Source organism: Malus domestica, chromosome 17 (genome assembly GCF_042453785.1).
Source record: "Malus domestica chromosome 17, GDT2T_hap1".
Taxonomy (NCBI): Eukaryota; Viridiplantae; Streptophyta; class Magnoliopsida; order Rosales; family Rosaceae; genus Malus; species Malus domestica.
Window position 1 is genome coordinate 32,427,091 of NC_091677.1, and position 143,797 is coordinate 32,570,887.

General features: G+C 37.9%; 14 protein-coding genes, 2 long non-coding RNA genes and 1 pseudogene across 21 annotated transcripts; 9 read left to right on the forward strand and 8 right to left on the reverse strand.

Moving 5' to 3' along the window:
- The first annotated feature begins 28,589 nt into the window (after window positions 1-28,589).
- Window positions 28,590-33,538, forward strand: LOC103442160 (replication protein A 70 kDa DNA-binding subunit B-like). Its single transcript, XM_070817044.1, has 11 exons — window positions 28,590-28,754; window positions 30,186-30,341; window positions 30,440-30,713; window positions 30,814-30,913; window positions 31,334-31,458; window positions 31,542-31,623; window positions 31,754-31,874; window positions 32,123-32,280; window positions 32,370-32,846; window positions 32,946-33,040; window positions 33,280-33,538. The coding sequence occupies exons 2-7, from the start codon at window positions 30,198-30,200 to the stop codon at window positions 31,791-31,793; spliced, it is 765 nt and encodes a 254-aa protein (XP_070673145.1). The 5' UTR covers window positions 28,590-28,754; window positions 30,186-30,197; the 3' UTR covers window positions 31,794-31,874; window positions 32,123-32,280; window positions 32,370-32,846; window positions 32,946-33,040; window positions 33,280-33,538.
- Window positions 33,539-33,658: 120 nt separating this feature from the next.
- Window positions 33,659-40,461, reverse strand: LOC103405991 (uncharacterized). Its single transcript, XM_029097288.2, has 19 exons — window positions 39,259-40,461; window positions 37,977-38,177; window positions 37,757-37,861; window positions 37,556-37,621; window positions 37,288-37,452; window positions 37,042-37,116; window positions 36,828-36,943; window positions 36,646-36,724; window positions 36,497-36,566; window positions 36,312-36,415; window positions 36,150-36,206; window positions 35,886-36,029; window positions 35,527-35,609; window positions 35,383-35,449; window positions 35,235-35,301; window positions 35,011-35,147; window positions 34,335-34,426; window positions 34,119-34,185; window positions 33,659-33,947 (listed from the first exon to the last, which is right to left on the reverse strand). The coding sequence occupies exons 1-19, from the start codon at window positions 40,459-40,461 to the stop codon at window positions 33,864-33,866; spliced, it is 2,982 nt and encodes a 993-aa protein (XP_028953121.2). The 3' UTR covers window positions 33,659-33,863.
- Window positions 40,462-42,850: 2,389 nt separating this feature from the next.
- Window positions 42,851-45,591, forward strand: LOC103432303 (uncharacterized oxidoreductase At4g09670-like). Its single transcript, XM_008370491.4, has 2 exons — window positions 42,851-43,386; window positions 44,863-45,591. The coding sequence occupies exons 1-2, from the start codon at window positions 42,907-42,909 to the stop codon at window positions 45,481-45,483; spliced, it is 1,101 nt and encodes a 366-aa protein (XP_008368713.2). The 5' UTR covers window positions 42,851-42,906; the 3' UTR covers window positions 45,484-45,591.
- An 823-nt stretch (window positions 45,592-46,414) lies between these two features.
- Window positions 46,415-48,599, forward strand: LOC103432304 (pentatricopeptide repeat-containing protein At3g14330). Its single transcript, XM_029097749.2, has one exon. The coding sequence runs from the start codon at window positions 46,486-46,488 to the stop codon at window positions 48,448-48,450; it is 1,965 nt and encodes a 654-aa protein (XP_028953582.1). The 5' UTR covers window positions 46,415-46,485; the 3' UTR covers window positions 48,451-48,599.
- Window positions 48,600-50,179: 1,580 nt separating this feature from the next.
- Window positions 50,180-52,379, reverse strand: LOC103405837 (zinc finger protein 4-like). 3 transcript variants are annotated; one of them, XM_008344848.4, is made up of 2 exons: window positions 52,117-52,242; window positions 50,180-51,248 (listed from the first exon to the last, which is right to left on the reverse strand). In XM_008344848.4, exon 2 carries the CDS (start codon window positions 51,135-51,137, stop codon window positions 50,370-50,372), a length of 768 nt encoding a protein of 255 aa, XP_008343070.2. In that variant the 5' UTR covers window positions 51,138-51,248; window positions 52,117-52,242; the 3' UTR covers window positions 50,180-50,369.
- Window positions 52,380-57,775: 5,396 nt separating this feature from the next.
- LOC103405838 (U-box domain-containing protein 21-like) lies at window positions 57,776-59,393 on the forward strand. Its single transcript, XM_008344850.4, has one exon. It carries the CDS (start codon window positions 57,912-57,914, stop codon window positions 59,250-59,252), a length of 1,341 nt encoding a protein of 446 aa, XP_008343072.2. The 5' UTR covers window positions 57,776-57,911; the 3' UTR covers window positions 59,253-59,393.
- Window positions 59,394-59,479: 86 nt separating this feature from the next.
- Window positions 59,480-64,248, reverse strand: LOC103405839 (receptor protein kinase TMK1). Its single transcript, XM_008344851.4, has 2 exons — window positions 61,604-64,248; window positions 59,480-60,271 (listed from the first exon to the last, which is right to left on the reverse strand). The coding sequence occupies exons 1-2, from the start codon at window positions 63,930-63,932 to the stop codon at window positions 59,742-59,744; spliced, it is 2,859 nt and encodes a 952-aa protein (XP_008343073.4). The 5' UTR covers window positions 63,933-64,248; the 3' UTR covers window positions 59,480-59,741.
- Window positions 64,249-70,895: 6,647 nt separating this feature from the next.
- On the forward strand, window positions 70,896-73,050 carry LOC114822502 (protein FAR1-RELATED SEQUENCE 5-like). The gene is made up of 3 exons (XM_070816511.1): window positions 70,896-72,674; window positions 72,786-72,848; window positions 73,036-73,050. Exons 1-3 carry the CDS (start codon window positions 70,896-70,898, stop codon window positions 73,048-73,050), a joined length of 1,857 nt encoding a protein of 618 aa, XP_070672612.1.
- A 507-nt stretch (window positions 73,051-73,557) lies between these two features.
- Window positions 73,558-74,241, reverse strand: LOC103405992 (protein SEH1-like; annotated as a pseudogene).
- A 2,683-nt stretch (window positions 74,242-76,924) lies between these two features.
- On the forward strand, window positions 76,925-78,386 carry LOC103405840 (probable methyltransferase At1g29790). Its single transcript, XM_008344852.4, has one exon. The coding sequence runs from the start codon at window positions 77,002-77,004 to the stop codon at window positions 78,199-78,201; it is 1,200 nt and encodes a 399-aa protein (XP_008343074.2). The 5' UTR covers window positions 76,925-77,001; the 3' UTR covers window positions 78,202-78,386.
- A 2,390-nt stretch (window positions 78,387-80,776) lies between these two features.
- On the forward strand, window positions 80,777-81,217 carry LOC139193486 (uncharacterized). The gene has a single exon (XM_070816512.1). The coding sequence runs from the start codon at window positions 80,777-80,779 to the stop codon at window positions 81,215-81,217; it is 441 nt and encodes a 146-aa protein (XP_070672613.1).
- A 1,112-nt stretch (window positions 81,218-82,329) lies between these two features.
- Window positions 82,330-82,791, forward strand: LOC139193487 (uncharacterized). The gene has a single exon (XM_070816513.1). The coding sequence runs from the start codon at window positions 82,330-82,332 to the stop codon at window positions 82,789-82,791; it is 462 nt and encodes a 153-aa protein (XP_070672614.1).
- Window positions 82,792-88,067: 5,276 nt separating this feature from the next.
- LOC139193488 (protein RGF1 INDUCIBLE TRANSCRIPTION FACTOR 1-like) lies at window positions 88,068-97,759 on the forward strand. The gene is made up of 3 exons (XM_070816514.1): window positions 88,068-88,297; window positions 97,114-97,494; window positions 97,592-97,759. Exons 1-3 carry the CDS (start codon window positions 88,235-88,237, stop codon window positions 97,757-97,759), a joined length of 612 nt encoding a protein of 203 aa, XP_070672615.1. The 5' UTR covers window positions 88,068-88,234.
- Window positions 97,760-98,302: 543 nt separating this feature from the next.
- On the reverse strand, window positions 98,303-101,305 carry LOC139193855 (uncharacterized). The gene is made up of 2 exons (XR_011578368.1): window positions 99,943-101,305; window positions 98,303-99,857 (listed from the first exon to the last, which is right to left on the reverse strand). It is a non-coding gene; the product is annotated as an uncharacterized lncRNA (long non-coding RNA).
- Window positions 101,306-115,213: 13,908 nt separating this feature from the next.
- On the reverse strand, window positions 115,214-115,984 carry LOC139193489 (uncharacterized). The gene has a single exon (XM_070816515.1). The coding sequence runs from the start codon at window positions 115,982-115,984 to the stop codon at window positions 115,214-115,216; it is 771 nt and encodes a 256-aa protein (XP_070672616.1).
- A 2,036-nt stretch (window positions 115,985-118,020) lies between these two features.
- On the reverse strand, window positions 118,021-125,033 carry LOC103417432 (potassium channel SKOR-like). 4 transcript variants are annotated; one of them, XM_008355618.4, is made up of 13 exons: window positions 124,441-125,033; window positions 122,448-122,672; window positions 122,200-122,263; window positions 121,621-121,960; window positions 121,251-121,546; window positions 121,021-121,101; window positions 120,469-120,567; window positions 119,921-120,142; window positions 119,628-119,810; window positions 119,421-119,496; window positions 119,036-119,330; window positions 118,690-118,811; window positions 118,021-118,375 (listed from the first exon to the last, which is right to left on the reverse strand). In XM_008355618.4, exons 1-13 carry the CDS (start codon window positions 124,704-124,706, stop codon window positions 118,119-118,121), a joined length of 2,526 nt encoding a protein of 841 aa, XP_008353840.2. In that variant the 5' UTR covers window positions 124,707-125,033; the 3' UTR covers window positions 118,021-118,118. The 4 variants fall into 4 exon arrangements, with proteins under 4 accessions (XP_008353840.2, XP_008353841.2, XP_070672850.1 ...); XM_008355619.4 differs by having other exon boundaries at window positions 118,021-118,372; window positions 124,441-124,928; XM_070816749.1 differs by lacking the exon at window positions 124,441-125,033 and adding an exon at window positions 122,836-123,160 and having other exon boundaries at window positions 118,021-118,372.
- Window positions 125,034-128,921: 3,888 nt separating this feature from the next.
- LOC139193731 (uncharacterized) lies at window positions 128,922-135,156 on the reverse strand. Its single transcript, XR_011578182.1, has 2 exons — window positions 134,992-135,156; window positions 128,922-130,096 (listed from the first exon to the last, which is right to left on the reverse strand). It is a non-coding gene; the product is annotated as an uncharacterized lncRNA (long non-coding RNA).
- Between the last annotated feature and the right edge of the window lie 8,641 nt (window positions 135,157-143,797).

Here is a 143,797-nt window from a genome sequence, read left to right on the forward strand (position 1 = left end):
GACAAGAAAAGATAGAATTAGAATTCATGGTATGAATTGCAAGAAGTTAAACTCAAGTTATAACAGATGCCAAAAAAAAACTAACACACCTTAAAAACTTAAAAGTCAAACCTCTTGAAGCACACCCGAGCCACCAGCAAATAGCGAAAACTAACTTGTTGCCTTTTCTCACGCCAAATATTGCTCTTGAACGTGCGTGTTTTCATCATTGCATTTCTTTATTATTTTGTACCAATTATGTCTTCTTAATCTCTCCCCACTTTAATCGACCTCTATCGTGTCATGTATTAGTGTTGTTAACATCTATCAGTAACAAGTGCAAACTACGCATGAAGAAGTAATACACGAGTATGTAAATAAAAAGACACGTAATTACGTACAACCTATACACATTTATTTGCTAAAAAAGAAATTTGAATTCAGAAAATGTTTCTACAAATTTAACGGAAGAATATATATATAATGTACCCATATATCTGTACAACTAATTTTTCTTTGTTATTACAGAATAGTAGAAAATGAACTTATACAATGGGTACATATGGTTTTAGGTTGTCCTTAATTAAGAATGATTGTTCTGGGTAAAATTTTTGAATGTCTAAGAAAGTATCCCCATTGATCATCATTAGGTTATTATTATCTGAGCAGAAGATTTTCTCACACGTATCACATTTATTGGCGGCAGTTTGATAAGAATGTATGGTAGAGAATATGGAATGGCCTGTGTACCATCATACTCGTTGTTTGGTACAGCTCCTCCTATACCATACAAATGATGCTCATTCCCCATTTAATCTGAGCCATTTGATTACCTTGGGTCCCACAATCAAACTTTGTTGAAACTTAAAACGAATAAAGTGAAGAAAAAAAAGTCCTTCCATCATGCTACATTTCACTTAGGATAATGCTCTTCACACATTATTTTTTATTTTTCACATATTGTTATTAATTTTTGTTTATTAATTTTTTTTTAATTTATTCGATCCGATAACCAAAAATTAAAAGAAAAATATAGTACCACCCTTCACTTAACTCAATGATATGACTTTTATATAATATTGAACTGTTGCACGATCTAACAGATCCTTATATGTCAGATTCAAACTGTTTTTCATACTATTAATGATACGTACAAAGTAAAGAAAAATTTGAAAAGACAAAAAAAGGCACCCAATTAAGTCATTCATTATTTATTTGTATGTTTATATTTTTGTTCTCCCAGTAGCAGAATTTTAACGAAAAAATAAAGCTATTAAATAAGAATGTGATCGTTTTATGGCTGGAATTTGCTGTAGTATTCAATTGGAATGGGGTCCAGATTCTGTCAATAAAAAAATTTTGCCCAATAATATTGTTTGAAGTCAGTCATATCAAGGTACTAATCCTTTACCCTAAACTCCTAGTGGATATGATCTAAAAGTCCAACCATCAAGTTAATATTTTTCTTTAAGACAAGTGGTGGATTGTTTTGTTGATTAGGGGTTTTCTCTTAAATCATCATGTCTCGGGTTTAAATTTTCTTCCTATTTTTTTTGGTGTAGATAACCATAGATTACCGCTTTTAATCGTAAAAATAAAAATTTTAAAAAGTCCTTTTTTTCGCTTACGTAAATGCTAGTTTGATGACACTTGAGCTAACTCTATTTTTGGGTGAGGATTTTTCAAGTCATGGGATTGAAAGCCAAATTATAAAGAAAATGATCACAAAAAGTTGGATAGTGGGATTAGGAATGCACCATAGAGAATTACAAAGGTATGTAAGAGAAATTTGCGAATGAAATATTCCAAAGAGGGATTAGCTAATCTTTCTCATATATGTCCCCGTAATATCTAACATTTTGTGATTTTTGTTTTTTTATAATTTGGCTTTCAATCTCATGACTTGAAAATTTCTCTCCCAAATGTATCCAAACAGAAATCTTATGAACAACAAATAAGAAGTAAGCTACAAATGAAAAACCCAAAGTAGCAAAAGAGGAAAAATCACGAATGTAACATCAACTAAGCTCTAAGGTAACTCCCATTTGGTGAGTGAGGGAGAGGATAAGTTAGGATTAGCCGGAGGGTCAGTGCTTTGTCTCTCTCAACGCCGAACTACTATTAGTGACATGCACACTCTGTATGCTCTATATTGATATGCATGCAAATAGTTATACCTATACGACTGGATATATATCTCTGTGTGTGTATGCATGTATGAAGTAGTTGTCTAATGAATTAAGCATTAATTCATAGAGAGATGTAAAGTGACTTTTATGTGATGTGACGGTACGAAGAAATTAAGAAACAATTGAGGGGTGGGGGTAGGGGTGGAGGGTAGGGGTCCCTTTGTGGCTCCTCCCTTTGACGAGCGAATGTATTGAAGGTGAAAGACCACCACGCAAATGCAAAAAATGTACTGTAAATGATATATATCATGCCATATCCCGACACCACAAACCCTACCGACCTCCAAATTCTCAATTTCTTTTTCACCCACTCTCACTTGCTTCCTTTTATACCCTCTTCGCGCTTCCTTTGTGGTCAACTAGTTGCACGGTTAAACTTCAATTTCCTTTGAGGTATAATAAGTAAGTGTAGTTTCTTGATATATATCATGTAGGAAACTTATCATCTTCCAGTCCCTATAAAACGCCATTACTTTAAAAATTAAGTTTTCTTCATGATTAATTCATCTTACACCTTCAGTTTTGGCAAAATTCAGAAGTTGACTTTATTTTTTTCTTTAATATATTTAAATCTAGAGAGTTACTCAGTCCGATTCAATCTTAGGCACCAAATGTTGGACGTAGAAATTGAGGTATGAATATTGTAACTGGGTGCAGTTTACAGGTTGCATATCGACATACCATGATAAGTGGCATAAACCATGGAATGATCGGCCTTTAGTTTTGTTGTTTAGCTACATGTGACTCAAATATAAGGATATACGTACCAGGAGGAAGGAAGTATCAAGAGAAACTTACATGGGAGGTAGGTCAGCCCTTTCAGACCTTCAACTATATTACAAGGCAATTTCTGTCCATTATAGTTATCAAGCCATTTAAATTTGCTTTGTATTCTGGGCATTTTTTTGTGCATAAAAAAAATTCCCAAATACAAAGTTAGGTTGTTTATTCTTACGGAAAAGTAATTAAAAATTAGATTTCTTTTGTTCTTAACTAGAAAAAGTTGTTGCCGCTTAGTACTACAATATAATAATATTCATATTAAGTATGAATCTCGTAAATGGCGAGCTCGATACCAATTTAGTGTAAGAAAGCTGATTTTTACTCATCATATTTAGCTTCTCGCGCATAATTTAGAAGAAATGTATATTTGGGATCATACTATCCCTACAGCTGTTAGGCATGCCTTCATTTTCGACTTAGTTAGTGGCGGTTGTAACACATGTTTTTACCTCTAACTCCTGTATTTCGTTTATCTCTAAAAAGATTATTTTTTTGCACATTTCTTTTTGTTTCTGGTCATCTAATTAAATAAATCCAAGGAAGCAACACATATAATAAACATGAATGTGTGAGAGAAGTAGAACAAAAGGTGTGTATTTATCATTTTCAGTAAAAAAAAACCTACATGCAAAATTATAGTTTGTTGAGCATTCCTCTAATAAAGTTATGGGTTGTATAAGCATACACAACTCAAGTTGCATAAAAATTAGGATTCCTTTTCTTGGGAAATGCTAAGGGAGTTATCTTAAGAGTGAGACTCTTATGGATTCTCTTGCACCTTATATTTTTGGTATAATATTTTATAATGTTGATACGAAAATTATTATTAAATTGTAAGGTGATAGAGTCTATAAAGAATTCCCTTTAAGAGAATCCGTTAGCATTTCTCTCCTTTTTTTTTTTTTTTTTTGGTGAAGTAATTCAGAAACTTAGAATTTAAATCTTAATAAACTTAACAATTCTGTAATTAAATTGGTAAGAAATGTTTCTTTCAACATTTTGTGTTTATGAAGTTGACTAATGAATAAGGCAGAGAGAGAGGGGAAGCCATTGCCATTTGCCATTGTCATTGCCTGGTAGCAACGAAGGCCCATTCCTTGAAAAAGAGATAATAAATGCGAAGCGGCAGAAGGAGCAGAGGAGGACTTTTTGGGCAGAGCAGAAAAGATGGTCCAATCTGAAAGTGAGAGGTCATGACATGATTTTGTAATCGATTGCTTTATGATTGATCATCCTTTGACAAAAATCAAAAGTAAATATTTCAAAAATAATAATAAAATAAATAAAATTTTCAGAGCTAGCTCTTTCAACTTTTACTTTTTCTCTTTTTTTTTTTTCTGACACAAAAAAGACAAGAAAGTGAAAAGAAAGAAAGTATCTGTATCATGAAACGATCATGAACATATGATAAGGCATGTTTCCATGCATGGATATATGCATGTGTGTCAAATCTTTCTCTCAAGTACTAGTGGGAATAGTAACGATCCTGAAGACTTTTCATTTTACCTTGTTTTATATGAGATTTTTTACTCTATTCGTAATGCAAGTCATTACATCATATGTCATAGCACACATAAAGAGATACTGCAAAATATATTCTTTTTTCGCTTAGAACATCTTAATGGAGGAGTCAAATAGTTCACATCAACAATAATAGTAAAAATAAAGACAATATTAGTGTTTTTCGATCGAAATACCAATTCCTATATGCCATGATAAAGAATGGCAACAAAAGAGGTTGCTATCAAAATTAATAGCAGCTTCAAATCTATTTTTATTGATTAATAAATGGCTTTGCATCATTTTTATCTTATGTTTTGTTTAAAAAAAAAAATACTTATTGCAAATAGGGAAAGTAAATAATGTAACAAATAATAGTTTAAACTTGACATATCGAATCGAGAACAAAATTTGAAAAAAAATTTAAAGTGCCACATAAGCTTTCAAATTTAAATTTTATGTGTAAAATTTGAGAAAACGGTCTTATATTACGGATTCATGTTCTGATGGAAACATCTATCATTTTAAATTGGTTGTAAAAATTTCTCAAGTTCTTTTGTGTTTTACCTGGCTTGGTTGGACTTGGACCTAGTAAGTAGGTGGGTGTGAAAATGAGGCAAGACCAGGAGCTTTAGGCTGTAAATTTTGTGTGGGAAGGAGGAGAGGGGAATAGGATTTGGGGGATTAATGTGGGATGTGTGACTGAGCTTTCACATCATACCTTGTTAAGAGAGAGGCTGACATTTGTCCATAAACAAACTACTTGACCCAACTGTCATAGCAGCATTTATCAATTTTTCTTCGATACAACTCGACATGAATACAAGGACGAAAGCAGTTAAAGCCCACTGGGTCAGATGCCTCTCCAAAGTTGTGTAAAGAAAATTGTGGAATGCTTACAAAAGGAGCATAGAATTTATATGCCATATTATTCATGCTCTTTTAAATGAATTATAACGTAAAAGATGTATATTATTTAAATTTATCATATTTAAGTACTTTAATTGACCAGTTGTTATTTTCAAAAAAATATGTATAATAAATAAGTGATCATTGTGAAAAAATGCCTACAAATTATAGCTTAATGAAATTTGAGAAGAAAAGTAAGCATGAAATTGTATAAGATATTTACTATCATAAAACAATTCAAGTAAAAGTTAAGGTCGCCTCTAATAAAAAAATGTTTATAACTCCGTCCTTGCATAAATACAAAACGTCTTGTCACCGTCTGATTTGATCATGAGGCTGCGGTTGATGACTTATTGACCTGTTGTAGAGTATTATATTGCTCAAATAATGAAATCGCAGGAAATCAGCAGATGGGGTTCGAAAGTCGAATGTTTTCGAATACCACGGAGCAAAAGGGCAAATTTTTGAACAGTCACATCTGCATCGCCGATCAGGAAACCGATCACGGGCTTTAATTTAATCTCTTGGGTTCCTGTTTGACATTTGGAACTCAAACACCCGCTTTGTGTTGGGGAGCTGATGAAATAGCACAAGAAGTTAGAAACTGGAAGAAGAGTTGGAATCCCACGTGACCACCTCAATAAAAAAAAAAAAAATTCTTCCAATCCCAAGGTGACACCTCATATTTATAAAGTCAATAAGAAAATGTTGTGACCTGTTACCTGCCATTGCCCTTCATTTATCATATTTATTTTAAATTAAGAAAATGTTGTACCCAAGAAAAATTGAGCATATGTTACTACTTTTTAATAAGACCTACTTCAATATTTGGAGTAAAACTCAAATTTTAGGTTCTAAACTTTATCTCAACTAGCTCCAACCCTTGAGACAAATATGAGTTAAAACTCAAAACTCATTTATGGGTCAAATTTAGTCTAGGGATTCCCTCTTGGATTAGACCAAATCCAACCCTGAGCTAAAAGCCAAATTTTCCCATTTATCCCCCCCCCCCCCAAATCCTAACCCAACCTAAATGTCTGGGCTAAAAGCCGAAAGCCAAACAAAAGCCAAATACCCCCCAAGATTTAGCCCACATGCACGTGGACTCGCCCAAACCTAGCCCAATCTCGGCCCAAGGACACACCCCACTCTCCCCACCCGGGCTAAGGCCTTCAACACCTAACATGGTGGGACCCACTGTCAGGGCTGTTGTCGGCCACCATCAGGAGCCCAACAGCTCTTTTTTCATCCAATGGTCTATATTCAATTTTTTTTTTAAATGTAATTTTAAAATACATTGAATCCAACGGCTGAAATCGAATATAATCAAATCTAATGGTAAAAAAAAAAGATCTAACGGCCCAAACTTAAATCCAACAGCTAAAATAATTAAAAAAAAATTATTTAACTCAAAATTCACCCAAAAACTCTATAAATACCTATGTATTTGTTCAAACATCCACACAAAACTCACTTTTCCCCTACAATTCTTCAAATTTTTCTTTCTACCATTTCTTCCTATTTCCAAATTTTTCAAGATGGCAAGAGAGCATATTAGAGGTCGTAATTGGACCTGTGAGGAAGATGTTGCTTTATGCTTGGCATGGGTTTCTGTTAGCGAATATGGTGCAGTTGGCACGAATCAAGGCTTCCTTGGTATTGTGCCATCTGCATTGCCCTACTACGCCTTCTTCTATCACCCATTGATGGAATATTGAGGATTTTTAGGAAACATAAACACTTTGAAAGTTGAAAGATTGGTGAATATGTTGTGTGATGGTTTGATATTCAACCTGTGTTTATATAGAGGATGATTGAAGGTTTTAGTTTCATGTGTGTAGGTTTGTGTTTCATGCGTTTCATGTGTTTTGTATGTGTTTTGTGTGTGTCGTGTGTTTCACATATGTTCTATATGTGCTTCATCGTTATCCTATGTTTTGTATGTCCTTCACATGTGTATGTGTTTCTCATGTGTTCTGTGTGTCTTGTGTGTTTTATGTATTTTGTGTTTATACATCTTTATCATGATTTTCATATTGTTCCATAATGTTTTATGAGTTTCATGTATGAATTTAGTGATTTTTCAATATTTATCGGAATTTAAATATTTTTGGATAAAATGTTCATAAAATTAATTTACAATAGTCTACATAATTTGTTTTTTTTTTAAGTTAATTTAAGAAAAAAATTAGCCTAAGTTCATTATTTAATAATTTGGGGCTAAAATTTTAGGCCAGAAGGGTTGGCGCAGAAAAACTATTTCTGGGCTAAATTTTTTTGCTTTTAACCCAAGGGTTGGAGATGGTCTTAGTGGGGCTGCTCCACCATATATCACTTTGGATGCAATCCCTAACTACCAATGTTCTTTGACCGAAACCTTTGTGGTCTTTAGTTTTTTTATCGAAGGCCTTGACATTAATATAATAATGTATTTCTATGTACGTTATTATATTTTTAAATTAAAAATAAAATTTGTAGTTATTTAGACCAAACCAAACCATGGGCTAAAAGCCAATTTTTAGGTTTTATTCCCCCCCCCTCAAAAAAAAAAAACCCAAGGTCAAAATGTGGGCTAAAAGCTAAAACTCAAAAGAAGGCTAAATACCACCCAGGATTTAGCCTAAATGCGCTTGGACTCGCCCAAACCCAGCCCAGTCTTGACCCAAGGATGTGCCCCACTCTCTCCACGCAGGCTAAAGCCTTCAGCGCTCAACATGGTGAGACCCACTATCAGGGCAGCTGTCGGCCACCATCAGGAGCCCAACGACTCTTTTTTTTTTCATCCAACGACTGATATATTTGGACCGTTGGACCAACGGTCCAGATTCAAATTTTGTTTTATAAAAAAATGTAATTTTAAAATACATTGAATCCAACAGCTAAGATCGAATATAATCAAATCTAACAGTAAAAAAAAGAACTGACGGTTGAAATTTAAATCCAACGGCTAAAATAATTAAAAAAAATTATTTAACTCAAATTCACCAAAAAACTCTATAAATACCTATGTATTTGTTCAAACATCCGCACAAAACTCATTTTTCTCCTACAATTCTTCCAATTTTTCTTTCTACCATTTCTTCCCATTTCCAAATTTTTCAAGATGGCAAGAGAGCATATTAGAGGTCGTAATTGGACCAATGAGGAAGATGTTGCTTTATGCTTGGCATGAGTATCTATTAGCCAAGATGGTGCAATTGGCACGAATCAAAATAAAAAGGTTTTGTGGGATAAAATCGTTGATAAGTTCCATGAAAACTGCAATGGCAGCGGGAGGGAAGGTGGTGGTGTTCACGATCGGTGGAAAGTTATCAACAAAGCATGCACTTTATGGAAGAGAAGCTTGGAAAGAGCCGTGGTTGGCATGGCTAGTGGAAGGAGTGCCACATAAATTGTGAGTTTTTTTTTTTTGTTGATATTTTATTTGTCATGTACATAATATTATTTTACAACTAATTATTTTTATGTATTTTTTACATAGGGTGACAAAGCAATGGCAATTTACAAGACAAGAGTAACACCAAAAGGACAACCTTTTAAGTTGCATCATGCTTGGGACGTCCTCAAGGATTGTCCGAGATGGGGAACCAATGTGGACCAACAATAGGGAAGATTATTTCAACGTGAAGCCGCACCGACAAATGATAAAGATGAAGGTGTCAATGAAAGTGTCCATGAATTGACCCCAACTTCTTCTTTTGCAAGGCCCCTAAGAAGAGATAAGCAAAAGAAAGAAAAGAGAAAAATGAGGTCCCAAGATCCGATGAGTGCACACATTGCTACCGGATTTGCAATATTAACCGAAAGCCATAGCTCTCGGCAAGAAGAAGCGGCCCGAATATGTTTGACCATGAAGGAAGAAGGGGATAGGGAGCACGAGAGGTTCAAAATTAATTTCATGATGAAGGACCTCAACAAATACACTCCTGAGAGGAAGAAATTCTTACGTTGTAAGCAAAATGAAATTTTTTGAAAGTATGCCACAAGGAGTATATTTCAAGATGATGATTCATCTCAAGGCTATATGTCAAGTCCACCATGTCACATCCCAGCCCGGGCCCGTACTACATCCCGAGCTCGACTCCATCGTAACACGATATTGTCCGCTTTGGACCCCAACCACGCCCTCACGATTTTGTTTCTGGGAACTCACACGAGAACTTCCTAGTGGGTCACCCATCATGGGATTGCTCTCGTGCGAACTCGCTTAACTTCATAGTTCCGATGGAACCCGAAGCCAATGAGCTCCCAAAAGGCCTCGTGCTATAGGGAATGGGCATGTGCATATAAGGCACATCACCCCCTCTCCGTTGGTCGATGTGGGATGTTACAATCCACCCCCCTTAGGAGCCCGACGTCCTCATCGGAACACTCGCACCGAATGGCAGATTGGCTTAAATACCAAATTGTCACATCCCAACCCGGGGGTCCACCACTTCCCGAGCTCGACTCCACCATAACACGATATTGTCCACTTTGGGCACCGACCACGCCCTCACGGTTTTGTTTCGAGAACTCACACGAGAACTTCCCAGTAGGTCACCCATCATGAGATTGCTCTCGTGCGAACCCGTTTAACTTCAAAGTTCCGATGGAACCCAAAGTCAGTGAACTCACAAAAGGCCTCGTGCTATAGGGAGTAGGCATGTACATATAAGGCACATCACCCCATCTCCGTTGGTCGATATGGGATGTTACACACCACCAAGTCAAAATGGTGGATATCATTATTAAGTTCATGTAGTTTATGAATTATCGATTGTATTAAGTTTATGTGGTTATTGTCGTTTGTATTAAGTTTATGTAGTTTATTAATTGTCATGTGTATTAAATTTATGTCTTATTAATTATTGTTTCTATTAATCTAGATGCCTTCAATAATTATTATACTTATTATTGCACACTTTGATGTGCAATAGATGCCTTCAATAATTCAAACGGCATTCAATAATTTTGACAACGTACTAGGCAAAAGACTTTGCACAAGAAGACACTTAAAATTATTACATAAAATAACAACATAGCACACTTAAATTTAACACAAGAAACATTAATACATCAACTGAAGGATGATTTTGTGAAAACATGTTCATTTGAATAACATCTATAGCATGCATTTAACAATTAAAAGGCGGAATCATGCTTGCATGCATTAAAAAACAAAACATTACCCATGAAATTCAAAGCCTAGTAGATTGGTGAACCAAGACTCAACTCAAATCAAAGTGAGTTGAGAAATATATACCTTTATAGATTCCTCTTTGCATAAGCAAAGGCTAATCACCCAAAGAGAGGGCCTTCATTCCTTGCATCTAAAATCTATGGATTTGGATGGAAGAATAGGTTTCTCCAAGTTCCCAAAATTGAGAACCTCTAAGTGTCTACACCAAGGTTAGATTGGAGAAGAAATGAGTGACCTTGGAGGAGTAGGATTGCTAGCTAATCCCTCCAAGGGGGCCGGCCTCCTAGAGAGAAAAGGAGAGCTTTGTGTTCTCTCCAATTTCCTAAAAGAAACCCTTAATGAATTTTAGGCTATAAAGTTCTTTATATAGTCACTTCTTTAAATGACTTAAGAACCAAAAACCCTAATTCAATACACATGGCCGGCCACATAAGGGATTTGGGCTTTTGGGCCTTTGTGAATCTTTATTCATTAAATTGTCATACAACTTAAGTCAATGGGCTTGACGTTCGAAGCCCATTGGGCCTTAAGGTCCAAAACTATCCCGAGGTCTTTAACGAACTTATTCGTTTGATTAATTAACATATTAATTAATCCTTGCCATAAATAATTAAACCATTTAATTATTCTTACTCATCTCCATTGTTTCTTCAATCTCCACCTTACACGGTGTACGATCCATTAGGTTCCTTTTAGCGAGGCAGTGGGCGATTAGAACTCTTTCAAATCGATTGTGAATTGAAACTTACTTTCAATTCTCCCTTTAGTGATTATACACGTTTAGGGCTTCCACAAACTAAGAGTGACACCTAGCAGCATATCATGGTTACCCAAGCTAATCAGAAGAGGTAGAGAACCTATTCAGTTTAGGATTACAAATGCAATACGGTCTTTCTCTAATACAATACTCTTGACCACATTGTTTGGTTTGATAGTTTATTCATGTCTACTATCCAATGTGATTCGTGTGCTTATATGATTACCTTGAATGTGATTTGGAACGACTTTCCTAAATCTCATTCATACTCTGGCCAGAGATTCTAAATCATATCATAGAGTATTCTCCCCCAAACGGTTTGAAGGTTAGAGATCCCTTGTTGCGCATTCACTTGCCTCCATAGCTAAGTGGCTTAACCCCAACGATGCCGTGGACACTCGCGGATGGGGTGGCTTTGACATAATCAAAGATCAAGGACTTAACCACAAGACAAACGTGATGCCTCAGGTCAAATGACTACTTTGCATTATCCCAACCATGAGTTCTCATGTGACATGAATATGAGAACTCTTCGTTGATCGTGTTCAGTGAACTCATTCTCTATTGAGCACCTACGTACTTGTCTTGATGTCACACACACCAATGACTCGAGACTAGTCACTCTCCCTGAGAGAATACACAGCACGTACTGATCTTAACGGACTGTCAATGCCCAATTGGCAATCCTATGATCAGGAACGTTTAGGATGTGTCTATGAAAGAATGGTCTCATGAATCTAACTTCTTTAGATCGCATTCTCCCAATCACATATTCCTTGGACTTATCGTTTAAGCATATAACATTTATATGAGACGGCTCAAACAATAATCTTTGCCCTTGATATTAAACTAGATTAGTTTAACATGTGAAATGTCCGTAAAGTATCATCATATGATTGGTTTTAGGGCACATTTCTAACAATCAACATCATCAACGTTCACCTTCTTGGCGCCATATATGCTTAACCAAATCATTTCGGAGTGTGTCATGACATTGAAAAGCTTGAATTCTATTTAAACGTCTCAAATACTCACTCAATGTGACTCTATCATGTCGGGTCTCATATGTGGTTGCAACGAGATATTCAACATCTATTGCCATAGCTCTCACATGTGTTGGTTGGTCGTCATCCACATCTTCGCCAGAATCCTCTTCAATTTCGACGCACTCATCTTCCACAATCATGTTGTGCAAAATTATGCATGTCATCATGATTGAATGGAGGTCTTCGGTATGCCACAATTATGCAGCCCCTCTAACAATGGCCCATCGAGCTTATACGATCCCAAATGCTCTCTCCACATCCTTCCTGGAAGACTTTTTCCTCTACGAAAATAATTTCTTCTTCGCACTATTGGGGTGAGAATAACTTTTCACAAAGGTAGACCAACTATGATAAATACCATCAGTTAGGTAGTAACCTAGCTCATGCCTATTTCCATTTACCTTGTACCTCAATTCTGGTGCCCATCCATTGACAATATCATCGAACAGAGGAAAAGACCAAAAAGAGTCGAAGAATGCATGCCAAATCCATATGTCGTAAGACGCCACAACCTTGAGCACAATGGTTGGCTTGTTGTGGCGACCCTTGAATTGGCCAACCCAAGCAGTAGGACAATTATTCCACTCCAATACATACAATCGAGACTTTTTATCATGCCAGGGAACCCTTTTTTGTCTGCCTTGTGTAGAAGCCTCTTCAAATATTCACGATTTAGCTTGCGGAGGTAAGTGGCTCCATATATGGCTTCAATTACCTTATAGAAATGCTTCAGGTTCTTAATAGCAGCAGTCTCCGCAAGTCGGCAATACTCGTCAGTTGAGTTTGCAAAGCATCCATTAGCTAGCATCCGAAATGCAAATGTGAGCTTTTGATGAGGTGAAAGACTTTGTTGGCCTATGACATTTATCTTCCTTGCAAAGTAGTGGTCATAATTGACAACTGCATTCAAAATGCTTTCAAAAAGCTCTCTCCTCATCCAAAAAGCCTTCGAAAATCATGAGCATGATATCTCGAACGTTCCATAAAATAATATTTCATCATTCAATCATGACACTCTTCTTTATCACGCTGCATAAATGAACACCCCACAACAAAACCACGATGGCTAGATTCGGCTTGGTGTTCATATTGCATAAGCAAGTTTGCAAATTCAGCTTCTACGTTATTCATTTCTGCATCCACATTGTCAAGGCTTACTTGGTATTGTGCCATCTGCATTGCCCTGCTACGCCTTCTTTTATCACCCATTAATGAGATATTAAGGATTTTTAGGAAACAAAAACACTTTGAAAGTTGAAAGATTGGTGAATATGTTATGTAATGGTTTGATATTCAACCTGTGTTTATATAGAGGGTGATTGAATGTTTGCCTTTCATGTGTGTAGGTTTGTGTTTCATGCATTTCATGTGTTTTGTATGTATTTAGTCTATGTTTCGTGTGTGTCATGTGTTTCACATGTTTTGGTGTGTTATACATCTCTATCATTTGTTATGTATTTCATGTGTGCCATGTGTTTCACATATTTGGTGTGTTATACATCTCTATCATGTCTTTTATATGTGCTTCATATGTGTTTTGTGTGTTTCATGTATTTTGTGTTTATGCATCTCTACCATGATTTCATATTCTTCTGTAGTGTTTCATAAGTTTCATGTATTGATCTAGTGATTTTTCAAAATTTATCGGAATTTAAATATTTTTAGGTTAAAATGTTCATAAAATTAATTTAGGATAGTCTATTAAAATTTTAGGTGAGAAGGGTTGGAGCAGAAAAGTTGTTTCTGGGCTAAAAGCTAAAAAATTTAGGTTTTAGGCCAAGGGTTGGAGATGGGCTTATATAATGAGATTTTAAATAAAACCCATAATTTATTGGATTAAAAATATTAAAGATGAACTATACTCTCTGTTTGTACCATACTTAGGGCCTCTGTATTTAGATCTCGTATAAATACTCGGGGGACTCAAATGTAATTATGTAATAAATGAAGGGACAAATATGTAATAAGTGAAGAGCCCTTATTCTATAAAAGGACCCATCACTCTCCTCATTAAGGGAGGCCAATTCTTAGGTCATGGGAAGAGCTCTCTCTCTCAGAAGCTCTCACCCTCTCATCCTCAATCATTTCAGAGAAATACAATATAAGTGTGGACGTAGCCCAAACATTGAGGTGAACCACAATACATCTTGTGTTCTTTACTTTCTTGTAGATTCACGGTTGGATTTAAGTTGTTCTAAGACCCCTCAAGTTTTGTGCATCAACATTTGGCGCCGTCTGTGGGAAACGATACGAAAAGTTGTGTCGGTTCTTTTTCATTTTTTCACCTCCGCCGTGAATCTGCAAAATCTGCACAAAAAAAAAACCCAGGAAACCAAATACTCTCTCTCTCTAGAAATTTACTCTTCAACTTTCTCTCTCACTTCATCTCTTCACGTCGTCCGTACATCAGTCACCCTCAGATCCTCCACCTGCTCCGACCTGGCTCCGGTGGAGGAAGAGAAGCCGGTTGTGGAAACTCCAAAATATCCTGAGTCCCACGAGGACAAATCTGAAATTCCACCACCACCTCCTGAAAACAAGGCTGAGCCTGACGAGTCCAAAGCTTTTGCTATTGTTGAGAAGACTTCTGAACCTGCTATAGAAGAGAAAAGCAAGGAGGATTCCGTCAATCGGGATGCTGTGCTAGCAAGAGTTGCAACAGAAAAAAAAAAAAAAAAAAAGCTATCACTTATCAGAGCATGAGAAGAAAGTGAAAAATCAAAGGCAGAGAATAAAGCTCACAAGAAACTATCTGCCATCGGTTCATGGGAAAACACCAAGAAGGCAACTGTGGAGGCTGAGCTAAAAAAGATCGAGGAACAATTGGGGAAGAAGAAGGCCGAGTATGTGGAACAGATGAAGAACAAGAGAGAGATATATCAAAATGTGCATGAAAAACATCTTCGTTCATGTCGTTCGAATGCCGGGAGAGTGAGTCGGAGAGACCGCCTTTACATCGTGTATATGGGATCTGCAGCCGCCTTTTCAACAATTAGTGATGATGATATTTCATCCCTAAGGGATGATCATGCTCAGCTCTTCAAATCTGTCGTAACAAGGAAACCAAATGCAGTGGTGCACACTTACAAGCATGGTTTTTCAAGATTTGCGACTCGTCTCTCGGATGAATAGGCGCGATCCATGCTTCAAAGCTTGGAGTTGTATCTGTTTTTCTAGATCCCATATTGAAACTCCACACTACTCATTCCTGGGATTTCCTCAAGTATCAAACTGCTTTAAAAATCGACTCAAATCTTAACTCTAACAACCATGATGCCGCGGACGGAGTTTCATTAGTTACCGCTGATGGATCTGACACCATTATCGGTATTTTGGACATAGGGAATGTGTTGATTGCCGGAGCAAAGCCCCACGATGGGCTAGGGTCAACCTGGGAATATTTATTTGCATGCAGTGCTCAGGAATTCATCAGAGTTTTGGGGTCAGGAAAGAACGATCAAGTAGGGAAGACTGACATAGCAGTGGCGTCTGCCGCCACGTTGGTAGCTGCTCAATGTGTTGAGGCTGCGGAAGCTATGGGAGCTGAGCATGACCATCTTACTTCAGTGGTCAGCTCCGCCGTTAATGTTCATTCACATGATGATATTACCATCTTCACTGCAGCTGCTGCGACAGAAGAAGTTTAGAAGAAGTTAGACAAGAAAAGGAAGGAAGAAAGGTTTGGGTTGTGAATCTAAATGAATCCGTGCTGGTGGTGGGTTTGGTCGATAAAATGGTAGAGAAGGAGGTCCTCAGTATTCAAAAAATGAAAAGCAACAAAGAAGATGCCTACACTTTCATCATGCATGTTCCCATTTTCTGAGAAAACAAAAGCAAAAGTGGAATAAAGGAAAAAGAGGAAAGAGGAAAGCACTTGGATAAGTATACTGACCTTTTACAGCTGGTGTACACCAGTTGGTGTTCAGATCTCATGCTGTATACTGACCCTTCATCATGCATATTCCCATTTTGAAAAACCCATCCGGAGAACATGCAAAAGTATCAAAGTATGAGAAACCATGCCTGCTGACCAAACTTGCCTTCACGTGAAGTTTTCTTCCAACAGCTGGACCGTTGAGGTTGATATGAAGGGAGAAATCTTGCTGTCGCCAAGTCCCAGCAGTTCTTTTTTGAATGATGTAATTTATTTTTCTTATCTTTCAGAGACATCTGTATAACCCAATCATAGGGTAATAATAATAAAAATAAATAAAAAAAGGACAAGCCCAAAATAATGGGTTGGAATGTTATGTGGAGGGCAAAGGTCTATATGCCCAAAAGAGCCAGGCCTTTTATTATCACCAACCAAGTGATCAAAAGTACGTCCAGTACTACAAAAAATTATTCGGCAGTTTGCCGCTATTACCACCAACCAGGTGATCAAAAGTACGCCTAGTACTCCAAAAATTATTCGGCAGCCTGCCGCTATTATCACCAACCAGGTGATCAAAAGTACGCCCAGTACTCCAAAATTATTCGGCAGTCTGCCGCTATTATCACCTGCTAGGTGATCAAAAGTACGTCAAATACTCCAAAATTATACATGACTATCATTCATGTCAATCATACATAAACATTCATGAGCATCACTTATGACAATCATACATAAACATTCATGACCATCATTCATGTCAACATTCATGAGCATCACCCATGTCAACATTCATGAGCATCACTCATGTTAACATCCATGAGCACCACTCATGTCAATCAACATAAATATTCATGAGCATCACTCATGTCAATCAGCTTCGAAAGCTTCATTTACAGAGCTCTAGCTTCAAAAGCTTCATTTACAAAGCTCCAGCTTCAAAAGCTTCACTTGCAAAGCTTCACCTACAAAGCTTCAGTGCAGAGTATACAAATACCACCTCTAAACAACCGCCACTTCAGCCCATACATGGATTCAATTTGAAGTCTCCAGCCAGTAGACTCTATTGACCGAAGACTTGGGGGACTACATTATGTACCATATATTGGGCCTCAACTGGGCCTCATGAAAAATAGTTGGGGGACTCTAGCCCATTATTTATGTATTGACGAACGAGCCCTTATTTTATAAAAGTGACTCCATCACCATCATTAGAGAGCATCAACTCTAGCCTATTATTCATGTGTTGATGAGCAAGCCCTTATTCTATAAAAGGGACTCCTTCACCATCATTAGAGAGTATCGCCGCCTACTGAGCAACCGCCTCGCCGCGAGCATTAACTCTAGCCCATATTTATGTATTGAAGAGCGAGCCATTATTCTATAAAAGGGACCCCCTCACATTCAACGCCACAAGCCGAGCCAACCAAGGCAACATAAGCCACAAGCAGAGTAACCTCGCAACATGTGCTACTTCTAGTTGAGCATCATTTCAGATTGAGCACTGCCTCATATCGAGTATCAATCCTAGACAACATATAGTTACTTCGGCCCACACATGGACTGAATTTCAAGTCTCCAGCCAAAAGACTCTCTTGACTGAAGACTTGGGGGACTACTGTTTGTACCATACTTAAGGCCTCCGTATTTAGATCTCGTATAAATATTCGGGGGACTCAAATGTAATTATGTAATAAATGAAGAGGCAAACATGTAATAAGTGAGGAGCCCTTATTCTATAAAATGACCCATCACTCTTCTCATTAAGGGAGACCAATTCTTAGGCCATAGGAAGAGCTCTCTCACTTTCAGAAGCTCTCACCCTCTCACCCTCAATCCTCTCAGAGAAATACAATATCAGTGGACGTAGCCCAAACATTGGGGGTGAACCACGATACATCTTGTGTTCTTTACTTTCTTGCAGATTCACCGTCGGATTTACGTTGTTCCAAGACCCCTCCGGTTTTATGCATCAACACTCTCCAATATATATATATATATATATATATATATATATATATATATATAGGGTGCGTGTGTGTGTGTGTATAATACATGGGTACGTTCATCAAAACTAACCAAAAAATTATTGTACCAAAACATGGGTACATTCTTCAAAAAAAAAATGATATTATTAAATTTCTTCTATTAAACTTGACATGGATACATTCTCAAATCAACAAAATAGAATGTACCTATATAAGTTTAAAAAAAATAGATTAGAGAAAAGATTGAATGAATTTTATATAAAAAAATATGGGTACATTTTATATTAAAAAAGGGTACATTTTTCATATAACAAATTGGTATATTCAAGAATGGGTACGTATAAGATTAAAAAATTAAAAATTTAATTTAATGGGTACAAAACTTATTATAATTATAATTTTTTATATTTTGGAAATGTTTGAATTGAAAATTAATTAGGAGTTTAATAAGGATGTGAGTATTAAAACTCTAAATCAATTACTATTTTTTATTATAGAAATCATGTAACTTACATGTAATTCATTAATATATTAATGCTAGGGACTTTGATCAAAATCTAAAAACTGATAAGGTCTTAGTCAATGAACATTAGAAACTAGGGACCGGATACTAATTTTTCCTATATTTGTTTTAGTTTTATATTATAAATTCATTGAATCCAATGGTTAAGATCTAATTTGATGAAAACCAACAGTAAAAAAAAAAATCTAATGGTCCAAATTTAAATCCAACCGCTAAAGTAATTAAAAAAAGTTCTTTTTTGTTTTTTGTAACGACCCGTCCCCAAATGTTACAATTTTTATTATTTTAAAGCAAGAATTTACAAAAATGGCCTTCGAGGCAAAACCATTGACTTTTGTTGACCACCTTGTCGTGTCACGTAAGATTTTCTTAGCGTACGCTTGTAGCATCCATCTTTACGGACGCGTGGACACAAGTGGGACGTAATTCGGTAACGAAGGTTTTACGAAGCTTGAAACGGTGAAGGCATTTTGGTAATTTTACAAGTTGAGATATTCTCCACCTTGGGCCACTCCTAGAGTGACACGTGGCAGATTCCTCCCCACTTTCTGGGGTGTTCCATTGCCTGTGACCTATCTCTCTTTCTCTATAATTTTCTCATTCTTTCTCTCTCTAGAACTCTTTACCTCTCCCATTTTTCTGCCATTCATGTGCCTTGTCCCCTCACCCTCACCCCCAGCTCTCATTTCTCATCTCAGCTCTCTTTCATTCCCTCACCCATTCTCTGTGAACAGACATACACACACACACATGCACCACTGCAACGACTAGACCACCCCACCGTGGGTCACACTTCGGCGACCCCATCACATTCAAGACATCCCCGTTATGATCTTCGACCAGAAAAAGTCAATCTCTTCCATTCTCTCAATGCACAGTGGTATCCCCACTGTTTTGGATACTACTCCGGCGAGTTTTTGCCACCTCCAACCAAGGTAAGTTCGAGGAGCACCCTAAATCTTATGGATTGCGGTGTGGGATGACTTTTTAGAAGTTTTAAGAGTTTTTGTGACATGTAGACGCAAAGAACGTATATGGGAGTTTTTCCAGATTTCTTTGACGAACCCGAGAGTTTACAGGGCATTCCCGCCACTTTTCGGCCACGACTGTGAATCAAAGTGGTATGACTCGAAGCTCCATCCTCATAGCTTTATTTTGGCATTTAAATGGTGAGTTTTGTATGAGAACTGGAACCAAATGGATATGTGGAAGTCTCCAGCCGAATTTTGGCCTTCCTCTTCATCAAATTTGGCAGGTGAAACCTGCGAGTCATATCGGGTCGACCCGACCCACAAACTAAAACCAACCCAAATCAGTGCGGGCCCAATTAAGTAATCCTGCCCAAACCTTAGGCCATGTATCAGGCCCAACCAGCTTTAACTGGATCTAACCCAACCCAATAACCCATTAATCCTAGCCCAGGCCCAACCTAGCAACCCAAGCCCAGTAACCCTAACCGGATCCGACCCAAGTCCAAACCCGTTGACTCGACTTGACTTTTTGTTGACCGGTCAACGTTGACTTTTGGGTTGACTTTTTTGGATTTCGGTCAAGACCTCTCCTAGGCTAATTTCAACGTCCTGATTCCAAATCCGATGTCCGTTTTCCCAAATTTGACCGTTTGAATAGAGTTTTACTAAATGGCCTCTATATGTATTTAGGTGCATCGATGGGAAGTGACTCAATCCTCGCTAGTTCGAGCAGTTCTCGGGCAACAAAATATCTATGAGTGGACCCCTTCTAAACTTACATATTTTTATAAAATATTAGCCTAGCATGCATTTCACACTTCATGATTTGAATATGTTTTATATTATGCTTTACAAATTTCTATATTTACGGTTTACGAGATATTTATGTTTTATTGCACTTACGTTTTACGAAAGGTTATGAATTATTAGATTTTCCTATATGAAACTCTATGGCTTATGAATATGACTTATATTACAGTTTTCAAATATGAGTTACAAATTATGGGATTTTCGTATATGAAATTCTATGGATTCACGAATATGATTTATTTTACGAATTTTATGAATATGTGCTATCATGGATTGATGAGATAAGGCTTTGAGCTTTTGAGCTCTGGATTTGATATGAGTTTTTGAGATATGTTTTCGGTGCTTATCTAATGGGTTATCATACAGCACATCCACACAACACGGGTATAGATGTCTATGGCCATAGGACACAATTGAGGATATTTATATATATGTTCCTCTCTGGCGTAACCCGGAGTTATAAAGCTTCACCTTCGGATGATGGGGCCTACCATATTTCTTCACTGGCGTAACCTAGTATTGTACAGCTTCACCTTCGGGTGATGGACAGGTACTGCCTTCTGGCGAATGAGGAGTTAATGATATTGATGATATACCCCCAGCTTCACTAGCCCGAGGCTAGTGTCGGCGTGTGTGATGTTATGCATTCATTCTTCAGCGTAACCCTGAGTCGTACAACTTCACCTTCAGGTGATGGGGCTTACCATGTTTCTTTATTGGCGTAACCCACTGTCGTACAGCTTCACCTTTGGTGATGAACATGTACTACCTTCGGGTGACTATGATACCCTAGAGAGTACAGTATTGATGAGATTTATAAATTTACCGTCGGGCGATGATTGCACCGTTATTGAGCATGGTTTTACTCATACTTGTTTTAAGAACGATTTCGTGGCATGCTAGGGTTTTCAGAAAACCCTATTATGTAGTATTATATATGTTTTCAAAACAGGGGGTTAGCACTCACCCTTTCAGGTGTCGGTCAGCACGTGCCTACCCTGATATTTAAGGATATCAGAGTTGTGGCGTGTCATGTTTCTTATTCATTCATAGTGTTTCACGAGTTTCATGGTGTCGATTAGTGATCTTTCAATAGACTTTTTATATTAGCACCTCACAAAATGTTGAATGCACCCCACATTAAAATTTAATATTAAATGACTTATTTACCCCACTATGCAATGACAATTTTGACCTTATTAGGTTTTTTTTTTTAATTCTAAATACACCTCAAATCACTTTTAGCGTATTATTTCTCTTCTTCAACTATCAAAACCCTTCCCACCCTCCATTGTCGAACAAAACCCTAACCAATGAAACCCCATTATTGTGTAGTGGTGATTTTTTTATCCCGTTTGCAATGCCTTTCATTCCTACCTTTATGTGTATTAGGAGATGATGAGGCCACAAATCTTCCTGAGATTGCTATTGGTTTAGTCAATGACAATCACTTTATACAAGTACTGAGAGTTGAGTTACTTTTTTTGCAACATGGAATGTTGTTTTTGAAATTTAATTGACTCCTTTTGTTTTGTACAGCTACGTTTGGCACTAGGACATCCCATGCCACCGGTTGCACAAAATTGGCATACTCTTGCAGTAAATAACGCTCAACACCTTTACGCCACAACCAAGATCGTGTGGAACAATTAAAGCTATTACTAGGACTAAATAATATAGCCACCACCGAAACGATCTGTCTTGATTATGACTGAGTTATGTTTCAGAAACTGAACTGAAATATATTGATTGCCAGGCGAGAGTACATTTTAAAAAACAAGACTTTTTTTTAATGATGATTTTCAACTCGGCAGTAGTGAATTTTAATGGTGCTTTCTTGCACTATACTAAGATGTTTTCTTGCAATTCGAATTGGTTCGACCGAAATATGCACAAGAAAATGGAAACAGCATGGTAGCTTTGAAATTACTATTATTATTATTGAAAAAGTTCAAATGAATCTAAACATTTTTCAAATCATTCATTTTGAAATCATTCGGCAAACTAAACGTTCATATAATTTGAAATCATTCAACAAACTAAACGTTCAAATGTTTAGATTTAGTTCCTAAAAATTAAAAATGAGTGTTATAAGATTTGAGAAATGTGGGGTGTATGTAGAAAATATAAGGTGTATATTGAGAATGGGGTGTGAGGGTATTATGGGGAAGTATGTGGGGTGTATTAAGATAATTTTTAAGTGAAAAAGCAAATGTGATGTGTATTAAGTATGTGAGGTTTATTCAACAATTTGTGGAGTGTTAATATAATAAGTCTTTCAATATTTATTGAAATCTAAATATTTTTAGGTTAAAATGTTCATAAAATTAAATTAGAATAGTCTACATAATTTTTTTTTTCTTTTAAAATAGTTACTTTAAGAAAAAAATTAGCCTAAATTCATTCTTTAATGATCTGGGGATAAATTTTAACCTAGAAGGGTTGGAGCAAAAAAATTGTTTCTGGGTTAAAACCTAAATTTTCTGGGCTAAAAATTTTAGGTTTTAGCCCAAGGGTTAGAGATGGTCTAAAGGGTCTAATATATTTTTCATTAGTTGCGTTAGTAGGTTAGAAATTTTGTGTTAAGGGGAAGGGGAATCGATAGGGATCGAACCTACACAAAGGTGCATAGGCCTGAATGCTTTCCATCTGCTTCTTTATTTGTACTTAGTACTGAGTTATACGGAAAATAAATGTATAAGTTGAAAATAAAAATAGTTGTGAAAATCAAATTTAAGAGCGAAAACACATGTAGCATTAAATCCGAACTCTTTTTTTATAACAAAAGTACCCTATATTTGGTGAAAAGAGATGAAACAAGGTTTGTATATATCTTAATATTTTTTTTTAAAATGGATAACTGGTGGCAAGCCACAATTATCTACCCCTTCCGGGAGCCAGGAAGACTCACAAAGGCATTTCACCCTCCCCTGGCCACAAGTCTGGCTTCCACACTATATATCTTAATATTGGACTTGGCCCGTTTCTGGACGGAGCTTCATTTTTGTGTACCAAGTCCATTAGAGCAACTCCACCCATGGAGCTCTCCCCCTTGGCAATCCACTATTGAATCCACCATATTGAACAGTAACTGCCTTTAATGAATAGTAACTGCCATTAATGAACAGTAATTGCCATTTGCGTCTCCACCCTTGGAGCCCTCCCCCCCCGCAATAGGCAATAAAATATTAGTTTTTTTGTTTGTTTAAATAATACAAAATAAAATTATTTGTAATTTCGGATAAGATTTTTTAAATCGTTCTCGTTGCGCCTCGTGTCATTTTATAAAAAAAAACAATTATTTAGCGATGGAGTTCGATAAGATTTTTATCCAATGTCATGGTACCACGTGTCGTTATCTTTTGAGAATCTTTGACGATAGATTTCGATCGGATTTTAACTCGTTCAAAATTGCGCCACGTGTCATTATCCGAAAAGATAATTATTGGAGATCGATTTCGATAAGATTTTTATCCAATATGATCGTGCCACGTGTCATTATCTTTTCAGAATCTTTGAGGATAGATTTCGATCAAATTTTTAACGAATGACGGCATGCCACGTGGCCTCATCTACAATCCGATCCTTTCTGAATCGTCCATATAATCCACCATCCATCCTCACAAATCTCACACCAATTTTCTCAACATCTCTATCTCATTATTCATAGTTTCTGCTTCTTGTTCACCATCCATCCTTACAATGTCTTCTTCTTCATCAAGGATGATGTGGGAAATCGATCAGCAAGAGGAAGAATTGTTTAACCAATCTGAAGGAATGTTCAACCTTCAGATAGCCGAAAATGAGATGGAAGAGGATGAGGAGCGTAGAAGGAGAGATGACGAAATAAGAATGGCCAGAGCCTCACATTCCCGTCGAGTCATCCAGACTGTTACTCAGATATGCAGGCCCAGCCATTCAAGAAACCTTGATAGAAGCAGGCAACAACGGGGTGAAGAGCTGTTGGACGATTACTTTGTCCATAACAGTGCATTTCCTGATACGTACTTCAGACGCCGTTTTAGAATGGAACAACATTTGTTCAACAGAATCATGACTGATGTTTGCAACCATGATTCTTACTTTGTGCAAAAGAAGAATGTTTGTGGTGTTATGGGTCTCCTGCCTGAGCAAAAAATCACTGCTGCGTTGCGGATGCTTGAGTATGGAGCATCTGTAGACCAAGTGGATGAGATAACGAGGATGGGGAAATCAACCATTCTTGAGGCCCTGATGAGGTTTTGCGGAGCAATCGAATCTTTGTACACCGCTGAGTACCTCCGAAAACCTACTCACATGGACTTGCAAAGGCTTCTGAAGAAGGGCGAGATGCGAGGTTTTCCTGGGATGATAGGAAGCATCGATTGTATGCACTGGACATGGAAAAACTGTCCAAGTGCATGGCAAGGCGCATATGGGGACAGAAAATGAGCAAAATCTATCATTTTGGAGGCAGTGGCATCTTTTGATACATGGATATGGCACGCATTTTTCGGGGTTCCGAGGGCTCAAAATGATCTCAACGTCCTTGCCCAATCCCCAATGTTCAACGACGTCCTACAAGGAAAGGCACCAAAAGTCACGTACATCATCAACGGACGTAGGTACGACGGGCCATACTACCTAGCTGACGGCATTTACCCACGGTGGGAAACATTTGTCAAAACAGTGCCACGTCCGTGAAGTGCAAAGGAAAAACACTTTGCAAGCTGTCAAGAGGGGTGCATGAAGGATGTGGAGCGTTGTTTTGGTATCCTTCAAGCTCGTTGGGCGATCGTCAGGGGTGCTGCCAGAATGTTCGATGTAGAGTCACTTCGATCCATCATGATGACGTGCGTCATTCTTCACGACATGATTGTGGAAGATGAGTTCGATTATGATGCGGTTGATGAATATGAGCCAGAGCCAGACACGATGAACAATTCAAGAACAAGAATATATTGTGCGCATGATGCCACCGAAGAACCCGTGCAACACGAGCCATTAGAAAGGGATGGACGTTACAATGAAATGGTCATTCAACAATATACTGCACTTCAAAGGTCATTTATGCACAATGATCGGCAAATTGACTTGATAGAGCACCATGGGCATTGAAACAAGCTGAAGATACTTAAGTTTATTTAGTATGTTTGTTTGTATTTGGTGTGTTTATGTAATTTTATTTGGTGTGTTTTTTGTAGTGAGTTTTTTATTATTTCGTATGTTTATGTAATTTTATTTAGTGTGAATTATTTGATATGTTTATGTAATTTTATTTGGTGTGTTTTTTGTAGTGAGTTTTTTATTATTTCGTATGTTTATGTAATTTTATTTAGTGTGTTTATGTAATTCCAATTGGTGAGTTTTTTAGTTTTATTTGGTGTGTTTTATAATTTCATTATACGTGAACAATTTGATGAATAAAGATTCTATTATTAGGATAAATATATTACGAAATTAAATACATGTACTCTCACTTTAAATAAAGTACTAACTTCAATAAAATGGAAACAACATAAATAATAAATTACAACCCAAAGTGATTGGAAAACTATGGGCTCCGATTACAAAAAGTACCCTATTCATCATCACTTAACCAATCTGTGGTGCTAGGATCATCTTCTCTTGTTGTGCTAGGACCATCTTGTCTTGATCTCGCTTCTCTTGCACACCTCATTTGCACCACATCCGCTTTCTCCGACTGCCAAAAATATTTAGAATTTGGAGACATCCATTCTAAACGCGTGTTCATAATGTCACGATCTCGTTGTGCAATTCTTTCTTCTCTAAGCAACTCCCTTTCTTGCCTAAGTAGCTCTCTTTCCCTCTGTTCAGCTTGAAATGCTTGTTGAATAGCTGCAACTTTTACCTCATCTCTAGCCTTTTCAGCCTCATATTTCGCCAATTCCCGCGCCAACGTCAATTCACCTTGATGAGCAAGTTCTTGCATGTACTTTCCATAATCATTCTTGGAAGCACTCCCTTTCCTCTTTGAAGCCTTCTTACCTTGAGGCCTAATTGGATAACGGGTCGTGTAACATCCCACATCGCCCAGGGGAGTGATCCTTAAATGTATATTCACATCCCTACCTAGCACGAGGCCTTTTGGGAGCTCACTGGCTTTGGGTTCCGTAGGAACTCTGAAGTTAAGCGAGAAGGGGGCTAGAGCACTCCCAGGATGGGTGACCCACTGGGAAGTTGCTCGTGAGTTCCCAGAAACAAAACCGTGAGGGCGTGGTCAGGGCCCAAAGCGGACAATATCGTGCTACGGTGGTGGTGCGGGCCCGGGAAGTGATCCACCCCGGGCCAGGATGTGACAGGTCGACCCCGACACTTGTTCAGGAATGGGCGTTTCAGGCACTTCTTCTCCATCTTCTTCATCAACATGGGAGCCATGATCGGGTGTAGAGTGTGGAGGGGTAATGTGTACAAAGGTGCTGTGTAGAGAGATGTTGTTCATGCATACTTCTGGACCAACAGGCACAACTTTGAATTTAGGACAATCTTTAACAATATTCCAACATTCCCACCGGTTGAATGATTTGTTTCTTGATTTGATTTTGGCAGCATACCATGCTTGTGCTTGAAGTTGCTACAAATAATAATAATGAAATTATTAGGTAACAAATAAATAATACAAACAAATAATAATAATGAAATTAGGTCACAAATAAATAATGCAAACAAATAATAATAATAATGAAATTAGGTAACAAATAAATAATACAAACAAATAATTATAATCAAATTAGGTAACAAAATAATAATACAAACAAATAATTATAATATATTCTTACCTCATCCGCATAATTTGCCCCACTTCGAACATTACTGCTAGCTTGTGTCAAGGCATCTCTCCACGTACTAAAGGAATGGCTAAGTATTTTCCAACGACTGGACATCGATTCTTTGGTTCTTTTCCCACTCATTTGCTCAAGAAATTTGGTATGAATTAAACTCCATATTTCTCGCAACTGCATCTCATTACCCGTAAGGGAATTATGAGTAACTTCAACCCAGCTAGTGCACAACGCAACATCTTCAAGAAGCGACCAATTCGTACCTGCATCAGTAGTCATTTTGTGGAAAAAAAATTGGATTGAAACTTTGAGAGAAATATAGGAATTTGATTGAAAGTAGTTGAGAAAATATGAAATTGTGGTGTAAGGTAGATGGAGAAGAAGTGGTATTTATAGAAAAGTAAAAACAATTTTTTACAAATTTTTTTCAGATTTTTTACATTTTTTTCTGATTTTTTCCATTTTTTTTAATTTTTATTCAAATAATTAATCTCTGCTGTTGGATTTTAAAAATTTTGAATTCCAACACTCCAGATTGTGCCACGTGTCACAACAGTAACTGTTCTTAATTTTAAAACTATTTTTTCTTTATTTATAAAGCATATTAATATCGACCGTTGATCTCAGATCGAACGGTTGATATTAAATAAGATTTTTTTTTTTTTTTTACCGTTGAGATCCAACGGTCCAAATTAAGGAGCCGTTGAGATCGAACGGACCGTGGGAAGCCATGTGGCTTCCCAATGGTAACTCAGACCACTGCAAAAGTGGACTGCTTTTCTGAAAAGCTATCGGGCGACGCACCCCCACGCGCGAGTGGGGTGCATGCGCCTGACAGAAAAAAATAAAAAAAGGGTTTGGAGCTCGGGCTCACGGGCTGTCAAAAGTTGACAGGCCTTCTGCTCGGGCATTCTCACCAGCTCGGGCTCTTCAAGGCTGGAGTTGATTCACAGGGCCTCGGGCCCTTTCCTCTCCCCTGTCCCCCGGGCAACTCCCATGGCTAGAGCTGCTCTTAAATGGGGTAAAACATACTGTATTTAATATGTATTATTAAAAAATGAGTAAAATAACGTTTAGTAGTGAAAAGTACGTGTATGGTACGGGAGTTTTAAAAATGTGCGATTTAACGAATCAGTAAAATTATATATATACTAAAAGAGAAAACAGCCTAAAACACTGTTCATAGCACAGTGCACTGACAATTTTGCCCTTGCTTTGGTTCTTTTATTTCCTTTCTGCCAAAATCGCAGTTGGTGCCCGTCTCTGGCGCCACTCCTGATTTACACGTGTTGTTGGTAATGTACACGTGTTCGTAATCTTGAAAGAAGAAGGCGGAAAAGCCGACCTTTATCCATTTGCTTCCAGAAACAACGAGCTCTCTCTCGCACAGCAACCACAAGCTCTATTTTGGAGAAACTACGAAACATCTTGACTTCTCTCTCAGAGCCCAGCTCGAGTCCTCAGGTAAAAATGAGAAATGCTGATGGATAATTTTTCTCCGATACTTGATTTTCTTGGTTTGTTTCTACTGATCTTTTGTTTCTTGGGTTGATTGCACTTCTTTTTCGTTATTTTTGATGCAGATATGAAGAGGATTTGTGAAGTTGCTGTGATTTCATGCTAAGTTTCTTTGAACGGATTTGAGAATTTGGGATCGTTTGGGGTGTTTTGAAGGTTTTTTTTTTTTTTTTTTTTTTGGGGAAAAAAATGGTTAACATGTCCTCTGTTAGGATTTTCCTGGCAAAGAGTATAGAGCAAGGGAAGGGAAAAATGAGAGAGACACGGATTGGAGCATTTTTTTTAATACGGGTTGAGGCTTTTTTTTTAATTGATTTGGGGTTCTGTTTGGGTTTGGGGTTGTGATATTTCTGTGTTTAATTTGGTATTTCATAGTTTGGAGTTGAGCGGTTAATTTTTTGGACCTTATGATCTCATTTGTGATTATCAAGTGCATAATGGTTAATTTTTTTTGAAATGGTGCTCAGAATTATCACCATTTTTCCCCTTTAATTTTCGGTGGAAGCACTGTTCTCTTCATGCTAATTGTTGAATTGTTCGAACCAGTCTGTTGTATATATATATTTTCCCCGTTCCTCTGTTTGTTGTCTGTATAAGTACGAATTCATCAATTTATCAATTGGGTTGTTCTTCGTTTGTAATTTCATTAATTGGGTCTTTAGATACATTTTATTGTTGAGGAGGTGAGATGTTGCCTACAATAGGCATCAACTATTACAAAAACCTTTTTAATGAAGAAACAAGAGAAATAGAGACAATGAAGATTGTAATCAACAGCTGGGGGGCATAATCGTTTTTGATACCTTAAAAAGAATGAAAAACAAAACTCAATGTTTGGATACAAAGAAAATTAGGAAGTCAGATAGATGTTAACATAATGAAAATAATTCCACCGCTTTCCTCCTCTAACTTGATGACCATGCTTTTGGAACAATGTTTGATGAGTTCTTATTTCGAATGTGTTTGCCTTACCATTGTAAATTGCTGGAGGTCCTTTTGTTCTTTATCTTGCTCACAAGCATATTGATATGTAAATGTATGTAATAATTTGTGTACTGATAGGATATATGCATTACACATGTTATGTTTGTTACTGTTTTAAAGCATTATTAGATAGCATGTTGCATATTCTTTTAATACTTACTTTGTTATTGCAAATTTGTGAATCTTATACCATAGCAAATCTTATGAATTCTCTTTTTCCACTGTATCCAAGGTTGGGCAGATGGTGTGCTTCGATGTATCATTTTGATAGCTTTTGATAGCTTTTGTGTAATTTTTTTTCACTGCAAGTTTGTAAACATTTACATATTGCCAACATAGATTTTGATATATAAACACACTTTCTTTCTAACAATATATATACTTTGTCTGCAGACTTACAAAACAATGAGCATCGTACCAATCTGTGAATTAAAGCCTTTTAGAAACAATATGAAGATCAAAGTTAGAATATGCCGGTTGTGGAGACCCAAAATGTTTGGACGCCAAAACCAATTCAATGGCTTACAATGTGTACTGGTTGATGAACTGGTGAGAAAACCATTTTGTTTAAATGTAATATAGTTAAAACTATAATTTCAAAAAGAAGAGAAAGCTATAAATAACTCTTTATAATTTTTGTAATGCAGAATGATGCCATTGAAGCCTCGGTCTTAGAAGCAGACTATGAGATAGTAGCTCCAAAAATTAAAGTTGGTTGTATATATGAGATCACACGGTTGCATAGCCGTTCCAGTAAACAAACGTACAAGGTCGTACCACACACTGTACAACTATACTTCAATGGGAAAACAACTTTCAAACAAATACCAGAAAGACCTCCACACATTCCTGAGCACCGCTTTTATTTAGTGGATTACAGTGAATTGTTATCCCGTGTAGATAAAGTTGAAATTCTCACAGGTAATTAAACACATTTATAAACCTACATCTATATGCCATTTTTGTTTGTCAACATTTTTTCATGCTATAATCTTATGATATTGGATTGCCAAATTGCAAGATGTTATGGGACATATCACAGCAGTGCAACCATTGGAAGACAGAATGGTTAACAAAGAAAGACTAGAAACAAAATGTGACGTTCACCTTCAAAACACCAGGTAATCATTTTATCATGTGGTAATCGTTCATTAGACATTGAATACGTGTCAAGCGTATATTCAACTATAACATAACTGACATTATGGGAAAGAATAGGCAATTGTATTTAGATGGGTGGAATACAAAAACTATTGATGCAGGAACCTGAACCTATGGTGATCCATATGCAATTTAAGGTGATTTCATTAATGAGTAATCAAGTTCTGTTTTTAATTTTTTCTTCTTTTGATATGTGAATGTCGATTGTCGAAGAACTGAAGGTTGCTAGGTTGGTGAAAATCTGAAAGTAAACGAGTTGGAAATGCTGTGCACAGAAATGGAGTGTTCTGCAAAATGGTTTTCACACACACATATATGGACTCCAAAAGTAAACGAGTTGTAAATGTTTCGTAATATTTTGCTCTAACTTCTTTGGTCAGAAACGAAGAAGTGAGAGTTACACTTTGGGGAGACTGCGCCAGGACCTTTGATATTGAAGTTGTAACACAACAACTATCACCAATTGTGGCTGTGTTCACAAGTCTCAAAGTAAAACGGTTCCTAGGTATACAACTTAACTTTACTTCTTTCCAATGTTTACATTGTATTACAAAAAAATAACATGCTTCCACATCTGCAAACCCACAGGAAACACAGTGCTTAGCAGTACCAGATGCACTTTGTTTTTCATAAACCCAAAAATACCAAAAGCAACAAATTACAAATCGATGTAAGTTTTTTTTACCATTTTCTGAACAATATATATATATATATATATATATATATATCACTCAAATAATATTAAAATTCAATCTCATTGTGTTGCCACTTAACACAAAAATGTGCAAAAACTTTGCCAGTTCCAGTCATGCTTTGAAAATGATTCCAACCTCAGCATAACTAATGACACCAGATCAATTGGATGCCGCTGAAAAACTATCAGTAGGGCAATTGAATATCTTGGATCCAAATCTTTATCAGGTAAAATGGAATGCATTCCAAATTTAACAATGTTGTATATTTAACAGTGTTATATTGGTCTCAAAATTCGTTTTTCTGGGTTGTCAGCTTTTGTATCCATGCAATTAGTATAATAGAAATTCTGTTTTGATTGCACAGACAGTTTTCATTGATGTCTGAAACATTTCCTGAAAACTGGATGAAGAGTATAAGAATGTAGGTTCGTGTCTGTTCAAATTATACTCATCATTCTTTAACAAATATTGCAGAACACTCCATTTCTGTGCAGAGCAGCAGTTGCACGGTTTGATTTGAGTAACGGCTGGTGGTACAAGGCATGTCCAATCTGCTTCAAACAACTAAAACCAAAGCCTCAAAGTGACCTGCTGGTTTGTCCAACTAATGATATTCAAAACCCTATTGCTTGGTAATACAAAATTACTCTGAATCTATTACTATATAAAACATAAACTTAATTATACTTCTTTATAAATAATCACATCAATTTCAACGCAGGTTCAAAGTTAGTTTAATTCTTGAAGATGCCAATGACGAAACCAATGCCATCATTATAGGTAAATCAGCCGAAGAACTATTTGGAATCACATGTGAACAATTAGTAATCAACAAAAGTTTCTGTGACCAAAAGGAATTACCACAACAAATACTCCGAGTAAAAGGTCAAATCAAACTTTTCCAACTCAGACTTGGGAAAGTTAAAAGTGACACAAGCAGAAATGACTTGCTCATCCAAACTGTTTTCAAGGATCAAGCACAAATTCACCCTTCAAACAACAACAAAGATGATGAAGCAATAAGTAACCTTGGGAAGAAACATATGGTTCATGAAATGTTACCATGCACACCACCACTCTCACTCAAGAAATCTCTACCTTCATCTCCAACTGAGAGCAGTTCAAGTTCAAAGAAACGACAAAGGGAGCCAGTCAAAAAGAGTCTTTTCACCTCTACACCAACAAAAAAATCTAAAAGGTTAGTCTTTATAAAAAAATAAATAATTGACATAAACCTTTTTTCCATTACTAGATGTGCACTGATGCTTTAATCTCTCTTCATTTTACATGATCCAAGTGATACCACAAGTGGATACAGTGAAGAGACCTATGCATTTGAAGAGACCGATGACGAGAATGTAGCAAACACAGATAAAACTCCCAGTGAATAGAGTATGGATCCCAACACTCATAAATCAATTTTCTTAACAATTTTTTTTTCCCATCTTCAATGAGTAGTTTCTCTAACACAGAACTATATCTTATAAATATTGCATAATATAGATAAAAATATTTCATTTGGGTTGTCGATGAGACCAACTGGAAAATCTAGAGAATTTATTTAGTATGGCTGCAAAATATATGCAATTTAGAGTCATTCAATTCTTATGTCAATGTTTTTTTTTCTTCAGTTCATCGTTGTCATGCAAGATGGAGGAGGCACCATTAACGTGAGGAGTTACGTATATGGGTGTCTTTAGTGAAACAAATCTTACTTTTTGAGCTGTGTATAGTTTTAGACGTAAAAGTCTCCCTGGGATAGGACCATAGCTTTTGAAAAACAATCTTTGAGGATGATATACTAACATCCTCAACTTTTACAAATGTAATATATGTATATCCCTTACTTTGGCACATATTTTCTCATGTATATAAGCCCTACTTTGTACACGTTTAAGATCATTTTGAAACCCGCAGCATCGCGCGGGCCTCAATTGCTAGTGTATACTGAAACCGGAAGTATATTTTAAAAATAGGTAAGTACATGTATTGATGTACTTCTGCCCAATATCATTATCTTCACCTCTTTTTACTCATTGATGCTGAAGAAAAGACCCTGTACAAAAGAATGGGACTTGTACATATTACAAGTTTACGACACAACATTACAAGAGAAATCTCAGTATCCCAACCAGCTAAAACAGCCTAGAAAGAAAAGGAAAAATGCCGGGGCGGATGTAATGCCAAGTAGAACCTGAATTTACAGCAGAGGCGTTCATGGCTTGCTACTCTGGACTAATTGAACAACCATCCTGTTAACAGTTTCCTTTGTTGCAAGATTATCACCGTCAGCTACAACCTACAAATTATATTTATATGTCACGAAAAGCCCGAATTGTGCATCTTATCACAGGAAGCAGTAACGGCATTCTGTATAGACTTTTCATAAGCCGCAAAGAGGACTTCAAACGTCCTTTAATAAAAGGAAATGCTCCCTGGAAACAAAAAAAAGTACTCGATAAGAGTTTACCTGAGCAAAGATCTCCAAAATCCTAGACTTATATTGACTGTTAACGCCCAAAAGAATGTCGTGAAACCTGAAATTCAATACAATTTGCAAACTAAATTCAATTTCATGTTAAGGACGAAGCAATGATCACATGTACTTGAAACTTGAAAGAAGAAAGTGATATGGTTGAACTAGGAGCAATCTACATGTTCAACGTGTATAACGAAAATTGCTTACTCTTCAATCATTGCAGAGAGTCGTGCATGTACGAGTTTGGCTTCAGTGGTGTCATTTTTCAGTGGTAAGAAGTCCAACCATTTGCCAACAAACTGACAAGTAGAATCAAATAACAACATATTGAGAATCAACCCATAAATTCATAGTGGGAGCAACGTGCTTGAAGAACAACAATCTGTGCAGATATCCTAAAGCATAGTACAGTTTTCCCTAAAATTGTCCAACTAATCGAGATGCTGCTATAAGCTTTTCACGATGCAGCTAAATATATTTTCGTATTTCGCAAAGAAATAATTTTTTTGACCCCAATTTCATTTTGCAATTGCAACATCGAAACTTGATTGATAATAGCCGCTTGAGATCAGCAGCCAAACTAAATGACACAATAAAATCTGATGATAAGGACAGCCTACATTCTGGTATCCATAGCAGCAAGTATGTTGAGAAAAGCATATGATGTAATGTGTCCTATAATGTGGGTGTATACATTGACATATGATGTAACCAAAGAATATGTACCTTTGCAATATTCTTAGAGATAACACACAACATCGTGTAATTTATGTAACCAAAGAATATAGTAATGTGTCCTAGAGAAGGAAAGGAGAAATTGAAACTGTGTCCGTAGAGTGAAAAGGTAAGCATATTTGTGGGAAAAGATGGAGGAGACAGTTACCTGAGGAGCATTAATACTCTTGAAATAAGACCCACATATTCTCCCAAGAGATGACACAGCAATCACATGTGCCGTTGGATTGTTTGAGCTTGATGTGCCTGGATGTCTAATCACAGAATCCAGACTTTTGGCAGCCTCTAAAGGAAGTCCATGGGATCCCACATTAACCAAAAGTGACTATAATTTATAACCCCTGGCAAAATAAAAGAATGGGAAGAAGCTACCTTCAGCGAAAGGTTTGAATTCATTAATGCCAAACTCTGCACAAGTACCAATTCCGCGTACAGCTTGCTGCAATGAGAAAGCGAAACATAAGGTCATTGAAGCATTAGAGAGTACCATATCCATGGGGAGGACAAAGACGAATAGCACCTGTCTAACACATGGATCATGATCCTTGCAAGCTCTCAAGAGGAATGGAAGGAATATAGAACAATATCTGTCCACCAAATATGAAATATGTATCTTAAAAAAAACCTACAGAAGACACTGGATAATCGAGGAAAATGCACTCACTTAGAAGCAGGTTCTTGGCTTTGTTGCACAAAATAGTTGAACAGAAACACAACAATTTTTGCATTAACTGTATGACCATCACCCTGCATTTAGTATAACATTAGAAAGCAACGTGAAACCTTATAACAAGAGAAACCAGAAGCTTCGGGCAATAATGGAAAACCCATTTCAACTTTATGAAACATAATTTAAAAGTGAATTTTCTACCTGTCTGTTTGCTTCCTTAACTAGCTTTTCTTGTAGATAACAAAAAGGTAGAGTATGTAACACAATGATGGTTTAAATTTTACAAAGCATATGAAGAACTCGAAAGAAAGAAAATAAAAAGATAAATAGAGAAAAAAACTTTTGAAACATACACGATTACGGGTTTCTTCCTGCGGTCCAATTTCAAAACCCTCTGCTTCTTGTATTTCGTTTTCTGATGAGTTTTCGTTCAGGATTTTCAGTATCCCATCCACAACAAACTTGACATGTATATTAGTCAAAACGCGGCCAGAGACCTGTGACAGGAAAATCCGGTGCTTGTAAAATTGCATCACTGACTATCAGTCCAAAGCATAAAGAGGAAGAGAAAAGATCTTTGTGATAGTGAAGTTTTGGTAAGTAAAAATATGACAAACCTTTATGCACTCTTTTAGAGAATTTAACACTCTTGCAGAAATTTCTGCGTCATTTTCCTGAGATGTAATAGTGGATTGAAATTTAATTACATCAACTACAAAGAATATAATGAACCGAAAATGATATTGCCCGACATTATTATTTACAGTTGGAAGACTCACCTCCAAGTTTCTTACTAATGCTGTTATAAAGTAGATAAGCTCCTCCTGGATATCTTCCAAAATAACTTCTTGAGATATAGCTAAACGCAATAGGACTGGCATGGCTAGATAGACAAGGTAACAACTGTCACGAGAAAAGCTCATTGCACCAAAGAGGAATCACAAATTGTAATTCAAACTAGTACCTGAAATAGCTTCCATTCGAGTTTCAAAATGTAGATCAGAGTGAAGAAGTGGACGCAAAACCGGAGTAACCTGAACAATTTCAAATCCCACTCAAACACCGCTGAGATAATTGTTTAACATAAATCCGCATCAATTAATTACAACCAACCTGTTTGATCCAAGGCAAAAAGTTTCCCTTAAACTGTCTAGTGAAGCAGAATAGCAATTTACAGGCCAAAGCTTTCTCCCTTGTGAAATGAACCTTAAGATATTAGTATAGTTTGATGTCTTATCTCGGTAATGATAAACACTTCTACTTGCTGCAGATAAGTTGAGAAGCGAATGCTATACCTTCGGTTGACTTCTTTATTGATTTTAGTCTGAGCAGACTGAATCAAGCTAGGCATCAGATCGTCGACATAGATTAAAAAGTCATCCCCTAGGAGCCTACAGAGTTTCGCCAACACCTGCAAAAAAAAATAAGATAAAACATAAGTATATACTCAAGGGGGAACTCATATATTTGATTGGCATAATTTCCAGGATAAAATATGATTAAAATTACCTGGAAGATGGAAACTTTTAACATGTGGTCTGTCTCCAGCAGAAATCCTTGCAGCGAGATAAGAGCTCCCATAACCTTGCACGGAATACATTGAAAAATAAAAAACTCTATCAATTCAAAAGGTCTATCAGTGAATGAAATTCTACTTTCTTCAAGTGTTATTACATGTCTAGAATCGTCTGCAGTATAATTGTCAACTATACATAGTAGTTGCTGTCACAGAAGAAAATTCTAAGGAACCATTACCTCGTCAGCATCATTTGCAAATGTATCCTTTCCAACAACAATTGCAATATAACTAATGCACCCCAGACAATGGGCATGGAGCAATTTCGTAGATGCATTAGCCACACCGAACAAGATAAGTTTAATGGCATCCATGGTGTGGCGATAGTAAATATCAAAGCGGTTCTGCTGGCACAAATATAACATGGTTAGACCAATATTTTTAAACGAGAAAAAAAAATCAGAAAACACGACGGCCAGCTGTGCTAAAACAGATATCAAGGAATACCTCCGACGAGCTTGCAAGTACTCCAAGAGCTGCCAAAACCCCCCATTGTAAAGTTGTATTCCCGTTCTGAATATGCACAAATCAGTAGAGCTCAGAAAGTTAAAACTGACAAAGAAAACTAGATATAAGCATTCTGAACAGATTCGTCTGCTGGATAAAGAACAAGGAGTTCATTAAATTTGATGAAATTTGAGTTCATACCTTAAGATGTGCAAGCAGTGCCTCCACTAACCGGGGCAAGTAAGGTTCTAAATTATCGGGTGTGCAGCCATTGCTGAAGAAACGAATTGCATCAATAGCTTTCCCCTGAAGGTGAATAATTGGTGCATAGAAGCATCAAGTAAATCATACACATGTGGGAATAAAAACAATCGAAAGAGCTAAAGGTGTCAACAAATTGGTAAAATGAAAATATTATTACCCATACGGTGTCCTTCTTTTCTTTAAGCATTTCAGTTAGCAGAAGTAGAATCCTGCGATGATAATGCTCATGTAATGTGGGTGCTAAGTTCACACTGAGTGCCTTAATGGCATCGGTGGCAGCACAACGAACTTGACGGTGAGGATCTTTTAGGCCATCTACAACTATTGTTGCCAATTCCTCAACATGGTTTCTCATAACCTGTGACAACACAATCACCATTTACCACAATCAACTAAAAAAATAAATAAATCCAAAATCCAAATATGCCAAATTAGTAGCTAGCTCACTTCTCTCTAAAATCTAAGCTTCTTGAACTTCTTGAACTTGTCACATATATATACAAAAAGAAATCTTTGTACTTTCTTATGGAGAAATAGCAAATGCTTCTCAATCAGTAAAAATATTTCTGAAATTTCCACTCATGAAGAATAAACAAGCAGTAATATTCAAAATTTGTGAACCCAAAATCCGGAATTCCTAATCCAAGCAACCCAGCAAGCCACTAACTATCATTCGTAACACTAATTACCAAAACTTACTTGCCACTCTTGATGAACCAGAACCGCCATTGGTGTTGTTGAGTGGGTGTGGTGAGTAAAATTTCCAAATTCCTCGTGTTTTATTCATACAAGTTCGTCACTGGGTGCTGTGCTCAAATTGGTGGGTGCATGTAGAAGATGAACTCCAAGTTTCCAAATAAGTTTTTAATGGCAATTCTACGCTTTTACAAAATCAGCAAAAATATTTTATTTTCTTTACCGGTGTGGCTATATACACACTTCTTTTTACTTTTCACATATCTTTCTCAATTTCCGAACTGTTGATCTAATGATTTGAAAAAAATAGAAGTACAAAAATCAACGAAAAGTGTGCGACAAATAAAAATGAATGTATAAATAGTTACAACACCACTATAGAAACAAACCCTAAATTTTTTGATAAATACGACAAGGCCAAATAATCTTTTTCAGTGTCCATTATTGCCCTTTTACTACAGAGCTCTAAGAAACTCCTGCTAATGAGATTTGAACTACAACGAACTCCCGTCAACGAAAATTGTCGACAACAAACTCCCATAAATGAAAATTTTACTACAATAAACTTCTGTGAATGAAAACTGAACTTAAAACATACTTCCGAAAAACGAAGATTAAATGTCACTATACCAAGTGAAGAAAGTAAATCACAAATATTACTACACTTATTATCTCTTTTTTCGAATTCACAAAATTGTAAAAATAAAAATAAAAAATGATAAAATACTCCAATCAAAATATACCTCTTCACACGCATCAGCCGTGGCACAAATAGTAACAAGCCCTGCATGGCGTTTCTGCCATTCCTGAGCCACCGCAAAAACTCCGATCTGATTCCGAACATGACGCGCAAAAATCTTCCCTCCGTGCATAGTCGAAAGCCGGTCCATAAAATACTTCGCAAGAACAGTGCTCTTGTTTTTCTCGACATTTGCAGCCCCCACAAGCACCCTCATCAGGCTGCAGAAAAACCCATCCAAATTCACACGATCCAATCTTTCGAGTTGACGACTCATAATCCTTCTGTTCGATTCGTCGATCTTTTTAAGTACTCTGATTGCGCCCTCTCTGATCACCGTGGCCACTGCGGACTCCGCGATCATAAGCATTGATTCCAACACGTAGTTTAATCGGTCGAACAAGAGTCTCGGCTGCGTTTTAGTCACCATTTGGGTAATAAACTCGAGGAACCTCTGAGTCACCGTTGCGTTTCTCGGGTCAACTTTCGTGGCCAAATTGTGTGTCGAATTGACCGCTGTAGACATGGCCATTCCAAGGCGGGCGGCCCCCAAGAAATACGGCAAAATCTTGAGAAATCTGGACGCCGCCTGGATCGCCGCCGCCCAGGAATCCAAATCAGAGGAATCTCGCAAACGGTGCAAGATTTTCGCCCAAAGAAAATCGAATCCCGGCATCAACCGATTCAAAAGATTCTCTGGAAGATTGCTGAGTACCCTGAATCCCATTTCTTGGACTTCTTGAGTGACGTTGGAGCCGGTAATGGAGACGTAAACATAGTCGAGGAGCTCTTCCCACAGCTGGTCGGAGTCGCTGAAGATTCGAGAAGCGACAATGGCGACGATTTCGGGCATAATTTGAGACATGGGTTGTCCGGTCTTGGGTCGAAAACTGGACAAGAGCGGGGATTTTAGGCCGTTGAGGGTCATGAGTGAGATTTGGGGAACGGCGGGGTCGGTGAGGAGATCGTAGAGGAGTTTCAGTGATTTGCGACGGATTCGGGGGTAGTGGGAGGAGCTGGAGATCTGGGAGAGCTTAAGGGAGAGGGCATCGGTGAATTGGAAAGAGCAGTGTTGAAGGAGGTCTCGTTTTTGTTGGGCAAGGGGGCTGTTTATGGGGAGGAGGATGATGGTTGAGAGTAGAGACTCCATGGGTAGGGGGTATGGAGATTCAAGAAGCTCTCCGGCGTCTTGGTCCAGCTGGTTCATCTGGATACTGGGATTATTGACAGGATCGTTGATCTCCGTCGCAGAAACAGAGAGGGAATGAAAGAATGTTTTGTTTTTGAAGTCTTGAGGTTTTGGAGGGAGGATTTATTTAAGAGAGATATTTTGTTTCTGTTATGATAGTTATAGCCACGTCAGCTTGTAAATGCTTTGGAAGACTCTTTTGACTGTGGTGAGAAATTTATTTTTTGCCTAAAATACGACCGAATACATCAAATATCATAATAAAAGTAAAAGTAGTTGAATATTTTTTTAAAGTATCAAATCACTTGTATACCAAGCTATGTTCTCCAGAGACCAGAAAATCTCTCTGACTATGGTGGGGCTTAAAAAAATGATTTATAACACACAATGCTGGTCAGTTGAATTTAATGCCATTTTTCCGAAGTTTGAGTTTTACCGAACTCAAATACAAATTTTCAGTAGATTTGTTAGTAGGGTAATGCTAATAGGAACGTTTATCAACGCTTAAGTAATAATGTAAGAGTAATGCTAGAGAGACTAAATTTGTAGACAAAATTTAATAAACTAAAGAACATAGAAGTTAATTATTGGTTTATTACTTAAGCGTTAATATATGTGCTCCTTCTTATTGGTTACACATCATTTAATTTGCAAATTTTGTCTTCAAATTTAGTTTCGCTAGCATTATCTATAATATAATCATCAACTTTCATATCATTTAGTTTACAAAATTTTGTCTACACAGTTAATCTCCCTAGCATTGTCTTGGGTAATGAAAAACACTTATATAGAACGGGTACACTATTATGTGGTATTTCAGTCCAATAATATAAGGCCGGCCCTAAGGGTAGCCCAAGTAGGCGCCCACCTAGGGCCCCCACTTCGGAGGGACCACCAAAATATTTTTATATCATGTAATTAACAAATAAATATAGAAAAAGTAAGAAATATCATAATTCATTTGTTAGTTTAGTGGAAATGTTTGGCTTCATTTTTCTTTGGAGTGTTGAGTTCGAAACACGGAGTTGCCTTTTAGTTACTATATTTTTCTTATTTTTCAAATTTACTACCAATCCATCTGTCCAAATGCATATAAAGTTATAAAACTCAAGTCCCTTTGCAACTTTTTTTTCTTCAACTTCTCATTCTCTCCATTTCTATCGAATGTTTAAACCAACTATCACATGGTCTTGAAGATTGTACTTTAAGGTAATCAAAACTTTGAATTTATATTTTGCTTTTCAATAACTTTATTCAATAGATTATTTTAATATTCGATTCGTTAGTGTGATGTTGATTTTAGAAAGAAAAAAACACAAGAGAAACAATTGGTGTTGTTGAATTTATTATACTCGTCAATCAAGTTTTATTGTTTTTTTTAGTACATTTGCGTCTAAAAACATGAGCAGTGTAATGTTTAAGTAATATTTGTATATTTATCTTCTTTTGATATTTAATTTTTAATGATATTTGATGTGGAAATAGAATTTTTTTATATATTTAGCGAATTCTTTTTTATACAAATCAGTGTACATAGAACTGGAAATCGAGAACTTTAGGACCCCACTTCGAAGGCTCACCTAGGGCCCCCAAATTCTTAGGGCTAGCCTTGCAATAATATATTAGTTTATGTAAGTTTTACTTTACATGGTAAAATATTATTGAACTTGAACGTGACAATGATGATGAATCCGTTCCGTACAAATTGCTCTCCTAATTAATTGGCTCATGAGTGCTATTGTGAACAATTTGCTACTATCATGACAAAGTGCACATTCAACAGTATAGATTATCACATTTCTGAAGTTGTTGCACCCAAGAGGTATTTTGGCATGAGGAACCACCTCATTTCTTTGTATACTATCGTCCATAGGATTTTCTTCATTTCTTAATCAAAGGAAAAAAAAAAAAAAAAGGAAGCTAAGAAATGATAGAAGTTGCATTTTTGGACATAACACAAAAACTGAACTCGCTTACTAAATGAGATAAACAAGTTTGGGTTGGCAACAATTCATTTACCCTTTTGACAATCTGTCGGCTCGTTAAACACGGTTAAAATTCTGTTCGTGTTTCGTGTGAATACTAACATGAAAATGACATGGTTCAGTACATTTATTCAAGTGTGTAACTTAGTAATTTATGTAAGATGACATACGTTATTTAATTCGAATGTAAAATAATAAAGTTAAACCCTTTTATTTAATGTAGACATTAGGAAAATCAAATAAGTTCATCGCGTTATTATCGCATTTTAATCATGTGAGATTCGATTTAGAAAAATTAACTCGATTAATAATCTTGTCGTGTTCGGATTGACGCTAAACTTTCTCGAACATCGAATAAAATGAAAATGTAATTGTAAAGGATATGAAGTAATTTCGACCAACAATGATGGCACTTCTAAAACAAAGGCAACAACCACCACCCTCATATCATCAGTCTCTCAACTCTCAGAGGTCAAAAATGGAAAAAAAAATGGCAGAAAATCCAGCAGCGATACGTTTTGGCATAACAGGATGCGCCGACATAGCCAGAAAAGTAGCTCGAGCCATAAAGCTCGCACCCAACGCCACCCTTTACGCTATCGCCAGCCGTTCGATCGACAAAGCCCGGAAATTCGCAGCCGACGGTGGACTCTCCGGAGCCGTCAAGATCTACGGGAGCTACGATCAGCTGCTCGACGATCCATGTGTAGATGCGGTGTACATGCCCCTGCCCACAAGTCTTCACCTGCACTGGGCGGTGTTGGCTGCTCGAAAGAAGAAGCATTTGCTTTTGGAAAAACCAACGGCTCTGGATGTGAGTGAGCTTGATCAGATACTGGAAGCGTGCGAATCCAACGGTGTACAGTTCATGGATGGCAGCATGTGGCTGCATCATCCCAGGACTGCCAAGTTGAAGGACTTGATCTCTGATCCCAAGCTTTTTGGTCAGATTGACATTGTAAGTATATATAATTCTCTCTCTCTCTCTCTCTCGCTCTCTCTCTCTCTCTCTATATATATATATGTTCAGTTTCAGTGTCATATTTTGTGGTATAATTTAGGTTCTGGGCTATGTGATTTCTGTGTTAATTTTGGAAAATTCTTCAGGGCAATGAAAAACTATTTGATCGATAGGACCTCTGCTGACAATCTTAGCCTCTTTTAGAAGATTTAGAATATAATCATTGGAGGTCCTATCGAACACTGCTTGATCCCTCTTGATATTCTAGCAGTGCTCGAAGCCCCTCGATATTTCCCAAAGAAACTTAAATGGTCATTAGGTGAATGTGCAAATTGTTGGATATAAGTCAATATAATTATATCTGCTAATAAATAATAAATGCGAATCGAAAAATTAACAGAGTATGAACAAAACAAAAATATAAAACAGACAACTTTAAGATCGAGATTTGCGTACTGCAATGTTCTTGAAACAGAAATTTCGTCCCTATTCAGTGTTTGTAGTTCTACGGACATCTACTTCACCAAGATTCAACGATCAAGTTAGAATTCCAGCACCAAAAAACTTAACTTCTGGCGAATTTCTGTGTGGTTCTCTAAGTAAAAATGTTTAGGAATGTAGAAGAAGAATTTGATATTTTCAGTGTTCTAAATGCCATGCAAATGGATGTATATATAATATGATTATGTATGTTCACAACAGGTATGAGGAAGGGATGCATCTGTTCGGAGACATCTTCTCAGATGGGTGTTTTCTTTCTGCGTTTTTTCACACTTCAAACTTCATCTGAAATGATGAGTCCGTTGATAAAATAATAAAAAATTAATTAATTAATTAAATTCAAAATTAATTAAAAATAATTAATTAAAGTATTTAATTATTAGAGCCCAAGGCCCATCTTTTGATAATTAATTATATATTAATTATGAATTAATTAGCACATCCCAAAGTTCAACTCCAAGGGTGAACTCAATTTTATTCTCCAAGGTCCATCACTTCAATTACTTTATATAAGGGACAAAGCCTTATAAAATGCGAAAAGCTTGTGATGGTGAGCAATGTGGGATAATGAAATTTTACTCAAAATTTCCAACACAAATATGTACAAGTCTAGTTCCTCCCTCCATCTATTTCCGAGTTTTCCTAGATGTTCCTCTACCTCTTTTAGCATGAGCCTCTATTTCGAAGCATCTGTAGGTCTTCGTTCACATGTCCAAACCACCTTAACCAATTTTCTCTCATCTTATATCCAATTGCGGTCACTCCTACTTGACCTTAGATATCCTCATAAATTGGCAAACTCTCCATAAAGGAAGTGTGTATTATCCCCAGGGTGTTAAAGCATACCATACAGCTTTGCTGAGTACTCAATATGTTTGTTATCAATAAGTATATTGTAATGAATTGAGAATTCTCGTGTGAATTATAATTGGTGTTCTTTGTTCTTTTTTAACATCTTATTGTGCTTTTAAGATCCGTAGCACGTCAACAATGCCAGGAACCCAGGATTTCTTGGAGAGCAACATCAGAGTGAATCCGAACTTGGATGCTCTCGGTGCACTTGGGGACATAGGCTGGTACTGCATTGGGGCCATCTTGTGGGCAAAGGACTACAAATTACCAACTGTGGTGAATGCTCTACCTGATGTCCTCAAAAACTCTGCAGGGGTCATCTTGTCTTGCTCTGCATCAATTCATTGGGAACCCGCAGACAAAACCGTCGCCACAATTCACTTCTCTTTCCTCTCCCACTCGTCCATGGACTTGGCTATGACCGGTTCTAATGGTTCGATGCATTGCAACGACTACATAATTCCGTGCCAAGAGAATTCGGCCTCATTTGACTTTACATCCGGCGCAACATTTGTGGAACTCCATATCGGGTGGAATGCAAAACCAGGAGAAGTTACCGTCATTTCTGAGCTGCCGCAAGAGGCCTTGATGGTTCAAGAGTTTGCAAGGAATGCTGAGGACATTCGGAAATTTGGAAAGCGTCCGGACAGTAAATGGCCCGAGAGTAGCAGAAAAACGCAGTTAGTATTGGACGCGGTGAAGAAATCCATTGATCTTGGTTGTAAGCCTGTTAAGTTGTAGCTAACTTTCTTGGTTTCCTAAGGCGTATGGGATTAATTTGCTAAGAACTTTTATACGTTAGAGATAGTTGTTTTATAAATATTTATCCTGCTGGCTGTTCAGATTAAACGTAACCAGATGTGGGGAGTTTGCAGATTGCTGCTCCGAGACTTGTCGTGATTAGGGCTGGGTGCGGTTCGGATAGGTTCGATTTTGGGTCCGAACCACGATCAAAACCGCACACTGCGGTTTGCCTGAATTCCAAAACACAAACAAACAATATTGGCTTAAAACTGATGTAATCGGTTCACCAATGTTGCCGTGCGGTTTAACATGCACATATTACCAAATTTGAACAATTGTGGGCGACAATTTTGTTGCAATTCAATGCGCTCCCTAAATAACCTCTTAGTTAAAATTTATGGAGGATTCAGAAAAATTTCATCTCTAATCAAGCTCCTTATTATGCTCTTAAGGTATCAAAACTAAATTACTAGGGAAACTAATGAAAATGATTTGAAAGCTTTGAGTTTTAACGGTAAGGACAAAATAAAGGGTAAAGTGAATAGTACAAAGATTGACTTTTTAGTGTAAAAATGTGGTTTTTCATTAAAATAAACAGTACCGAAAGTTTTTCGTTAAAACTTCCTAAATTATTTTGAGCACGTGTTTTTTTCTAGAAAACACTTCAATTGTTTTTAGAACTCAAATATTTTCTCTAAAAATGATTCCAATAATTTTAAAAATACTTCTAAACGAGTCGGTGCGTTTGGTTTTTTTTTTATCTCTTCTTTTCTTTCAGTCCAATCACTACAGACGTCTTTGTCTCTGTCCAATATATAGTGATTTAATCTAATTTTGATTGGTTAATCCGATCCGTTCATCTATGATCGGCAAGTACGATGGTCCCGATAATGATCTTATACGTATTTCGCGCGTACCTCACCTGCGGCTTTAAAAAACCTGACTCGGCCATGTAAATAATAGCAAGAAAATTAAAATCCGAACAAAGTGCGACTAAAAATGATTGCCGCCATTTCCCTCTCAACGAACAAACCTGCCGCTTCAACCAACATAACTGTACCTTCTTCAATCCCCAACGGTCCTCAAAAACCTAGCAAACCTCTACCTTCAACCCTCAAATGGCTCGCCAAATCCGGCAAATTAGACGAGGCCCTTCGCCTGATCGAATCCTCACCCTCCAAATTAACAGCCACCCAGTCGGACATCGAGGCCTACTCCCTCCTCCTCCACACCTGCATCTCCAGAAGATCCTTAGAGCACGGCCAAAGGCTTTATCTCCAGCTTCTCCTCTCCGACGACAGGTGTGAAAACGGCATCCTTCTCCGAAACCCCACCTTGAAAAGCAAGCTCATTACGCTCTACTCCGTTTGCGGCAGAGTCGACGATGCTCGCTCTGTTTTTTATGATGGGGTTGAAGATGGTCAGATGCCGGAGTCGGTGTGGGTGGCGATGGCTATCGGGTACTTGCGAAACGGGTTCTTGGTGGAAGCATTGATTGTGTACTGTGACATGCTGAGCAGGTTAGTCCTGCCGGGTAATTTCGCTTTTTCGATGGCCTTGAAGGCGTGTGCGGAGCTGTCTGAGTTGAGGGTTGGTAGGGCGGTCCATGCCCAGATTGTGAAATCCAGTGAAGAGCCTGATCAGGTGGTGAGTAATGCTCTGCTGCGGTTGTATGCGGAGAACGGGTGTTTTGTGGATGTCTTCAAGGTGTTCGATACAATGCCTGAGAGAAATGTTGTGTCTTGGAACTCTTTGATTGCGAGTTTTGCTCGACGAGACCAAGTGTTTCAGTCATTGGATTGTTTTAGAAGGATGCAAGGACAAGGGATGGGATTCAGTTGGGTCACCCTCACGACGATTTTACCAGTTTGCGCTAGAATGACTGCACTTCATTTCGGGAAAGAGATACATGCCCAGATTGTAAAGTCCACCAAGAGACCAGATGTACCTGTACTAAACTCACTTGTCGACATGTATGCGAAATCTGGAGCAATTGATTACTGTAAGAGGGTGTTTGATGGAATGCAAAGTAAAGACTTGACATCATGGAATACTGTGCTGGCAGGGTATGCCAGCAATGGGTTTATGGAAGAGGGAATGAAATTGTTTGCTCAGATGGTAGAGTCTGGCATCCGACCAGATGGGGTAACATTTATAGCTTTGTTGTCTGGCTGTAGCCATGCGGGGCTTACTGATGAAGGACAAAGTTTATTTAGTAAAATGAAGGAGGGTTATGGCGTGTCACCAACATTTGAGCATTATGCTTGCTTGGTGGATCTGTTGGGTAGAGCCGGTAGAATTAAGGAAGCGTTAGATATAGTGGAAAACATGCCTATGAAGCCAACTGGTAGCATATGGGGATCGTTACTCAACTCATGTCGGCTCCAAGGCAATGTTTCTCTTGCAGAGCGAGCTGCAATGGAGTTGTTTGAGCTTGAACGACACAATCCTGGGAACTATGTGATGCTCTCAAACATTTATGCAAATGCAGGGATGTGGGAAGGTGTGAATAGGGTTAGGGAACTAATGAAGGATAGGGGAATAAAAAAGGAGGCTGGATGCAGTTGGATACAAATAAAGAACAAAATTCACACATTTGTAGCAGGTGGCGGTTTTGAATTTCGTAATTCAACCGAGTTTAAAAGGGTTTGGAGTGAATTGATGGATGCTATGGAAGAGGTTGGATACAACACTGACACCAGTGTTGTCCTACATGATGTAAATGAAGAAACCAAAGCAATGTGGGTTTGTGGACATAGTGAAAGAATCGCACTTATGTTCGCACTTGTCCACACTGCTGCCGGAATGCCAATTAGGATTACAAAGAACTTGCGCATTTGTGCAGATTGCCACACCTGGGTGAAAATAGTTTCAATGGTTACAGGGAGAGAGATTGTTTTGAGAGACACAAATCGCTTCCACCATTTCAAAGGAGGAGCATGCTCTTGCAAGGACTACTGGTAATAAGTTAAATAACACAATTCTTTCTTGCTTCTCTCGACGTTCTGCCACTGTCTTTTTTTTTCACGATTCTTGTTTACAATTTTTTGTGAAGTTTGATTCTTCCTCTTATAAGGACCGATTATATAATAAAATTATGTTATGTTCTAGCATCTTGTTTCTTGTTCAATTTTAAAGAAGTAATCAGGGTCTTCAGAACTGTCTACATCTTCAGGTAAGTTGGTCTCAATCCTTGAGAGTGGTCATCTGTCCATCTAGAAGCTGATGTTGCTTATCCAAAGAGATCCCAACCAAATTCCCGATATCATCTGGTTTGGTTTGCAGATTTTCCATCCTAGATGACATTTCGTCCTCCAACTTTAACGATCTCGTTATCAGTTTCAACAGCTTCATCTCTCAATTTGTCAATTTATTCACCCAAATGGCTGTACGACTCTTGCAGCATTGCCATCCCTTTGTTCAATTTTCTCTTCATTTCTACTTGCCCTTGCAGCTCTGACTGAGAAACTTCGATTTTCCTGGATTGTGACTTTTTTATTTGTTTAACTGATATGCTGGACTTTAGCCATCTGTGCCAAAAAAAAATATGAAAGAGACAAAGGCTCCTATGGACGAGTCAACAGTATTCATAAGTACACTTCACATCTAATTTCAACGATCCGAACCGTCTATTTTTTGAAAAAAATAGATCATCCTTGCAAAAATTCAATTCAATCCGAAACCATTTGCTTATTTAATTATCAATATCAAATTTCATATTTTCTTATATAACAAAGTATTCGTTCATTTCCTTGAACCCAATTAGATGTCTTAAACATTTCCAATTTAGCTAATACTTTGCAAGGATGATCTATGAATCGAGACTAACAAAATAGACGGTTCGGATCGTTGAAATTAGATGTGAAGTGGGTCCCACACCTAATCCCCATTTTTTTCAAAAAATAGGGATCCCTCCTTAAGCTCTCTGTCATAAGTGATCTAAACTCATGGAGATATATCCTTGGTTGCATATAAGAATATTTTGTGTGTTTCATTTACAGTCTCTTGCTTTTTTTGTGCGAATCAGCCCACTTCTATGCTGGCCCACTTTTTTTTTTTTCTTCTTTTCATGATTCGTATATTTTACTTCCTTTTTTTTTGGTGAATATGTTTTACTTCATTATTTTGTTATTTATGTATTATTTATTATTTTTATTCTTATTAATCTCTATGTATAAAGGGAAAAGACCACTAAATTGTTATTTATGTATTATTTATTATTCTTATTCTTATTCTTATTTATTCTTATTATTCATGATTCCTATATTTTACTTCCTTTTTTTTTTAGGTGAATATGTTTATTTATGTATTATTTATTATTTTGAATGAAGTCAAACTTGAGATCTTTCACTTATAAATAAAGAATAATACCACTAGATTAATTGTAGTGCTAACCCATACTCCATAGACTCAGCCTTGACTAATTATTACCATTGCGCATAACTTAAACTATTTTTGAAAGATTTATAGCTCAAGTGGTGATAACATTTAAATGTAAATATCTTCATAAGTAAAATTCTCTTACAATGAAAATTAGTTACACTTGTTATATAGGAATTTAAATATTCGTATATAATCTTTCATTAAGGATTTAGAAAATGAACAGTTCACATTACAAGATTAGATTGTGTAGAGCGTTGAAATGAGTGGTTAGCATTGTATTAACTTACTGGTTAGAGCTTGAGCGTTAGACTAGTACCACAGCAAACTAAAACAATTTATATAAAATCCAAGTTAAGGAGCGCTGAAATAATCCTCATACTCATACAGCTCTTATACAATTTGAAAAGGTAAAAGGCAACAATAAGAAGAAAAGAAGACTTGCAGTCATATGGCTCATGTGTTTCTCAATGTACAAACTAAGAGCAACAAACATAAACCTTTCAAAGTTTCAGTGTGAGATCTGGTGCAGAGTGGTCTATGGCGTCTAATGGCGGTGTAACGTCTACAAAATTCAAATTTGAACTTTCATGAGTCAGTACAAAACTTGGGTGAGTAGTGTTACTTGTGTCGGCAGCGCTAGCCTGGCGGAAACTACCAGGCCACAACAGCTGCGCCCCATCATTCACCAAGAAAATTGGCACTCCCATATACCCGTGTTCAAATCCTGCGCCGCTTCTGGTCTCAGGAGGCCTCATTGGTGGTGCAAATCCTTGATGCACTGATGAGTGTGCTCTGATACCTAGTGATCTAAATGAAGGTCCTTGCAGAGGCAAAGACGCCAGGCTTGCGTGCCTCTCAGAGAAAATACTCATTCGCAATGCGCACTTTGCTAGTGTCCTCTCTTTCTTGTGTGCATTTTGGTGTCCACCAAGTGCCTGTGAGCTCAAGAATTTGCTTCGACAGTAATTACAAGAAAAAAGTCTTGGAGTCGCTGAATTCGTGTTCTGAGACGCAGGCTCATTGCTGCTCCCACTTGTGCTCAACAATGACTGTCCTATCGAATCACTTCCTCCCAAGTCCTCATTGTTGAAGCGAAGAGTTAAGTCAAGGGAAACTGCAGGCTCCAGTACTTGCTGAGCTGCAATGGGATTTGAAAAATGGAAAGAGTTAGCCACGCTGTCGTTGGAGGTGTTAGAAGCAATTTGGCTGCTAACATCAGAGTCATTTGCCGATGAGGCTTCCACTTCAAGGTCAATATATGTGTTCATGATTGACTGTCCTTTTAGTTGAGGGGGGGATAGATTACATATCAGACTTGAAATAACCGGATTAAGCCGGTCTAGTAAGGACTCTCTGATCTCTATCCGATCTTATACATCCTGCAATTTTGGAAACAAAGAAAGCTCAAATGTTAGAGGTAATGTGCACTCTCCTTTACCTGAATGAAATGAAAGATCATGAGTAGTTGAATACTGCTGTCTGCAGTGTAAATTTATTGATCTATCGGAACTACTTTTTATGCTTTGATCGATTGCAGTTTAACTTATGAGTTTGAATTTTACCGAAACATAATTTGAAAGGTGAGCAATGAATCTCCGGAGCATAGAGGGAAGCATAGAGGGGAAGCATAATTGATTTCTCAACAAAATCAGTCATCTAATGTTACAAGCGCTTCGAAACTTAATCCTTTAACATTGTTTAAGCGTCAATGTTATGAGTTATCATAAAAATAACCAGGGTTCTCTCACAAAACAAAAGTTTCCTACGGAAGTAAGATTCATCTCACCCTAAACCTGTTGATTATCTACTGATCCTCGAACCGTAAGCAAGTTTTTGTCGACGGTTTTAGAGAATGATCTCATTGTCTCTATCAAGAGGGAATGAGGTCACGATTCTCAACATAGATTGTAGAAAAGACCTAGGAATTTCATGAAGCACACAATCTCTATTTAATCCTTGTATATTTTCCGGACAATTTTAATCTTGTATAGAAATATGAAATAAAATAGACAAAAACGTGTTCTTTAGACTGGTCGAAAATCAGATGCTATTCCAGAACCTAGGAAATTAAGGAGGAGATGCAGGAAAATTTATCAAAAGACCACTAGTCACATAAAAATTTCAAAGTCGCCTAGCATAGTATTACTATCAAGATTTTAGAGGGACAGACCAACAGGTTAGTACTAATATGATGTGGATGATATTCTCAACTGTGGGAATTTTGTCAATTTTCCTATGTGGAATTACCTACTCTTCAACAATCACAACTCCAAAACCAGGCACGACCACAAATCAGCATTGGTACACCATAAAAGACAAGATCAACTGGTGATTTTTGTATACTATCAGTCGCGTACATGTATATAAACAAGAACATGCAGAAAAAGAAAGATGAGCAAAGAAAAGTATAGCATTTATCTGGTTGAAGATCAAGTACAATTGGCTAGCTCCTGGAGTCCATAGTATTGCAAATGCCTGAAATTAGCAGACATCTACCAGTTGAGTCTTATTATATAAATGCAATTGATCATCTCAAAACAGTTCACTACTTAAATAACAAAACAAAAGAAAGTAGAAGAAAAAGGAAAAGTAGTGAGATTTTGATGATATGGTAAAGCAAAAGGTAGGAAGAGGACAGTGGTGGTGGTGGTGGGGTTGTGGGGGACAGTGGTGGGAGGTCAGAGAGAGTACTAGGAGGAGAATGGACCAGATAAAGTGTAGTTGGGAAAAAAAATAGAAAGAAGGGGGAAGAATATTATGACATATTACTACTACTACTTATCTTCAGTCTTTATCGGGAGAATAACTTATATAAAATAAGTTTACTATTGTGATGTTCTGATCTGATAATGCAATGTTATGTGATGAAAAAGTTACACGTTGAAATATATTATTAGATCGAAACATCACATGACAATGAACTCGTTTCATGTAATATTTTCTTATCTCTCAACCATTCTATCCTAAATTGTTGATTTTTGGGCCACTGCTTAATGCTTATCCAGACAACTGACTCTGCAACCATGATAGTACAACAATTAGAAAGGAGAAGCAAGAGCCAAGCCAATTGCAAACAAAGCCAGTCCCGCTCTGAGATTCTCTTTCACTCTCACTTTTCAAGTGTTTGAATTGAGATAAATCCATCATGCATGGGTCCGGCCTCCTTTCATTCATCATATTCACTGTGCACGTCCAGCCTAACATTAACCTACCTTTTTTTTTCTTTTCTTTTTTTTTACGACTCGTAGTTCAAATAGTTTAAAGTATATATATTTTTTCACGTGAAATTTTGGGCTCGATTCGCGCATCTCTCATTGGAAAACAACAACAAAAGCTACTTTTTCTTTGCTAGGATATGCCTGCATGTAGTGATCACACAAAGCTAAATATGCCAATATTTGTAATATATAAAATTTTCGACAAGTCCACCCACTAAAATTTCAAGAGAATTCAATTTAGGTATTGCCACTCCCATTACCTCATATTAATTAATCTTTTATGCATCAAATAATTTCTTTAAATATTCTTTAATTCACAAATAGAACACTCTAATATTGATTGAAATAAAATCTCAATCAGATTACAGGAATAGTAAAAAACTACATGCATTAAAGGAATGATGTTGATCCATTATTAGTTACTTTTATACTCTGGAATCCCCGATTTTTTTAAATCTTTATTTATGACTCTATATTCAGCCATTGATTGTTTTGGTGTATGCAATACATCTAAACATAAAAGAAAAGAACTAAACTCCATATGTAACCCTAGCAGTATCGATGAAATAGGGGTAGAACCAGAGCTAAATGGAGAGTTGAAGTTCCAATTATTTGACGAAATAACAACAATAATTCTCAAAAGAAAGAGAGAAAAACGTGTGTGACAACGTGGGACTGTGCATGGATAATGCAAAAGAACAAAAAAAAGTACGGAACTAACTCTTAGTTATCGTATCCTCTAATGCTCAACTAGCACAGCGACATACCTATAACTAGCTAGGTAGTAGGTACTACAAGCCTAAGGGCTCCTGGCTCTAAGCACATGTTTAAAGAGGATTCGTTTTTATTTCAAGATGAATTAAATAATCTGGTTTTTCATAGAAGTATTGTATTAGGATGTGTTATTCACACAACTCGTTTTATTTTCTATATATCGTTTGTTAATTTTGTTTATATTCTTTAATTTAATTGCTTTGATAACCAAAAATTAAAGGGGTGTGCTATCAACACACCTCTTTTTACTTCTCACACACCCTTTGTTATTTTCTGTCCGTTGATCTTCTTCAATTCATTCGACCCAACCGTCAAAAATTAAAAGGATGTGTGAGAAGTAAAAATAGGTGTGTAAATATCACACCCCAAAATTAAAAAGTGTGTGAAAGATAAAATGTGTGTGGATAGATCCACCTTGTGTTGGGAAGCCATGAAAAGTGGAGGAATCCAACGATGGGTTTTTGACATATTGCATGCTCACGAGACCTTGAGCATAAACAATGAACTAGTGAATTTCCCAAGAAAAGGGGATAAAAAAAAAACCGAAAATGAAAAATTAAAGTTACTTTTTAAGTTTTCAAATTTGGACTCAATTTTCTAATGAAAATTGAAAACAATTTTATACAAAAATGAGAACTACAATAGTTACATGTTGTTGCCTATATTTAACTGACAAGGAGAGGGGGCCGGCGGCACAGAGAGAAAAGAGAGAGATGTGTTTGTAGGGTTGTGTAGAGAAATGTGTTACTTCCCCTTTCGCAGTACCTCTATTTATAGTAATAAGAATAATTAGAATCCAATCAAATTTAGGATTTACACAATCACACTTAAACTAGAAGTTAACAACATACCAAACATATTTTAATTTTCACTGACTTGATCATACCATTTGCAACGTAAACGAACATGAAGATTGAACGTTTTAGCAATAATAATAGATAACAAATGAAAACTACATTCCATCATTTAATTTATGAGATTTTGCTAAAAATTAGAGTTCGATCACTAGTGTGTGTGTGTGTTTTTAATCTTAACAACTAATTACGACGATGCTATTACATTACCATTTGCCACAAAAGCTTTATAAATTTTATTTTTTATTAAATATTGAAGCTATTACAGAATAGGTCAATAATGTATATCAAAATTATGCAGGTTAAGCACGCATTGGAAGACCAATTCCCCACCACCAAGCATCCAACCACTAGAGTTTTCTTGAAGATGTACATCATAATTCACTACTTAATTGCACATTCTTCCACTAAGTTAGTGACTCCTTTCTTTATTCTCATGCTTCATTGCTTTAGTTTTAATAACATAAACATGTTGCATATATGTCAAGATAATTTAAGATCCGATGTAAAGTTTTTATGGCCAATCTAATGAAGCATATCCACTCCATTATTATTTCCCTAACTTCATATATAGAAGTCAACCGAAAAGAATTTATCTTTCGTGTCTTCTAAACTTCAAATTCGAATACGAACCTTTCGCTTTTGTGAGTTGTAGCATAGGCTTTCCACATTATCCCCTACTATATTCAAGCGATTCACCGGTATTATCTTAATCGAATATTTACTTACAACCAACGACTTGAAATGAACGCTTATGATTCTCATTTATGTGTTTATTAACAATCAAAGAATGAAAAGCCAAGGTATGAATTTACGTACGGGAGTTGTTTAATCTCGTACTCAATCGTTTATACTCTCATTCCTTCTCATAATAAATAAACATTTTCTAATTGGAATCGATGAAATTAATACAAAACTACCTTCCTTGGCCATGGGCATCGAGTGCGACGACTTAGAGCCTCAAATCGAGGGGGCCCAAAAAAGTATGTTGTTTGAAGGATAATATAATTAAATAAAAAACAATTGTGATTAAAATTGATGAATTGTTCTTTGATTTAAGGTATACCAAGTTACTACAATATATTACATGGAGAGTAACATGATTGAAATTGAATCATGTTTCTCAATAACGATAATCTGGAAATGGATTGTTATTCACCAATTAATACAAAATAAAAATATTGTAATGAAAAAATTGTAGTAACTTATTTTAACAAAGGGTCATTTCTGACTCTGATCGGCCTAAAGGAACACAAGCCCAAGGGGGCATGGGCCCAAAGGAAATTCAAGGTCCAATGAACATGGAAAGATAAGGCCGAGCGCTTTTAAGGAGCCCATGGCCTCCTAACATCTTTTTAACAATCAAGCCGAGCGCTTCTTCATAAAGCGTCTTCCGAGCACTAGAGGGCAAGTTGGATACTGACAAATTTAAGGCACGGGCTCTCAGAAATAAAAGGGGCAGGTCTAGTCATACATTAATTTCAGGCCACGTGACGGCCAGGCAAAGGAACAAATGCCTATGAAGAGACATAAAGGCTACCATGTAGGACACTCAGGTGCCAGTTCCTACCAACGCCAGGGCCGAGCAAGGCTCTCGGCCGCTTCATCTCAAGAATGGACACAAGTGGACTCGTGCGAAGGCACATTGTTGCCATGTGTTGGCCAAGAAGATGAGGGACAATTGGCAGGTCTAATATGTGCGTTCAACGCATTAAATGCAAAGGAAGTGATAGGTTCGAGCAAAAAGATTGAAGACTAAAAAAATTGCCTATATAAGAAAGACAATGACCCCTTACAGAGGGTCAGACGAATTGAGAGAGAAATTGTACAATTTTGGCCTAGTGCTACTTGTAACTTGTGTTCTCAGTTTCTATAAGAAACTCAATGAACGTAGCTAATTTTAAGGGGTGAACAACTTAAATTCTGTATCTAATATCCTTGTTTGCAAAGCCCAAGTACATGAAGGACAAACACTTTGACCAATTCAACATTTGTTAGCGAGCGTTAACAACTTATAATACATAAAAGAATTACATATATTTAATCATATTTCATCAGTTAGTACACATTTTCAAAGTAATAATGTATGTGAGCTCCTTTTATTCGCACCTTAAATCACTCACATCCAAAATGCAATGAAGTGCGTTCAATTATCTTAGTCAAAATAATAAGTAATTGAATAAATGAACATCTCCTAATGTCTCATCGAAAATTTCTCTTGTTAGTATGGCTCAACCACTCCGTCTTTGTGTGGTGGGTTTATTCTTGTTACCCAAACTTAAAAATTAGGAGAGAAAAAAAGAAAATCGTATTATTAGGGCTAGAAGAACGCAACCACTTATTTGGGCCACCATGTTCATGCGATATGATTGTTTCAATCATTTACCTTACTTGTGATTTCAAAGTTACGTAACACTCATTGTTATAAATGTTTTAACTGTACCACTTAATTTCAATTATTTATTTTCTATACTACTTAATTTATGTGGTTAAGATAGTTTGGACATGTGAACTGAAGATCTCCAGATGCTCCGGTTAGAAAATGCGATTATGAGACATACTCTCAGCAAAAAGATAGAGAAAAACCTAGAAAACTTATAAAAGTACTTTAAGAAAAGACACAAAATATTTGAAGTTAATAAAAAATTTGTCGTAAAATCAAGCATAGTAATATTCTAGAATTCATTAAGCTGCACTGTTACGTAGCAAAGTGTTATCATGTGCTTTAGCGGTTTTAGTTGACCAAATTCAAAAAAGAAAAACATTTGAACGCGATGTTACCAACTGTAGAGTTTGGGTCCGAGTCCAAGCACCGAGTACTTGACATTTGACCAAAACCCCAGCACAGCACAAAACAGCTAGGCCAATCATCTACCGACTCAAATACAAATTATAAAAGGACAAGTGTAGACTGGACCCACACCCCATTCCCCCCACCCAATACACACCCACCACCTGTCCCCTTCCTACATTTGAATCTTTCAATTCAACGGTCAACATTCAAAGACGCAAGCAAACATTCATTGCATATTCCCACTTTGCCTTTTGAGTTTTGACCCCGCGTTGCGTAGACAATATATAAGCTCATCGTGCTCCCCACATTTCTCACAACCAGAAACAACACAAATACTCAAAGCAAAATCCCTCATCGATTTCTAATTTATTCTTTTTGTACTTCGATTCAAAGCAACGAACAATGATCTTATCTTGGGGAAGAAGAAGGGCTGGACGTAAAGCCGACAACAAGAAACAATTTTGTAATTTGGACATGGACGTGGAGGAGATCGCGATTCCGACGCATTTCCGGTGCCCGATTTCCCTCGAGTTGATGAAAGATCCGGTGACGCTTTCGACGGGAATGACGTACGACAGGTCGAGCATTGAGATGTGGATCGAGACCGGCAACAGTACGTGTCCGGTGACTAATCAGGAACTAGTGAGTTTTGACCAGATTCCGAACCATGCACTGCGTCGGATGATCCAGGATTGGTGTGTGGAGAACAGGTCTAATGGCATCGAGCGGATTCCAACGCCGCGAATCCCCGTGACTCCCTATGAGGTTTTGAGGATCCGCGAGAGAGTTGCGGGGGCGGCAAGGCGTTTGGATGAGAAGAAGTGTCATGAACTGGTGGGGAAGATTAAAGCGTGGGGCAAGGAAAGCGAGCGGAACAAGAAGTGTATGGCCGAGAACGGAATTGGCAGCTGCTTATCCGCTGTGTTCGAGTCCTTTGCCGACCGTTCAATGGACGAACATGTTGAGATATTGGTGGAAATTTTATCAGTGCTGCCGTGGGTTTTTCCATTGAGTGAAGAAGGCCAAACAAAGCTTGGATCTTCAGGGTGTTTGCGATCTTTTGTGTCGTTTTTGGAGGGGAAAGATCTAACAGCACGGCAAAACGCAGTTTTGATACTTAGAAAGTTGTTTTCTTTGGATCAAAAATATGTGGATGCTTTCGGGGCGATTGAAGGAGGTACTGAAGCAATTGTTGGGATCATTCGACAACCTATTTGTCCTCAAGCGACTAAGGCTGCTCTAGCTTGTGTTCTTTTCATGATTTCATCACCGCCATCCGTGCAAACCAGTGACGAAATCAGATCAAGATTTGTGGAATTGGGTTTGGTTTCTTTGCTGCTGGAAATTCTTGTTGAGGCAGAGAAAAGCGTTTCGGAGAGAGCTTTGGGTGTTTTGGAGGTTCTTTGCGACTGCAAACAAGGGAGGGAAAAGGCCCTTGAGAATGCTCTCACAATGCCTCTTTTGGTCAAGAAGATTTTGAGGATTTCAGAGTTGGGGACGGAGTTTTCGGTGTCTATAATCTGGAAGCTGTGCAGGATTGAAACCGAGGAACGCGTTTTGATTGAGGCGCTTCAAGTGGGTGCTTTACAGAAGCTGTTGGTGGTCTTGCAGGTCGGGGTTTGTGATGGGATCAAGGACAAGATTACTGACTTGTTGAAATTGTTTAATCTGCACATGAGTAAATTGGACTGCGTTGATTCCTCCGTGGATTTCAAGTACCTGAAGAGGTCATTTTTGAGTTAGGGAGAAGAAATTACTTTTCTTGTTCTTTAGATTGTGTTAGAAATTATTTTTTGTACAAAATAGAGAAATTTGTAAAGCAAGATACCATTCACTTATTCAAATTATACATCAAGTTGAAACCTGGAACAAACATTCATCCTATTCTCTGTGTATTGCTTTTGGATCTAATTTAGCGTAGCTAAATTGGCTAGAACAATTGCTCCTCATCTGCACACAGGTCCGAATCCTTTTCGTTAAATTGTAATTTAAATTATATTAGAATATCACTCGAATAAAAAGTACTTGAGACATTCATTCTTGAGAGTGAAGGACTTCATCTCATTCCATTCCAAAACCTCTAACACAACTGAAAATATCTGATAACATCCGAGCGAGGGGGCAAGGCTAAAACATGAAAGTTTGAACAAATTGTACACAGAAACCCGCAAGGTAGGAATCAACCAGAACGAACATACCAAACCCACCATTCCAATCATTTACACCTACTAATCATCTCCCATCTGCAGATGTGAAAGACTCGGCAAATCCATACGGGCGTGTAGGGATGCTCGTCTGAGTGTTATCCAAGCTGGGAAGAAGCGATGAAGAAGAGGATTCCGAATTGCTTCTACCTTCATATGCCTGCCACTTCTTAAGTGCTTGCGGCAACGACATTTCAAGGTCTATACCATATATGTCTTCGGAACTTTGATCGCTTGGCTTCCAAAGCTCCACCAGAGAAGATAGGACATTCACGATGTGGCCCATGTCAGGCCTCTGATACGGCTCTCTGGCACAGCAGTGACCTGCTAACTCAGCGACAGTGCTGACACTGGCAAGTGTTTCCTCGTTGAGATCAATTGTGGGATCAATTGCCTTGCGGAATGAGTCCTTGTTAATGAACATTCTCCGGAACCATGTCACTAAGTGCATGCTCTCCTCAGGCTGGCTGTCGTCAAGTGCCTTTCTCCCCGTGATCAGCTCCATCAAAATCACTCCAAAACTGAACACATCTACTTTCGTTGTCACACGACCAGTAACTGCAAGTATCGCAAATTTTTTGTTTACAATCAGTGTCAATATTGACTACCAACTATTAACCAAAAGTTAAATAGAATTTTCTTTTAAATTAAAAGTAAAACGAACTATGAGAAGGCAAAACGTCTAAGACATTAAAATTGTAGAACCACCAGAATAAAGGCAATGATTAGCTTTGTTGTAAAGCTAGGTAAGTGGGATCAGCTGACCTAAAAAGGAAGGAACAAACAGAAAATCAAAACTACTAAAGTGGGTTCGGTGAATCGACTGCTTTAAGCTCCAAAAGGCCAAAACCAGCTGGGAACAACTAATATCATGGAGATTTCCAATGAGAACAATCCAATAGCAAAATATTCTACCATTCTGTTACTACAAACAGCAAGGGAAAATGGCTTTAAAATATTCGGGTTGCTCGAGTGATTTCAGAAACCCTTAGCAATGATGTCCGAAAAGGCCAAATACACAGCTGGCAGAGGAGAGAATAAGATGATGCGCAATGATGATTACTGAACATGCAATTTAGTGAAATTTAGAGAATACTCATCCTTCTGGTGCCTTTCTTTTTCATGTAACCAACCCTATCATTCTGGTGCCTTTCTTTTTCCTGTAACCAACCCACAAACTCCCAAGAAAATCATGACTTCGCGTTTCTAATTTGTTTTCGTAAGAATGGCAGTCATGAGAATCCAACCTAAATCTCATAATGGATCACAACAATGGATTACATTTCATAACATGGCAGAAACGGACTCTATTAAATATTAGTAAGCAATAAAACTTGCTATACTATTTGCCTGACATATCTTCTCACCCCCAATGCATTAAGAACACCAACTAGAAATTAAGCATTCTTGTTTGAATTTATTAATCCGACCAAGAGATAAAAAATAAAATAAAGTTGTTGATACATTTGCAGAGCTGCTCCTTGTCCATATTTTCTGAACCATTCATAATTTTCTGGTAAAAAGTAATGACAAACGTACTTAAAAACGATGATATAGAAATAGAAAAAGGTTCTCTAATTTGGAACCAAAACTTCGGAGCCAGCAGTGGTAGCTATTTTTTCCCCTTGAACTGGTTTTCTTGAATATTAAAAAAGCCTTAAGGAAATGGAGGCAAAGAACTAAGGTTGCATTCTGGTTGTGCCATATTATGCAAGCATTTTCTATTCACTTGCAGTATCGGGTACTCAAAGTCTCAAACTGACCTGATATCACTCTCATGTTTTATTTACTATGTTTTTATTTTCAGTAAACAAAATTGAAAATTTGCCTGATTTTAAAAGAAACTTAGCAAAAATGAAGGAAAAAAAAATCAACAAAAACAAGAATTACCTGCATATTCTGGTGCCAAGTATCCAAAAGTCCCTGCAATCCTTGTTTCAATTGAACCTTTGCCCTCTGGAGCAAGCCGTACAAGGCCGAAATCTGCAACCTTAGCTCTCATATCATCACCAAGAAGAATATTTGAAGGCTTTAAGTCCCTATGTATAAAACTCTGATGGGCCAAACCATGGAGATACTCAACACCCCTTGCTACATCTAAGGCAATTGTCAGCCTTCTTGTCCATTCCAGTGGTTTCAGTCCTTCTTCCGGCCAGTTGAAGAGGTGCCTGCTGAGCGTTCCTTGAGGCATATACTCATATACAAGAAGCCTTTCATTTCCATCTAAACAATACCCCAGAAGAGCTACGAGATGCCTGTGACGAACCTTTGTCAAAACAGAAATCTCAGACTTAAATTCAGAAAGCCCCTTGCCTACTATTACCCCAGCCTCCATTCTCTTAACAGCAATCTTTGTTCCATCGTGCAGTTCCCCTTTATACACTGTCCCAAAACCTCCTTGTCCCAATATATTTTCTTGACTGAAATTGTTTGTCACGTTCCGGAGCACTTGAATAGAAATCACCATGTTTCCTGCGTCAACCATTTGGATTTCATTGGACTCACTGCTAGGAAGAGTATGAGCTTCACTTAGTGCACCAACACTAACACTAGAGCCTGCAACTGTGATCTTCATGTTCTCATTATCGGATCCAGAGTGGCGGGGATGAACTACCATTGCATTCGGGCTCTGAACTCTGCTCAACTGCTTTTGTTTTGTTCTATATACACAGATAAGCAACAGTGCAATTAATAAAATCACAAATACACCCCCAATTACAGAGAACACAATGACTCCTATTAGAGTTGAAGATTTCTTTCCATGAGGTCTAGAACTGTTTCCAGAACCTATACTTGTAGAAGGGTTGGTGGAATTTTGAGACGGTGCACCCCCCACTGAAGTACTCTTTTCGTTCCCTATATCAGGGTTACCAAACATTTTTACAAGCACCTTATCATTAAAAGCTGGGGGTTTCCCATAGAGATTATTGTTTGACACATCAAATACAGTGAGTGCAGGCAGCGTGGCAAGCTCCGCCGGAATCGTTCCAGTTAAATTGTTAGCAGCAAGAACTAACCTTTGAAGGGACTTCAATGACGCGATTTCGGGAGAAATCGTTCCATTAAGACCCATTTTCTGAAAATTGAGGACAGTAATGTTCCCATTACTACAAGTAACCCCAATCCAATCTGCACATGGATCATTCCCCTTCCAATTCTCTGCAAACTTTTGGGGGTAACCCACTGAACTCGCAATCGAAAGCAAAGTATTCACTCGTGGATCACATTGACCAGGACTCGGCAAGCAAAAGTTATTAGAACCCTTAACCAAATCTACTGCAACCCCTGAAACAAAAGCCGGCATTGGTCCTTGAAGCAAATTGTTTGTCAAGTTCACAGCCTCTAGTGACTTAAGGCTCACCAATGACACTGGAACAGGACCAGTAAACATATTATCTCTCAAACTCAAGCTCCGCAAGTCTGTTAAACCCGAAAAGTCTGGTAATGGACCTGAAAACGCATTCGAATGCAACCAAACCTCCTTCAACAGAGTCATGTTCTGTAAAACAGCAATGCTTCCACCAAGCTTACCTACACTTTCTTGCCCATTAAGCCACAGAGACTGAATTTGCAACCCAGAAAAGCTCGTGGGCAGGTCGCCTTCGAGGCCATTGAAGGCCAGGTGCAAGTTAACAAGACTCGGAAACGCATCTCCATTGAAAAAATAGGGTATTTTCCCAGTAATGTTGGCCGAATTGGCCGAAAAGTTTTGAAGTGAAGATGCATTCTTGAGAGTTTCAGGAATTTCCCAACTCATAAAAGGGTTGTTATCAATCTCAACAGATTGAAGGGAAGTCATACCAGTAAAAAAATCACTGGGAATTGAAGTAAACAAATTGTTACTGATCAGTAACACTTGCAGTGAACTTAACCCACTAAGGCTCGGAAGAGGACCTGAAATTTTGTTCCATTGAAGCTCTAAACGCTCGAGTTCAGTGAGATTTTGGAGGCTAGAAGGAAGCGTACCTTCTATATTAAGGTGACCCAGTTGGATTCGGGTCACCCTCTTGTCGTCTGAGCAGCCCACATGGGTCCATTGGCAGGGGTCCGGGTCGGACCATCCGACAGATTCAGATGGTTTGAGGGTTTTCTTCAGAGCCAGCATCACTGCAGCATCGTTGCTTGAACTCGGTTGGGAGTTGGCACCCAGCAAGATTGATGAAAGGCCAGCAAGCAAAATGGTCAAAAACTTAAACCCAGCATGGGTTTTCTTCTTCATCTTGAAAAACTTTCAGAGAGAGAGAGAGAGAGAGATTTAGGAGTTGGGTTTTGTGCAAAGTGTTTGAAGAAGGGTTTGAAGTGTCAAGAACTTGATTCTTTAGGTATGATCATAAGATTGTAGATAAATGGGGAGATAATACATTTAGCTGAAGGAAAGTTGGAATCTTTGAGTAGGAGGAAATGAGGATGCAGAGAGAGAGAGAGAGAGAGAGAGAGAGAGAGAGAGAATCGATGAAGGAGGACTGGCTGGCTTGCACATGGGGAGTGAGGACCACATGGGGGTGTGGAGTGTTTAGGCTTAAAAAAGAGTAAAATACCGTCACTGACATCACTTTAGCCATTTTGTGGAGGGAGAATTGAACTCTGCAACTAAACAAAGTTCTGCCAAAAAACAAGAGTAAACGAAGTTAAAAAGTTTGCCGTAAAACTAACTGATAATACAAAAAGTAGTGTAACTTCTTGTAAGGACATACAAGAGTCTCTAATTCCTCAATGTCAAATTCATATTTTCAATTTCATCATAGGAAGCATTATTTAAGTTTACTATGTGAATAATACATATTGAGTGACGTGAGAGCACGTAGACGATTGGGCCCAACATGTTAGTTAATGTGTTCTAATATCATATAAGAAGTTGAGATTTTACTGTAATCAGTTGACAATGTAAGCATATGTAAAGTACCTTAATCAACTGAACTAATCAATATAACAGAGTCAATAAGGCTGGAAATGAGTCATGAATGGAGTGGTCCATGAGTACAGGGAGGGTCAAGTTGGCATTGGGATATGTATAGAAGGAGTAATATAATAAGTTGCGTATACTTGTATGGTTTGGATCGAATCTCGGAATTTGGAGTATCTCTCTTTATATGATTTGATTTCTCCCATCTCATGCACATGTTGAGCGCCAGAATATGAAACCATCCAGATAGAGTTTAAGTGAGCAATCCAGAAAAATGCACATGGCATGTTTCCATTATTTTGCCTAGCTGTACGGAAAAACATAAAATCATTATATATATATATATATATATATATAAGAAGTGATGCTATCCACATACTCATTTTACTTCTCACATATCTCTTTTAATTTTCAGCTGTCGAATCGAATAAAATAAAAGAGATCAATGATCAAGAAATTAACAAGGGTGTGAGAGATATAAATGGGTTTGTGAATAGGATTGTCCTATAAGAAAATGTCGCATTGTCAAACTTTGGTCCAAACTTTGGTCTTAGGTATTTTCTTTGAAGTTAAAAAAACATGTGTAATGTATGATTGAGTCAATCAAGATATGTAATGCATGTTGTCCAATATTCTAATAGATAGAGTTAGATTTCCACTTATGCGTCCCGAATTCGAAATTCCCTCATCTCCTAAATCATTGGAATAGTTTCGAACTCTCCTTCTCCTCTTTAATAATAATAGGTTTTTTTTTTTTTTAGAAAAAGAGAAGATCAGAAAGAGAAATTTTAGCAAGTGGTATTGATCTTAGTTGGAGAGAAATAATTGATTTTACTGACCTTAGTTTCAATTGACTCTGGCAGCCTAATTATATAAGCATCGTGACACTTGTAATATGACTTTTTTTTGTACTTGTTTAAAATTTAAGACATTTCACTTACAAGTAAAGAATAATACTATTATATTATAGTACTAATTGACTTCTCGTACCCTGTTATATAAGCAAGTGGTTGGTTGTCATTTATTTTCCTTCTTGTGAAATCCTTATTTCCATTTAGTTATTATTATTTTATTTTTTTATAAGCAACGATAGATTGGTATTTCATTCATCATCTCAAACACTACATAAGTGCCAATTGAGTACAATACTTCAGTGACCAAACAATGATCTGGAGGTGAATTTGCTCAGCAAGACAATAATAATAAAACCCCTAAACGGCTACCACATGTGCGAAAACTTCACATGCCACCATACAAAATTGTCCTGGAACGATAGATATAACATATTTGTATCAGCAACTGCAAAATTATCGCCAAATAGCGAGGCCACACAAGGTCATCTTGGAAACGAGACCACATAAAATCATCGTAGGTAGACGAGATCACATAACACATCGCCCAATACGAAAACTATATCCAGCCAACGTTGCAGCGTGGCCACAACACTAGCTAGGTGAGACAACAGGACTAAACTAAGATAAACTAAATTAAACTCAACTAATCTGAAACTAAACAAAAAAGAAAAAAATCGAGAAGGGAACCACAAGCCGGCATATTCCGATGAAGGGATAGGACGATTCTGAGACAATGTAACCTGCAATGACAAGCACCATCAGCAAGTCCCGCAACAGATGAAGAGACACCGGAGGGTCCAGGAAACCTCAAGCAGCAGGGCCTCCAAAACAGGTCGACCCAAGCAGTGAAACGCCAGATTATCACGCCTAAAGGCTGAGCAGCCTCAAAGTTTGCACGACCCAGGTGGCGCAGCACCAGATTTGGGTGCAGAAGGCGGTTGTTTCCCAGAAAAGTCGATGGCAAAATTTGATTTGAAAATCTCAGCATTGGGAAAGAATGGCCGAAGTAGCTCCGACACGCCAGCAACCCCAAACCAAGCACAAATCCCAAATCAGACCCAAATTAAAGAGAAAGCCTTGATAAGGGCACAAAACGGATCTGGGATGGTGTCTCGAAAGCAGCGCATAAAACGTTAAGGGAAGGTAGAGAGAGCAGTGCCCACATGGTGGAAGAGAAGGAAAAAAACCGTGGATGAGGGAAGGAAAGAAGGTGAAGAAACACGCAGAGGAAAAAAGGCGATGGATCAGAAGGGAGGAGAAGGAAAAACTAAGAGAAGAAAGGAAGGAAAGGGAAGCTAGGAGGAGGAGATAGGATGGGCTGCCACCAGCCCAAGCCATGGAAAGAGACCGACGGTTAGGGTGATTTGCAGACAAGGGTTTCTGGAGGGAGAAAGGGCGAAGGTTTCTCCATTTAATTATTATTTTGCGTGTATTATCATTTCATTTGTAAATAGTTGACCTATATTTTATTTCTCTATTTTGTAAGAACACTAATTTTGAATCAAATGTTATTTCTCTATTTTTAAGGTAAATGATTTTGTATGAATTTTTACATATACTAGGCAATGAGTATATATCTTTAATGATGTATTTTCTTTTTCTTTTGTAAAATCATTAATCCCCTTTACAATCCGCATGGAATTAATTTTCTACATCAAACATTCACATAGGGGTATTTTAGGCATCCTAAAAATGTAAAATGAGTAAAGTCAAATAAACTTAATGAATTTGCTTCTATGGAGTCTAGCCACTAGGTTTTATTTGAGTAAAACAATTATGTCGAGTTTTATATAGAGAAAATTAAGTTTCAAAAGCTAAAGTCATATTAATATTAATTGTAATAAAAAAACATATATTGCTTATATAAAGATATGAATATACCACGACGACGCCCGGTGTTTGGGGACATTTAATAAAATGGTCACACAAACTTTTTTTTTATTATTAGAAACGCTTAATGAACTTTTATTAATAATAAGGACAAAAAACAGTTCCTTTTTTATTAGTTTTTCTTATAATAATTTAGTCTCACCATGTAAATGTAGGTCTGGTCATTGGCTATAAATGTTCTCCTCCCTAGTACATCAAAATAGTTGACGGAGACAATATCATGGACAACTTTTATCAATTTTAAATCTCAGTAATCAAAGTGAGAAGTTATACCAATTTCAGAGACTATTTTGAGTAAAAAAAATAAAAATAAATCTAGTTTAAACTAAAACTTTTCTTTGCTAAATCCATTCTCACCATTGTTAATTTCAACAAGCATGGATCCAATATTTGCCAATCATATGTGTTCAGTTTGACCCAATTAAAATTTTCATTTAGAGCCTAGATATTAAAGTAGTTGTGAGGGGACTCGGGAAAGTCATATTTTGGCAGCTCTCTCGTTTCATTTAGTCCCCTCACAACTACTTTAATATCTAGGCTCTAAATGAAATTTTTAATTGGGTCAAACTGAACACATATGATTGGCAAATATTGGATCCATGCTTGTTGAATTTAACAATGGTGAGAATGGATTTAGCAAAGAAAAGTTTTAGTTTAAACTAGGTTTATTTTTATTTTTATTTTTTTTACTCAAATTAGTCTCTGAAATTGGATTTAGCCTAGATATTAAAGTAGTTGTGAGGGGACTAAATGAAATATTAAAGAGGGAAAGTCATATTTTGGCAGCTCTCTCGTTTCATTGTGCTCCACTTACCTCAACGACTACTTCTAATTACTTTTACTCGTGAGACAAATTTCGCCCAAGTCAAGAATTCTAAAGATACGATGTCGGAGATTTTTTTTTTTCAAGAGGCTAAAGCACGCTTTGTGGCGCAGAGTTTCTCTCAACGCCTTGGAGTTGATTATGAGGAGACGTATTCACCCGTTATGGATGTGATAACGTCATGCTACCTTGTAAGACTGGTAGTTCCCGAACAACTTGACATGAAGCTTATAGATGTGGTAACTGCGTATCTATATAGGGATCTTGATATGGAAATCTACATGAAAGTTTCCGATGGACTTAAATTGACTAGTTCAAATAGTTCTAAACTACGGAAGACCCTTTCTATTCGATTGAGGCATTCGCTTTATGAATTAAAACAATTTGGAACGATGTGAAATTTAAAGATTGGGCTTTGAATGAGATGAAATTCTGCCTCAAAATATGACTTTCCCTCTTGTTGCCCGATACAACCGCACGTGAGTCAAATGAAAGAATGAATACTAAACATTTTGTTAAATTCAGGGACATAAATTCATAAAATTTTAGTTTAGGGACAAATGCTAAACTCGGATACAATTTCAAGGTTAGACTCTAAATTTTTCAATGAAAAATTTTCATCCTGATCATGGATAGATCACCCAGATTCGGATTACAAATAGTCCACCAAGAGTGATTAAGCATGCGAGAGAGGGAGAGAGATTGAGATTTATGGTTTGATGAAAGGGCTTAGGGGTTAATACTTTAACCAAAGTTACTTCTTTCTTGTTTTTCCTACTATTGTTTTCTTTGTTGGTTTGTCTGTGTCCAACATAGTTCATTGATAACATGATATTTTGTATAACACTATATCGGCCCCTAATTATTACGAATTCTTAAATTGAAGAGCATGATTAAAGTAGACATTTTATAAAGATCTCCTAAATAAATTTGGTATTCTAATTAAAATTTAAAATATAAAATTAGAGAGCACGATTGAAGATGTTTAATATGTTCAAAGTAATTATTGGTTATGTGGCCCTAAATTCTTATAAGTCATGTACCTTTCACTGTGCGCGGGGACAAATATCACACCAAGTTAGAGTATCTCTAAGACCTTTTTCTAAATCAACTTTCTAAGAGGTTTAAATAGCCTCTTCGACATGCTCTTACTTGTAAAAGATTTGGGAGTTTTAACAAAAAAACTCGTGGTACTGTTCACTTTAACGAAAAACCACATTTTTACGCTAAAAAGTCTAAACCAAGTTGAATATCAGAGTGCGCAACGAACGAGACTAACAAAATAATAGAAATATTATTAAACAAACGAGAATGTTGAAAGGTTACAAAAACTCTAAGAGACTACATTGTGACTGACTTTTTATCTCTGAATAACAAAGCTCTCTATTTATAATAAACTAACTCTAGTCCCTAATAAGCAAGGAAACGAAAACCTAATTCTAATGGGCAAGAAACTCTAATATTCTTGGCCCAAAAGAAAACCATAAACAATAATAAAATAATAACTAATTTTCCAACCCCCCCCCCCCATCAAACTGACACGACAAGGTAAGCTCCGTTAGGCGGACATGACAAGGCAAATGGGTGAGCAATCAAGCGAGCAAACGAACAATCCAGGCAAACAAGCAAATTCGGGCGGACAATCCAACTAATGACCAGGGGCTCCAGATGTGCTATCCCCAAATGTGTGTCTCATTTGTGTCTCTTTGCTGATATGTTAACACATGTCATTTAACTTAACTTAAAACTTAACATTGTTAACTTTATTTATTTAATATTTAAATTTAAAAAAATCCAAAATAATAAAAAATTGTTGGGTTAACGAGGTGAGCAAACCCAAACAGGATTCTTCACCTTCTTTTACGCGACTGTTCAATGCACAAACATCTCTGTTCAAGCTTTCTGGTAGGCGGAGGAATCACCAGACAGGAGTCGGTCCAGGTGTAAGTTAATCTGCCAGTGCTGCTGGAAAGTGATTTTAATAAACAAGCTTCTGCGTCCTCCATGCTATGAATCAGGTATGTGTGTGTCTATATACATATATATATATACGTGTATATATATACATATATATATATATGTGTGTGTGTGTGTGTGTGTGTGCATATATATATGTGTGTGTGTGTGTGTGTGTGTATTCTTGCTGAAATATTCACATATAAATTTGACTCTTATATGTTGTATTTTTCATTTTTCCTTAAGGACATGGACAGAGAAGATAATCTCAATGAAGCTAATGGAACAAAAGCATATGCAAAGTCACTTCTGAATTATGAAACAGGTATTGACTTGAATTCTGTTATAGACTGTGAAAGCAATGAAACAATAGATTTGGAAAAAACTGATGTCCGGAAACAACTAGTTCCAGTATTAGGCATGGAGTTTGAGACATAAGAAGATGCCTTTGAATTTTACAATGCATATGCTTATACTGTTTGGCTTTAGTGTTCGAAAAAGTAAAGCTCATAAAAATGAGGATGGCAAGTTGATGGACATATTTTTTGTTTGCTCTTCGGAAGGGCATCGTAAAAAAAGAAGTGTGATCCCAATGTTGAATCTCATCGCGCTGAAACAAGATTTGGATGTCGAGCAAGGATGCAAATCAGTTGTGGTCGATCGGCAAAGAACTATAAGGTTATTAAATTTATTCCTGAGCATACACATCCAACATCAAGTCCTAGTAAGACTCATTTTTTTAGGTCACATAGGAACATGTCTTTTGCACAAAAAGTTAAAGCTGATATGGCTGATAGTTCAGGAATTGCTCCAAGAGAAAGTGTTGAATTTATGAGTAGACAAGTTGGTGGTCGTCAAAATCTTGGATTCATTTATGATGACTATAAGAATTATTTGCATTCCAAGCGAACAAGAGAGATGAAGTTAGGTGATATAGGCGGAGTGTTGGAATATTTACAAAAAATGCAGTTGAATGACCCTAATTTCTTTTATGCTATACAAGTGGATGAAGATGATTTGATTACTAATATCTTCTGGGCTGATTCAAGGATGATGGTGGATTATGATTATTTTGGTGATGTTGTATGTTTTGATACCACATATAGAAAAAATAAAGAAGGAAGACCTTTTGCGATGTTTGTTAGTGTCAACAATCATAAACAAACTGTTGTATTTGGTGCTGCATTATTGTATGCGGAGATCACTGCAACATTTAGTCGGTTATTTGACACTTTTGTCAAGGCTATGTCTGGAAAAAAACCAAAAACTATTCTAACTGATCAAGATGCAGCAATGGCCAAAGCATTGTTTGAGAAGTGGCCACAAACATGTCATCGTTTATGCATCTGGCACATATACCAAAATGCAGCCAAGCAACTTAAAAGTGTCTTTGAGAATTTTAATGATTTTGCCAAGGAGTTTAGTAGTTGCATATACGACTATGAGGATGAAGATGATTTGCTATATGCTTGGAATAACATGCTGCAGAAATATAATCTTACAGACAATGATTGGTTGAATCGATTGTTTGCCATAAAAGAGAAATGGGCATTAGTTTATGGGCGGCAAACTTTTTGTGTTGATATTACTACTACTCAGCGCAGTGAAAGTATGAACAGTGCTATCAAGAAGTATGTCAACTACAAATATGATTTGCTACGATTTGTTAAACATTTTGAAAGGTTGGTTGACGATCGTCGGTATCAAGAGTTGAGAGCTGAATTTAAAGCAAGTCAAAGTTCCCCTACATTGTCATTTCCAGTAGAAATATTAAAGCATGCAGCAGGTATTTATACACCAGCAATGCTTAAATGGTTTCAAAACGAGTTATGCAAAGCTCATGATTGTGTCTTGATCTTCAATGGTGAGATTGGAAGCGTTAGAAAATATGAAATCATCCCTCATAGGAAGAATTGGCACCATACAGTCACATTTGACTCGACAAACAATATTGTTTCATGTAGTTGTAAGAAGTATGATTTTGCAGGAATCTTGTGTGCACATGCTCTAAAGGTTCTTTCAACAAGAAATATTACAAGCATTCCAACTCAGTACGTCTTGGAGAGATGGACAAAAAATATCAAGTCTAGCAGTGCAAGAGTTACTATCAACATCTCAAGTAAAGATGACCCAAAGGCCAACATTGTAAGGCGTTATAAAGAGCTATGTCGATTGCATATTCAATTAGCAACACGAGCAGCAGAGTCACCGGAAGCATATGAAATTGCTATATCAAGACTGAACAAGACGTTGGGAGAGGTTGATGCATGTTTGAAGGAGAAAGAAACTCAACAACCAACTCAAGTGAATGCATCTGAGCTCAGTGAGACTATATGCATTGATGATAATGTCATTCAAGTTAGAGGAATCAAAACTAAGGAAAAAGTTGCTGGAAATTCTAAGAGGCCAAGAAATGCTCTAGAAAAGGCCACCAAAAAGAAAAAGCCTCGAAATAAGGAACTAAAATATTCAACGGTGGACTCCGTTGCCGGTTCTATACAAACAACTCTACCTCATACTCCTATATTGCAGTCGGTATGTAACCTTGTGATCTGTGGATTTATTGAAACTCATGGTTTTGAACATTTATTTTACTTTCATTTAGTGTTGACTTCCATCTAATTTTGGACGGTTTTATAAATTTAGGTTGGTCAACCCAATCTAATGCCTGGACATATGCATTTTGGAGAGCCATTTGATTTTTCACAGGTATATAGGTTCACTTATACAAGCATACTTCTACAATCTTGCACTTATTTTCTTAAATATATTGTTTACTTATAGGCATATTTTTTTGCACTTCTGTTTATATGTATATTAGCAATACTATTTAGGGATCCAAAATGCTACAAGCAGTTATCCGTAAGGTCCAACTAGCATGGTTAATTTATTGCAGGTAACTCTTTTGTAATTGGTTAATACTTTCTTCTTTTTTCATTTATAATTTCTTTCCTAAAGGACTAATTTTATGTCATTATATATGCATATAGGCGCAGATACAATTACCAACAACGAAGGATTAGGCTTTGATAAGCTCTCAAATGACAAGCACCACGAAGACACATGATAATGATATGAAAGTGCAAGATGCTATGAGAAGAGCGCTCAGGGAATTTACTCTGTTTTTGGGACTAAAGCTTCAGTTAATACTTTTTATTAAAGAACCATCTTATTTAGTTTGATGTTTGGAAAGTAGTGACTATCAGTTCTTCTGATTTGCTAATGACTCATAACATAGTTTGATTGAAAAGAACGAATTTTACTTTGTTTTTAGAGTGAAATTCGTTTGACCCCAAGCACCTGCAAGAGCTTTCATTTAGTCACAAATCAGTTCTTGCATTTAAAGGACATATATAGCACTATAGTTTTGGTTTTGTGTAATTCAGTCACCTCAGCTATGAATGATGATTTCATATTGTTATAATCTCACTTGCTTCAAACTAAAATATAGTGCAATCTTCTCCAATAATAGCCTTCCATCCAAGTCAGGGTTTAACCCAAGATGCCATATTGATATTCCCTTATGAGTGGCAACAACATTTACCTCATATGACCTTCCAATGTTCGGTGCCCACGCAACTGCGTAGACCTAATCACCATTGTCACCAGGCGAAGCCAACTCTGCAACTGGGAGCCATCTTTGATGAGCCTGATCAAATTCCCATATCTCGGCGGAATTAAGTTGTGGTGTTTTTAAATTGAAACCCAAAACAAAAATTGATTCCTAGCTTTTCTTTCCTTTGTGGATTCCAAGGTATATAATGCATATGGCATGGCCAACTGTAGACACCGAGTCAATAACACTCTGAAATTCAGCCTGAAGCTGCCAATTCTTCAGTTCCAATGGATTCATTAGCTCATAGAACTTGACACGAGCATCTGAATATGCAGTAACCATTTTTAAACCTACTGGTGAGACTCCAAATTGGGTATCTAGCAATTGAGCCAAACCGCTATTAAAGCTTGTGCACAGCTTCCATTGAAGAGGTTGTGCATCTTCAGCAACTTCCTCCCACAATGATAAAGTTTCATCTGCACAGACACACGCCACTGCATCGCCCAATTCCGGTGGAACCCAAGCAATTTTCACAATTTCGTCCATGTCCTTAAGGAAAAATGAAAAATACAATATATAAGAGTCAAATTTATATATGAATATTTCAGCAAGAATATATATATATATATACACACACACACACCACACACAGACACACACATACCTAATTCATAGCATGGAGTTCTTTGATCACCTTTCAGTTGGGACGCAGAAGCTTGTTTATTAATCTCACTTTCCAGCAGCACTGGCAGATTAACATACACTTGGACCAATTCCTGTCTGGTGATTCCTCCGCCTACTGGCAAGAACCCACGCGCCATCATCAAGTTCTACCAGAAAGCTTGAACAGAGATGTTTGTGCATTGAACAGTCGCGTAAAAGAAGGTGAAGAATCCTGTTTGGGTTTGCTCACCTCGTTAACCCAACAATTTTTTATTATTTTGGATTTTTTTAAATTTAAATATTAAATAAATAAAGTTAACAGTGTTAAGTTTTAAGTTAAGTTAAATGACAAGTGTCAACATATCAGCAAAGAGACACAAATGAGACACACATTTGGGGACAGCAAATCTGGAGCCATGACCAGGTACACAACGTCACTCAAGTGGTCATCAGTCCAAGCACTAAAGCAATTGTGGTGGTGAGCAACAAAGTTCCAACAACAGGTTATTCTCATATCATCCGTGTGGGCCTCAAAACCTGATTACTCTCCCTTCATTTTTTTTCTTCTTCTTTTCTTTGAGTGGTCATTCGTAAGCAATTCAAACTAACAAGCAGTGGCTTCTCAACAGAGGGGTCGCCAACGTACAAGTTCGAGATTCAAGGCTCGGTAATTCCAGCGGATTCGAGGTATGGCAGGGTGTAGCACCAATCAGTGTGTGCGTAGCAGCTCTGGTGTGGGCGAGAGCAACGGGTATACGGGTGGGGATGTCACGGTGCATGTATGGTGCAGTGGTCGGGATGGTGATGGTTTGTGCAATGGTCTGCGGCGACAGGGCAGAAGGTTGGTCAGGCGGCAGCGGCAGTGCGTGGTGGTTTGTGTTCCTGATTCAGGCAAGCAAGAAATCATGCAGGGAACAGGCATGCTAGACACAATCAGCGGCGGTGAGATTGACGTAGCAGTGGTGTGGTGGATGGCAGGAACAAGGACGATGGTGGATGGCAGGAACAAGAACAACATTGAATGGCAAGACGAGGTGGTAGGCCAGGTAGGTGGGCCGGATCCCGGTGTGGCGTGGCTCTGGCGGCTCAATGCAACAAAGCTTCACTTTTTTTATTTATTTTTATTTCAAACTGCAAAACAGAAACCTACGGCACAACGAAAAACAAATCACAACGAAGAACAGCACAAACAAATTAGCTACCAAGAACAGATTTAACCTCGGAGGATCAAACTTGCTCTGATACCAAATTGAATATCAGAGTGCGCAACGAACGAGACTAACAAAATAATAGAAATATTATTAAACAAACGAGAATGCCGAAAGGTTACAAAAACTCCAAAAGACTACATTGTGATTGACTTTTTATCTTTGAATAACAAAACTCTCTATTTATAATAAACTAACCTTAGTCCCTAATAAGCCAGGAAACGAAAACCTAATTCTAATGGGCAAGAAACTCTAATATCCTTGGCCCACAAGAAAACCATAAACAATAATAAAATAATAACTAATTTTCCAACAATTTATCCTTATCGTTAAAACTCAAAGTTTTCAAACCATTTTCATTAGTTTTCCTTAAAAGGTTAGCTGAACTATTCAAGTGGTAATAGTAAATTAGTAGTCATATATATGGGTTATGATTCGGGAATACAAGCTTTTGACACACATCTTAACACATTTTGTGGGGCTCATTTTGCAATGTATTTCAACAATCTGACGATCTACCTTTTATGTCTTACCTCAAAGATCATGTCTACCAAAAATCACTCAAATTCAAAATGATATAACCGTTGAACTAAATTTAGTGTTTCTTTGTAGAACCGCATTCGTCCATTTTCTTCACTACAAATAAATGTCTTAATGATTTTGGATTTGTCTAATTTTTTATAAGGATGATCTATGAATAATGTACTAAAATAGAAAATTCAGATAATTGAAATACATTATAAAATGGGTCTTACAAATTAGATGTTAAAATGTGTGACAAAAGACATCGTAACCATATATATAAGGAGATCTACTCCAGTTGACGCAAAAGTCGCATACATGTGCATTGTATTAAGTCGATCTTTGTTTTGTTAATTATATATGTCTCAAGTGCTTCAAGTTCTTTGATGTATACGAATCGGCAGGTTTCGACTTTTTGGCATCAGTTGCTACTTCAGATGCTCTGGCTATTGGCCAGTTGATTTTGGTTCACCTTCTTTTGCGGATCTAAGGCAAGGCATGCACGTCGCTGCCTGCAATGGGTGGACTCTAGAAAATTCATTTTTTACGTGCCACTCTTGAAAATTATATTATATTTTGCATATAAATATTTAGTGGACATTATCAACAGTTAAATTCTGCATATACAATTGTATAACAAATTAAAAACCAGATCTGAATTAATTAAATAAATGGCAGGCAATTTATTTAACTTAATGAGTTTTGCCCAAGGTTGTGTTGACTTTCTCACTTTTTGTTTAATTTTCTAATTAAGTTTCTTTCCCTAGGCAATGTCAGTTGATATTATATAGAATAGTTGTATATAATCCCAAACCATATTGGTATGTTGTCTCACACCGATTTCTTTGTTCTCACTCCATCTCTTTGCTTCTTCTCTAAGTGACCTGAACAAACAATAAACACTGAAACACCAATGGCCTCGGATTCCCCACTTAAATCCAAGCCTCCATACTCCTCAAATATCTTGTTCCTTTTCCTTCTCCTTTCAACAAATCTCATCACCTTGTTCCTCTCCTCATCATTTTCGTTTTGCGCCCTCAAACCTTCTACAACAACCACCGCAGCAGCCACCGCGGATCCCGCCACTCCAACGACCGGCTCCAACCTCCCTTATGCCTCTACGGAAGACACATCTAACCTTCCAGCTGAATTTCTTGCCTTTGCGTCCGGACAACTCCTCCCATTTGGATACAATGCAAACTTTGACTCCAACACCATATATCCTCCAGTTGGACAAGCATGCACACTCTTCCCTGATCTCCTCCGCCGCTTCATGTCCTACAAGGTAAATGGATCGTGCCCGGATGACGAGTTTTTAGCCCAAAGGCTCCTCCTCAAGGGCTGCGAACCCTTACCACGCCGACGCTGCCGCCCTGCCTCAAACCCTAACTACGTGGAACCCTACCCTCTTCCCAAAAGCTACTGGTCCACACCGTCCGACAACTCAGTCGTATGGACAGCCTACAAATGCAAAAACTACGACTGCCTCATCAACCGAAAGAAAAACCACAAGGGCTTCGACGACTGTATAGACTGCTTTGACCTTCAAGGAAATGAGAAGAATCGGTGGGCAAAAGGCAAAGGAGGAGGGCTTGATTTCGGCGTGGATGAGGTCTTGGGGTTCAAGAAACCCCGAACGATACGAATAGGGCTTGACATCGGCGGTGGAGTGGCTACATTCGCTGTGAGAATGAAGGAGAGGAACATAACAATTTTGACAACTTCAATGAACTTGAATGGTCCTTTTAACAGCTTCATTGCTTCAAGAGGGGTCGTGCCTTTGTACCTAAGCATTTCGCAGAGGCTGCCGTTTTTCGATAATACGCTCGACATTGTGCATTCGATGCACGTCTTGAGTAACTGGATTCCGACGACGTTGCTTCATTTCGCTATGTTTGATATCTACAGGGTGCTTAGGCCTGGCGGGTTGTTTTGGCTTGACCATTTTTTCTGCGTAGGTGAGCAGTTGGAGGAGGTCTATGGACCTCTCATTGAGAGCATTGGGTACAAGAAGTTGAAGTGGGTTGTTGGGAAGAAGCTTGATCGTGGACCGGAGCGTAGGGAGATGTACCTCTCGGCGTTGCTGGAGAAGCCATTGAAGAACTCTTGGTGATTAATTAGTTAACCAGAGGGGAAATATAAAAGCCTTAGCTGGTATTTGTTTTTTTTCTGTTGACATTTTTACTTTCTTTTATTGTTAAGTTACGTAGAAGAATATTTGAAAGAGAAGGAGATATGGAAATGGGCCGCGTGTATGCTGTCCCCAAAATACATGTCTCCTTCATGTCTTCTTGTTAATTTTGTGACTCCTATCTTGAAATTTAAATACTTTTAGGTCCATTAAAACATAACCGAAACTAAAAAATAATGAGCAAAAAGTCAATCGCATAGCGCTCGAAATTTCAAGGGCCTCCAAAATTTTTGCCATCTAATATTTGTATGTAATAATGTTCTATATTTAAAAATTATTTTTGTGAGCACTTTAAAATCTCATTGTGCACTCTTTATAAGTGTAATTTTTTTTCTTCCTAAATATAAAAATTTGGAGTACAATGAGATATTTGGAGTAAAAACAATATTTTTTTTTTCAATTTTATTATAGAATAATGTTACACATTCAAGTGAAACTTTAAAGTTAGAGTTTTTGAAGTTTTTTTTTCTTGTTTGGTTGTTTAAAATTGAACTGCTTTTGATTTTATTAGTGAATGTTATGTTTGCAGCTCTTTTTACTTGTGTAATCTTGCAATCATTGAGTGCTAAAGTTTGTTTTGATTTAAATGATAACTTTCTAGCATCAATACATTATCCTTTTTTTTTAAAATATCTTAAGGTGGGCCCATTTTATATATCTCGCACAGGGCTCGAAAATCTCAGAGACGGATCTAGTGATATTCCTCTTCATTTGTAACTGAGAGGTCATACGTTCAATTCTCGCTAAAGGCAAATTTGAACCACATTATTGCTAGGTTATTGTGAGGCATAACCCACTCCCCCAACCCTAAGGTAGATAATATCGTTTGTTAGAAGAAGAAAAAACTAGTTAAATGTCTAAACACTTGTCGCGGAGTTAGCTAGGAAATAAGGAGAGTGTATCTAATCCTCGGAGATAGCAGTTTCGTGGTCATGGATGTCAGATATGAGGTGGTCATGGATGTCAGATATGAGATGTGAAAAAGAAAATGGAAGAACGCAAATTTAGAAAGTGCGATATTCCTATATAACATTGACGATAGCATTTACAATGATTGTATTTCCAAAACCCTTAAACCATGTCATTCTATCAAACTAACTGTGGAGCCTAAAATAATCACAAGGCGACACGTGGATTTTTGGGTAAAAGAGGACAAAAATACCCTTGAGGCATACTGGGATTCCTACGCGCGAGCAGCGGGTAATCATCCCTAAACAAAGTCAAAAGTGCCCAAAATAGGTATCAACTTAAAACCTATTTCATTCCATATATTTCTTACCTCTTTTTCCCTCTTTTAGCTAATCAATTAGTTATTTATTTTATTCTTTCCATAACTTCTAAAACCTTCCTTCTAAAAATCATGATAAATGGCCAATTAAGGACTTAATTGCCTATTTAATCCCTTAAATTGACAATTAAGTGATCCCTTTTACCCATAAAATACCACATGGCCGGCCATCCCCATAGCTTTCTACCTTTCCTATCTTTTCCCACTTTACTACCCAATTAAGCTAGCTAATTGATTCTATAACCATCCATTTATTCCCTTTATGTTTAATTAGCCAATTAATCATAATAAATTGGCTAATCAAACCTAAAATCAACCACAAAACCCACTTAATGGCCGACCACTTTCTCTAAAAAGTGGACCGGCCAAACCCTATAAAAAGGCTCCCATTTTCACAAAACTTTCATTCCAACACTTTGGCAAAAATCCCAAAATTCTCTAAACACTCTTTCTCTCTAAATTCTAACTTTGGCATCGGAGGTTCTTCGGCTAAAGCCCCCCATTCATCGTGGGCACGTGAAGCTCTTGGCCTTAACCTAAGGTGTTAATTGTTTTGTAGGTGCAAAATTGTCCAAGATCAAGGAGGAAGAAATTTGCCTCCACAAATTGGTGCTTTCATTGAGAGTTGAAATCCATACTCGTAGAAGACTCTCGCACAAAAAGGTTTTTTCTTTATTTTCTAGTCCATTTGAATATTTTTCATACGTTCTTATTATTAGAATTTTTTACTTGCAAAGGTTCTTTGATAAAACGTATAAGCAAAATATAATGACTAGAAATTTAGAAAATTCCACAAGTGAAAATTCTAATGTTTAAGAAATGGGATTGCGGAGACCCGTGAGGCTAAATGCGACAATAAGTGGAGCAGCACCACCACCACGAGTTTCCACCATGGGAACCATCGCGGTGGCTACCTCGGTAGCCACCCGTGGCGAGGTCCATGGTGCCTTCACCACGGCCCGAGCTGTGCCATCCAAGGCTCACGACAGCAAGGCCACGGCCCAAGCCGTGCCATCCAAGTTTGCACGGGCCCGAGCCCAAGCCTCGCATTCGCATGCATCACATACTAAGCAGTCTGCTTCCGTCGAGCAGCCCACTCCCGTGGCCCAGCCTGCTCCCGTCAAACAACCTGCTCTCGTGGCCCAGCTTGCTTCCACCAAGCAACCTGCTCTCGCGGCCCAACCTGCTCCCGACAAGCAGCCCACTCCCATGGTCCAGCCTGCTTCCGTCGAGCAGTATACTCCCGTGGCCCAGCCTGCTCCCGTCGAGCAACCTCATCTCGCGTCCCAGCCTGCTCTTGTCGAGCAGCCTACTCTCATGACCCAACCTGCTCCCGACGAGCAGCCCACTCCCATGGCCCAGCCTGCTCCTGTCGAGCAGCCCACTCTCATGGCCCAACCTGCTCCTGCCGAGCAGCCTACTCTTATGACCCAGCCTGTTCCCGACGAGCAGCCTACTCCTGTGGCCCAACCTGCTCCTGTCGAGCAGCCCACTCTCACGGCCCAACCTGCTCCTGCCGAGCAGCCTACTCTCGTGACCCAACATGCTCCTGACGAGCAGCCCACTCCCGTGGCCCATCATGTTCCTGTCGAGCAGCCCACTCTCACGGCCCAACCTACTCCTGCCGAGCAGCCCACTTTCGTGACCTAGCCTGCTCCCGACGAGCAGCTCACTCTCGTGGCCCAGCCTGCTCCAGTCGAGTAGCCCACTCTCACGGCCAGCCTATTCTCGTGGCCCAACCTGCTTTCGTGGCTTTCCAAGCAACCCAAGTCGGCCCAAGAATATCTCAACCATTCGGACCTACCATCGAGCCGGGGATATTTTCACCATATTTTTTCGCGGATTTGACATTTCCCAACTCAAATCTCGCGCTCGGAGTCTACCACCCTTCCATTGCCCAATGAGGCGCATTCCTTCCAAGCTCTTCTAATCCAAATGACGAACAACACTTGTCTCGACAAGTCATAGAGTTGACGAGCGCCCTTGCACAACAGACAACCTTGGTGAATCAACTTTTGTAACGCATCGGGATCCAACGTGCCCCGGACGAGGTATCCCGAAGTAGGACAAGGGCAGACGAACTTTTCCAGCAGGGTCTCGGCAAGCAGCCACGAGCCGAACGTTCAGGCAATGTACATTCCCGATTGGGCCCCCAAGATAGCGTATACTCCCGTCTTAGCGCGCGGAGGAGCGTGCACTCTCGACTAGGCCCACGGATAAGCACACATTCACGGTTGGGGTCACATTCCGATAGTCAACATGAGCAACTTTCCGGGCAAAGTGTTAATTCGCGGCTAAGCCCGCAAGGAGCATCATCCACCTCACATCAGAGTAGGCAGCACGACGGACGGAGAGAAGCAGTCACTCAATCCAGCTCAAGTTCAACCAGCAGCCTGCGAAGAACTCGCTCGCATGTTAAGAACGCACCACATGCACTACATCCGCGACATAGACGAGCCAAACACATGGAAGAGCAGCCTAGACCAGCAAGTCATGGCTGGGGGCAGCCGAGATCTCAGCTACCCTAACAAAGGCAAATTCAGGAAGAAGTAGAGAGACTCTTGACCAAGCGATTGCATGATTTCCAACGTAATGAGGTCACCGATGAGGCACTACAATGGAACATGACTAACATAAGTAGGTCACCCTTCACGGACGAGATCGAGTAGGCAGAGCCTCCACGCGAGTTCAACATGCCACATTTCACATCTTTCAAAGGGGATGAAGACCCGGAGAGACACTTAAAGCGCTAACGAAGCGCAATGATCCTTTATCGAAACAACGATGATCTCATGTGCAAGATATTTGCCACTACTCTACAAGACGAGGTGCAAAATTGGTTCTACACCATGCCGCCACAATCCATCCGGAATTTCTACGAACTTTCTTTGGTTTTCACCAAAGAATATTCATCCTATCGCTCAATCAAAAAGAAGTCTGACCATTTGTTCGATGTCAAGAAAAACCCAAAGGAGTCACTTCGCTACAATGTGAGGAGATTCAAAGCAGAGAAGGCAAGGATAGTCGGATGCAACGACTCAATAGCTAGAGCAGCCTTCCAAAAAGGCCTTCCAGTAGACCACCCGCTATTCAGAAAATTGATCATGAAAGAAGATCTAACTCTGGCAGACTATTTTGCTTTGGCAGAGAAGCATGCACTCTGGGATGAGGCTCACCAATGCACATTCAAGGACTTGAAGAAGTACCCGACATCACCTCCCTAGAAGCAGTGGAGGACTTATTCGCATGTTTGACGGTATCTAAAGTAGCTATAAGCTCTACCATCATGTGAGAAGAGCTGGGGGCCCGACTACCTGTATTCTACAGTTCAAAAGCTCTCATCGATGCTATTAAAACCCAAAAGCTCAAGTTTTACTTTCAAACGCATGCAGTCTTCCTCATGACGTACTATTTTGCCCAATCCAGACGCGCGATGATAAAGGCGTAGGCCCTGACGAACACAACATTGGAAGGACACACTCGAAAGTAAGTTTTGTCCTCGTCACCCTAAAAGATTCTACATAGGAGCAACATGTACCGGCAATTGAGTACCACTTCTTGCTACGCACCACATGGCCCTAGCCGACCCTTGCTCAATTATTCAACTCTAGAGTGGCCCAATACTGGCAGTTGAGCATCTCCTGCTGCGTATAACATGGCCCCATCTCCACAGCTCCCTACTGCGCCTTCACGCCGAGCCTAGGTGACGCAACAGGCGGCCCAACGATGCCTCAGAAGTAGCCGAGCACACTTTAGCCGCGCCTACTCCACCAAATGGAGACTTCTGGCATTTGCATGTCAACGGCGCAGAAAAGCCTTCATCACTGCCCGTAGAGAAGGCTAAAAAAAGATGGATCCCATCTAGGAAGGTCCGTACAAGATCAGCATAGTAGGTGGCAAGAGTAATTACACCCTCGCCACCATGAAACGGCAAAAAGATTGAAAAGCAGTGGATGGCCTACAATTTGAAGAAGTACCATGTGTGACTTCCCGCCACAGCAAAACCCGAAGATTCAAGAAGCTCGACGGGCACCACCTCACAAGCCGAGGACTATCCAGTTGTTATGCAGTTCCTACCTTACAGCTAAGTTCTCGTTCGTTTCACTTGTTTTTTTAATGAGGAATTCAGAAGTAATCACAACTTGGCTTGGCTGCATGCTTACAACAACTGATCACTCCTGCATTTCAAAAGAAGACTGCGCCCTACTTAGGGACTCATCGCAGGAATTGCGCCCCCTGAGGGACTAACCATGCTCTCCAGTGCGAGAAGGTAAACTAATTGCTCTCCAGTGCGAGAGGGTAAACTAATTCCCCGACACCCATATGGGTCAGCTCTTTAAGACGGGAGGATAAACTTTACACTCCGAATATCCAGACGTGGATGAGCCTGGCTGCCCTAGTATAACTAGATGCACGATGGCTTGCGCCGGGATTCCTAGAAGTAGCTACAATGGTCTTTTTCAAGGCTTAGCTAACTGAAGGATTTTAGGTCTCTTGGCCTAATCCTTGGGGAACCGGACCCCAGAGACGGAGGGGGCACATTATGCAGTACGCCATACAGACGGCTGCCCTGGAACCCTAAAGCTGCTACTGAGTGCACTAAGGTAGCCTACGGATTCTGGAAGACTGCCTACGGCTTGCCCTTCGAGCAGTAAAACCTCGCTAGACTTATACAATCGCACATTCTTGTGAAAGGTTAAACAAGCTAGCACGCATATATGAAGTTTTATCCACTGCCGACATGCTACGTAGTCGATAAGCTTCACCTCTGCCAAGCGCGGAACAACCTACATCAAGTCCTAAAGTGTTGTGATACTTGCTACGCAACCTACAGAATTGCAGAAAGCCAAGGTTAACAGCCTAGTGGTTACGCGGACTTGTCTGCTTCTGTAAGTAAGGCATCCGGCTGCCAATCCTATGGCTAACAACTTTGCAAAGTTCTACACCAACACCTACGGCTGCATAGGCTACGCGGGCTTGTCTGCTTATAAAAAAGTAGCATGCCTGCCACTGGTCTATCAAGTCTAAAGGTTAGGGCATGAACAAAAGAAGCGAATATGAAGAAAATCGAAGGAAAACATGTTTATAAACAACTAGCAAAGGTCGAAAGAGTTCAACCAAAACAAGAGCTACAAGGAAAAATAAATAAAATCCTAAAAGCTACCTAGAAGACTATCGCAGCTTGGACATCCCACGACTACTCGATCGCCACACTTTCAGCAGCCACGACGCTCTTAGCAGCGGTATCATCCAGCGCTTCACCCCCGGCTGCCCCAGCCTAGGCACTAACTTCTCCAACTACTTCACCAATAGAAGCCACAAAAGTAAAATCAAGCAAGTCTTCCGGAGAAATAGAGAAGGTCTCGAAACCCCAAGCCCAACCTTTTCACCTTTCAGTTGCTCATCCTCATCGAGCAGACTAACGTAGATGCTCTGCAGCTCATCCACTTCCTTCTTCAGACTTTCGTTGATCTTCAGTACGCCTTGAAGTTCCAACACTTGGGGTTTAAGCCTATCGACGATTCTCTTGAAGTGGATCACTTGGTTATAAGCAGCAATCAACTCTTCATCTTTTGCAGCAGAACGAAGCGCAGAAACGACATGCTTAAGATCTTGAATCTACAGCGGGGAAGATCTCTTCTTTCCACTTTCAACAATGCCATTTACGATACTCAGCATGGGAGCTCAACCCATACTGGCTTATCCCTCATTTTTTCCTCTCAGACCAGCAAGCAGGAGGCCTGTATACCCAACATTCCAGTAGCCTATGAGACCCACAATCTCCTCATTTATCTCAATCACCAGCTTGGCCCGAGTCAGACCAAAGGACATGAGCCATGCGGCTCGCCTAACACTGCGCCCCAATGCCACAATCCGCGACCCTAGCCGCACAAGCTGCCCTTGGCTCAAGCCAAGCCAAGCTGCCCAAGCAGTGGTCCCTGCCACGACATCTCCTCGGCACATGCCGAGCCAGCTTCTGGCTCCTGCCAGCCGACGTGCCGCACCATCCAGACAGCTGCCCCGCGGTAGTATCATCCAAGAAGAAGACAAGGAAAATTAATTTTTTCTTACCTCAATGCAACACGAGGAAGACGAAGAAAACAATGAAAGACGGTCCTTTGCACGGGCAAGATGTAGAAGATTGCTAGAGGAAGGGGAGAAAATATTCTCTAAGCTATCTCTCTCTTGTAGGGTAGAATAAATCGCTCTCCAAAGTTGATTTAATAACCCACTTAAGGTGGACTTAAATAGGCTTTGAGAGAAATTTATTTCCCTTTCCTAGAAGGATCTAATTTCCTATTAAAGAGAGAATCAACATCAAAATAGGAAGCAGTCTTAAGTTTCCTAAAGCAAGAAGATCTCTACACCTACTGCCCTTTCTTGCGAGCAGCCCAACAGGTGTGGGGGCATTTGTGGAGCCTAAAATAATCACAAGGCGACACGTGGATTCTTGGATAAAAGAGGACAAAAATACCCTTGAGGCATACTAGGATTCTTACACGCGAGCAACGGGCAATCATCCTTAAACCAAGTCAAAAGTGCCCAAAATAGGTATCAACTTAAAACCTATTTCATTCCATATATTTCTTACCTCTTTTTCCCTCTTTTAGCTAATCAATTAGCTATTTATTTTATTCTTTCCATAACTTCTAAAACCTTCCTTCTAAAAATCATGATAAATGGCCAATTAAGGACTTAATTGCCTATTTAATCCCTTAAATTGTCAATTAAGTGATCCCTTTTACCCATAAAATACCACATGGCCGGCCATCCCCTTAGCTTTCTACCTTTCCTATCTTTTCCCACTTTACTACCCCAATTAAGCTAGCTAATTGATTCTATAACCATCCATTTATTCCCTTTATGTTTAATTAGCCAATTAATCATAATAAATTGGCTAATCAAACCTAAAATTCAACCACAAAACCCACTTAATGGCCGGCCACTTTCTCTAAAAAGTGGACCGGCCAAACCCTATAAAAAGGCTCCCATTTTCACAAAACTTTCATTCCAACACTTTGGCAAAAATCCCAAAATTCTCTAAACACTCTTTCTCTCTAAATTCTAACTTTGGCATCGGAGGTTCTTCGGCCAAAGCCCCCCCATTCATCGTGGGTGCGTGAGGCTCTTGGCCTTAACCTAAGATGTTAATTGTTTTGTAGGTGCAAAATTGTCCAAGATCAAGGAGGAAGAAATTTGCCTCCACACTAACTACTTAAATTATAACTAGCTCTTAGCTTAACTAGTGATACTTTTCTTCTCACTTCTAAAAACAAATTTTATGGGTTTGAAAATTACCAGCTCGTAAATTCGGATTAGCCTACGGTTTATTCATGCCAAAGGCTTAACACTTATAGACGCGCAATGAACTTGTAACTCAATTGCACTCGAGGTTCTAAACAGAGACGACTCAAATGCAAAACGAACAACGCATGTGGCTCACTTTGAATCAAGCCTTATGTTTTTTACACTCTTTTTTTTTTTTTTTGGTACCATAAAAGTGTCTTCTTATTCCCAGCAAAAAAAGGGGGGGGGGAGGGGGGGGGAAATCACAAATTGTCGTTTTCATCTAAACCTAATTTAATTTGCCTCAAATTCACTAGTTAATGATTAAAAATTACACTTAGGAATTAAAGTAGGTAGGGCTCTCATTTGCGCTTTCATCTGAGGCCTCAATTTAGTCCTAAGTTCCATTCACTCTCCTCCTGCAGTAGCCACTTGTATGAAAATTAAAAAAATTAAAAAAAATCTAGGCATGACATGGCAGAATGATGAATATGCGGAAAATAAAATGTGTTTAAATTTTTTAAAAGATTAATGATACACTAATTATATTTTTCATATCTCATTTGTACTATTTTTGTAATAATTAATAAAGAACACATATATATCGGGATCTCATCTTCACTGAAAAGGTGTTACAAATATGAAATGAACAATATGGTAAGATTAACAATTTTTTTTTTTTTTTTTAAATCTTAGCCATGCAAGCATCCCTCGAGAAATGCATGAATATCAGACAAGATGCCAATTTACCCGAAACCGTCACATTTAGATCCAAATTTAGTACTCTTGTTTTTATTCATGAATTTACAATTTTGTCCTCGTCCACGGCATCTTCCAGGTGGATAACTCACGTGTATTGTTGTTATAGAAAGATAATAAACTGTTGACCCAAAAAATAATAATAATAAACTTGATGCGTTGTAAATACTTTTCTTATTTTTTGAAAGAAATGAAAATTAATAAATTTGTTGCGTTGTAAATACTTTTCTTATTTTTTGAAAGGAAAGAAAATCAAATGCATCATGGAAAAGAAGAAAGACATGCAACTTTTTTGTCCATATCCATAAGAATTTATTGAAATCTATGCATGGTCATGCTGACGTTACTGGTTAAACGAATATTTGCCACGTATTAATAAAAGTTTTTCTTTAACAATCCCAATAAATGTTTGTCATGCTACGTCTCAAATTACTCTCTTCTTGATATCATCGACCAGTCAATCATAAAAAGTAAAATGAGCTGTTATATCTATATATAATCTATCCCCTTTCACTAAGTAGACCCTTCTTTCCTAAGCATTTTACCTCTTCTCAAATTTCTCCTCCCACCCTTGAATCAAACACCAAATCTTTACAATTTCAACTTGTTTTCAGTGGAAGTATGAGTTCATCTTACTCTAGGCTAAGACCTGAGGCACTTCCTCAAAAGAAAAGACATCTTCAGGTACGAGACCTCGAATTAATATTAGTTATATTTCCTTTTGGCTTAATTTGTTGCAAATAGTTAAATTGTAACCAATATTTATTCTCTATACATCCATGATTTTTTTCCCTAATTATGTTTCTAATGCCTGTGTGCTGAAAATTTTTTCCTATTCAATTTGTGGTGTATATTCAGAATGGTCCCGTCCAAGACCCAATGTAATTTTATTTTGTACCAAAATATCGTTTTCACTTTAAAATATATATATATATATATATATATATATATGTGTGTGTGTGTGTGGTGTATAGTTACTATGAAATTTTTTTGGTCGAGTATTCGCTATGAATTAGCCGGTAGATAAAATAATTTGGTTTTTTTTAGCAAAATAAAAGTATTTTTTGTTGAGTGTTGCTAGTTTTGTTATGTTTTTATTTTTTATTTTATTATGTTTTGCTATTTTGTGCTAAAAGATCTAATTAATAATTAAAAAGGGAAATTCTTGAGCTAATTTCCTAAAATTTGTTGAAATATCTTTTATTTTTCAATGCAAACATACTTATTTTCGCTTCCCGAAATCGACTTGGCATCTCTAGCTACTTGTGTTTATTGAAATTGTATATTTTGCTATAAATTTGATTCATTCAAGTTATGTTTTTCTTTCTGCTTTTTGGGTATTTCCATCATGCAATGATTTTTTTTTCTTATGATAATCAACTGTGTATATCCACCACGGAGCAATTTAGTGGTTAGGGGGGATCCTAGACCCGTATTTCATACAATACATCCTGTATTCGATTTTTGACGCTTGTGAACCAGACGATGGTGATCAAGGAGAGGCTAAAATGTCTTTGTAAATCTTATCAGACTCCAAAAAAGTAGATTGTCGTAGCGAAGTCACTAGCTGATCTTTAAAAAAAATCAAAAAAATCAAAAATAAAAAACATGCATGCAATCTTTATGCAACGGTTTGACAACATGGAGAGACAAGGGAAAGTTGTAACGGATAGCAAATATATATATAGCGATTTTAAATTAGGAAACTTTAACGAAAAACTCTTGGTACTGTTCACTTTAACGATAAATCACATTTTTACACTAAAAAGTCAATCTTGGTATTATTCGCTTTACCCTTATTTTGTCCTTATCGTTAAAACTCAAAGTTTTCAAACTTTTTTCATTAGTTTTCCTTTTTAAATTAAGTAGTATGTTAGTTGATTACCTTTTATGGATAGTACCTTTTATGGATAGAGCCATATTTGCTAGAGCGAGTTGGATTAAAAACATTAGCCAAATTGACATTTCTACCCTCATAAGGCAAAAAAATCAAAACCCTATTGGACTCCTTTGAATATCTTTAAGGGAGAGCAACCACAATCATTCACCAAATTTTGGTGCATAGACCACGTACGATTGGCAAGCCACTTATTTACCAAACTTTGGTGAGTAAACCATGTACGATTGGCAAGCCACTTTGTGAGTAATACAAATGTATCTTGCAGATGAAGCCATTACTGCCACCCTTTGTTGTACTTAACAATGAAGATGATTGCAATTATTGCAAGTGTTTCAGTGAAAATGCGGTAGAAACCCAAGTCAGATATGGTCTCTGATTTTGGGTTTGAAGCACGAAGCTGGAAAAAACACAGGTGATTTTCTGGTTGAAAATTTTGGAAGGACATGTGTGGCTTAAAATTCCTTCGGCCTTTTTGAGCCCTACTGGTGATTAGTCCTACCATTCGTGGTGTGGAATACCGGCTTTGGTGAAGAAAAAAAATGAAGACGAATGCAGTAGACTTTAAAACGAATAAGTAGACAAAATGCAACTTAAATAACAATAAATTCGACCTTTCGTGGTACGATTGAAATCATTAGCTTCCTCATTGTCTGGATAGGCTATTGTGTTCATGTAAATGACAAAACGAACACTAACAGACAAATGACCTATCGACATAAACAGTCTCGTTCTCCTATTCATAGGGTGCAAGAAAAATGTTGGTCACTCACTGTTGAATCTAATCTAACGATTTTTTTTTGTTTTACTTCTAGTCTCTCTCCCTTTCCGTTTCCCTCTCTGCGGGCATCATTTTGCATAATTGGAGACAATGGCTCACCTGTAGGCATCATTCAAACATAAGAACAATGAGACGACACTACCTCTAATGGCAGTGGCGTCGCCAAAAAGGATGGAACTGGGGCCATCAGTCTTGGTGGTGGCGACGACGATGGTGAGAGTGTGACGACAATGCGGACCAAGGGCGTCGTCGTCACAATCCAAGCAGCACCAACGGCGTCGTCGTCACAATCCAAGCAGCACCAACAACTAGCAAATTCATTTGATTTGATATGTTCTCCAAATCATTGTCTTTACGACTCAAACTATTTGTAATAAATTATTGAGTTAGTTTTAGGGTGATCTACCCTTATATGTTTATTTTGGAACAAGACATTATTGTGTAGACAATCTGAATGAATAGATTGTGGTCACAAAAGGAGGGGAAGATTGAAAAGCATAGTGTCAGACCTCAATTTATTCAGCTTCAATTAGATAAGTGAGATTTCTCCAAACAATCTTCAGCCAAGCCAAATCATGGCCAGCCGAAATGGGAATCTGAATGAATATATTGTGGCCACAAAAAGGATGGAAATATATTGTGGCCATAAAAAGGATGGAAAATTAACGAGTATAGTGCCAGACCTCAATTTATTCAGTTTCAGCTAGATAAATAAGACTTCTCCAAACAAACTCAGTCATACCAAATCATGGCTAGCCGAAGTTGAATATGATAGATGACATTGTTGTGCAAACAATCTGAGTGAACAGACTGTGATCACAAAAGGAAGGAAGATTAAAAAGCATAGCGTAATACCTCAATTTATTTTGTTATGGCTAGATAAGTAATATTTCTCCAAACAAGCTTCATCCGGGCCAAATATGGCTAGCCGAAATGGAATATAATAGATGACATCACTATGCAGACAATTTGAATGAACAAACTGGTCACAAACTGAGGGAAGCTTCAAAAGTATAACGTCATACCTCAATTATGAACGTCAAAAGTATAACGTCATTGTGCAGACAATTTGAATGAACAAAAGGTCACAAAATGAGGGAAGCTTCAAAAGTATAACGTCAAAATGACAGAAGTATAACGCACTCCAAGTAATTATGAACCCATATCATGTAAGGAGACACCTTCCTAGATTTCCTACTGTATTTGGATTACACCCTATTAGGGTATACAACTTGTTGATGCACAAAACCGGAGGTCTTGGAACAACGTAAATCCGACCGTGAATCTGCAAGAAAGTAAATAATACAAGATGTATCGTGGTTCACCTCAATGTTTGGGCTACGTCCACACTGATATTATATTTCTCTGAGAGGATTGAGGATGAGAGGGTGAGAGCTCTTCCCATGGCCTAAGAATTGGCCTCCCCTAATGAGAAGAGTGAGAAGTCCTTTTATAGAATAAGGGCTCCTCACTCATTACATATTTGCCCCTTCATTTATTACATAATTACATTTGGGTCCCTTGAGTATTTATACGAGGTCTAAATACGGAGGCCCTAAGTATGGTACAAACAATGGTCCCCCAAGTCTTCAGTCAAGAGAGTCTTTTGGCTAGAGATTTGAAATTCAGTCCATGTGTGGGCCGAAGTAACTAGATGTCATCTAGAATCAATACTCGATATGAGGCGGTGCCCAATCTGAAATGATGCTCAACCAGAAGTAGCACATGTTGTGAGGCTGCTCTGCTTGTGGCTTATGTTGCCTTGGTTGGCTCAGCCTGTGGTGTTGAAGATGAGGGAGTCCCTTTTATAGAATAAGGGCTCGCTCCTCAATACAAAAATGATGGGCTAGAGTTGATGCTCGCGGCGAGGCGGTTGCTCAGTAGATGGCGATGCTCTCTAATGATGGTGAAGGAGTCCCTTTTATAAAATAAGGGCTCGCTCCTCAGTACATGAATAATGGGCTAGAGTTGATGCTTGCGACGATGCTCTCTAATGAAGGTGAGGGAGTCCCTTTTATAAAATAAAGGCTCGCTCCTCAGTACATGAATAATGGGTGCTCTCTAATGAAAGTGAGGGAGTCCCTTTTATAAAATAAGGGCTCGCTCCTCAGTACATGAATAATGGGTGCTCTCTAATGAAAGTGAGGAGTTCATTTTATAGAATAAGGGCTCGCTTCTCAATACATAAATAATGGGTTATAGTCCCCCAAGTATTTTTCATGAGGCCCAGTTGAGGCCCAATATATGGTACATAATGTAGTCTCCCAAGTTTTCGGTCAATAGAGTCTGTTGGCTGGAAACTTCAAATTGAATCCACGTATGGACCGAAGTGGCGGTTGTTTGGAGGTGGTATTTGTATACCCTACACTGAAGCTTTGTAGGTGAAGCTTTGCAAGTGAAGCTTTTGAAGCTGGAGCTTTGTAAATGAAGCTTTTGAAGCTGGAGCTTTTGTAAATGAAGCTTTTGAAGCTAGAGCTCTGTAAATGAAGCTTTCGAAGCTAGAGCTCTATAAATGAAGCTTTCGAAGCTAGAGCTCTATAAATGAAGTTTTCGAAGTTGGAGCTCTATAAATGAAGCTTTCGAAGCTAGAACTCTATAAATGAAGCTTTAAAAGCTAGAGCTCTGTAAATGAAGCTTTTGAAGCTAGATTGACATGAGTGATGCTCATGAATGTTTATGTTGATTGACATGAGTGATGCTCATGAATGTTGACATGAATGATGGTCATGAATGTTTATGTATGATTGACATGAGTGATGCTCATAAATGTTTATGTATGATTGACATGAGTGATACTCATGTATAATTGTGGAATATTGGACGTAGTTTTGATCACCTGGTTGGTGATAATAGCGGCAGGGTGCCGAATAAATTTGGAGTACTGGGCGTACTTTTGATCACATGGTTGGTGATAATAACGGCATGGTGCCGAATAAATTTGGAGTACTGGGCGTACTTTTGATTACCTGGTTGGTGATAATAGCAGCAGGGTGCCGAATAATTTTGGAGTACTAAGCGTACTTTTGATCACCTGGTTGGTGATAATAGCGGCAGGTTGCTGAATAATTTTTTGTAGTACTGGACATACTTTTGATCACCTGGTTGGTGATAATAGAGGGCCTGACTTTTTTGGGCATATGAGCCTTCACCCTCCACATAACATTCTAGCCCATTATTTTGGGCTTGCCGTTTTTTTTTTTTTTACCCCTTGATGGGGTTACACAGATGTCTTCGAAAGATAAGGAAAACAAATTACATCATTAAAAAATAAAGCTACTGAAAGTGGGTATGGCAGATGGTTAGATAGCATGTGCAGCTGGCAGTTGCGGGGGCAGGGCTTGCTCAATGGGTCACGCCCATAATTATGCCATTACTCCATCTGCTTTTTCTTTATCTTCTTCCCTTTTTCTTTTCTCTTTTTTGCTGCACCTCTCTCTGTTTCTCCACCTCCAGACATAAGGAATCATAATGATAGGAATCTTATATTTTGATTTTCTTCTTTCCTCTTTTCCTTTATTCCACTTTTGCTTTTTTTAGAAAAGGAAGATGCAGGGGATGGGTCATTGATCTCATCCAACAGGTTGTCTGGAGCATACATAACATCTTTGATCTGCACTAGCTTCCCTGCAATTTGTCGATGTGCTGGGGCTGGCCATGGCCCTTCTTGATCGCTTCCCGGAAACTGCAAGATTAAGAACCAGACGGCGGATTCTTACTGGAGATCCACCGCCGCTGAGATGATAGGGAAATCAGAGATCGACGGACGGCAGAGATCGGATACGATCAAACATCGACGGCGGCCATCGGACCTCAAAATCTGTGGCAGTTTTGTCATCTCTCTCACTCTCTCCGGAGTTCGTCTCTACCTCCCTTTCGTGAGATATGGATTCATCCCTGAAATGCTCCATAACTCAGAAGCTTCCTAACGAGCGCCAAATTCCCAAAGTGAGCGGCGAGGAACAAGGCAATGATCTGAGTCTTGAACTCCTCATAATCGACGCGAACCTCGTGCGCCGACTCGCCCTGCGCCACAATCTCTATCTTTTTCGACTTCAAGCACACTGTTCTAACAAAGTTTTGAACTTTCAAATGGGTTTTCTAAAATCTAAAATGGGTTTTGCTTAAAATTGAAGAGAAATGATTAGAGTGGGAGTGAGAGATGCGGTAGGTTTATAGTTAAGAGAGTAGAGAGAGAATGAGAGATAAGATGGCTCCGTGGAGATGATGTTCGTCTGTTTAAAAATCCCTCGTTTGAGCAACTATCTCATTGCCTTTGTAGATGGTGCAAGATTTCTGGAAAGGAAATCCCTTCACTTTGAAATTACAAGTTGGATCTGCTGAGTTCTCACCAACAAGAAACACTTCCAACTCAGTTCTGGTAAGCTTATTTTTCGTTCTCTTCACTCTAAATTTCAAGTCTTTCTCCTCACTATCTCCCCCTTTGTATCCTTCCCAACTTCCATGATCTTTACAGAGCAAAGAAAACAGAGGATTTCCGGTGGCGTCAAGCATCACGTGCTTGTGAGAAGAAGTCTTGGAAGATTGATGGGTGACTTTGTAAACGGTGTCACCGAAGGAATCGAGGAAACCTAATTCGCCACGTGGAAGGCCGGGATGTTTCTGACAAAGAGATTGACCGGGATTTGTGAGCTCGTGGGATGAACAGGGGCTGAAGCTGGAACGATGTCAGCTATTTTACAGAAGCAAGGGATTCATTTGAATTCAATTGAGTTTTTGGGATTTTGGAAACTGGGTTAGGTTGATTTATTTGATGTTTGGTTCTTGGGTTTCTGCAAATTCATGGTGGTGATATGAAAAAATTGAGAGAGGATCGACATAGCTTTTCGTGTCGTTTCCCACAGATGGCGCCAAATGTTGATGCACAAAACCGGAGGTCTTGGAACAACGTAAATTCGACAGTGAATCTACAAGCAAGTAAATAACACAAGATGTATCGTGGTTCACCCCAATGTTTGGGCTACGTCCACATTGTTATTGTATTTCTCTTAGAGGATTGAGGATGAGAGGGTGAGAGCTTCTGAGGGTGAGAGAGCTCTTCCCATGGCCTAAGAATTGGCCTCTCCTAATGAGGAGAGTGATGAGTCCTTTTATAGAATAAGGGCTCCTCACTTATTACATATTTGCCCTTTCATTTATTACATAATTACATTTGGGTCCCCCAAGTATTTATACGAGGTCTAAATACGGAGACCCTAAATATGGTACAAACACAACTCTTATAGGGACTCACCACTTTGTATTACGATCTAGTAGTATTATTCTTCACTTGTAAGTGAGAGGTCTTAGGTTCGATTCTCGCCAAAGGCAAGTTTGAACCACATTATTGCTAGCCCATTGTGAGGTTAAGCCTACCCCCTCCCTTTTAGTGTAGACAATATTATTTGTGCAAAAAAAAAAAAAAACTCCTATAGAGACTCTCCAATCATCGTTATAAGTACCCCCAATCATCCACCATTGAAGGTATACCATCCTTCACGCTCTAAGCCTGCTAGTCTTACGTTTATACTGAAACACAACTAACTTGACCATTAGAGAGTCCTTGAGCGACACCATACCAGTGCCATCTTAACTATTTGAGAGTTGTATGTATTGTCTTGCATGTGACTTTAGAGTCACAAACTTAGACTTAACCAAGTTGGCTGTTGTAGTACGGTCCCTTCTATGAACCCAAGTTTGAGTCACTATCCATGTCGTTTAGATATATTAATTAGAACATGGTTAGAAAAACGAGAACAATTTTAAAGACAAGGCATTTTCCCGCAAACAAGAAAGCAAGACAATAATTAAATTCACTCAAATCAAATAAGGGGATTTTATCACCAAACAAAAAGTCGAATGAGGGGATTCCCAATAATTTCCTTATTTTGCCATGAAATATAGAAATACTTACTGATTGTGTTTTATATATTAAGTCCTTTAGCAATACTGTCTAGGAGTATTTTTTTTTAAATAAGAGATTTTAAGTCTGGCTTTTGCAGATAGTATAAGTTTCTTATTTATCTTTGTAAGTAATATTCATTAAGGAACTAATGAAATTTCACACGTATGTAGACCCCTTGGGCAAAATTAAGTTTCTGGATCCACCATGTTAATTGCAAGAGAAGTAGGGCTCGTTTGGATGTGCTTTTAAAATGACTAAAAGCGCTTTTAGAGAAAATGTTTTTTGGTTCCAAAAGCACTTAAAGTGCTTTCTGCAAGAAGCATCAGTTATATGCTGCTTCTAGGAATGACTTTAAGTGCTTTTCCAGAATTTACTTGTATTTTTACTAAGGATTGGTTTCAAAAACATTTTCACCAAAAGCGTTTTTAGTCATTTTAAAAGCATATCCAAACGAGCTCGTAATGTCGTTTATAAGATGAACAATTTGAGATTTTGTGCTTCATGGTTTGGCATGATGTCCCTCATGTTGTGCTCTTGCTACTGTTGCCTAGTCATGACCTTGGCTTTCTTCCAATCTTTTTTGTTAGACTTTGCATTTTAGTTGCTTGCGGTTCATACCATTGTCTCGGTGTTTCCATTTTTGCTGCATTTTGCATCAAGTAAATTCATACTTTAATTAGTAAGGCTGAATGAGACCTCTCGTCGTAAATGGATGGTCTCTTCACCTACATCCTGCCACTCTAGGGTGGAGAATCTGTTTGCCGCTATTCTTTTTGCAACCGCAAGTGAGCAGTCGTGGCATTGGTGACAAAAGACGTAGCACTTGTGTCTGTTTTGGGTGATGAAGATTGAAGCATCACAATTCATTGCCAAGACAAGAACTTTTCCTGACTTTTCGTCCTTAAAACCTTGTTTTGTAGGGGAATTATCAACTTAATGGAAGCAGGGATGAAGTAGTTGAAGTTGCAAGCGACTTGAGGAATGAAAGCTTGACGAGGGAAAAAAATTTAAGCAAAAAGGAAGTTATGAATGGAAATCAAAAGCCCGAGTGGCTCGATTCATTTATAAAAATAATCTTTTTCGATGCCTGTCCAGATCATCCTGTAGACAAGAATGAAAAGAACAGATACTTGAATGAAAGGAACAGATACTGTGTTGATTGTAACACAGCAGCCTGCCAGTACTGCATTGATTCTGGTGATCATCGACATCACCGAACATTGCAAATTTACCACTATATCTATCAGGGTGCTGTCCCACTTGATACCATGAAAAAGCATATGGATTGTTCCCAAATTCAGGTACATTAATTATTCATGTGTTTTCCTTCTTTACTAAATTCTTTATTGTGTTTTCCTTCTTCATCTGTTTCTTCTTCTTTTTTCGTCGGTTTTTCAGCCATATAGATCCAACAAGAAATTGGTTCTACCTCAGACTCCACTTCCCCGCTCTGGATCAAAAAATGACTCTGCCAATGATGAAGGGTGCTGTGAGATTTGTAAAAGAACATTACGTGAACCAGATCGTCATCGCTATTGCTGTATTTCTTGCAAGGAAAGTCTCTGACTGTAGTATGATTGCCGTGTATATATATATATATACTGCTTTCATTTTACCTTCAATTGAATTCGTCTAAATTTACTGCATAAAACTTCAGGTCAAAGCATTTTCAAGAAAGGCCAGTGCTTCAGTTCCTCCATTTCTTTCCGTCCAGCCTTCTAAGCAGCGCAAGAGAGTTCCGAAACCTGAAGGAAATTTATCCAAAAGAAAGGGAAAACCATGCAGAGCCCCCTTTTTCTAAAGCCTAGCCTTAGGTCAGTTCACTTGCTTGATGTTTAAAAATGAAAGTACTCAGTTTTCTCAGTCATTTAAGTAATTAAACACTAAAATTTTGCTAGTAAAGCCTGCTTCTTGTTTTTCAGGCCTTTCTTCACTCTCTCGTATCAAGTCAGGATGCAATGTTTCTCGAAGAACTTCAAGCATGCCATCTAAACATCATTCTGCATTTTTATCATATTGCAGCAGTCACTGAACTACCTGACTGCGCGTGTGTGTGAATTAGTGAGAGAGAGTGAGAGTGAGAGACAGAGACAGAGATGCGCGTGTGTGTGAACGAATGAATTTTGGTATGACATTTACAGTTACTATGATCGAAGGTACAAGAATATTCGCAAATCTTTATGCATTGTCATTCCTAGGCTGGTAGCTATCAGCACATATCATTTGCATCAGTTTGCATTAGTACCCCTACCCACACCCGTCCTTATTCAGTCTCTGGCTCTCTGCAACAAATGGAAAAAGCTTCAGAGCAGTTGAACCTGAGACTGGGTTGAATTCTAGGAGGCACCGGTGAAACACAACATGCAGAGCATAGAAACAGCGGTGGCACAGTGTCAGCATCCTCAATTCCGCAGCAGCGTGTATGTTGCCACAACTCAGTGGTGTGTCTAAATCTATCCCACTTCCTCTCACACCAGCTTCTGCTCCTCATTTAGCTACTCCAAAAAGTACTACCATTTCATCCAAGCCTTTAATTCCCATGACCACAAACCGTTCTATGATACAATAAGTATCTCTCAGTGCACTCTCAGCTGCTTGCTTTAGCTCTCTAATTGTTGAATGCTGTGGCATAACTACTACTTCACCAGGCGGCAACCCCCTCTTGAATTCGATTTCCTTATCAGTCGAACTGGGCAAGAGTTGGCAAAAGAATGTCAACAACTGCTCTTCATCATCCCTAAATGAACATTCCTTCACGAATTGCTTGGCATCTAATACTGCTTGAGTAGCCAAATCTACTAGCTCTGATTCCGGGTATGGGTATCCCAACAGCACGTGCTCATATAGATAAAGCACATCATTGTAAACATCAACTCCAGGAACTAGAGTTGCTGATTGAAAAGACTGAGCAACTCTCTTTCTCAGGTTCCAAGACCTTAACCCCATCTGCAAGATCACTGTGTACCCCAAAACCTGAGTTGCTGGGTTCACTGCACAGCACACGATGTGATTCCCAACTATCACATTATTCATTGATTTCAGCACAGTTCAAGAGGCCAGTATCTCCAATACGTAAGCTAGCTGCATCTCGCACATCTTGCCGGGTCATCCAACCATGACCGCTCTCTTTCTTTTCTTGCAATGCATTCACAATCACATCCGCTGCAAACTCGAGTCTTCTTGTAGGCCATCAGCTATCCATGTGAGCAATAATAGTACCGAACTTCCTGCACCTCGCAGATTTTCCTTCATCGAGGGCTTGATCTGGAGGGTAACTTTGGTTGCAGATTTTACAGTGAAAGATGAAACAGCAGCAGGACCCATGACTTCTTCTGTCCAGGAACACTAGACTTGACAGTTAGCATAAAGCAGATAAGATCTTTGATTGTGATCAACTTTGTTTCACTCAAACTTCCGTAGTAGCGAATTATCTGTTTCAGTTCTTCACACTCGTCCATGTCAATGAAATCTTGAAGGATCCTTCCAAGTTCTAATGAGCTGAGAATCTCTATTGCTTATTCATAATTGTGTTCTGTCACATCAAAACTGCCATGGCAGAATTGGTAACCCCACCTACCAAACCAAGAATGGCCATAAGCAACACCATGGAGAACGCGTAGATTCATTGAACGTTTCTTAGAGGCATCCTCAACGGTGATTTTTCCTGGAAAAGGGAGAAAACATCAAAACCAAGTCACGGATTTCAATAAAGTAATTGCAAAATCAGGAAATGGAGAGTTTTCTTTTACCTGGTTCGAAGATTAGTGCAAATTCTGTCCCAAAGATCCATAATCTCTCTGCCATAGAGATGCTTTGAACCCCCTTCGGGTCCATTGATGCAGACCAAGTGAGCAAACCCATTACAGTAAATCAAGCCGTGTAAGAGGTGGGTAGGAAGATCAAGGCTACCATTAACCAGAGGCTTATGCCACTCATCATCTACTGGGATTATCATTTGGTACTTTCTCTTCGATACAAAGTAATTACTCCAACCTAAACAAACACAACATGTTATGATTGCAGAACTCAGAAGCTGGAATGACTCTGGTACAGCACAATCAACTAGCAGACGTAAAAGCTAAACTATTTTCCCTTCATGATTTCTTGTTTAAGAAAAGCCAGCTAAGTAGCCATTTCTGTGTAAATTAGTAGTACATTAGGTTAGAGTAATACTAACTGTAACAATAATCTACCGGATGGAGAAATCGAATGACAGAATTAGGGAAGTTACAAATTTTCTGTGGTTCCATTGCAAGAAGGAAGAATTACAAATTTCTGAATTCTGCATTCCAACAATTTAATCCAGCGACTTGCTTTGCTATGTTCAACCAACATCCAATTCCAAAATCCAACCCCAAAGTAGCAGAAACCCCCACTAGGAAAACTGACGAACACAGCTAAAGTAGCACATTGGTCGTTTATTTACTAGTACATTCAGTTTGACTTATATTAACTCTAACAATCATTCTTATATAAGAAATCCATTACAACTTCTCTAACCTTGGTTCCTTTCGAAGGAGAAAGGAGTTACAACCGCTCGAAAAACTGGTTTCTAGGATAAATGTAACTCAATTAACATGGTGGAATGACAGAATTAGGAATTGTTTCTAGGCTATATAGGGAGACCAATTTTCTAACTTAGCCTCCTTTCCAAGAGGGAAAGAGTAAGAAATTTTCCAGCTTCTGCATTCTGCAGAATACAACTACATCCAGCAACCAACATCAAATTTTCCAACCAAAATTTTCAACACCAAAGTAGCAGAACCCCAATCGAAAAACCGAGGAACAAAGCTAAAGATAAGCAATTCTTGGAACAGAAAAAAGTCAAGAAACCAAATTGAGAAATCAAAGAAACAATCACATTACAGTACACCAATTCTTGTTCTATAAAAAAAAAAAACCACACTGCAGCAGGGAAATTCGAATTCTTTAGCAGAAATCCACTTGAAAAAAAACCAAGGAATTGAAGAAATATAAGAAAATCTTGGAACACCAACGACCAATTCCTGACCCTAAACAGAAGTATGCAGAAAACCAATTCCAAAATCAAGCTTCAAGCTTCATTTCTCTCTCTCTCTCTCTCTCTCTCTCTCTCGTTCTCTCTTTCTCTCTCCTCCAAGACTCTGCTTTCTTGAAAAATCAATAACGAGTAACTGTTAGGAATGTCGGTACTACAAGATAGAGAATGCACAAAGTAAAGTAGAAAATGGACACCAAAAATTTATGTGGTTCGGCAATTTATGCCTACGTCCACCAAACAAGGATCAATCTTCACTATATGAAAAGATGAGTACAACAAGAGTAGTCTTACCAAGCCAAAGACAAGGCTTGATGGATACAAGAAAGTAGGACACACACTTTCTATCACACTAAACTTCACTCACACAATGTGTAGTGGAACACTCTCACTCTCACTCTTGGAGTGGAACTCTAGCTTTGGACTTGATCCTTTGCTACTCACTACTCTCTTGATTTGTTGTTTCACTACAACATCACACCCATATTTATAGGTGAGGGTTTGGCATTCTACTAGTTTCTAGTGTATTCTTCAAACCTCTAGCATAGAAAGATCTAGACTAGCCACAAAAGTGTGGCTTCTAGATCTTTCCATTTGCAACCAAGGAAGCTAGTACTCTCTAGCTTCTTCCATCAACTTAATAACATGCTAGAATTGTCTAGCATGCTCCAGCCATCTCTCTTGCTTACTAGAATAATCTAGAACATTGATCATGGGCTGGACCATATACCAACAATCTCCCCCTCCAGTCCATGAGGGAGGAATTCCGATCATGACTCCAAGTTACCTGGAGTCCATCCCAGCAGCCTTAATGCAGAATTCCAACTTTGATTTTGTGACCACCTTTGTCAACATGTCTGAAGAATTATTATCGGTATGAATCTTCTTCAGCTGTAGCATCTTGTTCTCGATAGCATCTCTAATCCAGTGATAACGAATATCAATGTGCTTGGTGCGTGAATGGTATGCAGTGTTTTTGCTCAAATCCAGAGCACTCTGACTATCACAATAAACGCCATAATCACTTTGTTTCAAACCCAACTCTTGGAGAAACCGCTTCAGCCACAACAACTCCTTGCATGCTTCTGTAGCGGCTATGTATTCAGCCTCGGTTGTAGACAAAGCAACACACTTTTGCAACTTGGATTGCCAAGACACGGCTCCCCCTGCAAAAGTAAACAAGTACCCAGACGTAGATTTTCTACCATCCAGGTCACCTCCCATGTCAGCATCTGTAAATCCTTCTAAGATTGGTTTGGAACCGCCAAAGCACAAGCACATCTTAGAAGTCCCCTTCAAATATCTGAGAATCCACTTAACAGCTTCCCAATGGTCTTTCCCTGGATTAGAGAGAAACCTGCTCACCACACCTACTGCATGAGCAATATCTGGCCGTGTGCACACCATTGCATACATGATACTTCCTACTGCTGAAGAGTAGGGAACAACTGCCATTTTCTCCTTTTCTTCATATGTTTTTGGACACGACTCTTTGCTCAACTTGATATGATTGGCTAAAGGTGAGCTTACCGATTTGGCTGTTTTCATGTTGAACCTTTCAAGCACCCGTTCAACATACTTTTCTTGTGACAGCCACAACTTCTTGGATTTTCTGTCACGAATTATCTCCATGCCCAAAATCTGCTTGGCTGGCCCTAAGTCCTTCATGTCAAAGGACTTAGATAACTCTTCTTTGAGCTTTTTAATCATAAAAGCATCTTGACCGACAATCAACATGTCATCAACATAAAGCAACAAAATGATGAATTTACCTCCAGAAAATTGTTTGATATAGACACAAGAGTCAGCATGAGTTCTCTTGTACCCATTACTCACCATGAATGAGTTGAACTTCTTATTCCACTGTCTCGGAGCCTGCTTAAGACCATATAAACTTTTCTTGAGCTTGCACACCAAATTTTCTTTACCTTTGACTTCAAAGCCTTTGGGTTGCTCCATGTATATCTCCTCTTCTAAATTGCCGTGGAGAAATGCAGTTTTAACATCTAACTGCTCGAGCTCAAGATCCATGCTTGCTGCCATACCAAGGATAACTCGAATGGAAGTCATCTTCACCACCGGTGAGAAAATCTCATCAAAGTCAACTCCTTTCTTTTGACCAAAACCTTTGACAACCAAACGAGCCTTGTACCTTGTCATGTTGTCGTCTCTTTTCAATTTGAACACCCACTTGTTTTTCAATGCTTTCCTGCCCTTTGGAAGCTCCACAAGCTCATAGGTATCATTCTTTGATAAGGAATCCATCTCCGACTCCATTGCCTTCATCCATTTGTCACTGTCGTTATGAGCTTTGGCATCCTCATATGTTTCGGGCTCTCCATAATTAGTCAACATGATATACTCTGATGAAGAATACTTGGTAGACGGTCTTCGACTTCTGATGGATCTTCTGACCTGATCTTCATTCTCTTGCGGGGCTAGAGGCTCCCCCTGATTGGATTCTCCTTGAATCTGCTCTTCTTGACTAGGCTCCCCCTGATCAGCAATCTCATGGTCTGGCACATCTTGATCAGGCTCCTCTTGATCAGCATTATCTGATTCTGCAGGCACTTCATTGGCAGTTGCTTCAGGGATGTCATCGTGACTTTCTTCATCTGAAACTAATGGATCAACTCCTCTGACTGCGCCATCTGGTTGTGCCTCTTTATCCGAATCCCCAATTGTTTGATCTTCATAAAAGACCACGTCTCTACTTCGGATAAACTTCTTCTGGTATGGGTCCCATAATCTGTAACCAAAATCTTCACCGCCATAACCAAGAAAGATGCACGGTGTAGCTTTGTAGTCTAACTTCGATCTCTGCTCTTTGGGCACATGCACAAAAGCTTTGCAACCAAACACCTTCAGATGAGAGTAAGACACATCATTACCAGTCCATACTCTCTCTGGAACATCAAGACCTAATGGTACTGATGGAGATCGGTTGATCAAATAGCAGGCTGTCCTTACAGCTTCACCCCAGAACTGCTTAGATAACTTTGCAGTCCTCAACATACACCTGACTTTCTCCATGATGGTTCGGTTCATTCTTTCAGCAACACCGTTATGTTGTGGAGTTCCAGGAACTGTCTTCTCATGACGTATGCCATGTTTTACACAATACTCTCTAAACTGGTGAGATGTGTACTCGCCGCCGTTGTCGCTACGAAGGCACTTGAGAGGTTTCCCAGTTTCCCTCTCCACCATGGCATGGAACTCCTGGAATGTCTGAAACACCTGGTCTTTGGATTTCAACAAATACACCCACACCCTTCGTGAAGCATCATCAATATAAGTAACAAAATATTTATTTCTTCCAAGTGACTCGACTTCCATGGGACCACACACATCTGAATAAACAAGATCTAACAAGTTTCCTTTCTTTGTAGATGGAACAGAAAAACTAACTCTTCTTTGTTTTCCGAATAAACAATGCTCACAAGAGTTTAACGACGTACCTTTGGCAAAGGGAATATGAGACTTCTTTGCCAAAACTTGTAGGCCTTTCTCGCTCATGTGGCCTAGCCTTTTATGCCACAAGTCTAGAGATGAGTCTTCCACAGCATTCAACTCACCTTTCAAAACCTTGGCATTTGACCGGTACAACGTACAACAAAGTCGTGCTCTTGCTACCACCATTAAGCCTTTAGTAAGCTTCAATTTTCCTTCGCCAATATGGTGATAATATCCTTGTCGATCAAGGGTACCGATGGATATCAGATTGAGACGTATATCAGGAATATGTCTCACATCTTTCAACATCAATTGGCAGCCGAGATTAGTTCTTAAGCAGATATCACCAATTCCAAGAATTTTGGAATAGCTTTCATTCCCCATCTTCACTATGCCAAAGTCACCTTCTTTGTATGTACTGAAGAACTCCCGTTTGGACGTAGCATGGAAGGAAGCTCCATTATCAAAGATCCATTCAATGTCTCTGTCAGAGTTGCCCATATGCAGACATTCACCAACAGACAATATTTCTGGTACATCACCACAGATGACAGCGGTGGTATTGCCAGTATCATCTTTCTTCTGATTGTTTCCTTCCCTTTGCTCTCTCTTCCAAACTCGACAATTTTTCTTCATATGGCCTTCTTTGCCACAGTGGTGGCATGCACCCCTGAACTTTGACTTGGATCGGCTAGGACTCCTGCCATGACCTCTAGGCCCTCTACTCTTGCTTCTTCCGCGGTTCTCTGTGACAAATACTTGGCTGCTATCTGTGCCAGAAGTCTTTCTCCTTGTTTCTTCATTGAGCATGCTATTTTTAACATTATCAAGAGTAAGAACACCATTAGAAGCAGAGTTACTTATACTCACCACAAAGGTCTCCCAACTGTCTGGCAAGGATCCAAGTAACAAGAGCGCTTGTAGCTCGTCCTCGATCGTCATTTTCATAGTAGCCAACTGGTTGATGATATTCTGGAAATTGTTCAAGTGTTCTGCTACACTTAAACCATCCTTGTACTTCACATTGATGAGCTCTTTGATCAAGAAGGCTTTCTTGGCTGGAGTTTTCTTCTCGAACAAGGACTCAAGCTTTGTCCAAAACTCGCGAGCATTGGTTTCATTAGACACATGGTGAAAAACACTATCGTCCACCCATTGTCTAATTGTGCCAATAGCCTTGCGATTCATCTTCTTCCACTCGGCATCGGACATGCTCTCGGGCTTAGCGGCATCTCCTTCAATTGGCTCATGCAAATCCTTGCAATAGAGAATGTCCTCCATCCTTGGCTTCCATGTTACCCAATTGGAGTTGGTGAGTTTGATCATAGTGCCACTTCCTTCCATCTCGCAGTACGAGCCAACCGGGCTCTGATACCACTTGTTAGGAATGTCGGTACTACAAGATAGAGAATGCACAAAGTAAAGTAGAAAATGGACACCAAAAATTTATGTGGTTCGGCAATTTATGCCTACGTCCACCAAACAAGGATCAATCTTCACTATATGAAAAGATGAGTACAACAAGAGTAGTCTTACCAAGCCAAAGACAAGGCTTGATGGATACAAGAAAGTAGGACACACACTTTCTATCACACTAAACTTCACTCACACAATGTGTAGTGGAACACTCTCACTCTCACTCTTGGAGTGGAACTCTAGCTTTGGACTTGATCCTTTGCTACTCACTACTCTCTTGATTTGTTGTTTCACTACAACATCACACCCATATTTATAGGTGAGGGTTTGGCATTCTACTAGTTTCTAGTGTATTCTTCAAACCTCTAGCATAGAAAGATCTAGACTAGCCACAAAAGTGTGGCTTCTAGATCTTTCCATTTGCAACCAAGGAAGCTAGTACTCTCTAGCTTCTTCCATCAACTTAATAACATGCTAGAATTGTCTAGCATGCTCCAGCCATCTCTCTTGCTTACTAGAATAATCTAGAACATTGATCATGGGCTGGACCATATACCAACAGTAACGACCTCAAGAAAAGTTGTTAAAGGGGGAGTTTGTCAGTTACAACTTTCAGGCTCTGCTTCTTGAGTTCTCGCAAATACAATTTTCCCGCTGAAATGGAGTGTGAGTTGAATTACAATAATGCTCCTCCTATGAGAGATAACTACAAGTTTTACCAGTGGATTGTTGCCCTTGAGGCTTTTGTAATATGTGTATTTTAGTCATTTAGGGCGGTTAGACATCACTGAATCATTCCACGCACTAGCCTTCATGCGCGTGAGGAGCGCGTGTGGAAGGCATTTTTTTGAGTCACAATGTGTTAAGGGCGACTTACGCGTTTTATATATATTTATATGCGTAAATTGACAAAAGGAAAGTCAAATATTTGAAATAAATGAATAATCTTAGATTATGCTAGAGAAAATAATATTTAATAAACAATTGATTGAATTACATTATTGCTAGCCTATTATGAGGCTAAGTCCATCCCCTCACTCTTAGTGTAGATAATATCGTTTGTTCAAAAAAAAAATCATTTGACAACTAATTTAATCACATTATTATGCGGGTGCAAAAGAATTTTTTTATAATCGGCATTACATACCTTTTAAGATGTTTTGAACGTGTTTCAAAATATAGAAAATAATATTTAATGAAAATCTGATTAATCACATTATTACTAACTTATTATGAGGTACTAATTATATAAAATAAAAAAATAAAAAATGTACAAAAAAATTAATTATTAAAAAGCACTGTTAAAATGACGAAAATACTCTTGCAACATTTGATGCATTATTTTGAGCTGCTTTCAAAGTTTTTTGTTTGAGGAGCATTTCTATCTATTTATTTGGGTGAAGCTTGTGACCCCCAAAAATCACTATTCAAAAGCCTGCCGACTTTATATATAAGATGAACGTATCAAGTGTGAACAGATTTTTTGAGCACTCACTTTGGGAAAGTCGATCCGTTTTAGAGTGAAAAGGACAAGGACAATGTCAATGATGGATTTAATATTCCAATTTTTTGGTGTTCCATTGTTAAAAGGTTTAAATTTTTTAGATAGAAATAGAGCGCAAAGCGCGGAAAAAAAGAATTCAGTTTATTGCATACATGTCAACAGATATCGACATATGATGCAGCAATCTAATGAGTAATGTCGAGAGAATTTGTAGAGTATTGTTGATGTAACCTATCGAGATATGCCTAACCGATATCACATTAAACATTTGGTAAACACAAAAATGACTTGCACCAAACATTCAAAGAGTTCTCAAAAAACTTCTCCACATATATATTTAATTGTCTGATGACCACCTTGATCCTAATAAACATCCACCCCTGGACAAGACAGTTGAATTGTTCTTACTATTCATTTTATACCGGTGAACATGCTCTTAGGAAATGATCATTTTTTTGGTCAATCCATGATTTTGTAATATTTATGTGGTTGTGTTTGATTTTAGTTTTTGAATCGCGAATTACTGTACAGAGTCTTTGAATCCGATGCACTGGAGTAGAGTTTCTAAGAGCAACTCCACCCATGGAGCCTTCCTCCTGGCAATGCACTATTGAATCCACCATTTTGAACAGTAACTGCCTTAAATGAATAGTAACTGACATTAATGAACAGTAATTGCCATTTGCATCTCCACCCTTGGAGCCCTCCCCCCAGGCAATAGGCAATTAAAATAATAGTTTTTTTTTGTTTGTTTAAATAATACAAAATAAAATTATTTGTAATTTCGGATAAGAATTCTTAAATCGTTCTCGTTGCGCCACGTGTCATTTTATAAAAAAAAAACAATTATTTAGCGAAGGATTTCGATAAGATTTTTATCCAATGTTATCGTGTCATGTGTCGTTATCTTTTCAGAATCTTTGGTAAAAATAAATAATTTTTTATACATTAAAAATATTATAATATTAATCCAATTAAAAAAATTAAAAATTAAAAAAAAAAAAAAAACAGAAACCCGAACCCAGATCCATTTCTTCCACCTCTCCTCCCACCCCCGAGAACCCCCTGCAAAAACCAGAACCCAGCTACCTCCCCCCCCCACCCGCCGCGACGACCCACCCCCCACCCCCCGCCCCCGCGACAACCCACCCTCCCCCCCCCGGCGACGACCCACTTCCCTTCCGCACCCATGGAAGCCCATCTCCGATCCCCCCCCTCTCTCTCTCTCTCTCTGACACAAAAAAAATCTCCGGTCCCCCTCTCTCTCTCCTCTCTTTGACACAAAAAAAAATAAAAAATTGCAAAGCCCTCGGGCCACAGGCCCGTCGACTCCCCACCCCCCCTTCGCTCGGGCTCCCACCGTCGCTCGGGCTCCACACGGCTGGAGCTCAGTCCACAGCGCCTCGGGCCCTTTCCTCTCCACTGTCCCCCGAGCAACCAGCAAGGCTGGAGTTGCTCTAATGGGTGTTACTACTGCTTGAGTGTTTATTGTGTCGTTAGCATAAGCGTGTAACTTTCATTTCATATTTTGTGAATATCCGAGTGTTTCGACATGGGAGTGGCAAAAGTGTGAGTTTCTGACAAATTGAAATCTAAGAGAAGATGTTACTCGATTAGTTTCATCAATTAATCGTTCTGTCTTCTGAATTTCATGTTTCTGCCTTCAATCTTTCTTTTAAAATTTGATCCGCGGGATGCGAATATAAAGTGAACGGAAAAATAGAACTAGATCATGAGATATTAGCATTATAACCTCCAATTCCAAACCATGGTCAAATGATCACTAGAGATCCCCAACTCGAGCGAGTGAAATTCCTTCAACACATGTTTTTTCTCTTCATTTCGTTTTTGCCTTAACTTTGGATATCACCAAAAAATAAAAATAAAAACCACCCTTTATACCATGCATAAAATTTTCCTAGCTTTTCATAACCCCTGATCGATTCTTATTCGTAAGAAATTGTTACTAATTCATGCATTACAAGAAAGAACGAGTAAAAGACAAAAGAAGAATTGGCCTCTAAAAATTGTACCCTTAATTAGACAGACAGTCAACAACATATGTAATCCACGCGTTATAAGAAAGAACAAGTAAAAGACAAAAAGGGGAATTGGCCCTAAAATTCGTAGTCTTAATTAGACAGGTACTCAACAACGTTTCGTTCAAGCTGTTCTTATGTGTTGAAGTTGCCGGAAATGCATCTGGGCCGTTGCATTGCTTCGATCAGAAGCAAGAAAAACACTTTGATCCTCCGTTACATTGCTTGGATCAGAAGCAACAACAATATTTTGATCCTTGGTTTCGTACTTCCCATTGTCTGCAGAAGTCGAAAGCGTGTCTTGCAGAGAGGAGAAGAAGAGGCGAACAAGAGTGCCCACAACGGGAAGAGAGCAGCATACGATTGCAATATGTCTGATATTCATAGCTTATAACTAATTGGGAAAGTATGTGGTACGTTTGATGTTTGGGCTAAATTTATAGTGGAGGTGAGTGCAGTGAAAACTTGTGTTAGTTTTAAGTCAATATTTAAACGAACGTGGTTACCAAGTTAGGAAAATTCTATGTAGTTTGAAATTTCAAACCACTCAAAATTGACCCTTAGGTTCCCAAAAGAAAGTAGAAAAAAAAAAAGATAAAAAAAAGAGTGCCGACAAGGCTTGGTTGAGTTGGTAAGTATATTTCTCTTTGCTAAATCAAGCTTAGGTTCGAATCTTACTACTGGCAATCCTTCTTCGTGTGCGATATGTGAAAACCAAAAAACAAGGTTCAAACCCTCTCTGTAAGCCCTCAAAGAGAAGAAATTTTTCATTATGACGAGAACACGGATGATACCACGTGTTTTTATCTAAGTGGTGAGAAATTTTATTTTTTAAGTTATTAATAACACACAAATCCTACTATTTATATAATAACACATAGTATATTATATCATATGTTGGTCACATTGAAAAATCTCTCATAAAAAAGACCTTGGTATGCCTATCCTAAAATGAGATAGCTTCCCCTCCCCTTAAACATATTTCCAAAAAAAGAAAGACAAAAAAGGTGCAATAATGGAGTATGTCGTCTTCTTAGTGACACTCAAGTCGTAAAGCAACAACAGCAAGTTTCCAAAAACAGAAAGATAAAAAGGGTGCAATAATTGAGTATGTCGTCTTCTCAGTGACGCCCAAGTCGTAAAGAAATAATAGGAAGTTTCAATTGACAACCAACGCCATAATTTGGAAAATAATTGAGTATGTCATCTTCTCAGTGACACCAAAGTCGTAAAACAATCAATTTGTTATAAATAGGCAAAATTTATAGAGAGATAACCTTTACTCGGTGAAGGAACGAAGCAGTTGCAGAGTAATATACCGACACAAGCTGTTGCAGAGGAAGTAATGTATATTATTGCTATTAGATATATTTCTCTTTTCTTTCTTCTTCTCATTTACTCATCTTTGCACAATTGAAGTGCTCTATTTATAGAGCTACTTCAATGGAAAATTACAAAACATTACTATTTAGCTTATGAGTATATAGTATACACATGTGATACTTTACTATACACATGTGGGCAAACATACCCATTATTTACAACACTCCCCCTTGGATGTCCACATATCAACATCAGTTGCCTCATTAAAACCTTGCTTGGAAAAACCCTGTGGGAAAAAACCATAGCGAAGGAAAAAGAGTACAACTTTACCCGGATGGTGTTGAGCATGCTTAGGTTGCCTCGTTAAAACCTTGATAGGAAAAACCCAGTGGGAAAAATCCTAAGCGAAGGAAAAAGAGTACAACATGCATGTATCATGGATGCTCCCCCTGAATTGTATCTCCCCCTGATTCCGCATTCTTCAAATCTGTAAGCCGACGTAATCCGATTCCCTGTACCAACTTCTGAAATGTGCACTTTGGTAGAGATTTGGTGAACAAGTCTGCTAAATTTTCATTGGAACGGATTTGTCTGACTTCAATAACTTTAGCCTTCTGAAGCTCATGTGCGCTGAAAAATCTTGGAGATATGTGTTTAGTCTTATCACCTTTGATAAATCATTCCTTCATCTGGGCGACACAGGCTGCATTATCTTCATGGATGACAGTTGGAGTGTCTGTCTTTGAAGGTAGACCACATGAATTCCAGATGTGATGGATCATTGATCTTAACCAAGAACATTCACGACTTGCTTCATGTAAAGCAATTATTTCCGAATGATTGGAAGATGTTGCAACTAGCGTTTGCTTTGTTGATCGCCATGAAATTGTAGTATCTCCATTAGTGAACACATATCCATTTTGTGAGCGGGCTTTATGCGGATCGGAGAGAAAACCAGCATCTGCGTATCCAACAAGGATTTGTTCATTTGTGGGCTTGTCTGAGTAGAAGAGACCCATATCTGTTGTCCCACGAAGGTATCGTAGAACATCTTTGACTCCCTTCCAATGACGAATTGTTGGAGCAGAGCTGTACCTGGCTAACAAGTTAACTGAAAAAGCTATTTCTGGTCTAGTACATTGTGCTAAATACAATAAAGCACCTATTGCGCTCAAATATGGTACTTTTGGACCAAGGACCAGTTCATCATCTTTCTTTTGGACGAAATGGATCTTTCTTAATGTCCAAAGAACGAACGACCATTGGGGTGCTAAGTGGATAAGCCTTGTCCATGCCAAATCGCTTCAGTATTTTTTCAATGTAAGCTGATTGATGGACCAAAATTCCACTAACACAATGCTCGATCTGCAGGCCTAGACAATATTTGGTTTTCCCAAGGTCTTTCATTTCAAATTCGCTTTTCAGATATTCAGCAGTTTTGTTGAGCTCTTCAGGGGTTCCAACTAGGTTCATATCATCGACATATACTGCCACTATAGCAAATCCAGTATTTGATTTCTTAATGAACACACAAGGGCAGATGACATTGTTGATATATCTTTCTTTAATCAAATACTCACTGAGACGATTATACCACATTCGCCCAGATTGTTTCAGCCCATATAGTGATCGCCTTAATTTGATTGAGAACATACCCCGTGGTTTGTTTGTTGCTTCAGGCAACTTAAGTCCTTCTGGGACTTTCATATATATGTCAGTATCTAATTCTCCATATAGATACGCGGTGATGACATCCATAAGTCGCATGTCAAGTTTTTCTGAAATCACCAAACTTATTAAGTAACGGAACGTAATTGTGTCCATTACAGGAGAGTATGTCTCTTCATAATCAACTCCAGGTCTATGTGAAAAACCTTGTGCAACGAGTCGTGCTTTATATCTTGCAATCTCGTTTTTCTCGTTGCGTTTCCTTGTGAATACCCATTTATAACCTACGGGGTTCACACCAGGCGGGGTTTGGACTACTGGTCCAAAAACACTTCATCTTTCCAAGGATTTTAATTCTGCCAGGATTGCATCTTTCCACTTAGGCCAATCTTGTCTCTGTTTGCATTCATCAACAGAGTGGGGCTCAATATCATCACTTAATATAATTTCAGTGGCTATTGCAAATGCAAACATGTCATCGATGATTATTTCATTTCGATCCCACAATTCATTAGTACATGCATAATTTATGGATATTTCTTTGCTTTCATGTACTTCTGTCTCTTCAGGGACATGTGTCTCATCAAGGACATTTTCTTTTTCTGGAAGTACAGAGTCACGAATTGTGGATTTATCATTCAATTCCTTTTCTTGAATGATATCATTTGGGTTCAATTGGGCCCTCATCTTTCTCTTTCGAGGGGCTGAATCTTTTGAACCTGGGGGTCTACCACGCTTCAGGCGTGCACTGGATGAATCATTCGCTGCCACTTTATTTTGTCCAACAGGGACATCAATTCTTGCAGGTGCGTTTGCAGCCGGTATATATGACTGTGTCACTTTCGAAGCATCATTAAATGCATCTGGCATTTGATTAGCAATACCTTGAAGATGAACGATCCTTTTCACTTCGTTTTCACATTGAGTGTTTCTTGGATCAAAATGAGATAAGGTGGGAACAACCCATGTTAGCTCTTGTCGTTCTTCTGGAACGGTCTTTTCTCCCCCTAACGACGGGAAAACTGTCTCATCAAAATGACAATCAGCAAAACGAGCTGTAAACACATCACCAGTCAAAGGTTCCAAATATCTAATGATAGATGGTGAATCAAAACCCACATAAATTCCCAATCTACGTTGAGGTCCCATTTTAGTTCGTTGTGGTGGTGCAATAGGCACATAAACAGCGCAACCAAAAACTCGTAAATGTGAAATATTTGGCTGATGTCCAAACACAAGTTGTATTGATGAGTATTGGTGGTTGGCTATGGGTCTCAATCTAACCAATGATGCAGCATGCAATATGGCATGTCCCCATGTAGAAACTGGCAATTTTGTTTTCATGAGCAGAGTGCGGGCTATTAATTGAAGCCGCTTGATAAATGCCTCTGCTAAACCATTTTGAGTATGGACATGAGGAACAGGGTGTTCAACATTAATGCCCAGTGCCATACAGTAATCATCAAAGGTTTGAGACGTAAATTCACCAGCGTTATCAAGTCGAATGGACTTAATGGGATGATCTGGGAACTGTGCTCGCAACTTAATTATCTGAGCAAGAAGTCTTGCAAAAGCTACATTTCGAGTAGACAATAGGCAAACATGTGACCATCGGGTAGATGCATCAACCAAAACCATAAAATATCGAAATGGTCCACAAGGTGGTTGAATAGGTCCACAAATATCCCCTTGAATTCTTTGCAAAAATGATGGGGATTCATCATCAACCTTTAGTTGTGATGGTCTAATTACCAACTTCCCTTGGGAACAAGCCTTGCAAGGATTATCATTCGAGACATTAATGTGTCTGCTCAGTAATGGATGTCCATTAGAGTTGGTAATGATTCTACGCATCATGGTAGATCCTGGATGACCTAGACGGTCATGCCAAAGCATGTAAACCTTTGAATCAATGAACTTCTGGTTCATGACAGTATATGCCTCAACTGTCTTTATGTATGTACAATACAATCCACTCGATAAACCATGCAACTTCTCCAATATACGCTTCTGGGTATCATTGGAGGTAATGCATAAATATTCCACATTTTCTACACTTTTCGTTTCAAGGTGGTATCCATTTAGACGTATGTCTTTAAAACTCAACAAATTTCGAATGGACCGAGTAGCATATAATGCATTCTTTATAGACAATATTGTTCCATTTGGTAACATAATCTGGGCTTTTCCTGAGCCTTCAATTACATCTGATGGTCCTGATATTGTTGTTACCTTTACTTTTGCAAGTACCAAATTCGAGAAATACTTTCGATCTCGAAGTATTGAATGCGTGGTTGCGCTATCTGCAAGACAAAAGTCTCCACCATTGATCTTGTTTTGAGAATAACCATAATTTTTATCCATGGTCTCTGAGTAAAGAAAAAGCAGTTTATTCATACTGGAATACTACTTTTATTGAATTGAAAATGCGAGCATTAAACCACAGATACAAATACATTAATACATTAAATATAAATAATTCAATCGGACCCATAAACTTCATTCCGTCTTTCATTAATAAAGTCTGTAGCATCCAGGTGGGTTGTGTTTAACTGTCCTGATAAATTGGTCACTGGATCAGAGGTTTCCATTGGTTTAGCCTAGTCAAGAAAATTGATCTCGACACCCTTCTCCTTGAAAGAGGCTTGATATAGTTCCACCAGATGAGTGCGACAAGTACGCGCCCAATGTCTGTTGCCACCACACCTATGGCAACCTCCTTCATGATTTCTAGGAGTGTTCACATGAGCTTTTCCTTTCTGGCGATTGGTATTTTTAAAGCTCGGGCCTGGATTATACCTTGGAACCTGGTTGTGAAACTGGACACCATGGTTCTTGCTTTTCCCTTTCCACCGACCTTGCTTGTGGCCACGTCCTCGTTTGTAATTATTGCCACGTGAGGATATGGTATTCCTTTCAAGGGAAGCAACATTCACTTCTGGGAACGGTGCTGATCCAGTAGGTCGGGAATTATGGTTTTTCATGAGAAGCTCATTGTTCTGTTCAGCTACCAGGAGCACAGATATCAGCTGGTTGTATTCAGTGAAGCCTCGCGCTCTATATTGTTGTTGCAGTACCATGTTAGAGGCGTGGAATGTGCTGAAAGTCTTTTCCAATAACATCTCCTTAGTGATAGTATCCCCACAGAGTTTCATCTGAGAGGTAATTCTGAACAACGCCGAATTGTACTCAGCCACTGATTTGAAATCCTGGATCCTTAGGTGAGTCCAGTCATAGCGAGCTTTTGGAAGAATCACCGTTGTCTGGTGATTGTATCTGTTTTTCAAGGCATTCCAAAGGGCTAACGAATCTTCAACCGTTAAGTACTCGCTCTTTAGTACCTCATCAAGATGACGACGAATAAAAATCATGGCCTTTGCCCGATCTTGAGAGGATGAGCTGCTCTCTTCCTTGATGGTATCTCCAAGATTTGCTGCTTCCAGATGGATCTTGGTATCCAGTACCCATGTAAGGTAATTCTTTCCAGTAATGTCCAGGGCAGCAAAATCAAGTTTTGCCAAGTTTGCCATTTTCTTTTCTGAAAGAAAAATGAGGTGTGTAAGAACTTGCAGTAATATGTGTACTGGAGAAATATATTGTTAGAACTTCTGGTTCTTACAAATTTTTTGATCTTCAGGCCAAAATGATAAGTACTCGAAACTTCAGGCTCGAGATTTACACAATTAATGAGAAGGGCAATTGTACCGCACCATTCTCATCGAAATAAGTATAGGATGGGTGATTATTCCGCACTACTTTAAACAGCAGGAAAATTTAAATATGTAGAGTAAGGTAGACGATTATACCGCACCACCTAAATTGCAATAAAATTTAAATTGCGATAAAATTTAAATATGTAAAGCAGGGTGGGTGATTATTTTACACCACCTAAAATTACGATAAAATTAAATATGTAAAGCAGGGTGGGTGATTATTTCACACCACCTAAAATTGCGATAAAATTAAATAACGGGAAAATTTAAATATGCAGGATAGAGCGGGCGATTATACCGCTCCACTTAAAATTTGCAGTAAAATTAGATCTGCAGTCCAAGATAGGCGATAGAACCGCACAATCTTGGATTGCATAAATAATCAGTGGGTTAGTAGTCAATATCTACACCAAACAAGAAATCAAGAATATAAGTGAATGTTAGTTGGAGAACTAGAAGTAAACATGGTGCAAATAGTTCTTCGCGAGGGTATACCCAGCAATTGAGGGAGAGGAAGAAGAAGAACAGTAAAAACCTTAGAGGAAACTTTTTTTTTTTCTTTCGGTGAAAGGAAATGAGAAATTATTAGAGAGTCATGCTGATAACGTGTTATAAATAGGCAAAATTTATAGAGAGATAACCTTTACTCGGTGAATGAACGAAGCAGTTGCAGAGTAATATACCGACACAAGCTGTTGCAGAGGAAGTAATGTATATTATTGCTATTAGATATATTTCTCTTTTCTTTCTTCTTCTCATTTACTCATCTTTGCACAATTGAAGTGCTCTATTTATAGAGCTACTTCAATGGAAAATTACAAAACATTACTATTTAGCTTATGAGTATATAGTATACACATGTGATACTTTACTATACACATGTGGGCAAACATACCCATTATTTACAACACAATTTTTTTTTTTCACCTTTTTGTAAGTCGTTGATTGTTTTTGAGAAACTACAAGTTGATTTTAGTTACTTCTTTATACAATAAATATTTAGGAGAGATTCTTTCTTGTATTCAATGATACTATCCGGTAAATAATGCATAGATGGTGGATTATTTGAATATATGACAATTATCTATAACATTGGTGATGGCATTGAGTTGTTCTCTATCATCTTGTACACTACTTGTATGTTAGATTTTAGTGTAACGAATTCTCTTAACCGAGTTCTCTTAACCGAGTTGTAAACCCCTCAATTAGAGTAACGAATTCTCTTAACCGAGTTGTAAACCCCTTGTATGTTAGATTTTAGTGATTTAACTCAAAAACTATCTCGAACACCCATCACTTGAGTTGTTCTCTATCATCTTGTACACTACTAGTATTACATGTATGTTATTTTAGTGATATATAATGCTTTAGTTTGTGGGATAATATCTTACAAGTCTATAACACTCATAACGTCACACCATCTAGATAAGTGCCGTAAATTTCAGCGATATATTTCTAGTGACACGTGAGAATCTCTCAGGTGATGTGGTTGTGTTGGGTTCGTTTGTAGGAGGACAACCAACCATACCTCTACATTTTGGTCCCAAACCAACCAGATAGTTGATCCAACAGTCAATTGAATTCTTCTAATTCAGAATTCACCTGGTTCTTTGTACTTCACTCTTTCGTCATCAGTGTTGGAGCCTACTCAAAACGATGTGTTTTCTTCGTTACGCTTACACCTAATGCAGATGTTTTACAAAATGCATATATCATTTCATACATTCCGATTCGATATTACTAAAATGGTACAAGGACTATGCAAATTACAATGATGGAATGGCCAAAATTTTTATGTAAAATGCGTCTCACTGACCAAATACAGCTTCTGACCATCATTTATCAAGTCCACATCAAGAATTTTACCTGCATCTTCTGTTAATAATATGCAGGAACTGCTCGATGAAAACTCTAGTTGCTCTCCTGCTGTTCTGATGAGTTCTCCAATGGTAGTCGGGACCCATAACACGATTCCAGGTCTTCTTTCTTGTTTGCTTTCCCATGGGTGGAAAGGGTATACTGTGCACTTCTTCCGGTGCATTTTATCTGCTGGTTGCAACAGAAATTTCGTGTCAACTTACCATGATAACTGTAAGTACAAGCCGTCATGTATAGGAATATTCACTAGGCCCTTAGCGTGATCTGTATCTGTGCGCACATAACTAATTCGTTAAATCTTAACATTCATCACCCTATCCGGTCATCTCTCCTTGGTGTTTGTTTACTAAACGGTATTTAACATCTGACTGAAGCGTAAAACATTCGGATCGTTCTAAATTTCTTTCTAGCTCTTCTTCTCTCTAATTTCGGGGGAGAAAAACAAACTAAAACGTCACAAAGAAAATGTAAGACTCTTGTCATACCTGTGTTTTCTTGAGCATTGCAAGGGAATTCTATCGACTGAGCTGACTTTGCTTCTTCCAGCAGTTTAATTAAATTCTTGTTCCCACACATCCGACTTTCATCTAGTGGGGTATTTCCCCATCTGCAGGGTGGAAAACGATCATATGGTTGCTAAAGCAAGAAGAAATGTTACTATTTATAACAATCATCATGAAAGAGAGAAGCACAGGTGAAAGAGGCTGGATACTGGAAGGCTAAGTTTCTAAACTTCATGTCAAACAATACTAGGGAACTAGCATAGAGAAGCAACGTTTTGGAAGAGTACCGGTGAGTTTGTCTCAAATAAAATGAATATTTCAACTGTACCTGTCCTTTGGGAAGACGCTAGCCCCAGATTCTAACAGCAACTTTGCCATCACATATAGTCCTTCTGATGCAGCTACATGAAGTGGAGTCCGGTGATCAGAATCTTTTGAATTTGGGTCAATGCCATTTGCCAATAACCTTTTAAGCAGATCTGTGTCCCCCCTTGCAACGGATGTACATATAAAACTACCAGCATTGTCTATGTTCAAGGAGGCCCCTTCTTGAATAAGTAAAGAAGAAACTCGATCATTCCCGTTCTTGATGGCTTCAAGTAAAGGTGTGTTCCCAAAATTGTCTAGAAAAGTTAAAACGAATTATTAAAATGTGGTACTATGATTGGGCAACAGATAAGCCACATAAGGATTGGTATACATTGTAAATATACCTTTGATGTTGATGTCTACTCCTTCCTGAATAAGGAAAAGTGTAATATCTTCATGTCCTTTTAATGCAGCGAGATGCTGTACAGAAGAAAGAAAGCTTTCAGACAATATATATCATCATGTCACGCATACACGCGCTCGCACACGATGAGAAGTTACAGATATATTCATAATGATTAATTAATCTAAGAAATTCATGCCATTTATACCAAAGGTGACCTTCCATCATAATCTGCCTTGTTGGGATCAGCTCCAGTTCGGATCAAACCTTTCAGCTGAAATAGATCTCCGTGGTAAGCTGCGCTATTGACCTTCAAAGCAAGTTCAGCTTCTTGCTTTCCGATATGAAATGTAATGTCCGACTCTAGTTGTTTCATGCGAGGTGCTTTACCCTGTACCATTTTCAGCCATACGATGGGCACATAGGTAAATCTAATCAAAATCTTTCCACACAGTTGTAGGCACATAGAAAAAGGAACATAAATAACCACAGAAAACTTACCTCTAAAAGGTTGTTCAAGATTTTCCGCCCGTCATAGAAGTATATGTCAAGGATACTTGTCAAAGATTGCTTATCAAGTCGCAGAAGTCTACATAATTCACACACCCTAACTGTATGAAGTTGAGGAATGTTGCAAAGAATGGAAATTTCTCCAAATGTGCTGTTTGGTTCCAATCGCTCAACAATTTCTTCTGTTCCATCTTCCCCTATGCCTACCTCCTCCTGTACAAGAATAGCTTCGTCACTCACGTAGTAGAACAAACAAACAAACAAGCAACCGAATATATGTCGATTTTTGTAGGAAACTAGAAGTACATAATAGTGAACTAAATAGCATATAGTTCAAAGCAAGGACAAATTATTTTCAGACAAACTTCGTACAGGTTTAAACAAACAAGTTACAGAATATATGTCGATTTTTGTATGAATTGGTTGATCCGGTTTCCAAATTTTCAATAGAACACCAAAGATGACAAGAAATGAAATGAGAAACATGGCATTATCAACTAAATAAGACACATTGCTGACTCTAGAGTACGAAATCATACCAGCACACCATGACAGACGAAATAAAGTTGATCTATGACGTTTCCTGGTTCCATGATCACTTCTCCAGGGAGGAAAAATTCTTCATGAAGTTTAATAACCTGCAAGACGACAAGAATAAGAATAACTCATTTCACTAATTCACATTCAAGAAGATATATCCATGAACCATGGAAGATTCTACTTGACATTATGCGTGGTGCTGCATATGAAACTTCCGACAGCCACAATTATACCACCTACAGAAAAGTGATGCCATGCTGGTTTTCGGTGGCCTATTTGGCATGCACGCACAAACATTCACAAGATGGGGTATACCCTTGATCACATGTGTTGTTTTCCAAATGAGGTTCCAGCTCAAAATCATACCCATGCAACAGAGGAAGAAGCACCAAATTTGTATTATTTTTATAGTCAATGACAATGCTTGTTAACATTAGCACCAATGACACCTACGAACACACTGGCATTGCACACCAGATCCGAAAGATCCAACTACCAGTGTTTGCAGTGAACGTACTTTATATTATGTAAATGGAAAAATAATGACTTACGATCTGATTGATGAATTCTGTCGAGCATCCCTTGAAGATAGGAACACTTTCAATGTATGGGAAATATAAAGTTTGTGAAATCTGCAATGACGAAACAACCAGAAACAGTCGGAATAACGCATATATATTGGAATACATGAGGTAACAATTAAATGAAATACTTCTTACCGAATTTATTGAAACTATGTTGTCAATAGACAAAGTTCAGAGAGATCTTATTTGTATCTTACCTTAGCGCGAATTGAAGCAGGAATTTCCTGGAGAACAGCAGCCTCCGTGTAGGTACTCTCATATTGTAAACGCAAGTGACCTTTGATTTGATTACGGATATCCCTCCCAAGTCTATTTCTGTTCATATATTTCATAATATCTGTCATTTTGTCCCTGAACTTTTCTGTCTTTGATCCTTTTACAATTAACGCTGTCATGTTACCAATTAAATACGCTCCAAGAACCATGTCAAAAGATACATAAACCATTATGAATATCATTTCCCTCAGGTTGACTGCATGAATATCTCCATAACCTGTAAAAGAAAGAGTGCTGGCAGGCATTACTAAACATTCCAACTGTACGCTTACAAATTAAAAGGTAACTTACCAACAGTGGCCATGGTTACAATGGCAAAATACAATGAAGTTGTATAGCGCTTCCACAAGTCGATGTCCCTGAAGCTTGAATAACTATAGTCACCTAACTTCAAACTTCCAATCCATGTATACCCCTCTTGTGAAGCAGGCAGGGTGGTGGCCAAATAATAAAAGATGCAGGCCGCTGTATGGGTGCAGTAGAGTTCAACGACAATAAGCTTTATAATTCTGGTAAACTGATAACTGATACGAATATCCTTCTCTAGGTCATGAAGGAACTTGGTGACTTTGCACAACCGATATAGCCTTATCCATAGGAGATACCTAACTTCCTCTCTTCTCCCACTAGCCTATTCCAAACAGATTTCACAAAGTGAATACGGAAGCAGAACATATTGAAAGCATTGTAGTAGATTAACTTAATTACTTCAACAAATCAAGATATACACTGCAATTTTTTTATTGATCTTATACATTCTGTACACCTGCCCGCCAATCTCATGAATCGGCAAACACGTGCATAAACAAATTAACATTTTATGAGAGAAAGTGTCAATGGGCAAGTCACGTAAATTGGAAATGGCAGCACCTTGTAGATGAGATCCCAAGGCATACAACCAAGCAAGTCAATGATAAAACTCGATTTCAAGTACCTGCAAAGGAAAAGTTAAATCAGCAACGAAAATAAAGTACAATGCCGGAACATATAGCTTGTAAAATCACCATGGTCATTTGTTTGCTTTTAAGGTTTAACTAATTCAACAAATTCCAGTAAGTAGTGATAAACATCACAACAATACTCTTTTCCATAAACAGAAGATGGAAAAGAAAACTAACCTCAGAGCAATCCGTTTGCGGTTATAGACCATTCGATAGGTGTTACTGTCCCGGTAGGCAAGGAAGAACTGCAAAACAATGTCTACAAGAAATGCTATCTGTCCTACTACATCCAGTATAAAAAGTTTCTTTTCCAAACCCCTGAAAAACCCGAACTCGAAAGGTGTGAAGAAGGACGAGTACACTGCCCATACAAGTATGAAAATCATCCATGCCCGATACCACCTGCATTTAGTCTTCAAATTTCAGTACACAGAGAGAAGAAAAACAAAACACAAATACAAGCATATATAACTATATGTGTGTGTCTATATATATACAGGACGAGAGTGCAATTCATGACAGTACATAAGGTAAAAGTAGTTCATTAGCATGGCTAAGGTTTTACTTGTTAACTAATCTAGGGATCGGGCCGTTGTCGATCACTGGCATCATTTAGGCCGGCCGGAACACATAAGAGGATTGTTCAGCAAACCAGGAAGGAGGGCGTTTTGCTTATAGCCACCAGATGCATTATATAGGATATTTTTTCACACGTGTTGGGCAGTTATTGGCTGAACACTATAGGTCCACTAATAAAGTGGCAAATATCTCTGTTTTCGGTGCTGATGCTGATGTGCTGCATAATGCAACGTGGACGATGCTTATTTGCCGACCAATTTTGCTGTTCTTTGATTCATTCGCCGACAACATTATGAAATTTGTTTGCTAAGCTACAAAGAACAAAAATCTGACAACTGGTCATCGGAAGATCTTCAAAACATCAGTTTAAGCATTCATTTGTCAATACACAAATCTACGGTGGAATGTTAATATTGTTGTATGAATGTGTGTTCATTGGGATTAGCTAGTGAAGGTTTAGGGATGAAGATTGGTAGAGAGAGTACTTTTTTTCTACTGTGTTTCCTTTTCTTTCTTATTTTTTCAAATAGTAAGCATTTTTTAACGGGGTGTGCTAGTCATACATTCTTTTTTACTTCTCACACACCTTTGTTAATTTCTGTCATTTCATCTTCTTCTATTCATCCGATCTAACGACCTAAAATTAGAAAAGTGTATGAGAAGTAAAAAAAAGTATGTGGATATCACACCCCTTTTCAAAATTCTCATTTTGCTTCTTCAAGTTTAAACTTGATCAATTTTGTCCTACACATTTCCATCCATGCATCAACGTGATTTCCACCGTTCAATTTTGTTAAAATTTCCGTTGACAACACTCACGCGCGGTTATAGTTGATAAACTAACTTATGCGATCGCACGTAAGCGTTTTCAATGAATGCTTTTTACGGGATTGAAAAAACAAGGATGATGATGTGTGAATTGAATTATGAAAGATGACACTGATTAATTTTGGGTATGAGAAACAATTATTAATTAATACAATACTAAATTGTAAACCTCATTGTTAAACTAAATTAGGGACTAATAGAACTTTTGTTTTTGGCCAATTGGATATAAATCATCTTTATTTGACTTAAAATTGAGCTGACAAATTCATGATAGATACGATAGCTACGACTTGATTATGTGATCTTAAGACTCAATTCTAGAAGATGATGTACCTATGTCATGTATGTTTTTCTCCGACTGTAGTCGACCATATAAGAAAAACAAAAAATTATTCAATAATTTATTAGTTAAGTACTGATTTTTTTGTTTTTGCTAACATACACCAAATTTACGATAGACATGACAGACCTAGCACCGATACCCTCACAAAAATTCATCGCAAATAGAGAGGCCACACAAAGATCTAATTCACCTTTAGTGGTGGTGTTGTGTAATCGATATTTCTACTGTTACCGATATTTTGAACAGTGATTATATCATTGTCATAAAGAGAAACTAAAACTAAATTTTAAACTGGTAATTAAGTTTAGACAGACAGATAATACCGATTTCAATTCGTTAACCGATTATTATGGAGACACAATATTTAAAGGAAAAATAAAACTGAAAAACGAAAAAGAAACTGAAGAGGAGGCATCGTACCAGTTGTCAGGATGAACGACGAATCCTTTGGAGAGCCCCCTGACGCCATCGATCAGGCTCTGGCGACTGAACCGCCGCCGCCGTGTCGAAGAACCGTCTCCGAGTCCTAACTCGTTCTTAATCAGATTGAATTGGCTCCCGAGCGACGATTTGATTCGCTCCCTCAGATCCTGCACCTGATACTCTTCATCCTCCTCTTCGGCGTCGTCCTTCAACGACTCACCCTCCGTGTGACGGTGGTCCTCCACCACCACTCGCCTCGACATTTTCCCCAAATCGACCAAAACTCGAAACGCTGAACAGAAGGAAAGCGCGCGCAGATTCGAAATCACAAGCGAAGAAAATAAATCACGAGGACGTGGTGCTTATGATGTGTATGGTTAGGGAGAATATCCAAGCACCTTTTTCCTCGGAAAATTTGCGATTTGCGATGCTCTTGTTGGAGAAACTGAAAGCTGCAGAGCTCAAATCGTTTCAAAAATCTGTTTGTTTGTTTGTTGTATTTTTTTTTTCTGTTCTTTTTTTTGGAATTAATTGGAAGCACGCAGCGCACAAGAGACTGCTGCACTTTCTGGTGCCACTAGTTATCAACTTATCAGAGTTTGAAAATCAGTTTGCGCTCTTGGCAATTTACGCTTGCAACTCTTCAAGTTTACGTTTTTTTAAATATAAATATTATTTTGATATTTTTTATTTATCTTCCAAAGCCCGGGATCAAATGATCCGAGCTTTTGAATTTGAACTAACGGCTAAAAACAGATAAGTTAGTAAAAAAATTTAAAAGTTATAATAAATTTTTACCGTTAGATCAAATTTCAAAGGCACAAAACACTTGATCCCTAGGCTTTGGAGGGATAGATTCGGAGAGATCTCTTTCCCAGCAACTGGACGCATTTGAAGGCGCGGTACCCAATAGACAATTGTCTAGAGATATTTAGTGTGAGAGACGGTATACTAAGTGTAATAACATAATTGGTTAAAAAAATTAATAAAAAATTATAACTAATTGTGTGTATTGGGTTGCGTTTCCGCCACTATGAAAAAATTATCCTCATTATCATGGTTTTTTTCCATAAAATATAAAGTTATTGAAAATGCTACCCTTGATGTCCAATTAATCACATGTTAACAAAAAAAAAAATAGGAATCCCTCTTGTTAAATGATTCATATATATAAATAAGTTTTGGAACATAAGAAATAGACAATATTAGTGACAACGAATTCATTTATTAAAATATTCCTTCAAAAATATTTTCGTCTTTTCATGAACATTTCCATGTGTTTTAAGGATCTTCAATAACTTCTTTGGTCTTTTGCATGATTTCCCTGCGTTTTAAGGATCTTCAAAAAAAAATTCTGCACATTTATTGTTCACATGGGGTCACAATGTCATTTTATTGCAAGGCACCATTCACATTACTCTATAACAGAATTTCTGACGATAAACTTAACAAAAGTATAAATTTAGAAGGAAAAAATATAACTTTAAGTATAAAAATAAGATAAAATAAAAAATTAGATATTAAAATAAATGCCATGATACTTAAAAGTAGCATACGCTTATTTATTTATATGACCTTGACGTTAACGTGCATGAAATGAACTCAGTTGTCTTTTCCTTTTTATCCGAAAAAAAATGATCACAATTGTTTATCATTTTATCGTTGTAAATAAATGTAATTTATTAAAATTGTTACAAATATTATATTGCAAACACAAGTACCGAAAATGAAATCTGACCTAAATACAGGGACAATAAACGTATTTAATCCTAAATTTTTCATGTTTCTCTATGTTTTTATTAATTCTTTTTTCTTCCTTGCTATCTTTTTAATCAAAGGAATGTAAAGTGTATCCAGGATTACGCATTTATCCGTATTTCATAAAATTTGAGTCATTCGAATAGTCTGATGACGTAAAACGTGACATGTCAGGAATATAGAATTTGCTTTCTTTTTATATTCCTAACTAATGTTAATCAGTATACTATTGTTATCTCTCCTTGTCGTCGTGTTTAGAATAATACTTAGCTACTCAAACTATGTGTAGGAGTTCTTATTCAAAACAGTTTGTTACCAATTTATAGAACTTTGTGCTTATGATAAAAACCGGTCATATTATAAATTATTCCATAAGGATCGTCTTTGCAAAAAAAATCAATTAATACTAAAGTCGTTTAGTCATTGAACTATATAAAAATAGATGAACGGAATTAGTAAAAGTATTATGAACCATCTATGTATTTGTTACAATAGATTGACTAAACGATCTTAGTATTAATTCACTTTTTTGCAGAGATGATCTTTACAGAGTGATTCATAACATAAATAGTTCTAATTATAAGTACAAAATTTTGTAATTCGAAGAGTTTTGAGTAAAAGTTCTTACTCATTCTTGAATAGTAAAAAATTATTCTCATATTTAACTCCTTCGTCCTCGTGTTTCTCCTTTTTTTTATTCATCACAGATTATTTCTGACCAAACTTTTTCCTTCTTTGTTCGAACAAGAACAAATCTTCCTGAATCGTCCCTTTCTTTTTCTAAGAATTGCGATAAACTAAGAAATCATCGGAAAATTTGGGTTTAGGGTTTAATTATGTTTTATTGAATGTAAAACTAAATATTAACGAAACAAACCATTATCAGTCACAAAATATTCAATGAATAAATATGTGCGCGCATGTCACATATTTTTTCACGTGAACGATATCTGTTTTATTATACTATTAAAATGTAAACATAAAATAAAAAATAAAAAAAAACATTCTAGATAAAATTCAAAGAGACTTCAACAAAACATATATATGTGCGTGCATGTTATATATATATATATATAATGTCTCTGAATTTTTGGCCAATTGGAGATACTTGCATATCTCTTAAATTATAATTAAGGGCAAAGCAAGATGGTTGGTGGCGGCTGGTATAATTAAGCAGCTAAAATATGATTGTGGTTTTCGATTAAGATTGGTTTGATTAGGTTAGCAGGACGTGGATGTTTTTATTTTTATTAAAAGGAAGACAATTGATGATAAATCTCAGTTATCCACTTATTTCAGGCCCACAAAGATTATAGGGAATTTCACTGTTTCTGTGTCCACAGTCAAGCTGACTCATCCGCTGAAAGCATCAAACTTGGAACCTCTCACATGTTTTTTTGTTCATTGAGCAGTCGCAGTCCGACCCAAACTACTGAATCACTGTGGTTACAGGACTTGGGATGTTGAACACAAATTAATCAATATATGCTCATGCCCCTGACAGCTTCATACAGATACTACACACACACACACAATACATTACCCCACGTGGGAGTTTAACACGTTAAGTTATACGATCTGCCTCGGATTTGAAGCATCCCATGTCTTACGCCAACATAAGCATCTTAACACTAATTAATACCTGCAACATATATTCCTTTTGTTTCACGAAAGATTGAGAGATCTAATTAAATCCAAATTAGACAAGCTTTGCTTAACGATGAAACTTCAAATTGATTTAAGATAAGGTACTTTAACTATCTCGGTTCTGGATTGAGATAAATGCTAAGGAAACTTTTTGAAAGTGAGATTCTTGATGTGAAATTTAATTCGACACACAAATTAAACCCTATTGAATATGTAATTGTAGTATTAAGCAAGTAGGGATCGTTCTAAACCAGGGATTAACTAGGGCTGCTAATCTACACAAATTAAACTCTAAAACACAAAACTAGACTTGAAAACACAAAACTAGACTCTATAGACTCTAAAACACTCAAAACAGAAAAACTAACTTAAAAAGACTCAAAACAGGTTCTAAGGACTATTTAGACGAATTTAACACTAGTGAGACTCAAAACACTAATTTGGATAGATTGAAACACCTTTTTAACTAATCTAAGACACTTAATTGAAAGGGGGGTTGATCTAGACGAATTTGATTAAACTAAACAGATTGTAAACTAAAGCAAACTAGATATGAAATTGGGTGAATTGAATGGTGAAATAGGTTAGTTAGAGGATCCTTCTCCACACATCAACATATGCAACATAAATCGATTTCCAGTATTGTTTCTTTAAACCGTGAATGACAATGCCCCAAATTAATCGTGAATGCCCAAATTAACTCTCAGATTTCCCTAAATTCATTGAATTGAATGGACAACGCATCGCTACCAAATTATTCTCATCAAGTTCCCTATATGAACAGCATGATAGAGATACATTCAAAGATCATTAAGTTCCATGGAAATCATAAGCATTGACAAGACAATTATACTATGAACTACATGATACTCTTGCAAAGAATCTACTTAACACGATTGTGACTAACAATCTCCACTACTTGTAATTATAAGTTCCTAATGATTAGGTGAAAGTCCCTTATAATTTAGCATCAGATTCATGTATGCAAACTAAGTATGCATTCTTAATCAACACACAAGAATAAGTTATCAATCAAATAGATAAGTAAATCACGTTCATGTTTTACGAAACAATAACTGAAAGGAGTCAATTCATATTAACATATATCCATGGCTTCGAATTCACCACTAACTAATAAGAACTTAGTTACACATGTTCACAGCAATTGAAAAGCAAATTGAAATAAACATTGAAACTAAAACGAGGGAAGAAAGAACTCTTAGAACTCCCAAGGATGCAGGTGGCTTGTGCACAAGGTCCTCCTTCATCAATGGAATGCACGGCAAGGATCTCCTCCTTCTCCAAAGGATGCGGCAAAGATGTATGTTGGTGTAGAATGGTGTAGAAAGGTGTATGAGTTGCAGCAGATTGTATTTCTGAATGGTATAGGGGTGGTGTGGATGAATGATGAATGCCCAATGGCTGTTACACACACTTACTTAAATAGAAAAATATGTCAAAACACTAGGGAAATACAGCTAGGGTGTGGTAGAAAAACCAAGAGAAAGAAAGTAATGATTGTAGAAGGTTTTTTAACTCTAAATCAAATAAGAATCCAAGGAAAAGGTTAAGGGGACAAGGAAGGGGACACAAGGCAAGGGAAAGGGAAAGGTTATGACACAATAGTGAAAGTGAAAGTGAAAGTTGTGGCAGAAATCGAGAAGAAAAGGGAAGGAATGCACAGCTATGGAAAAGAAAGGGAGTGGTGTGACAAGGAAAAGGGAAGGAAAGGCAAAAGGTTAAAGCTGCAATGAGGGAGACATGGATGTGTGCACGGCAAGGAAGGTGAAAGGTGGTGGAATGGTTCAGCAAGGGGACAAGGGTGGTGTGTAAGGCAAGGAAGGGGAAAGTCATAAAATGGTGCAGTAATAAGACAATGGAGGGGACAAGAATGGTGTGCACGGCAAGGAAGGTGAAAGGTGGTGTGACACCCCTTTGTGGCTGAGATTAAAGCTTCTAGAATCCTTTATTTAGTGTCCTAATATCTTTGGGAACCCTTCTTGTGGCTGGAACTTAGTTGGATTAGGATTAAGAAAGGTTAAATCAAAATAAGGTAACTTGACTCATGTTTCTTCTTTTCTTGCTGAGCTTTTTATCTACTTTAAATTAATTCTTCTTTCTCTTTAACATATTCCTAGCCTCTTTAGTCTTCAATTTCGTCCATCCACATTGCTCCATGCATGTGTTATCCATTCCAAGCCTAAAACTGCACCAAAATGCACCTTATTGCTTCATAAGGCCTATGGACCTACAAACACACGAAAATAGCTTAAAATACTAAAATAACTAAGAACTAATTAAGTAAATGCAAGGAAACAAGCTAATTAAGTCGCATAAATATGCTCCTATCAATTCTTCATAGATTATCTTTGTCATCTCAAGTTATTGACATAATGTTTTATAATGTTGGTAGAAGAATTGTGCCAAAAATATAAGTAGGTACTAGTATATATTATTTTGTATTATACAAACTATATATGTAGTACATACTAGTATATATTATTTTGTGTTATACAAATTTTCTAAAACGGGAGTTAGTATGTTCATAAGGGTTTTTACTTGATGATTGATTATGATTCACTTACACTTTGTTTTTTCGCTCATTAAGACGTAGTGGGAAAAGAGCAGCAATTAGTGACGATGAGTAGACTAGGCAGTAGTACATCCCTCCTACAAAGTAGGGTGAATCTACTTTCTGTCTATTTACTTTCTAGTTGTAATAAATGATAACTGAACTTAACGGTTACACTAGCTCATCGCCTAACTATTTGCGTACTCTTATGCTTTACTTTCCTACTACAAATAATGAAATTACTATTGACACTACAAAAATAGTCACTACTTAGCGGTGACAAGAGAGTGATTAACGCAAGGTCTTCTATTAACCCGTTGAAATAATCTATAGTTGTAATCCTTTGGAATAAGCCCTAAGAGGGAGCCCATAAAAGGCCACAAGTGCTAAAGATTAAGTTACTAGACCCATGAACTAGTCCAAAAGTTTCCATAGGCCCTAGACTATGGACGAAGAACATCATTGATAAGGAGCATTTTTACTCATTATTCTAAATTATGATGTATATTCATCATACATCTAATCTTCTACCACATGTCTTTTCATTTAACTTTGGTTAATTTGTTTAAAATGAAAAAAGTAACATTTAATGTGAAAGTTAACTAAAGTTAAGTGAAAGGACACATGCTAAACGTTTGTATAGTGAGCATACACCATAGTTATGGTGGTGAGCAAAAATACTCCATCATCGACTGCTCGAGACAGTAAACAGTCAATCTTCATCACCAACCAAAAGAAATAAGTGCTTGGAAATAATTTTTCACATGTCTAGTCAGTGGGCGAACCTGACAACTTTTTAGCACGAAACTCCAAGAGATAGGTCTATCCAAACATTAGCACAATGCCATGCATCATTTATTAACATGGAAGGATGCCTTCAAATAGACCTGGCATTTTCACCCGACCCGTTAAAATAAGTATTCAGGTGAGTAATAAACGGGTCGGGTGGTAACGGGTCAACCCGTTAATCACCGGTTAAATAACGGGTCATTTTGGATGAACCCGCGAAACTCATTAACCACCCGTTAAGACCCATTATTGAGGACTTTTGTGTAATTTCAACAGTCCTAATAGAAAACCTTAGGTTCCTCACGTCTCTCTCTCGCATCGTCGCATGCTCTCTGAGACATAACCTGTTTGCTATCTTTCTTAGTTATTCCAGAAGTTTTAGCAGCTTTTATTTATTCGATTATTGTTTATTCAATTCAATTTATTTTCCTGTTTGTTGATGCACAAAATCAGTGAGGACTTTGGTACAACAGAAAGTATTAAGTTTGTGACTTTCACTAGATTGCTCCGGTCACTAGTGTGGATAAGTATGTAAATGGATAGAGACAGGGAAGCAAACACAAGATGTACGTGGTTCACCCAGATTGGCTTCGTCCACGGAGTAGAGGAGTTCTCATTAATTGTGAAGGGTTTACACAAGTACATAGGTTCAAGCTCTCATTTAGTGAGTACTAGTGAATGATTTAGTACAAATGACATTAGGAAATATTGTGAGAGAATAATCTCTATTTATAGAAAAGAGTTTCTAGTTTCATTCGGACATTGACACGTGTCGTGTTGTGATTGGCTTCTGATGTTGACACGTGTCGCACTATGATTCGCTTATGATGTTGACACGTGTCGCGTTGTGATTGGCCTCCTGGTTGTGACTTTCACAACAGAAAGTGTTAAGTTTGTGACTTTCACTAGATTGCTCCGGTCACTAGTGTGGATAAGTATGTAAATGGATAGAGACAGGGAAGTAAACACAAGATGTACGTGGTTCACCCAGATTGGCTGCGTCCACGGAGTAGAGGAGTTCTCATTAATTGTGAAGGGTTTACACAAGTACATAGGTTCAAGCTCTCATTTAGTGAGTACTAGTGAATGATTTAGTACAAATGACATTAGGAAATATTGTGAGAGAATAATCTCTATTTATAGAAAAGAGTTTCTAGTTTCATTCTGACATTGACATGTGTCGTGTTGTGATTGGCTTCTGATGTTGACACGTGTCGCATTATGATTCGCTTCTGATGTTGACACGTGTCGCGTTGTGATTGGCCTCCTGGTTGGAGGGAAACTCTTTTGGGTTCATGACGGTATAACGTTGACCGGTGCTCAGTAGTTTAAGGATTGGTCAAGTATGGTATAAACAGTGTTCCCCTAAGTTCCCGAGTGAGGGAAGTTCTTCGGTTGGGGACTTGCAAGATCCAAGCCATTGAGTAATCACGAAACTTCTAAGTACTGAAGTGTGGTATCATTTTCACTTCCCTTATCTGCCTCATATATAAATGTGGCATCTTCTCTGCAAGATCCAAGCTCAGGGGTGGTATCTTTAACCAATAAAGATGTACAAGGTAATGTATCAATTTCACTTGAAGCTTACTTGTAGTTTTGGGCTTGGTCTAGTGCGATACAAGCCCTATAGTATGAGTCCCCCAAGTCACTGAGCTAGAAGATTTGCCGAAGGAGGTAACAAACAAGGTAAGCAATCAGACTTCCAAGCAAGCAACCTGGATTGGAGGTTCGACTTCAGCTTCCGGTTAATTGTTCTCATTCTCCTTGTATCGTAAACAGCAACAAGGATAAGGAGAAGCAAATGGAGAAGAGATGATATGAGATACTTTTGCTTTTGAAGAAGTAACTTTCCACAAACTTATTCTTGAAGTGGGTTAGAGGGTTTTCTGGTTTCCTCCAGAGTATAAGGCTGACTCAAGAATTTGAGGGTCAAAATAAGCCCATCAAATCTAGAGTACGTTCGACCCCAATGATATAGGATACTTTTGCTGTTGACAAAGTAGTGGATGTATCAGCACGTGTTCTGTTACGCATGTCTTCACATGCTTCCTTATATCATTTTCACTTGCCTTATCTATTCCTCAGGCAGATGTGGTATCTTCTCTGGAAGCATAAGTACTTGAGAGCAATGCCAGGTAAGTAATCAGGCAAGGGGTTCCAGGTAGTCAGTTCCTGACTGGAAGTTTGATTCCAAGTGCTGACTGATTGCTCTCTTTCTCATTGTCTTGTAGGTAAGAACAAGGCCAAATGAAAAGACAGGGAAAAAGCATGATATGGGATACTCTTGCTTTTAACCCTGATGATATGAGATACTTTTGCTCTGGTGTGGCTTGTTTGCAGAGGTATTATCGGGGGGGGGGGGAACTGAGTATTTCGAGAGACTCTGCTGAAAGTGCCCTCTTGGATGTGAAGAAAAGTTGAGCATTTTTTTTATTTGCAGGTCTGCCTGGCTATGGAGAATGAAGGTCGCCATATATAGGAGTCTCCCTAACAACAAGTAGTAGTGTTATTCCTTTACCCTTATTGGTCATAGTAATGTAGTCGGAGTTGCAAGCTTCACGTGTTTTAACTTTGTCAGAGCACTTTGAAAAAATGGTATGTGGTATCTGGAAAGCTGATATTGCGTGTGAAGATTGCAGACAATCTTTATCTAAGGAAATCTGGCTCTCAAAGTCCGGAGAGCGATGCCTCTTCGATTTTCGAACAAGCAATCCTGTCGGGGATCTGACTCTTGAGATTCAGAGAACAGTGCCTCTTCGATTTTTGAGAAAGCAATCCTGTTGGGAGTCTGACTCTCGAGATTCGGAGGGCAGTGCCTCTTCGATTTTTGAGCACTGATGTGAGAATTACTTGACACACAAATTAAACCCTATTGATGACAATTGTAGTAATGATGCAAGTAGGGATCGTTCTAGACCGGGGATTAACTAGGGATGCTAATCAACAAATATAAGACTCAAGAATATAAGAAGAAACTTAAAAACACAAAAGTAGGTTTTAAAACACTAAACTAGACTCAAAGAGTTCAAAACACTTTAAGGCACAAACTAAACAAACTTAAACACACTTCGATACAAGAAAGTAAATGGGAGGTATTGGTTTGGATGAGATTGAGATAACAACAAAAAGTAAAACTAAATAGATGGTTGATGGATTAGCTAGAGATCCATTCTTCACACATGACACACTTGTACATGAATTGATTTCCAATTGCTTTTCAATAGATTATGAAACTCAACACCCCAGATTAACCGTGATGCACTAATTAATTCTCAGATTTTCCTTGATTTATTGAATTGGATGAATGCATACGACAATCCAAATTATTCTCCAAAAGTCCTCTACATGAATGCATAATAGAGATACAATTAAAGATCATTACGTTCTATGAAAATCATAAGTGTTAACGAGGCATTCGTAACTATGAATGCATGATACGTTTGCCAAGAATTCAATTAACGCGATTGTGACTAGCAACCTTCACTACCAATGAATATAAACTTGTAACGATTAGGTGAAACTCATTTATATCCTAGCATCAAATTCATGCATGAAAACTAAGTATGCATCCTTAATCAACATACAAGAATTAGTTTTGAAGAAAGTAGTTAATTGAATTGCATTCACAACTTATTAAATCACAATTGGAAGAAATCAATTCATATCTCAAACATGTTCATGGCTTCGAACTTCACCCTAGCTAAGTAAGGGTTTAGTTCCTCATACTTGCAATTAAATAAAAACAATTGATATTAAACATAGAGAAACAAAGTAGAAGACACCTAGAATGCTCCAACAACTCCAATGGAATGGCTAGCACAACTCCAAGCACTCCTCCTTCTTTGCAAGCCTTGGAACTAATGGAAATGTGTATGAATGGCTGTGTGTCCTCCTTGAAGGCTGAATGGTGCTTATATAGAGGTTGGAAATGTCAAGCAATTGCAAGGTAATGGACAAGGGAAAAAAAACCCACGGCAATGAAGGAAGATGCTGCCAGCTTTTTGCCTTGTGTGTGTGTGCGCTGTCTTTGTGCTCTTTCCACCTAGAAATAATCATGCCAAAGCCACCCAAAGCTATAAGTGGGAGACCAACAAGAAATCCACTTCATAGTGGTCCAATTTCCTTGCTTTTCTGCTGTCCATTCACTCCCCTTGTTTTATTTCTTTTCTTTTGTTTGCTTTCAATTCCAATCTGCAAGTTGTCGTCAGCTAGACCTTCCCTTACTCAAATGCCTATAACTTCTTCTAGAAAAATGATATTAACAATCCGCGAAATGTTCTAGAAAATAGACATCTGTAGCTTTCCAAGCATATAAGGCTCATTCTCTAATTCATTCTGAGCTGTTCGCAATTTTCTCCCAAAGTCAGCTGATCAAAGTTGTAGAAATCTGCCAACTCCATTCCATTGCCGTGTGTGTGTGTTTGTGTTGTCATCATCACTTCCCACTCTTCCATGCTTTAATTTCTGATTCCTTGCTGCCCATGTGCTGTGTGTGTTGCTGTTTTCTTTCCTTCTTGCTGCCCATGTGGTGTTTATACTTGCACATGCATGTTCTTCATCCATTTAGCTAGCAATAAACACATTTTCTGCCATCACATGGCAGCTATGATGTTTGAAGTTGTAGGCCAACACTTTGCACACACACATGTAGATTTCTAGCCCATTGAATCATCAAATTCGTCCATCCTCATGTCTCCATGTTTGCACCATCCAATCTTGGCCCAAAAATGCTCCAAAGTGCTCCAAAATGCATCTTCTTGCATCCTTGGCCCATAGAACCTACAAACACACAAAAATGGCTTAAACTACTAACATAACTAAGAACTAAGAACATAAATGCACGAAAACAAACATACTAAGTCGCATAAATATGCTCCTATCAAGCACGTAATCAGGTTGGGAGTCTGGCTCTCTAGATTCGGAAAGCGGTGCCTATTCGATTTTTGAGCAAGCAATCTTGTTGGGAGTGTTTTCTCAAATGTTAGTAAAGGTTCGGCATTTTTGCCAGTCTGCCTTGCCACGGAGTATGGAGGTTAACACACATTGGGACTTTCTAGTTATCAAGCCGTGTGCTGTTCCTTTACTCTTGTGGGTAATAGTAGGGTAGTTGTGAAGGATTTATTTTGAAGAACATGTTCATTTGAGCAACAATTAAAGGCGGAATCAAGCTTACATGCACTCAAAAACAAAACATTTACCCATGAAATTCAAAGCCTAGTAGATTGGTGAACCAATAATCAACTCAAAACATAAGTGAGTTGAAATTAATACCTTTGTAGATTCCTCTTTGCATAAGCAAAGGCTAATCACCCAAAGAGATAAGGGCCTTCATTCCTTGCTTCTTAGATCCATGGATTTGGATGGAAGAATAGGTTCTCCAAGTTCCCAAAATTGAGAACCTCTAATTCTCGACACCAAGGTTCGATTGTAGAAGAAATGAGTGACCTTGGAGTAGTAGGATTGCTAGATGTACCCTCCAAGGTGTTGGCCTCTTTAGAGAGAAAATGGAGAGACAATTCTCACCCATTTCCCCCAAAATAAACCCATTTTTCACTTTATGAATATTTAGTTATAAAGTCATTTATATAGTCACTTCTTTAAGTGACCTAAATAACCAAACAACCCTAATTCATCTAATATGGCCGGCCACCTTATGGGATTTGGGCTTTTGGGCTTTAATGAATCTTCATTCATTAAATTGTCATACAACTTAAGTTAATGGGCTTGACGTTCGAAGCCCATTGGGCCTTAAAGTCCAAAACTATCCCGAAGTCTTTAACGAACTTATTCGTTTGATTAATTAACATATTAATTAATCCTTGCCATAAATCAATGATTAAACCATTTAATCATTCTTACTCATTTCCATTTAATCTCCAATCTCCACCTTTCACGGTGTGCGATCCATTAGGTTCCTTTTAGCGAGGTAGTGGGCGATTAAAACCATTTTACATCGATTGTGAATTGAAACTATTTTCAATTCTCCCTTTAGTGATTATACACGTTTAGGGCTTCCACAAACCATGAGTGACACCTAGCAGCATATCATGGTTACCCAAGCTAATCAGAAGAGGTTAGAGAACCTATTCAGTTCGAGATTACAAATGCAATACGGTCCTTCTCTAATCTAATACTCTTGACCACATTGTTTGGTTTGATAGTTTATTTTCTCATGTCTACTATCCAATGTGTGTCTTGTGCTTATATGATTACCTTGAATGTGATTCGGAACGCATTCCCTAATCTCATTCATACTTTGGCCAAAGATTCAAATCATATCAGAGAGTATTCTCCCTCAAACGGTTTGAAGGTTAGAGATCCCTTGTTGCGCATTCACTTGTCTCCATAGCTAAGCGGCTTGACCCCAACGATGCCATGGACACCCTCCTGGTGGGATGACTTTGACATAATCAAAGATCAAGGTCTTAACCACAAGACAACTATGATGCCTCAGGTCAAAGGACTACTTTGCATTATCCCAACCATGAGTTCTTATGTGACATGGAATATGAGAACTCTTCGTTGATCGCGTTCAGTGAACTCATTCTCTATTGAGCACCTACCGTACTTGTCTTGATGTCACACACACCAATGATTCGAGACTAATCACTCTCCCTGAGAGAAGACATAGTACGTACCGATCTTGACGGACTGTCAATACCCAATTGGCAATCCTATGATCAGGAACATTTAGGATGTGTCTACGAAAGAATGGTCTCAAGCATCTAACTTCATTAGATTACATTCTCTCAATCACAAATTCCTTGGACTTTATCGTTTAAGCATATAACATTTATATGAGACGGCTCAAACAATAATCTATGCCCTTTATATGTTAAACTAGATTAGTTTAACATGTGAAATGTCCGTAAAGTATCATCACATGATTGGCTTTAGGGCACATTTCCAACAATCTCCCACTTGCACTAGAGCCAATCAGCTTGATCATCAATGATGATATCTCTTCTGTAGTCATTTCATAAATGGCTGAATAGTAGGCCTAGGCAGTGGATATCTATATGTGTTATCCACAGAAGCAACCTTGAGAATAACGACGTCACCATTATACATAATTCTCAATCATGTGGTTCAGTCTCTCATTTGTGTTCGGATCTTGATGAGACCTTGATTCCCAGGCTTGAGCTATCGCCCCATTAGTGTCAAACACTTTCTGGTTGGAACCGAATAGAGAGTTCATAAATGAACTTTCCCATCCAAACAACATTGTTGTAAACTTCTATATGGCAATATATCTTGCATTCATAATGGAACACTAAAGTCATTATTTTAATGTTTCCATCCAAATATCTCTTTAGTCATAATAAAGAGATATTCGTTTATCTCTTCATTCTTAATGAAGAAACATCCAATGATGGATTAGATTCATAATCTAATACATTTACGCTTCCCTTACGTTACTCTAATTCTTCCTCATTCTTTGAGGAATTTATCCTTTAGTATTTCTCAAATACTTAAGGACTCACTTGACAGTTGCCATGGTTCTGATCCTGGGCTTGCACTGATATCGTCTTGTACCGTTCTAGGTACAACTCATATCAATGTTTTTCATACAATATGAAATACATAAATCACCTTTCTGCGTATGCATAAAGGATTCAATTTACGCAATATTTCTTTGGGAGTCAAAGGGGCACGTTCCCTTTGAGAAGGGCAACTTACTAGTCTCACTAGAATCGTCCTTCTATTGAAGTTTAACATCATATGAGAAACTTCCTAGCAACCATTGTCTATTATTAGGCATTGATATAATTCAATTATATCATGAAATATATCATTATAGATTTCCATCCCATGTATATAGACTATATCTCCCATATACATTCTATCGTTTATAGAATGCTTAAAGTCATAACTTTAACGAAGAAGTATTCTTTTCATTTCCAAAATTAATATATCATATATATTTAAATTTTTAGGAACATGATTAACTCCCACTAATCTTTTGTAAAACTAGTAAACAAAAGATTCATTTACATCTATATGAGAAATCAAACGATTTGATCCTTTTTCTCATAAAATGCAAATAGCTCCCACTAACTTGCTAAGATCCATGATGGATGGATCTCTACAACTTACATGTCTTGTGATTTATAGTTTTAGACATATATTATCAAGACTATCTTAATAATGGTTTCGGAAACCCATATTATGTCCAAACATTGAATCACCATTTAGTTGTAGCTAGCAATCTTCGAATTTATTGAAACTAAGACTACGTCAAAAATGGTTCCTTTAAAGTCAACCATTCTATTTGATTGTAGTCACCTTAAGCTACCAATTAGCTTTGAAGGTTTCATTATTTCGAGTCAAATGGTACTTTACCATTTCCTTGAGTATATATCGTATATGCACTCAATGTAGTCATAAGGATTTTTCATTCTTATTTCTTTCGAAGTAAGAGGTGTAACTTCTATGACATAGTCATAAAGTTCAAAACCATTCAACTGAGACGGTTTATAAATCCTTATCGACTACCTTGGAGCTTGTGGTATAGGAACTAGGTTGTTATATTTGTTGATTACTTTCTTGTCTCTCAAAGAACCCATTCTTTGAGTTCTATCTCTCGTTCATTTGCTTTTAGGCAAATCACATTGTAGAATTACAATGAACTACCCAACAAAACAACATTTGTTAGTTGGTTTATAGAAACGATATCCAAAAGTTATTTTAAGGATATCCTACAAGATTATTATCAAACAAATATTGCTTGTTAGCACACAACCCCAAATCTTTAACATGCTTAAGATTTGTCTTTCTTTCCAACTACATCTTATGGAGTCATGAAAATATTGGAAGATCTTCTCATTGACAATCATATTGTTTTTTTTTTTTTTTTTTTTTTAGAAGTATATATCCTATATATGGGTAATAGATAACATTTAACGAACTAAATCTTATTCTTGTTCGTTCTTCTCCTAATGGAGAAATATATTATCTTATGATGCTATTTTCCTTGAGTTCTTTCAAGGAAACTCATCTAAAGTGTTACCTTTCCTTGGATCAAATCTAAGGAGGTAAATACTTTAGATGTCTTACTCATCAACTTACATTACTTGAATTCTTTGAAACATTTTGCAAAGTATTCGGACTTGTGTTTATTCAAAATAAACTATAGTCCAACCGAGAGTGATCTTCGGTGAATGTTATTCAACATGAGTAATATTATGTTTGTGGACAAGTGCCACTAACATTTAAGTGAATTAACCTCAACAACTTTGTGATTCTTTCTTCTTTCCAAAAGAATAAAGATTCGAACATTTCGTCTCCATACAATTTTAACAAGAAGGTATTGGATCCGGACCTAATGATCCAAAGCGTCCATTTATGCCAACTCGTAATTTATGTTTTAGAGGTATCACAACTTTAGTTGGGATTCGTCACTACCTTGCAACTTTTTGGGTTTTAAGCATCATTATTTTCTAAACAGTTAACACCACCATATTATCTCTATTATAGAGATAATTAATTAGATTACCATAATTCAATCATTGATTAATAAAGAACATTGTTTTGTCAAACAAAACATTTATCCATTTCACATAGTGACGGAATTTAGTTCCTTAAAATTGGAATATAAAGACAATCTATGTTTTTCCAATTTCTTTGGTAGTTCATATGAGGAAGTAAGTACCATCTGCTTTCGCAGAGATCTACATTTGATTCACGCTTCGAATGTGAAGTACTTTCTCTTCTCTCATATATCTTCTACTTCTTATTAGTCACACTTTTACAACGATTGTAAAGCTTTGTTACTAATACGGAATCATGCATTCAAGTAGAAGAACCAACTGTTTTGAACTTTTCAAGAACATTTTACAACACCTTCGAAAGGTGTGTTCTTGACACTTGCAAGACATTTCTTGCAAATACCCCTTCCAATGTCCATCCTTTCATAAAGAAAGTTTGTTCCCTTGGAGTTATTTATCTTCTTTATCTGACTTTCACCTTTGACTACATTAGACATGGTCCTTAAACTCCCACTATCTCTCTTGAAACCTTTTTCAATTGTGTTATACACATCAAACAATTTTGGAGAGCATGTGGTTATTGTTCACTACATAGTTTACAATAAACTTAGTGAACCATTAGGATAGGGACACAAAGGTGAAGTCCTTGCCTAGTTTCCGTCTCGTTAAGTGGTTTATCACTTCAACATTCAATGATTCAAAATCATCATAAGTCCATGTTAATGGACTATTTTTGTCAACCAACCATTATGTTCTAAACATAATTACAAACCTTCAAGAGTTGTACAAGGCAACTCTCATTTCTTCATACAACAATTTGTAAGTGAAGAAACATGGCACATAAAGTGTTCATGCCTTTGTGCTTTCTTCTCAAGTTCCTTGTTCATGTAACAAAGAAACAAGCACTAAGTGTTTGTATTGACTAAGAGTTGTTCAAAGCAACTCCTATTTCTTCATACAACAAATTGTAATTGAAGAATTATGACATTTAAAAGTGTTGTCCTCTTCATGATAGACCTTTCTAACATGTTCTTCCAATGATACATTATCATTAGAACGATTTTGAGGATGAGACTACTTAGGTACATATACAATCCATGTAAGACATTCTTTGGGATTGTGGTACCAAGTCCGTAAACTAAACGTTCGGCTTTTATCAAGTGTTGGATAGCGTTTGCAAATATATTGGTAAACAAATACATAACGAATATAGATTGATTGATTTTAAGCCATTTGATTTGGGTCTTTAAATCAAATAGCACCACCCACTATTTTTGGCAAATTCCATATCCCTCATAGGAATTCGAGAGTTTTGGATGAAACTCTTAGTAGGTTATGGGAGGCTCACTATTACCAAGCCCACCTCACGATGATACGATGTATGGCTAGCAACAATAATAATGAGAGAGTACGCTTACTCATTTGCAACTAATGCAAGTACCCATCTTATTTGGCCTCTAGAGAATGTCACCTCACAATGATATGATGTTGGCTCCATTTCACTTAGTTAAGTTCTTCCCACCATGCTCAGTGTGTGAAGGGGTTCAAGAATAGCCTCACGATGATACGATGTATAGCTATCCTCGTTGCCTACACTCACCTCATCATATGTATATGGATTCCTCCTGAGTATAAGCATGCACTTTGTACTCCCCCATGATAGGGTGAAGCCGGTGTACAAGTCATAAACGATTGGATCCCACCACGGTGGAAGGCCACGAAGAGATATTCTAAACATCTCTCGCTTATCAACTTAATATTGGTTTGGTTGAGGGTTTTGTGTCTCATCACATATTAACATACATTTTAATCTCTATTAAAACAATTTTGGTCCTATTACAACTATTGGTCCATCCCTTTGTTTTAGTTGTACATAATACTCCCACTATGCTTTTAAAACGATTTTTAAAGCAAGAGTATATGATACTACTAACATAAACTTTGCATTCATTTGATGGACTACATAGTTGCCTTAGGGCCTAAGGATGATTATGAACCTTTGTTTAGATTCAACACGAGCCTTGTGTTGAATCTCGGTCTAGGAATGGTGATTGATTTTAGTTACGCGTTTAATCACATTAAGGCGTGTTGTCTTAGGGGCGTTGGACCCAACTACTTCATTTTCATGCATATCGTATAAAGCAAGAAAGAAGTACTTCAAAGTAAAGGTGAGCTTATGCTCATTACAACATTTGCATATAACAAATTACTTTAAAGTAAAGAAGAGCTTAAGCCCTTTTACAACATTTGATCAAATCAAATTACAACCAAAATCTAATCTACACATTCCCATGGTTCAAACAAATTTGAAACGCCTTTCACATAGCTCAATTATATTAGGCTTAGGTTCATAATCACCCTTTAATTAATTAACACTTTAACTAATTAATTGAATGCAACATTTTCATTTGGTTTTTGTATCCATAAGATTGATTTAAATGGAGCTAAACAAAATGAAAATCCAATTCTCATTTAATGAGACAAAACAATTTTGTTCTCATCCTATTTGGGCCATCATGCAATTAACCTCAACTTTTGGGCCATATTGCAATAACAAAAACTTTTGGGGTCACTTTGTATAATACACAAAAGTCACAACTTCATGTAAATACAACTAGAACCCAAACTTTTAATAATGCAAAAACATCATTAAAGGATCAAAACAATTTGTCCTTTAGCGTTTTTGGACCTAAACGTAAAAACGTAAACTTTTGGGCCAAAGTGCAAATACACAAAAGTATCAAAACTTTATGTAATTGCATAAAAGCCCCAAAAGTACTCCCTTTGAGGGAGTGGCCGGTTTTAGGGAGAGGATGAGGTTGGTGTGTGTGTTGATTAGTGAGTTTTGTCAAAAGCATGCAAGTGTATGTAAGATAAGTTTTTGAAATAATTCAATCACAATTATTTCAATCATCATTTATACAAATATCTAATACTTTAAATACATGATAAATCATTTAAAAACATATCACATATACTTTATGAAATAATTCAAAACTTTGAATCAATACACCAAACCTTTTTGTTCTTGGCAAGAACATCAAGAACAATGAAGAACATTCATGAAAACCCCAAATTTTTCCATGAACTTTTTCCACCC

Coding starts and splice junctions, on each gene's coding strand:
- LOC103417432 (XM_008355618.4), bottom strand. CDS start 124,706: ATGTCGAGGCGAGTGGTGGTGGAGGACCACCGTCACACGGAGGGTGAG. Junction 122,673..124,440: donor GTCGTTCATCCTGACAACTG/GTACGATGCCTC, acceptor GACTAAATGCAG/GTGGTATCGGGCATGGATGA. Junction 120,143..120,468: donor TCGTCTGTCATGGTGTGCTG/GTATGATTTCGT, acceptor ATTCTTGTACAG/GAGGAGGTAGGCATAGGGGA.
- LOC103442160 (XM_070817044.1), top strand. CDS start 30,198: ATGAGCATCGTACCAATCTGTGAATTAAAGCCTTTTAGAAACAATATG. Junction 30,342..30,439: donor GTGTACTGGTTGATGAACTG/GTGAGAAAACCA, acceptor TTTGTAATGCAG/AATGATGCCATTGAAGCCTC. Junction 30,914..31,333: donor GTTCACCTTCAAAACACCAG/GTAATCATTTTA, acceptor TTCTTTGGTCAG/AAACGAAGAAGTGAGAGTTA.
- LOC139193488 (XM_070816514.1), top strand. CDS start 88,235: ATGAGTTCATCTTACTCTAGGCTAAGACCTGAGGCACTTCCTCAAAAG. Junction 88,298..97,113: donor AAAAGAAAAGACATCTTCAG/GTACGAGACCTC, acceptor CTTGTTTTGTAG/GGGAATTATCAACTTAATGG. Junction 97,495..97,591: donor TGGATTGTTCCCAAATTCAG/GTACATTAATTA, acceptor TCGGTTTTTCAG/CCATATAGATCCAACAAGAA.
- LOC103405837 (XM_008344848.4), bottom strand. CDS start 51,137: ATGAACACATATATTGACCTTGAAGTGGAAGCCTCATCGGCAAATGAC.
- LOC139193489 (XM_070816515.1), bottom strand. CDS start 115,984: ATGATTTTTATTCGTCGTCATCTTGATGAGGTACTAAAGAGCGAGTAC.
- LOC103405839 (XM_008344851.4), bottom strand. CDS start 63,932: ATGAAGAAGAAAACCCATGCTGGGTTTAAGTTTTTGACCATTTTGCTT. Junction 60,272..61,603: donor CTTGGCACCAGAATATGCAG/GTAATTCTTGTT, acceptor CGATACTTGCAG/TTACTGGTCGTGTGACAACG.
- LOC139193486 (XM_070816512.1), top strand. CDS start 80,777: ATGGTCCAGCCTGCTTCCGTCGAGCAGTATACTCCCGTGGCCCAGCCT.
- LOC103432303 (XM_008370491.4), top strand. CDS start 42,907: ATGGAAAAAAAAATGGCAGAAAATCCAGCAGCGATACGTTTTGGCATA. Junction 43,387..44,862: donor TTTTTGGTCAGATTGACATT/GTAAGTATATAT, acceptor TGTGCTTTTAAG/ATCCGTAGCACGTCAACAAT.
- LOC103405840 (XM_008344852.4), top strand. CDS start 77,002: ATGGCCTCGGATTCCCCACTTAAATCCAAGCCTCCATACTCCTCAAAT.
- LOC103432304 (XM_029097749.2), top strand. CDS start 46,486: ATGATTGCCGCCATTTCCCTCTCAACGAACAAACCTGCCGCTTCAACC.
- LOC103405991 (XM_029097288.2), bottom strand. CDS start 40,461: ATGAACCAGCTGGACCAAGACGCCGGAGAGCTTCTTGAATCTCCATAC. Junction 38,178..39,258: donor CGGCTGATGCGTGTGAAGAG/GTATATTTTGAT, acceptor GTGTTGTCACAG/GTTATGAGAAACCATGTTGA. Junction 36,725..36,827: donor AATAAAGAAGTCAACCGAAG/GTATAGCATTCG, acceptor TCATTTCACAAG/GGAGAAAGCTTTGGCCTGTA.
- LOC139193487 (XM_070816513.1), top strand. CDS start 82,330: ATGATCCTTTATCGAAACAACGATGATCTCATGTGCAAGATATTTGCC.
- LOC114822502 (XM_070816511.1), top strand. CDS start 70,896: ATGTCTTTTGCACAAAAAGTTAAAGCTGATATGGCTGATAGTTCAGGA. Junction 72,675..72,785: donor ATACTCCTATATTGCAGTCG/GTATGTAACCTT, acceptor TTATAAATTTAG/GTTGGTCAACCCAATCTAAT.
- LOC103405838 (XM_008344850.4), top strand. CDS start 57,912: ATGATCTTATCTTGGGGAAGAAGAAGGGCTGGACGTAAAGCCGACAAC.